The sequence below is a fragment of the Clarias gariepinus genome, chromosome 3 (assembly GCF_024256425.1).
Source record: "Clarias gariepinus isolate MV-2021 ecotype Netherlands chromosome 3, CGAR_prim_01v2, whole genome shotgun sequence".
In the NCBI taxonomy this organism is placed as follows: domain Eukaryota; kingdom Metazoa; phylum Chordata; class Actinopteri; order Siluriformes; family Clariidae; genus Clarias; species Clarias gariepinus.
The window spans coordinates 39,082,096-39,226,274 of record NC_071102.1 but is presented as its reverse complement, the minus strand read 5'-3'; the positions used below and the strand labels follow the sequence as shown (position 1 = coordinate 39,226,274).

General features: G+C 38.1%; 9 protein-coding genes across 19 annotated transcripts; 5 read left to right on the top strand and 4 right to left on the bottom strand.

The window, feature by feature from the left end:
* The first annotated feature begins 23,429 nt into the window (after positions 1–23,429).
* On the top strand, positions 23,430–30,730 carry kdm8 (lysine (K)-specific demethylase 8). The gene is made up of 7 exons (XM_053492062.1): positions 23,430–24,129; positions 24,238–24,410; positions 26,061–26,193; positions 26,278–26,325; positions 28,767–28,916; positions 29,003–29,095; positions 29,175–30,730. Exons 1-7 carry the CDS (start codon positions 23,680–23,682, stop codon positions 29,337–29,339), a joined length of 1,212 nt encoding a protein of 403 aa, XP_053348037.1. The 5' UTR covers positions 23,430–23,679; the 3' UTR covers positions 29,340–30,730.
* Positions 30,731–30,907: 177 nt separating this feature from the next.
* On the bottom strand, positions 30,908–38,353 carry nsmce1 (NSE1 homolog, SMC5-SMC6 complex component). Of its 2 annotated transcripts, none has more exons than XM_053492065.1 (8): positions 38,187–38,353; positions 33,843–33,990; positions 33,627–33,748; positions 33,462–33,539; positions 33,205–33,351; positions 32,967–33,083; positions 31,319–31,445; positions 30,908–31,218 (listed from the first exon to the last, which is right to left on the bottom strand). In XM_053492065.1, the coding sequence occupies exons 2-8, from the start codon at positions 33,958–33,960 to the stop codon at positions 31,121–31,123; spliced, it is 807 nt and encodes a 268-aa protein (XP_053348040.1). In that variant the 5' UTR covers positions 33,961–33,990; positions 38,187–38,353; the 3' UTR covers positions 30,908–31,120. The 2 variants fall into 2 exon arrangements, with proteins under 2 accessions (XP_053348040.1, XP_053348039.1); XM_053492064.1 differs by having other exon boundaries at positions 30,909–31,218; positions 38,183–38,352.
* Positions 38,354–41,683: 3,330 nt separating this feature from the next.
* Positions 41,684–51,931, top strand: LOC128518785 (uncharacterized). 2 transcript variants are annotated; one of them, XM_053492054.1, is made up of 10 exons: positions 41,684–42,225; positions 42,366–42,456; positions 43,067–43,184; positions 43,279–43,433; positions 44,411–44,574; positions 44,687–44,828; positions 44,950–45,043; positions 45,365–45,428; positions 45,851–45,936; positions 46,477–51,931. In XM_053492054.1, the coding sequence occupies exons 2-10, from the start codon at positions 42,366–42,368 to the stop codon at positions 47,264–47,266; spliced, it is 1,704 nt and encodes a 567-aa protein (XP_053348029.1). In that variant the 5' UTR covers positions 41,684–42,225; the 3' UTR covers positions 47,267–51,931. The 2 variants fall into 2 exon arrangements, with proteins under 2 accessions (XP_053348029.1, XP_053348030.1); XM_053492055.1 differs by having other exon boundaries at positions 41,685–42,225; positions 42,366–42,450.
* A 3,748-nt stretch (positions 51,932–55,679) lies between these two features.
* Positions 55,680–76,125, bottom strand: LOC128518786 (UNC93-like protein MFSD11). 5 transcript variants are annotated; one of them, XM_053492059.1, is made up of 14 exons: positions 75,921–76,125; positions 73,258–73,385; positions 68,299–68,354; positions 67,687–67,794; positions 67,416–67,495; positions 67,034–67,130; positions 66,354–66,412; positions 63,488–63,638; positions 63,331–63,380; positions 62,907–62,972; positions 62,664–62,789; positions 58,778–58,964; positions 58,563–58,698; positions 55,680–56,041 (listed from the first exon to the last, which is right to left on the bottom strand). In XM_053492059.1, exons 2-14 carry the CDS (start codon positions 73,345–73,347, stop codon positions 55,889–55,891), a joined length of 1,359 nt encoding a protein of 452 aa, XP_053348034.1. In that variant the 5' UTR covers positions 73,348–73,385; positions 75,921–76,125; the 3' UTR covers positions 55,680–55,888. The 5 variants fall into 5 exon arrangements, with proteins under 5 accessions (XP_053348034.1, XP_053348032.1, XP_053348033.1 ...); XM_053492057.1 differs by lacking the exon at positions 75,921–76,125 and adding an exon at positions 73,496–73,566; XM_053492058.1 differs by lacking the exon at positions 75,921–76,125 and adding an exon at positions 73,496–73,566 and having other exon boundaries at positions 58,778–58,952.
* An 11-nt stretch (positions 76,126–76,136) lies between these two features.
* On the top strand, positions 76,137–86,454 carry ubfd1 (ubiquitin family domain containing 1). Its single transcript, XM_053492063.1, has 7 exons — positions 76,137–76,226; positions 77,615–77,899; positions 78,933–79,141; positions 81,171–81,236; positions 81,366–81,471; positions 81,566–81,648; positions 84,946–86,454. Exons 1-7 carry the CDS (start codon positions 76,211–76,213, stop codon positions 85,054–85,056), a joined length of 876 nt encoding a protein of 291 aa, XP_053348038.1. The 5' UTR covers positions 76,137–76,210; the 3' UTR covers positions 85,057–86,454.
* Positions 86,455–91,566: 5,112 nt separating this feature from the next.
* On the top strand, positions 91,567–94,019 carry rmi2 (RecQ mediated genome instability 2). The gene is made up of 2 exons (XM_053492067.1): positions 91,567–91,978; positions 93,802–94,019. Exons 1-2 carry the CDS (start codon positions 91,678–91,680, stop codon positions 93,951–93,953), a joined length of 453 nt encoding a protein of 150 aa, XP_053348042.1. The 5' UTR covers positions 91,567–91,677; the 3' UTR covers positions 93,954–94,019.
* Positions 94,020–94,023: 4 nt separating this feature from the next.
* Positions 94,024–106,133, bottom strand: litaf (lipopolysaccharide-induced TNF factor). The gene is made up of 4 exons (XM_053492066.1): positions 105,992–106,133; positions 105,548–105,773; positions 96,198–96,351; positions 94,024–96,102 (listed from the first exon to the last, which is right to left on the bottom strand). Exons 2-4 carry the CDS (start codon positions 105,762–105,764, stop codon positions 95,994–95,996), a joined length of 480 nt encoding a protein of 159 aa, XP_053348041.1. The 5' UTR covers positions 105,765–105,773; positions 105,992–106,133; the 3' UTR covers positions 94,024–95,993.
* A 1,761-nt stretch (positions 106,134–107,894) lies between these two features.
* Positions 107,895–111,974, top strand: snn (stannin). 5 transcript variants are annotated; one of them, XM_053492070.1, is made up of 3 exons: positions 107,895–108,056; positions 110,080–110,249; positions 111,184–111,974. In XM_053492070.1, exon 3 carries the CDS (start codon positions 111,268–111,270, stop codon positions 111,529–111,531), a length of 264 nt encoding a protein of 87 aa, XP_053348045.1. In that variant the 5' UTR covers positions 107,895–108,056; positions 110,080–110,249; positions 111,184–111,267; the 3' UTR covers positions 111,532–111,974. The 5 variants fall into 5 exon arrangements, with proteins under 5 accessions (XP_053348045.1, XP_053348047.1, XP_053348043.1 ...); XM_053492072.1 differs by lacking the exon at positions 110,080–110,249 and adding an exon at positions 109,077–109,465; XM_053492071.1 differs by lacking the exons at positions 107,895–108,056; positions 110,080–110,249 and adding exons at positions 110,282–110,861; positions 110,946–110,999.
* Positions 111,975–114,576: 2,602 nt separating this feature from the next.
* On the bottom strand, positions 114,577–135,069 carry zc3h7a (zinc finger CCCH-type containing 7A). The gene is made up of 23 exons (XM_053492814.1): positions 134,895–135,069; positions 134,126–134,221; positions 129,819–129,858; positions 129,529–129,726; positions 129,203–129,361; positions 129,009–129,089; positions 126,039–126,092; positions 125,020–125,056; positions 124,629–124,918; positions 122,316–122,559; positions 120,565–120,611; positions 120,304–120,475; positions 120,058–120,216; positions 119,234–119,439; positions 117,671–117,756; positions 117,377–117,558; positions 117,217–117,287; positions 116,978–117,114; positions 116,757–116,862; positions 116,563–116,671; positions 115,363–115,496; positions 114,969–115,132; positions 114,577–114,874 (listed from the first exon to the last, which is right to left on the bottom strand). Exons 2-23 carry the CDS (start codon positions 134,191–134,193, stop codon positions 114,685–114,687), a joined length of 2,934 nt encoding a protein of 977 aa, XP_053348789.1. The 5' UTR covers positions 134,194–134,221; positions 134,895–135,069; the 3' UTR covers positions 114,577–114,684.
* Positions 135,070–144,179: the final 9,110 nt, after the last annotated feature.

The window sequence follows — 144,179 nt, the reverse complement described above, 5'->3', positions numbered from 1 at the left end:
TATAGAACGTCCATCATAATCGGAGTCATCTACCCCAGCACAGATTACTTTTTTTAAAAATCTACAAATAACCATTTTAATTAAATCTTTTTTAGAGTGACAGGTGCTAATGAGGCCAACAGCCTATCAGGAGCCCGGACTCGACCCTGTACTGTATGATGAGCCTGGGAAAGGTCAGCCGCTCGCACTGACAAGCGTTCTGGAAGACAGCCAGCAGGTGATGTCAACACTGATAGCCCAGAGAGAGACTGCATCGCCGAGCCTCTGACCTTCAGCATATCAGCACCCCACTCCCCACCCCGCCCCCAGCTCCCCTCGCTCCCAACCACTCCCCACAGCATGAGCCGCATTTAAATAAAACATTTGCTTTTCCGCAAAGCACCGAACCGGAGCTAAGCAAGCACACTGATAACATGCCAGTGCAGTCGAAGTTTCCCACAGCATGACTTGCAGATACAGCTGAGAACAAGAACTTTCATAGTAAAACCAGTTTCACAAGAATTTCAAGTGTCAATGTTGGGCAACAGTTCTTGGTCAGGCCACATGATGTAGCAAAAACCACACAAATTTACATAATAAACATTGTATTTACACAAAATGATCAATCATCGTGGTGCAAAAATGATGTAGCTGTCGAATACTGCGATGCTTACCTACAGTACACTGTATTTGCTCAATAAAAGTATGCTGTTTAAATTGTTCTATTAAAACATTTAAAGGTTTTTAAGAGGACTGGGAGATTGTTGAATGAATTCCTTCTGATATATGACAAAACCTTTAACAATGTGCATTTGATATAAATTCTGCCTTCTTACCTCGCAGAACACATGGAAAATCACCTGGATAACCTATGCCATTACATCATGAGATATGTCTACTGGAAAGATGTTTGGAGATGTTCTCTAGCCCTTTGTTCTTAAACCCCTAGGGAAGACAATGTCAAACTTGTAGAACTTGTGACATCCAGGTAGCACATGATGTGGCATGAGCTTATCATGACATTGTGCCTTAATGTGTGCAATTAGGGTTGACATGTTCTAAATGAACTGCTCCTTGGTGGGGGCACAGACAAGCCAATCATCCAAATGCAGCAGTATCCTGATGGCTTGTGGGAGTTTTACTTTCACTAAAATCTTCTGAGGGCAGAAAAAAGGTATATAAAAATCTAAGTGAAAAGCAGCAATGATCAGGCCCAAGCACCTGCGTTATTGCCACCCGGGCGCACCAGAAAGACAGTGGGCACAGTGGGCACATGCATTTAAAGAAGAAATATTAATACCATTATGACATAATATGTAACTATATAATTTTAAATAACGACATTATTAGCCACTTTTCACACCACAGCTTGAACTGTTAGAGATATCAAAAATCCTTTAACAATTGTGCATTCTTTTGAGATTATATTGGCCCGCTTTGGTGGTGATCATATACAGTAAATACCCCTAGGAGGAATATATCAAAATGCTGAAAAAACTAACTAAATAAATAAATAAATAATCCTTAGAAGAACAAGAGGGCCCTTTGTACCTTGTCATAGTGCTTAGGCTCTAATGATTAGTTCAGAGAGACAACCAACCAAATTGTTAAGGAGACAGATTAAAAGACAAATAGACGGGAATTAGTTTGGTTGGGTCATTATTTTGTTGGAACAAGGTGTTATTTTGTGCAAATACATAATTTGGAAACAAGGGATTATCTTGAAGGAACTTAATATTATTACATTAGATTCAACTTTATCTTTTGAGAACAAGTTTTATCTTGTGCCTACAAGCTATTACTCATGTGGGAACAAGACATTGTCTTGTCTGCATGTTACTTTTATTCGTGGGAACAAATTTAATATCTTGTTTACACAAGTTATTTTTCTTGTGCGAACAAATTATTTATTCTTGTTGGTGACATTCAAGGAAAAAAAAAGAAGAAAAAAAAAAATATATATATATATATATGAAGTTAAATGGAGGTGGTGGACAGTCCTGTAAATTTTAAGTTAAGTTTCTCTTTATATTTCGACATCTTCTGCTTTAGAAAAGCCTGAGGTTGAATCAGAAATAGAGTAAAAGTTAATACACTGCGTAGGGTGTGGAAACCCTTGTTCCACACATCAAGTAGTGCCCTTGTTCAATGATTAAAGAGACAGCCTTGTGTTAGAGGCAAGTTAGCTTTGGTACTTTAGCTTGCGTTAGCCATAAAAAAAGGTGAATGGGAGGTGAATCATAAGCTTACACTCATGTTAACTGGTAATGTATGTATTGAAAGATCAAAACACGACACAGACGGTTCAAAGGCAATTTGGAACTACTAAGAGCAACTACCAGGCAAAGTGTTGTTTAAGATGACATAAAATTATGAGATGGAGCAGGCTTTATGTGATCATAATGAAATAGACTGAGAGATACATGAATAGTATCTTTATGATACTTTATGAATAGTAATTTACTCAAAACTTTCAATATCTTGAAAGGAATCTAGAATATATGAGATTAGTTTAAGATCCACTGTATGTTTTAGACATGGCTTATTGCAGCTTAAGGTAATACATGGCAAAGATAATTCCTGGAGTAGCTAAGACATGTTCTTGCTTTCATCGTGATATGTTTTGGAGCTCTGTGAATCTCATACCACTCTGGTTGGTCATCATTGACACATTCTTAAATATTTACAGTGAGGAGATACAACCAGATCTGGGAACTGCGTCATTTGGAGTAGTACCTAAAACTTAAGTACTTAATAAGGAGCTCAGGAAAGAACAAGGATATGTACAGCATTTATATCATGTTACAAATTTGATCCCTTTTCATGAATTGAAACAAAACTATTACATTCCACATGCACACTTCTATAGATACCTTTAGGTACTGTATGTCATTGCTTCATGCCTCCTTCCAAAGGGAGCCATCTCCAAAACAGGGTTGGATAGAGACATCTTTTGACTGGGACCTTCTGCAATGCGGACTGACATGTTAACTATACAGGTCAATTCAAGAATTGATTTCTCCTTGTTCTTAGGGAACAGTAGGCTAAAGACTTTGGGAATGAAAACTGTGATGAAGTGTGGTAGTCTTCAGTTTTAAGAATGTACAGTGCATCACAAGGAATTAGAATATGAAATAAAAAAAAATACAAAATTTCCAATGATTAAGCGAAAAAAAAAAAGGATTTTCATTACAGTAACTTTGACAAAAAATTGACAAAAATTTAACAAATTGTGTTAATTTATGCACTTAATACTTGGTCTGGGCTTTCTTGGTATTTGCATTGTTGTTTTTGATGTTTTTCATCTTGCTGGTGGACAGCTGTGCTAAAGTTGGACTTAATAAACAAACTGGATCAACACCAGCTGATGACATGGCACTCTAAATCATCAGAGACAGTGGGAACTTCATACTGGACTCAAAATCCGGTAAGAATCTTCAAAATTTACTTCCATCTGTCTATGATTTAGGAGTGGCTTAATGCTAGAAATTTGGGGAGATGGCCCATTTTCTAAAGACATCTGTGTGGCTCAAGGTCTTGAATAGGGTTTACTTGACAATTTTCTTAAGGCTGCAGTCATTCCTGTTGCTTATGTGCCTTTTCCTACCACACTTTTACCTTCCATTTAACTTTCTATGAATATCTATGTATATACTTTTCCCTATGTCTGTAGTGAAGTAGACTGAGAGATACATGGTATTTATACTTTATAAATAGTAAATTAATCAAACTCGAAATGAAATATTTTAATATTTTGAAAGGAATCTTAAATATGTGAGATTAGTTTAAGACCCACTGTATTGTTTAGACATGGTTTATTGCAGCTCATGGTAATACATAGCAAAGATGATTCCTGGAGTAGCTAAGACATGTTCCTGCTGTTATCGTAATAAAGCCACTTTGTGTATGTTTTGGAGCTCTGTGAATTTCATACCACTCTGGTTGGTCATCGTTGACAAATTCTTAAATATTTACAGTGAGGAGATACAACCAGATCTGGGAACTGCATCATTTGGAGTAGTTCCTAAAATTTAAGTACTTAATAAGGAGCTCAGTAGAGACATTTTTAAAGTCTGGAAGCATTTTCTCTCCTTTTTTGAACAAAATATTATATCAAAAGTTTAGAATCCCAGATCTTTTATCTCTACTTTAAGTGCGTTGTCATTTTTCCTCTGTCTTTCTGTGTGTGTACAGTGCATCTTGAAAAATAAGAATATTATTTAGGAATTAAAAATCCTAAATTCCACAGCATCCTTAAATCTAATTACAATGCAGAAATTCTTCTAAATTATTTCTGTTTATGCACTCAAGAATTGGTCGGGGCTCAATTACCATAAATTACTGCATCAGTGCGGCATGGCATGGAGGTAATCAGCCTTTAGAACTACTGATGAGTTTTTGAAGACTGGGTTGCTTTGATAGCAGCCTTCTGCTCATCTGAATTGTTTAGTAAGGTGTTTCTTACCTTCATCTTGACAATAGCCCATAGATATCATGGTCACTTCGGATAGGTGCTAAGTTCTGATATAAAAGGATATTGGTATTTCCATAAAACTTGTCAGCGATGGAAGCATGAGGTTCTCCTAAATCTCATGGTAGATCAATGCTTAGACTTTAGACCTGATACAAAATAGTGGACCAATATCAGCAGATGACATCCCAAATCATCACCAACTTTGGAAACCTATACCTTGGCTTCAAACAACTTTGAATGTGAGCATCTTTATTCATCTTCCAGACTTTGGGACCTTGATTTCTAAATACATTCAAATTCAAATTTTATTTGCCACATACACAGACATACACAGTAGGATATGCAGTGAAATGCTTATACGACCGCCAGTGACCTTAAAAAAATAAACTGTACAAATAAGGGCATAATAAAAATATCACAAAATATAGAAATATAAAAGAAAAAAATATAGTATTTATATAAAAATGTAAAAGTGACAGTGGTTGTGCAAATATGCATGAAAAGTGACTTATTAAAATGTCTTGTGCAATGGTCCAGATGTATAAATATGTATTGCAAGTGTGTATAAATGTGTCCATGATTGTCCGTCATTGTCCAGTCAATGTTGGGAGTTTAAAAGATGTTATTAGTCCTGTATGGTGGTGTGATTGGGAGACCTTATCGCCTGCGGGAAGAAGCTCCTCCTCAGTCTCTCTGTGTTGTCCTTCTGGGAGCAGAATCACTTCCCAGACCGCAACATAGAAATCAGTCTATTGCTCCTGTTGATGATGGGGGTCTGGTAGTTCCTTTCCTGCTTTGTTCTAAAGTCCACTATCAGCTCCTTTGACTTGCTGACGTTCAGGAGGAGACCAGTTCTCCAGATTTCTCCTCTAGGGAGACCAGTTCTCCAGATTTCTCCTCTAGGTAGGTCATCTCATCATTGTTGGTGATCAGGCCCACTACAACAGTGTCGTCAGCAAACTTGATGACGGCGGTGGAGTTAGTAGTGGCCACGCAGTCGTGGGTGTACAAAGAGTCCAGCAGGGGGTTTAGGCACAACGTGCCTGAATGACTACCACCCCGTAGCACTCACACCCATCAATATGAAGTCCTTTGAGCGGTTGGTCCTGGCACGCCTAAAGGACTATTTTCAATTCTTACTAGATCCACACCAGTTTGCTTACCGTGCCAACAGGGGCACAGATGGTGCAGTATCCAAAGCACTGCACTCTGTACTCACACACTTGGACAATACAAACACCTATGAACGAATGTTGTTTGTTGACTTTAGCTAAGCATTTAATACTGTTTTACCCCCTAAGTTAATCACCAAACTTAGAGATCTGGATATTAACACCTCACTTTGTAATTGGATTATAACCTTTTTGACCAACAGACCCCAGCATGTTAGGTCAGGGGACATCTGCTCCACTACCGTAATGCTCAACACTGGCGTACCACAAGGCTGTGTGCTAAGTCCCTTCCTTTACTCACTTTTCACCCACGACTGCAGGCCTGTGTATGGATCTAACAACATCATCAAGTTTGCAGACGATACTACAGTGATCGGCCTCATCAGCAACAACGATGAGACTGCCTAGAGGGAGGAGATCAAGCACCTGGCCACTTGGTGCACGGACAATAATCTGCTCCTTAACACCAATAAGACCAAGGTGCTCATTGTGGACTTCAGAAAATGAAGAAGAGGTTCACATGAACCCATTCACATCAACAGGATGGCTGTTGAGCCTGTTTCATCCTTTAAGTTCCTGTGGAACCACATTTCGGAGAACCCATCCTGGTCCACCAACACCTCTAGCCTGGTCAAGAAGGCTCACCAGCGCCTCTTCTTCTTAAGAACACTTAAGAAGAACAAGCTGTCCTCAACTACTTTGGTGAAATTCTATCGCTGCACAATAGAAAGCATTCCTACTAACTGTGTCACAGTTTGATACGGAAGCTGCTCTGTTGCTGAGCGTAAGGCACTGCAGCGGGTTATGAAAACTGCCCTTCGTATTATAGGGACTCCACTTAAGGAACTATAGGGAGCACACAGTATTCTTAAGGATTACTCTCACCCCATCCACAAACTGTTTTCTCTCCTGCCTTCTGGTAGGCGCTTCAGGTGTCTCAGGTCAAGAACCAGCAGACTGAGGAACAGCTTCTTTCCCAGAGCTGTATCCTTATTGAACTCTGCCCCCCACTGACACCTGCCCACCACTCACACACCCCTATACTCTTCCAATTACCACTACACTATTTAATATGGACTGCACTGAAATGTACATACCTGTTTGAAGAAACAAATATCCATGCACAATACATTTGTAAACTTCTGATTGTGTATATATCTGTACATGTCTACTTGTTAATTCCTGTCTATAGAAAATAGCAACCTGTACATTATGTTCATATCTATTTGCAAATTCTTGACTACAATTAATAGCAACTTGTATATACTGTTCATTCATTGTAAATTTATAATTATAGGGTCTAGCAATCTGTATATTATGCTCACATAATAGCCTGTACATTATGTTCATATTTATTTGCAAATTCCTGACTACAGTTACTAACAACTTGTATATACTGTTCATCCATTGTAAATTTATAAATATAGTTACTAGCAATCTGTATATTATGCTCACATAATATCCTTCTGTAATAATTAGCCATAGCTTCTCCCTGCACATATCCCTTTTACAGTTCAAGTGTACTTAGAACTTATACCTTTATCCTGCACTTTCTACTTATTGCACTTCTGGTTAGACCTAAACTGCATTTCGTTGCCTTGTACTTGTACATGTGTAATGACAATAAAGTTGAATCTAATCTAATCTAATCTAATCTAATTTAATCTAAATGAAATTCCAGATGAAATTTAGTATTATCTGAAAAGAGGACGATGGAACATTTTAGTCCTTTTTCTTCCCTTAGTCCAGGTACAACACTTTTCAAGATTCAAAGAACTTTATTAATCTGAAGTTGTTTCTGGTTCAAGTAACTTGATAAAAAGAATGAACTGAAATAGTTTAATGAGAGAATATTTTTTACGAGCTGTATCAATTTTAAAATGAAAAAAAAATAGTTAAGTAAAGACATTTAAAAATGTAGGTGGTAATTCAACTACACTACACTGGTACCACCGGCATGGTGGGGTAGTGGTTAGCACTGTGGTTTTGAACCTCCAGGGTCAAGGGTTCGATTTCTGCCTCAGGTCTGTGTGCATAGAGTTTGCATCTTCTCCCCTTTGGTGGGTTTCCTCAGGGTAGTCTGGGTTCCTCCCACAGTCTAAAGACATGCAGATTAGGCTAACTGGTGTTCTTTGAGTGTGTGTGTGTGTGTGCCTGGAGATGGATTGGCACCCTGTCCAGGGTGTACCCCGCTTATGCCCATAGGCTCCAGGCCCCCCGTGACCCTGTACAGAGTGAATCAGTATAGAAGATAAATAAAAAAGTATCAAAAATTTGTCTGTTGCTCCCAGCTCTGCTAAAAGGGACCGTTTAAGAGTCCATAATGTAATTCAGAGGCTGGGCTTATACAATAATTTTTTTTTATTTTGGGTTCATTAATTTTGCAAGAATAAGTGGGATTCCTTTAAGCTATGGCCTAAATGTCTCCCAGAAAAAAAGGGTCATATTAAGATAATTTCAACCTGGGATCTAAAACCGCTGATCATGCTGCTGCTTTTAATGGTTTTCAATATTTGAATAGCTAACCATTTTTATTATTCATATAAGATGAATCAAATGTGGTGGATCATAGTTTTCTTGGCTCGCTGCCATCTGAAGAAGCTTTTCAGCACTGCGCACTGTTGGTGCTGAAAAGCTTAGCATTGATTCAGTTTTTTTTTAAGTAATCTAAAAATTACACTCAACAGTTTGAATTGAGCCCAATTATTATTATTTTTTTAATGATTAAATGATTCTCTAAACTGAAATTGTTGCCACTTAATTAAGCTATACTGTATGGTCTGATCATCTGGGCCAAGAGTAAACACAGCAGCCTATATTACTGTTTACCTGTGTTTACAGGTACATTTCATTCCTAAATGATTTTTGAATGCCTTTACTAGAATTGTTCTATTTATAATTATAATTTGGCATAAAGATTATTTCACAATAATGGGGCCTTAAATTACAGTTGGTAAAATAACTAAATTTTATTAAATAAAAGTATATTGGCAAAATGGCTAACCACCATTTTTTATTTATTTATTATAAAGATAATTAGAAATATTTTACATTTGTTTAACATCACTCTTTTTTTTTAAGTCTTTTCAGGCTTCCAAAGTATAGGCTTCCAAAGCCTTAACTCAGTCTCCTCTAAATTAAGTTCCACAGCAGCACTAGTGTCTATTTAGTCATCAACAAACAGGCCCTCATCTTTCATTTCACCGTGAAGCTGTATCCAGTACTCAATTCCTCAACATCCCCCACCAATTCTTAGTCAATTGATTTGCAGCACTTTCCAGCAAGGTAACATTGATCCTGGGACACATATGAAATCTATGTCACTGCCTGTGTGAGCAGCTTTTAACCAAATGATCATCTTTGCAAACCTTGATGCTGGTTTTATATGATTTTAACTTATCATAAAAATCTACATGCAAATTAAATTCAGACCCTGGAGCAAAACCTTGAACATCACGTGGCTGAGGTGCCTGATCCGGAGTTGCAAAAAAAAAAAAAAAAACATAATTTTTTTTTAGCACCAAGGTTATTTTTTAAGCATTTGTTATACAGCCATTTGTAGCCATTTATTTTCCCAGGTTCTTCAAGCTAATGAGTGATGAAATCTACAACTTCCCCATGGTCAGAATATTATCTGCAATGAAGCCCATGTGTTCTGAGTAAATGAATTAAAAAGAATCCAGAAGTTAAACCCTATGAGGTCATTAAATTGTGGCCACAACATATTATCTCATGGCCATGCATAATACTATTAAGTTGTGGGCATCGCATAATATCTGGACACAGAATATTTCTTCTATGAAAGTCACCAAAGGCTCTCCATAAATATTATCTTTTGGGAACAATATATTTGCCTTTGTGGGCACAAGTTAGCATCAAATACCTTGTGGGAGCGTGTTATTTATCTGTGGGGACAAGTTATTATTTTGTGTGCATAATTTATTTCTCTTGTGGGAACAAGTAGTTTGTTATGGGAACAAATTCTTGTCTTGTGTAATTATGTTCATGTTCAGTTATTTTCTTGTGGCTACACAGCTCAGCTTCTAACCTCAAGGCAAATGCATGGTTCAAATAAAGCCCTGCATTGTCCAAATATACTTTGGAAATCAACATTGTGTTAAGTTTAAAGCAAATTACTCCTATGAGTTACATGCAAAAGGAGATAAATGATGATATGATACTTGCATAAAATTTGACCAACTTGTTTCCAACAAGATTAAAAAATTATACCTTTTGGAGCTTGGTAGTACATGTGTTGGAATAATTTTAGGCTTGAATACACTTCTTCCAAAAGTAATAATGTTTTAAATTATTATTTGGTATTGTTTGTTTACCCTGTTACTTAGCTCAAGTCAATAAGCACATTATTATATGCTTAACAGATGGATAGCATCAGCTTAGGTCCCAAAACCGAGGAAGCAAAGCCCAGCAACTTGTCCTGCAGTGACAGAAAACTGGAATCTAAACTGTTCTGTGGTGTCTGTAGCTGCTCGCTGCCAACCAAGACACTGGTTTTGCTTAGTTTTCTTTTAGAAAAGTGGTGCTGTAAGCATTATTATTAATCCCAATGGGCTTATTTTTTTAAACATTTATATTTTTTCTTATTTTTTTTATGTTTATAAAATGTTGGCATATAAACATAAATACAAGCCACTCTAACTGACCAGACTCACACCACATGAAGAACCATAGTGTTTTCACGTTTCCATATAGTTATAATTAAGTTGAGATGTCGTCCACCCTAAAAATTACATTGGCCAAAAAAAGTGAGACCACACCAATGTCAAAAAGCATTCCTCACTACCTTCTATTAAATTAATTGTATTAATTAGTTGATTAATTACCCATATACGTCTACCAGAATCATAAAGTGAAGTTTGGTGTTCCACAGGGACCTGTTTTAGGCCCACTGCTATTTTCTCTCCATATGCTTTCTCTGGGTAACATAATTCATAAGCATCATTTTAGTTTCCACTATTATGTTAATGACACACAGATACATGTCTTAGTAAAGCCAGGTTAGCGACACCAGCTTAACAAGCAGGAACAGGAATTATTAACAGATTATTAATTAGAAACAGGTTATTAACTGGATGCTTATTAACTTCCTCCTACATAATTCAAGACAGACATACTAGGACCACATGCAGCTAGACATAAGCTTTCTAATCACACAGTAATTCTGAATAACCTTTTTGTTTTATCATGTGCAGTAGTAAAAAAATCTTGGTGTGATTATAGACTCCAGTCTTTCATTTGAAGCTCATGTAGATAATTTTAAAAGGATAGCATTCTTTCCTCTATTGCCAAGATTAGAAATATATTGTCACTAAACAATGCAAAAAAATTTGTTCCTGGCTCATGTTTAGGACTCAGACACTCTTAAACACTTAGTGTCTAAGTCTAGACTTATAACTTATTTAGTTAGCCAAGCCTTTTGTGAAAGTATTAGGTAAAGGTGCACATCTGGGGGATAGTGAACTGGTATGCTGTCTTCCCCACTCTTATTAAACGCTCAGGTTTGTTGACAGTGCTTTACTTTACTTAGTAAAATGTGAAAAAGATTAAAGGTTGAATATTTGTGCACGGTGCTCTAATATACCGAATAATAATTTAAAATGCAATTTGAGACAGTTATTGTGTTTACACTTGCTAATACAAACCTGTATTATTATGATGAAGATCATTGAGCAATAGTATTAAATAGCAATAAAAATGAGAAAAAGTGCTGATTTAAACTAGATGTTGCTTTAGGGGGGAAAAGGGGTCACTTTAGCATTTTTATTCAGTTTGGCTTTGGGACAGTAATGTAACCTGACAGCTGTGGAGGTGTAGTGTTGTCATCTCAGAGCTCCAGGGATCCTGAGCTCAGGTTTCTGTCTGTGTGGGGTTTTGCATCTTCTCCCAATGTCTGTGTGGGTTTTGCTCGTGCATCTCTAGTACACTGGACACTAAATTGCCCCAAGGTGTGAATGAGAGTGTGAACGTGTGTATGGCGTCCTGCAATGAAATGATATTGTGTCCAGGATGTGTTCCCAAGATCCACTGCTATGCTGACCAGCTTACCGAAGATGAATAATTTCATTTAATATAATAAAGAAACAGATCAGACACAACATCAGATTAAGAGCCATTTAAAAACACAAACATTTCAAAGTTGCAAATATTAAATTCAATTTATAGCTCAAACTAAATTAGGAAATGAAAATATCCTGACTATCATGGGATTGAACTAATATTTCTCATTTCTTAAAATATTACAATAAAATAATTAAGCATATTAAAATGTTATATTAAGCATACAGTACTCCTATAAGTTTTTCATTTTGCTAATTTCAAAGATTTTATTAAAAAATGTTTCACAGATGTTTCAGTGGGGGAAAAAAGCAAAAAATTTAAAAAGAAATAGAATAAAATAGAATAGAGAGAGAAAGAGAGATGGGCAGATCACATCAGAATAATAGTAAGTGTTATGGTGGCATAATGCCACGGTGGCAAAGACATGCAGATTTGGCTAATTGGCGATCCCAAATTCCCCATAGTGTGTGAATGAGCGTACTAGTGTTGACCGAAGGTCCTACCACGTCATAAAATGGGAATAAATGCAATGGTAATCACCATTCAGTTGCAATTACCATTACCCTCGATGGTCCCTAGTTGGACTACAGAGGTTCCTACAGTGGATGAATGGAAGGATGAATAGAGTCAGTGTTATATCCCCTAAACAGACAGGAAGAGCATAGAGCTACGGCTGGGACTTCAACCCCGGTCATGGATGAAGATAATGAAGATACAAGAAGGTTAGTAGACTCAGTAGACCTGACTAAAGCAGTCAGGTTAATCGAAGCAAGTCTCACAGCATTGAACCAAAATTCAATATGTCTGTGGGACTGTGAAAATGAATATACCTGTATACCATTTACATACCGACATATTTTCTGTAAATGTAAATGCTCAGTGTTCTTTTTTTATGATTGTAGGCACTCAAGAGATTTTTTTTTTTCAATTCTAGCAGGATTGGGATGCACCCACATTAGCTTGTCACTGTGTCCCAAACAAGTACAAAGTGGCATGGTTCAAAAAATAAGTTGGATTAGTGTACTGAGACTAATTGGGTGTTTTGTCACACATATTGAACAGCTAGTCAACTTAACTTGCGTGCACTTTAAAAAAATGCTAAAGATGCATTTATTTCAAACGGCTTATACACAAGGAGAAATGGACCATTTCTGGTTGGAAAACATGAGCGCTCCAAATGCCACAAAGAACTGACATTGAAGTGGCTTCATTATTCAAAAGGCAGTCAGAGACAAAACAGATCCCCTCATTAAAGCAAAAAGAGCAAATAGCAGGCCGGAAAGCTTTGTACGTTTGAATGTTTTAAAAACGATGCAGTGTTTGGTAAAAAGATGCCCTTCAGGCTGAACTGGAGCTGAAAGCTGGGGACAGTCCAGAGCAAGCATCTTGGTTAAGAAGACGTGAGACATTCTTCAGTTTAAAATGAACTGAAGTCATGACGGACATTTGAACTAAAAAACAAAATTCTGTTGTGACTTGTCATATAGACATAAATTTTAACAAACATAAGAAACTATTTGTTTTTTATAAAAATGCTTTTATGAAGACACCAACAGCATTGATCAAGGATGCATTCAAATTCGCATTCAACTTATCTATGCTTATTATATATTGAGGCTGCACTTCGGCACAATGTACCTTTGAAGATAGCATTGGCTTCCATTGCAGTAGATGAAAGGAGTGAGGGTGATACTGTACCAATGCAAGTGAAACTTTGAATTGCAACTTGGGTTCAAGGTTTGTCTAAAGGTTCTTCATGCAACATCAAGGACAGTGACGGTTTCCCATTTTCTAAGATCAGATGAGAAATTCTCATTACTGTGGCAAAGCTGTGTTAACAAATTAGAGGAGTGTTATGCATATTATTGAAGTTATTGTTCTTTTATTGGTTAGCACTGTCGCCTTGCACCTCCAGAGTCCAGGTTCAATTTCCACCACGGGTCTGTGTCTGGAGTTTGCATGATCTCCCTGTGCTTTGTGGGATTTCTATGGGTCCAAAGACTTGCAAATTAGGCTGATTGGCATTCCCAAATTCCCTGTAGTGTGTAAATGGCCCTAAGTTTCCTGGGATAGGCTTGAGGCCCACCCGCGACCCTGTATACAGGATAAAGTGCTATAGACGATAAATGAGTGAGTAAGTGATCTTTTAGTTAGTAATATTAAGAATTGGTTTAGTCAAAAGACATTCAATGTGTTTGAAGTTGTTGAAAGCTTTTTGTTAGGCGCAACAAATAGAAATGGATTGAATGCAGTAAATTGTGAATTTGTAATGAGTCATTTTGGAAGTGAATTGGACTTCTCTAAATAACCAGCTTATGGTCCTTTTTAAATTGTTGGCGGAGAAGCATGCAAGCTCAGTGAATGATGTGATCAGTGAGTTAAAGGCTCTTGGTTTAGTCATCTGATTATACAGTAAACACTGTATAATCAGCTTATTTGCTTAGGTCATCCCTGCATCTTTTGCTCCAGCTGATTAAGCTGAAAATTTCCTAGTTTATCTCAGGTCAACTGTGACTGCTAAAAGGATAAATAGCTTATAGGAAAAGATATAAAAGCCTAAACCTAAAAGAAGTGGAATTTTTTTTTTCATTTAAAAATTACATATTTAATTTCCCCTTATTATTTTTCACAAGAAATTGTAAGTAATGTATCTTGAAATATGGAAAATGTCTTTAAAATGTACCTAATCTATACATATTATAAAACTGTAAAGTTTGCATGTCTGTACATAAACGATATTTGCAAAAAATAAATATGGGGGTCATGTGTTGAGTTATAGAACTTATCAAGATGGTTTTTGGAATTTTTGTCTGTCTGTTTGTCTGTTTGTTTGTTGACGCATCATGTAAAAACTACTGAACAATACATATAGGCTTTGTTTCATCACAATCAGCCCTCAGGGAAGAGAAGATATGCTAAGTTGAAATTGGGATGGAAAACGTTCTAATATTATTTAAAAAATTATACCTACAGTAATAACCTTAAAAAAATAATGTTGAAATTTTCTTCAATCTACAATTAAAATCTACTTAATAAACGCAATCTCACACCTTCATTCGGTACACTTCACAGTAACACGGAATAATTTTGGTTAATTCCAAAATTCAACAGGTGCCATTGTATATTTTTTAAAATGCTCATGAGTGTGCAATGAAATTCCATGTGTACAAAGTCATGGCCACATCTAGTTAATCCATAAATAAAGTACGTAGTCCCATTGGTGTATACACGTCCACGAAGGACATCTCCCCACCCCAGAGGTATACAGTATTAATTCTGTGGCAGTTACTTTAGGGAGGCTTTATAAGCATAAGTAGCAGATACGTCTCCATATCAACTGTTCAGAGGAGATTATTGCATATTTTGGACGCCTTCAGCATTGTTGTACAATTTACTAGGAAATAAAAATCAGGTAAGACCATGGAGTTAGAAGGTATGTCCAAACTTTTGACTGGTAGTGTTTATCCATTTATATAAATCACAAATATTGCCACTAAAACTTTTTCCTTATAACCAGTAACTGTACACTATAATTCAGTAAATGTGGCTCAGTTTAACAAGCAATCAAGTTCATTAATGGGAAAAAATTAAATCTAGAGATTTGTCAATTCCTCACCAGTCATGACCTTCCAACGTGGCACATAGTGGTTAGGGCTAAAGTTATTAGTGTACGTTTTAAATGCAGATCATAAACCAGACTGCAGTATGGAATTTAAGCATGAACAGATTAGGTGTCCCCAAATTACCCATAGTGTGTGAATGAGTCTGTGAGTGTATGTGTGTATGCCCTGCGATGGATTTGTTTGTTATTGTTATCTTTTTTCTTTTTTCAGTTTCAGTCAAATGTTTGGATTATTTTTTTTTTATTCTAAAACAATACTGGAGATTTCCAAACTATGAAATAACACATATGGCATTAGGTAACTAAATAAACCCATCATGATGAACCATGATGAAACTTACCAAGCACACGGAGAACATGCAGGGAAAAAAATGAAATAAATAAATAAATGAAATAAAACTTGTAGCAAGGTTTATTCAACGCCTGGTTCTTTTCCCTTCCAAGATTATCTCATTGTTTTAACAACTAATTGTAACATGAATTGAATGGGATCTCTTGTCATTCGAAGCACAGGGAGGAAAAAAACAAACCATTTTTCTTACTGCTAAGAACAAATACTAAGAACAAAAAGCTACAAGATATATGGTATAAAAATAATATTATTAAAGCATATGTCACAAATAATGATCATTTAAAATAAGGAAATGGATAATACTTATTAATTAAATTCAGTAAAATGCAGTGCAACTTTGATGTGCAACATTATTTATGTCACACAGTGCAAATAGTAGTAACTGTGCAAAGAACAGCATGAAAGTGACAATGACTGAGTGTATGCGTATTGGGATAATATGTAATACTAAGAGTGGTGAGCAGACCATGAACTGATTAGAGTGTACATGGGTAGTATATGATGCACCGAGTACATATGTAGGTGTTGTGAACACACATAAAATGAGCTAACTTTTTTTTTTATCATTGCCTTATATGTGTATTCTTTTTAATAAAGCATTCAGTTTTTTAATGGATAAATCTAAAGGTCGACCCATCTTCTTCTAACCCTAATAGTTTCTAAAGTGCTTTAAAGTAGATAGAAGATATAGTATGAAAGATGGAGGCTTTGAAAAACTCTTACATGATTTTAAATTGCTTTACACAAATTGTAATTACTGCTACTGCAATTAAAAGTCATAGAGAGAACGTCTCGGGTTACATTGCTGTAACCCTGTTCCCTGAAAAAGCGGGAACATTTACATTTACATTTGGGCATTTGGCAGATGCTCTTATTCAGAGCGACTTACATTTTTATCTCATTACACATCTGAGCAGTTGAGGGTTAAGGGCCTTGCTCAAGGGCCCAACAGTGGCAACTTGGTGGTTGTGGGGTTTGAACCTGGGATCTTCCGAACCGTAGTCCAATGCCTTAACCACTGAGGAACGAGATGCTGCGTGAAAACGCTATAGGAAGATCTTTCTGTGTTGCTGGTTGTGAAGCATGTGTGTATCAAACATGCAAAATTTTGCCATATATAACCTCGGTCAGGAGTAGCATTAACATCCAGAAGATAAAATTTAACAAATGTGTGCGGAGAGGATCAACCTGCCGCATTACACACTTGTTGCAGGAGGACACCTCTTGTCAGCGCAATAGATGAGGCAATCCCCCTGGTTGAATGACCCCTGATTCCTAGAGGCGCGTCCACGCGCGTCATAGGCTACGGCAATAGCATCTCTTACCCAATGTGACAACATTTGTGTAGTGTCGGCCGCCCCCCGGTTGCGGTCCCCGTAACATAAAAAGCTGATCTGACTCAGAATGCTTCGAGAACAACTGGGTGCGTGGTTGAGAATGGAACTTTCGGAAGATAGTTCGGGTGAGGATGCAGAATAGCTTTGACCAGCCCAGGGGCAAAGTCTAGGCAGGATGGAGAGACTGACAAAGCCTGCAGATCTCCAATTCTCTTCAGAGAAGTAACGGCCATGAGAAAAACAAGGAGAAAAAAGAAAAGAAAATCTTAAGTGTCAGAAACCTAACAGGTGCTGACTCTGGTGGTTCAAAAGGGGTGTCAATCAGACCTTCAAGCACAATAGATAAGTCCCCAGAAGGGACAGTGGCTCTGGTGGGCGGCCTCAACCATTTAGCTCCACAAATAAAATGGGCAACTAAAGGGTGCTTTCCCACAGGAACCCAGTCAGTCAGAACATGACAAGCCGAAATAGCGGCTACGTATGTTCTAAGAGAAGTAGGTCATAAGCCCGAGGACAACTTTTCTTGCAAAAACTCCAGCACTGAAACGATTCAGCAATGGACTGGGTCTACATGTTTTGCCATGCACCAACTTTCAAATACACTCCATTTGAGGTCATAAGTTCTTTTAGAGGAGAGAGCCCTAGCACTTAAAATTGTTTCAATTACACTGGCTGGTTAAGACCAGTATCTCTTAATTCGTCCAGATCAGGAGCCAGACGTGAAGGTTCCAGAGCTCGGACCGGGGATGAAATATTGTCCCCTGCGTCTGAGACAGAAGATCCCTCCACACTGGAATCACAGACAGTGATTAGAACTAGGAGTAGAACTATCGGGAAAAACGCATAAAGGCGTAATCTGGGCCAAGGCGTCCAGACCCAGGGGCGCTGGAAGAGTCAGAGAGTAGTAAAGGGGACATTGGCTGTTTCTTGCGAAGCAAAGAGGTCCACCTCTGCTACATGAAATCTCTCCCAGATTGACTCATACTTCGAGGTGGGGTTTCTATTCCCTGTGTGTCAGAGCTTGAGTGGACAGCAAATCTGCTCCCACATTTATATGCCCTGGAATGTAAATCACCCTGAGGGACAGGAACTTGTCCTAATGCCCAAAGCAGAACCTTGTGCGCTAGCGAGCGCAGTCCGCCCTGGCAATTTATATATGAGACCACCGTACTGTTGTCCACATTTTGTGTATGTGCGGGGTGAGAAAGCTAGACCAAATGGAAGGACCTGATACTGGTAAGCTTCGCCCCCGAAAGTGAACCTCAGGAACCTTCTGTGATGTGGCAATATTTCTATATGAAAGTATGCGTCCTTTAGATCAATTGTCACAAATCAATCGCTTGGTTGGATTTGAAAAACAATCCCTTTGATAGTCAACATTTTGAAGCTGTATTTATTTATTTTTAGATAGCGGTTCAGCCCGCGAAAATCTAAAAATTGGCCGCAGCCCCCCATTCCCCTTGGGAACCAAGAAATACCGACTGTAGTAGCCTGACTCTCTGTCTGGTAGGGGAACATGTCCTATGGCCCCTTTTCCCAGCAACTTTTGTCAACAGATGCGCCCTTTCCGGTTTCACAGAAGTGGAGACCACGCCGTTGAAATGCGGAGGGTGATGTGTGAACTGAATCCCACAGTGCTTAGTACCCAAGGAGATATACTTGGCAGTAGTTCTCCGAAAGGGGCAAAAGTCTCAGCGGCTTGGTTAGACGGGGAGGGGTGATGTTAGATGTTCAGCATCCTGAAACATGGCAGGAAAAAAATTTAAAACTAACACTTTATTGGAGACCGGTGTTGTCCGAAACACCAGTGGTAGCGGCGCATGAACACTGACCTCCTGGTGGTGCCAGGGAGAACACTTCATTCTCGAAAGGAATTCTACATGATTCTCTCCGTTGGGGGGCCACCCCAATGGTCCTGGGCACATGTACCTCAGGACTTTTTTGCGAAGAAAACAGTACAGTATGCCGGTCCGACTTCTTTGAGGCGGATTGCGAAGCGCGGCGAGGGATCTTTACGAGGGAGTGCCCGGCTCAAAACACTCTCCTTGTGTGTTTCACGCCTCGCAAGAGTCAGACCCGGTCGAGACTGAGTGGCCGACAGTCCCGACTCTTGAGCACGGCGGGGAAGGAATTTCCCGAAGGCTTGTTCATATAACTTCGCCTCACAAAACCTAGTGGCGACCGAGTTAATGGCGTTGCCAAACAGGCCAGAAGGCGAGATGGGGGCATGAAAATTCATGAAATTCAGCCACAAGTGCCTCTCCACGGAAACCATCGCAGCCATAAAGCGGCCAAAAGCACGGGCCGTCTGCCTTGTTGCAAACGAAAGTGTTAGCTTTTCAGGAATGATGATGTCCCAGAAGAGAGATAGCCTGGAAGCATCTCTTCTATCCGGGGTGTCATCATATAACCCCACGCTTCCACATCAACTACAGTATATTTAAATAAATAAATAAGTCGATGGTACGAGAACATGGGATGAATACAGCTTACTTCATGAAAGGGTTAACTCATCATGGAGGTTGCTAAGAAAAGGAAGAGAGCGTTGTTGAGGCTCCGCCCCCCGGCCACCTGGCAGAAACCTGTCGTCTAGTGTTGAGTGCTTGGAGGCTATTTTCATCTCCGCGGAAGCGAGAGAGGATGTCTATCCTTGCCCATTCACATAAAGCGCCATGGCACGCTTGAGAGCGGATGGAGAAATTTCACTATCCGGCGAGGGCGCGAGAGAAAGGAGGGGAATCCGTCTTTCGCACATCTGCCAGATTCAAGCGTAAGCCCCAGGAATGCGCCGCGGCTCGAAGCTTCTCTTAAGGAATGCGAGCTGCGCGCGAAGCAATTCAATTGAAACAGTAAGTGTGAAGATCGCCTTCCGATATGGATTTATCACACACGGAGGGACACATCTTCCTTAAAACTCAGCAATATCGGTGAGTTAAACACTTTTTTATTTTTTCTGGTTTACACACACACACACACACACACATGCAAACACAACGAAGCAATCCTGAGGACAAAAAGATCTGAGGAATGTTTCCGGTTCACTTCTATTTATAACCTGCAGGTGCGCTTCATTAGATGACGTCACCTGACCGAGGTTATATATGCCAAAAGTGTTGCTTTTGAAAGGGAACTTGAGATTGCATATTGTTTATATGAGGCGACACAAATAAGAGTTACATTAATACAGTGGTGTTCAAAATAATAGCAGTGAAAAAAGTGAGTAAAGCTCCATATCCATATAAAAACTTTTACTTTAAATCACATAAATGCATTGGACACCCTGCACATTTTATTCTGAATCACAGCATGAATGTTGTGATTGGAAATGTGCTAAATGTATTATTAGTTTAATGTAAGTGAAGAAAAACAATTATTAGTCTGTTCAAAAAATAGCAGTGTGGAGTTCAATTAGAGAGGGAAATTATTCTGTAAAAAACGTGTCAAACAAGTTCCCCTTATTTAAGGATAAATGCAGAAAAGGTTGCTGTGCATTTCTCTCTGAAAATCAGAGTAAAATGGGTCATTCCAGACATCGTTCAGAAGAACAGCGTACTTTGATTCAAAAGTTGATTAGAGATGAAAAAACAAACAAAGAAGTGCAGAAAATGATAGGCTTCTCTGCTAAAATGATATCAAATCATTTTTAAACTTTAAAATGGAGACCAAAACCAGAAAGACGTGGAAGAAAACGAAAAACTACCATTTGAAGGGATCGAAGAATAACAAAATTGACTCACAGAACATCTAAAGTTACCTGTTAGTACTGTTACTATTAGAAGATTGAAGTCAATCTATCAGCAAGAAGCCCCCCCCCCCCGCCATGTACTATGGTGTTGGGCCTATTTATCACATTTCAGGGATCGTGGATCAATTTGAGTACATCAGAATACTTAATGAGGTCATGTTGCCTTATGCAGAAGAGGAAATGGCCTTGAAATGGGTGTTTCAACAAGACAACGACCCCAAACCCACCAGTAAGCGAGCAGCATCTTGGCTCCAGACCAACAAGAATAACGTTATGGAGCGGCCAGCCCAATCCCCAGACCCTAATCCAATAGAAAACTTGTGGCCTGAGACAAAACTAAGAAATGCAGAGGAATTGTGGCGTGTAGTACAATTGTCACAGATGTGAAGCAGTTCTTAGAAACCATGGTTATAGTTATTATTAGTTAAAGTAAATATTAGTTCAGAGATGCACAAGAAAGATTAAACTTCAAGCATTTTTGTTTAAACGGTAAATTCATCACTTTGTAAAGATGAGTGATGACTGCTATTTTTTGAACAGACTAATATTTGTTTTTCTTCACTTACACTAAACTAATAATACATTTAGCACATTTTTCTTCATGTTGTGATTCAGAAGAGAACGTGCAGGGTGTCCAACGCATTTGTGTGATTTAAGTTAAAAGTTAATTATATGGATATGGAGCTTTACTCACTTTTTTCAACACACTGCTATTATTTTGAACACCACTGTACATTTAATATAAGCAACATATTGTAGTTACCAGTAAAGTTCCAAATTGTTTCTTTTTGGGTTTTTTTTTATGGTTTATATGGGATTAATGGAATATTATCATGGCAAAAATTTAATGAAATTAATGAAAGGTTTTTACTGCTAGGACTTGTCCAAAAGCTTAAATATACTCTCTTAGCGGATAATCAACAGAGATTTTCAGACATCATGCATTCATGTGCGTTTCTCCCAGTAGTTCGGGCCCGGCCAGTAAGTGTATTAAAGTGAGGTGGACACAACAAGCAATAATTTTACTTCTTTTTTTTTATTCATCTTAAAATGTAACAATTTGTAATCCAACGTTAATACTGCTCAATAAACGATCTGACCTGTATACAAGGAGATATTAAAAAGTTTCGAGAGTAGTTTCAGTAGTTTCAGTAGGCTCGCTCTTTGTTCAAATTTGCTGTCCATGATGAAATAGCAGATACGGTAATGCATGTGGTCAGAATAGAGTCAGTTGCACACACCTTACTTATGGAGGTCCTTGTGTGTGCAACTGACTCTATTCTGACCACATGCATTACCGTATCTGCTATTTCATCATGGACAGCAAATTTGAACAAAGAGCGAACATGAAATTCTGCTGAAACTTGGCAAATCTGCCACAGAGACATTTGACATGACTCAGTTAGTTTATGGTGATTCTGCAGTGAGTCATTTGAAGTTTTTTGAGTGGCATCCACACTTCAAGAACTGTAAAAAATTTCTCTGAAAGGCGACAAGATATCAGAAAGACCTTAAATGAGCTAAATGATGATTTTGTTTACCCACTAATGGGTAGTGTTATAAAATCTATAAATTTAGGTTACAACCCATGTGCAGGATTTTTCTTAACTGAGTGCACTTGGTTTGTCAAACCAAGGAGACATATTACTAAACCAAGTGCACAGATTACTAAACCAAGCGCACAGATTATTAAACTGAGCACAGATCCGGTTTGTCAAGCCATATGCTTAGTCTAGTAATCTGTGTGCCTGATTTGGTAATCCCTGTACTCGGTTTAGTAATCTGTGCACACATATTTTGCCACAACCTAAAAAGGCAAGACAGGGCTGCAGCTCAATCAAGTGCATGCTCATCGTCTTTTACAACATTTGCAGCATTGTGCATCGAAAATTCATCCCCAGGGGTCAGACAAAAGCAAATGCACCTCGTTTAATATGCATATTTCTCCATCTCAATCTCCATCTAGGAAACTCCAGTGCAACTAGGCCTACGGTGGTTACCATGGAATTTATTTCCATTTTTACAACTGTAGTAGGACCTCCAGTCAACATTCACTCACCTTATTCACACACTACAGGCAATTTGGAAATGCCAATTAACCTAAACTGCACGTTTTTGGACAGTGGGAGGAAACCGGAGAACCCAGAAGGAACCCACCAACCGGAGAACATGCAATGTCCTTGCAAACAGACCCCGAGGTGGGAATCAAACATGGAACCTGGAGGTGTAAGGCCACAGTGCTAATCACTATGCTGCCATAATACTGTATGCATATGACAGGCAAGGATTCTTGCAAATAGTATACTTTAATTATTAGGCCTCAACGGGACTTTCTATAAATCTGATTAACGTATACATATCAGTTGGTATTTATTTCAACGCATGAGTTTTTCCCACCCTGATACCACAGGAAGCCCTTAATTTGGATTCACAGGTCAACTAGAAAGCAAACGACCATGCGAGAGGGAACTTTCTCCTCCAGTAGGCTGGTAGACTGGCAATAAATATCACTTTAACTAGGAAGTCATGGCTACATACAGCAATACATGCTTTAATATCTCTAAGCAGAAAAGAAAAATAAATAAATCTTGTTTGATTGATCATTTCTGAGGAAAATTGCGGTAGGAACGCTGTGTGGACCGGCGAGGTTTCTACACGGACCGTGTTTAATGAAGCACAGGAAGTCGAATCAGAAACATGTATCGCAAAGTATTATTTGTAACTTTTTTAGACGAATGAAATGTTTTTATTAATGTCGTTATGATTTGAAAGCGAGATAAAAATCCATTTTTTGAACGCTTTAGTGGGCGCTGTGTTTTAATTCGTTTTTTGCTCGTAAAAAGTGCGTAGTGTGTGTCGTACACGATCAAAACGCCTATTCATGGAGAGACACCCCCGTCTTTAACGTGTAGCAGGAGTCATGGGAGACGTGTGGAGAGACGTGATGGCATTGCTGCCTGCAGCTGAGGCTGAGTTCCCACTTGTGTTCAGTGAACTAGTTGAACCAAGTGTTCTGGCTTTGTTAGAGCTCACCAGGAAGGACCTGTACAGCTCATCAATCTCTACTTGTATTGAAAAAGCCCAGGTTATTATTGATTACTCCTGGGAGAAGCTCAACACAGGCACATGGCGAGATGTGGACAAGGAGTGGAGACGTGTTTACTCCTACGGGTGCTTGTTTAAAGCTGTAGGAATGTGTCATGGGGAAACATCACAACTCAGGGTCCAGGATGCCATAAGGACGTGTGACATGGGGTTGTTAATGGGTGCTTCTGTCATGGATAACATCCTGCAGAGACTGATAGTGGTTCTGAAAAACAAAGTAAGGATTGATAGCCAAGATGAGAGCGAACCTGAGCCATGTCTAAAGGTGATTTTTCTATGCTAGATTCACCTTCATTGGTGTCACGTTTACATCAGTGGGCAGACCTCAAGTTAAAAAGCTGCATGCTCACATCTGGTTTTCTCTGTCATTTAGAAACTTAGGAAAGAGGTTATCCCGAAGCCCATCGTCAACCCTAGACTGTCAGTACAGAGAGTCAGATGCCCGGCTCTGGAAAGTTTCCGATCAGAATTTCTGGTGCCTAAAATGCCAGTTATACTAGAGGGAATCATCGACCACTGGCCTGCCTTGAGGGAGCACGCATGGAGGTACTGGTGCAACTAAATTGTGTAGGTGTAAATATAAGAGTTGTTCACCTCAAACAAGGAAGTTTCTCTTTATGAGAAAACTCCCTTCATCTGTCTTTATAAATAAAAGAGAGGCTGTATCTGTACATTGGTCAGGACTCATCTCTTTCCGTTTCATACATTAAACGACCCGAAACCAGTCTGCGAAAAAATTTCTGTCTGTATGTCCATCCAGAGACTTTGTCAGAGCATCACGCAATAAAAAATGTTAAGACAGAATTCTATACAATTATTGCAGTACTTGGATCTCTGCCTGAAGTTTATCCAGCTCCATAATTTAAATCAAAATGTTGAGTAAAAGTGATGTTATGAACAGATTTAATAATCTACTTTAAAATAATCTACTAATACGCTACTGTCTCAATGTAAACAAACCCCTGCACTAGTTAGATATTAATTAGAAAAGCTAACCTGAATATTTTTATTTGGATCAGTTAATATTTCCAGCAATGAAATGGTGTAAGTCAATTTTAACACGCTAGAGTCGTTTTAAGACAAACCCTAATCTTTATCCAGTATACTTTTTTAATTTCTCACTCTGATTACCGAACAGGGAGTGTATTTGGCTGACGACGAAAGAAGTACAACTTTATATAAACAATGCGTACGCAAGGTAATCAACCTTACAGAATGAGATTTCTTTGTTTTGATAAGTTAGACACAAAGTTCTACCGTAGAGAAAGACAGACAGACATGTAAGTGGGGTTCAACCTGAAATTATATCATCACTGATGACATTAAAGCTAATCAGTTTATTTTAGCTTTAACTATTTTTATAAGCTTTTTTCCCCATTGAAGGCAGGAACTTTAGCTAGTTTCATGTCAGCATTTCATTAGTGCTTGGATACCATCAAGGTACACTGGAGCCATATGGCCATTTCCAGGGGATAGAAAAGAGTAAATTTTTACTAAATAAACTTAACTTTGAAACATATCAACTCAATTTGCTTAGCTAGTAATTTTAGAACGCATTTATGCATGGAACAATGGTTATGGAATTTGACCCCAATTACCTACATTGTGTAAAATTTATAACAGCTAACACGTAATGTAATGTACATATATACTACCGCTCAAAAGTTTGGGATCACTTTCTAACTCCATGATTGTTCCTGATTTTTATTTCTTTTTACATTGTAAATGAATGCTGAAGGCATCCAAAAATGCATCAATCTCCTTTGAACAGTTAATGGTGAGATGTGTCTGCTACTTATGCTCTGTAAAGACTTCATAAGGAACTTCTCATCTGTGGCAGAGGTAGGTTTTGGTCTCGCCCTCCTGGGATGGCCTTCATGAGAGCCAGTTTCATTATGGTGCTTGACGGATTTTGCAAATGCACTTGACAATACTGTTCTTGCAATAACTATTACAGAAAGGCTGACCTCTGTATATACACCTCAATTTTGATTTAAGACAGACTAAAAGAAAAAAAAAAAACTATGTCTTTAAAGATATGATGTGAATGTGAGTATATTTGTTCATGAGACAAATTGAATTTTAATTAAATCAGGGCAGTTCAGCTCTTCTCTCTGACTCTATATAGTACACGTTTTTTTTTTTTGTTATAGTACAACTGTCTTTTTACCTGTTTTGTTTTCGTTTGTGCACAAGTGTAGAGTACCTGCGAGCGGTAGCAGGCTGTCGGACTGTCCCTGTCGAGCTGGGATCCAGGTACACTGATGAGGACTGGTCACAGAAGCTCCTCACAGTCAACGAGTTCATTGACCGCTACATTATCAGACAAGTACGATCATAACAGTATACATGCTATGATTATAACTAGCCATAGCTAAATACAAAGCTCTTGTGTGTGTGTGTGTGTTTACAGGGGGAGGCTGCTACAGGATACTTGGCACAGCATCAGCTTTTTGATCAGGTGATTTTCTGTTGTAATGATCTGGCTCATCACAATCATGTACTTGATGTCATTGTTTATTTAAATAAGTCAATGTTTATTTAAATAAGTTAGTGTTTATTTAAATAAGTTAGTGTTTATTTAAATGTGTATAAAATCTCGGGAGTTATGTATATTATGTACAGTCAGGTTCATAAATATTTGCTCATTGACAATGATGTAATTATTTTAGCTATCTACCATAGTATATTGCAGTTTATATATGTATATTGTACAAAGAGAGGTAGATATAGAGATCTACAGGTGCATCTCAGTAAATTAGAATATCATCAGAAGTTGATTTATTTCAGTAATTCAATTAAAAAAGTAAAACTCATTATATTCATTACACACAGACTGATATATTAGTAGTGTTTATTACCCTTAATTTTGATGATTATGGCTTGCAGCTAATTAAAACCCAAAATTCAGTACAGTCAAACCTTGGATTTTAAGCGAGATCAAACGAGGATTATGCATGCGCTTCATCTGCCATGCGTCAGGTGATCACAAATTAGCCAACATCCAACATAGTCAACATCCGAGCGCATGTGTACTGTTCACTATACTATTATGACTATGTGTGTGCATGTAAAGCAAAAGCAAGTGTTATTAGAGAGGTTCCTTTTTAACGTTTCCTGACAGAGCACTGTTTCTGTTAGAAAATCAATGCTCTTTTGGGATTCTTTTCAAAGGTAAAGTGCAGATAATTTTTTTTTTTTTTTTTTTTTTTATTAATTATTTTAATGTGCATATTTTTGGGGGTTGTGGAACGAATCACCAGAGTCTCCATTATTTCTTATGGGAACATTCACTTTGATTTATGAGTGTTTTGATATACAAGCACACTGATTATATCTCAGAATATTTAAATATTGTAAACAAAATTTCAATATTGGAGACTCATGCTGTCGCACTCTAATCAGCTAATTAACTCAAAACACCTAAAAAGGTTTCCTGAGCTTTTAAATGGTCTCTAAGTCTGGTTTAGTGGCCTGTCCCAGTAGAATCTTGCCCTTCTCACAGTAGATACTTTTTTTAGTGGGTGGGATATATTAAGCAGCAAGTGAAACTTTTTTCCCGTAAAGTTACTGCGTTGGAAAGAGAAAAAAATAGGCAAATATAAGAAGTGACTTTGACATGGGACAAATTGTGATGGCTAGAGGACTGGGTCAGACCAATTCCAAAACTGCAGCTCTTGTGAGATGTTCCTGGTCTGCAGTGGTCAGAATCTACCAAAAGTGATCATAGCAAGGAAAACCGGAGAACTGGCAACACGGTCATGGGTGGCTAAGGCTCACTGATGCACATGGGGAGTGAAGACTGGCCCATGTAGTCGATCCAATAGAAGTGCTGGTGTAAATCAAACTGAGGGAAAGGTTAATACTGTTTGTAATAGAAACACAGTGCATCACTGTTATGGTGGCAAAAGCAGGGACCTACACAATATTAGGCAGGTGGTCATAGTGTTATGGCTGATGAGTGTTTATATAATATGCTTATAAATTGCACATTTTTAGCTTCAATTTAAAGATAATTATATCCAAATTGGGTAATCTGTAAAGTGTACATTTTACTGTGTGCTCCCTTTTCCCTGTTCCCTTTAAGGGACCAAAAGTAATTAGACAGTTATTTCACTTGCTGTACAAATAAGTAAGTTTAAAAGGTCCACAGTTGCTTTAAAGTCTTTCATTTGCATGGAAACTGAATGAGTGCTATTAACTCTGCCAGTGAAGCATACCATCATTTGTCTGGAAAAAAAAAAATTGAAAAACAAACCCATCAGAGAGATTGTGAAAGAGAGGTAGGTCGTGACTAAATCAAATACAGTGTTTAAAAGAAAGAACACCCTGGTGAGATCAGGGACACTTAAAAAGTCTGGAACACAGAAAATAACTGTGGTGCATAACAGGAAAAAAAAACACCACAAAAAATGATGAACGCTGCAGAAGGTGGTGCGTATCTGTGTGGAAGTCAGCAACCAAGAAAAGCCTTCACCTGAGTCAATACAGAGGGTTTACTACAAGATGTAAATAATTGGTAAGCCTCAAAAACAGGAAGTTAAGATTTGGGTTGAAGGGGATTTATAGAGCACCACTATCTGCCCACATTAAGCCAAATGTGTTTAAATTCACTGGGTGGGGTTTCCCAGTGCAGATGGGACATTGACCTAAAGCATACTTGGAAAGCAACCCAAAGCAAAAAAGAGGAATGTTTCGCTATGACCAAGTCAATGACCTAAGCTGAATCTATCTGATCTACATGTCACTTGCTGAAGAACAAGCAGGAAGGGAAGACGGCCTCAGTAACGACCTGGCAGATCATCACCAGGGAGGAACCCCGGTGTCTGATGATGTCTTGGATTCAAGATTTTAGGCAGTCTTTGCATAAAAACAACCTAAAAGTAATATTTATTCTTCCAGGTGCCAGAGCTGAAAGAAGACATCCGTATCCCTGACTACTGTTGCCTTGGAGAGGGAGATGAAGACAACATCACGATTAATGCTTGGTTTGGGCCAGGGGGAACCATCTCTCCTCTGCATCAGGATCCCGAGCTAAACTTTCTGGCTCAGGTTAGTGGACACTTTGTTCTAATTGTCTGTAAACATGCTTTGCTTTGCAAGCTCACTCCTGTATTTCTTTCCCGGGTAAATATCAGGTGGTTGGAAGAAAATACATTCGTCTGTATAGTCCTGAAGAAACGGATAATGTCTATCCATATCAGTCAGAGCTTTTGCACAACACCAGTCAGGTACTGTACACTGCCTCTAAACCTTTTAATATCTTTATGATGGTGATAATAATGATGATGCATGATTTACCCTATCCAGGTGGACGTTGAAAATCCAGATGTGGTCCAGTTCCCAGACTTCCTCAAGGCCTCCTATCAGGAGTGTGTGCTTGAGCCTGGCGAAGTCCTGTTCATTCCCAAGCAGCACTGGCATTATGTGCGCTCGTTAGAGCTAAGCTTCTCAGTTAGCTTTTGGTGGTCATGATATCAGCCCTCCATAGACATTTAGAGACATGGTGGCGTAGTGGTTAGCACTGTGGCCTCGCACCTCCAGGTTTGAGGGATTGATTCCTAACTCAGGTCTGTGTGCATAGAGTTTGCATGGTCCTCCCATGCCAAGTGGGTTTCCTCCCACAATTCAAATACATACAGGCTAATTGGCATTCCCTAATTGTGTGCATGTGTGGAACTGGAGCCCTGTCCAGGGTTTACCCGCCTCATGCATGAAGTGTCCTGGAATTTGCTCCAGGCTTCCTGCTTGTCTCCTGTACAGGACAAGCAGTGTTAAGAATTAAATAATATATATACATTTAGTCATCTCGGCAATGTTAAAATTTTCTGAAATATTTTCCAGGCATTTAAATGAGTAACTACTTGACAAGTTTTAAAGTATTATAAAATAGTGTTCAAAGCTCTTCTAAGTGTAATGTTAGAAAAATCTCAAACACTTAATTTATAAAATACGAGATCAATTATAAAACATTTAGTTCATAAATATATTACCTATAGTCTTTCATTAAAGTCTGTTTTATGCTAAATTTGTTTAGGTGTTTGTGATTTTTGCAGCATTGGGTCAGCCACAAATTTTTTTGTTTCCAAATGTTACTTTTTCCAACCAAGTTGTTACAAAAACATTCAGTAAGTCTGCTTATCAGTTTGAGTCTTTAGACTGCAGTGTGTTTTATTGAATGATGTTTCCTGTAATTAATAGATTGTGTTTTTGTGCCCAAAAATTTTGACCAGTGTACACCATCCGAACATATTTACGATTTAGCTCTACTTTGCTGTTATGAAAGGCTTCACTCCTCTGGGAGGGCTTTCCACCAGATGTAGGAGCTTGTCTGTAAGGATTTGTGCTTATTCAGCTACAAGAGCATTAGCAAGATGAGGTACTGATGTCAGGATGTCAAGGAGGCTCCAATTCCACTTCATTGCAAAGGTGTTCAGTGGGGTTAAGTGCAAAGCAGGGCTCTGAGCATGATAGTCGAGTTTTTATTCCAACCTTAACAAACCTTATCTTTGTAGAGCTTGCTTTGTGTACAAAGGCATAGTCATGCAGGAACAGGTTTGGCTCTTCTAGTTCCAGTGAAAGGAAATGATAATGATACAGCATACAAAGACATTTTAGACAATCGTCTCCTTCTAACGGTGTTGAAACCACAGACTGGTGTTTGACGTTCTGTGTACACAAATGAAAAAAGACTTCTCAGACTTTTACATCTCAGACATTACATCAGAGGAACAATTTCTCTTGCAACAAATACTGACAAATGTCAAACTCTGATGAATTTCCTGACAACCTCCATATGACTGATTTCAATCTTGAGATCACAAGAGTCCAGGATCAAATAAAAAAAACTGGTTTGTTTATTTCTTTAAGCAGGTATGTTAAAATGTACTCCCCCTACAGGCAGTATAATCCCTCCTCATTCCTTCATGTTTCCTTCAGTGAGGTTACAACAGTATCCAACAAAATGATCTGTTTTTGAAAATGTTTTAATTTGAAATGCTTTAAGCAATATACACGCTTCAAATACATATTACAAAAAAAAATTATATATATAACCCAATATTGTCCTGTTTTAAATACTTGAAATACTGTATATTTAACCTTGCAGACATTGTGCAAAAAACAGCACATTTTCTTTTTCCTCTTAAAAAGAACATAACTGTACTGTCGTATCCTTTACTTAAAAACCAAACATAATTACAATCAAATAAACTACATTACATTTCCAACTGATATCAGGAGGCAGCGAGTCGATCTCATGACCTCCTGGAGCGGCGTGTGCCCGACGTAGAGGGTGCAGGAGTAGACGCCTCTCTCGCTGATGAAGACTGGTTTTGTGAGTCCGTCTGGATTTCTGAATAGTAAAAGAAACAAGTACACGTCTCTTTATCACCGGATTTAAGCAGATGAAGTAGAAAAAAAAGAGGGGGAAAAAATCATGTCACGGATCTTACCCGGTATTTCATGAGCCCAGAAGTCGCTGCAGTTAGGACAATGTGGATCAATGCGTCCTTTAAAATACCGGGCCACGCAGTGATAATGCAGCTTGATACCACAATCAGGGTTTTCACAGATTTGGCCCTAAAAACATAAAGTATAAGCTTGTTCATAGATAAGCATCGTTTAAAAAGATAAGTTAACCAAGAACTTAAAGAAGACACTTAAAGTGTTACTTTAAAAGCTTTTCTGACTACTTTAAAGAAAACTTTCCACCCCGAATTCCGAATTAACGCTGCTTTAAATTGTGCCTCGTAATTGGTAATTTACAAGTTGTAATAATTGCATTTCCCACATGGGCCTGTTCAATGTATAAAACAAAGACGCCTCAGTGAAGTGTCTCTGTGAGAGCACGTAAAGCTAATGAAAAGCTTTTGTACATGTGTTTTAACAGTTACAAACAGAGTGGCTATTTCTGCTTTAGAGACTTTTAAACGTTCATGCAATATTTTTGCCTGAAATTACAGCACAGCAAGTAGCGTTAGCTAAAAGCTAGCCAGTTAATGTTAGTAACATGAGCGATTATCTCTTTTCAAAACAATGGTTCGTTTAGTCAGGATTAAAGATTTAACCAAGTCTTATAGTACAGTAAGTGATCAAAAGACAATAGTAAACTAAAATGTAAAAGTGAAGAAGGAGAATTGTACACATTTACATATCCAATACAGCATTCACCCTCATCCAGAGCGAAGAAATACATTTTATTTAATTATACATCTGAGCAGTTGAGGGTTAAGGGCCTTGCTCAAGGACCCAGAAGTTTAAACTTGGTGGTGATAAGGTTTGGGACTTGGGAAACTTGGGACCTTCTAATCCTAGTCCAATGCCTTAACCAATGAGCTGCTCCCCTACAAATGTGCTCGAGTGCCCACACTGTAATGTCAAGGAAGGAACTTTTAGTTAAGAAGACTACTCAAAGTTGATGAGTTGAAATTGCACAGGCTTTTTTCCCCCTTTTATGAAATTTGATGTTTTTCTTTTTCAGTTCAGACCCAAGCTGGCTTTGAAACCAACAAGAATCAGAACTAACATCATTCTGCTACCCCTTTTCCACCGAGGCGGTTCAAGAGCTAGTTCAGAGCCCAATTTTGCCAAAATTGCCAAAGCATCGGCTCACTAACAAAAAAAAATTTTTTTTTTTTTTTAATCGGTCCCAACACTTGGGCTAGAACAAAGAACCGCTTACGTCAGGGGCAGAATTCTCCTGATCAACTAAAAGTTTGTGAATGACATCTTTTAAAAATTAACTCAATATAGCCATGAATTAACTAAACGCATAGCCGTGTTGACATTCGTTGTTGTTCTAAGAAGGGGCTCTATTGAATCGGCTCTGAACCGACACTAGCACCAGATATAAACTAGCGCCTGGTTCACTTAGGTGTGTAAGGGGCATGCGTAGTGTTCTCCGGATTATCCGGTCCCCTTCTACTTACAAAAGGCATGCAGGCTGCCTGATTGAAAGTTATGTAAGTGTGCAGCAGCAGTACATCTACGAGGACTTTTAAGCGATGCAACCTGGAAGACATTTTGTTAATACCAAAAGGCCCCCCGAAATGGATTAAGTAGATAACTCAAAAGCTTTACACCATGGAAAGCGATGCTCACCTGTAAAACGATGTTATGGCACACGTGACACAGTCTGACGAGGTCCTGGTACACTGTACGTATATACTGCTCCATCTCAATGATACAGCGAGTACTTAAAGTGTATTCACCTTGTTTCTGAAATTGCAAAAAAAAAATTATTGAATTCGTTCTTACACAAGTCAAGACCTTGTACATCTCTCCTCTAGAACAATACAACACATTAATGTGGTATTAGAACATTAATCAGAAAATATACCTCATTTAACCATTTGTCCTGGACAAACTTATTCAGCACCTGCTCCGTCTCTTTCTTTTTCATCTTTTTTGTCTGGAGACGATCGGCACTATTCAGGAGATCTGTCGACGAGGCGGTACCATTCTCGGAGTCCAAAACCAGATCCATCTACGATCAGGGATATAATGACGAGGTTTAGTGTGATGAAATGCAAATGAAATTAAAAGGGATATTTTCGTTATTTTGCCACAAAGCATTCTCTATGCAAAAGGATTTACCGTTTTCCTGAACAGTTCCAACTCATTGTCGGCGTAATCTGAAGACATTCGCGTGATGTCTGTTTCGGCCATGTTGATCTGCATGAAAAAATAAAAAATTAATTCCAAATAGATGCATCTGGTTATCTCACAGCATAAGCGTACAGAGCTGAAGATATCTCTGACCAGGGCGTAGTACTGAGCTCCGTCGTCTTCCGACATGCCTTTTCGAATTTGCATGAACATGGGCTGAAGATTAGTATTGATCACGTCGATGAATTCCTCCAACCTATCTGGTGAATGATTTGCTACAAAGAGACATGATGACAAAATGATAAACAAATAAGGTTTTAAGCGTAAATAAGATGTTAGATATTTCACCAGAGACAAAATCTTACACACCTCCGTGAGTCTCACAACAATGCTGATGAAGTTTCTTGGCCTGAAGACTACTGATGATCCCGTTACTCATCATGGTCTGCAAGAAGCGTTTATGACTGTCGCCCATGGGTCGGGACATCCTGCTGGATTTTCTCCTCTGCGAAGGTGACTTAATAAAAAGAAAAAAGGAGAAGGTGCATTACATCACTGTAATAAAAAAAAAAAAGACATTTCACTGTGTTTCGCACACATCCTAAATGTTTATAAAAGAGAAAAATTTCCTGAGCTTCAGAATTTAACAACAGAAGTTAGGTATTTTAGCCGAATTTGGAGGTCTGGTTCGTTTCCAGTCAAAAAAAAAATGGGCCGGGGGCAACAGCACCACAAACTCTGTTTTAATCAATTTATGTGATTAAAACTGTCTTTATTTATTTAATTTTTTTTAACTATTATTATTAAATCTGTTTGCTGTTAGTTTTGACTATATAAAAAAAACTGTTTAATTTTATGCAGACAATAATAAAGCACTTGTTTTGTTTTGCATTATTTATTATTCAAAAAGTTTTGAAAAGTAATCATTCCAAATGTATTAATAATTTATTATTAATGTCCACATATTCGCTGAATAGAGAATCATGACCAGAGTGTATCGTTACATCCTTTCAGAAATCTTCATTTATTCAATCGCCTTCTATACCGCTTATTCTGTACAGGGTCATGGGGGCCTGGAGTCTATCCCAGGAGACTTAGGGTACGAAACAGGGTACAACTAGGACAGGGTGCCACTCCATCACAAGAGACATACACTATGAGCAATTTGGAAAACCTAATCTGCATGTCTTTGCACTGTGGGTGGAAACCGGAGTCCCCGAGGAAACCCATTAAGCACAAGAAGAACATGCACACAGATCGAACCCTCAGCCCTGGAGGTGCGAGACGATGGTGCCAATCACTCTGCCATTGTGCCCCCTTCAAAAACCTTAACTAAGTCTATTTTAATGGTTATTGGTCTTTCGGCTGCTCCCATCATTGGGTTGCCACAGCAGACCATCAGATCCACACAAAAGTTGGCACAGGTTTTATAATTTTATCCAGGCTTGGGACTAGATAAAGAAGACGAAGACGAATGAGATACCCAACACTCTCCGCTGACCATCAATGGTGCGATCGTGGAGAGGGTGAGCAGCAAAGTTCCTGGGTGTGCACATTACAAAAAATCTCTCCTGGTCCAACAACACTGCAGCACTAGCCAAGAAAGCACAACAGTGTCTCTACTTTCTCTGTAAGCTGAGAAGAACCGGAGCCCCGACACCCATCATGCGCACCTTCTACAGAGGAACCACTGAAAGCATCCTGACCAGCTGCATCACTGTGTGGTTCAGCGCCTGCACTGCGTCCTGCTGGAAGACCCTCTAGCGCATAGGGAGAGCAGCTGAAAAGATCGTTGGTGTCTCTCTCATCCCTCCAGGACATTTACAACACCCGCCTCACACGCAAAGCTCTCAACATCGCCCGTGACCCAACCCACCCGACTCAATGCTTCTTTAGTCTCCTACCATCAGGAACACTCCCCACACAACACTCTCACATACACACACTCATACATACACTCAACCACACACTTGCACCTGTCAATTTATGCACAATTGGTACTTCCCCAACCTCAACCCAGGAAAATAACTACTACTACTACAAAAAAATGTACATACCTTGTTTATACTGTTTTGTACACCGTTTTATAGTGCTCTTTAAAATGTCACTTTAATCAACTAAAATAAGTACACTTGCACTATTCTTATTGCACTGTTCCATGTTTCACCATATAAGCCTACTGTGATGTTAACTGTGCCTTTTTGCAGGACAGTAACTCAGTTATCTTATCTCTGTTGTTCTCTAAGTTTGTGTTATTTAAGGTTTTTTTTTCCAGTGTTATTTGTAACGAGGATTGAGAAAAACGTAATTTCAATTCTCTATATGTATGTACTGTACATGTAGCAGAATTGACAATAAAGTTGACTTTGACAGCACTGCATCCAATGGCTAGGGTCTGGGTATTGGGATGGAATTGGAATTAAACCTGAGTGGGAATCCTTCCACATGGCAGGTGAGAAAGGGAACACTAAAACACATTATTATTATTATTATTATTATTATTATTATTATTATTAAGTGTGCCGGCGCACACTTATTACTCTTTTCCCCTAGAAATCATTGCGCAATCCATTTATTATATCCCTAACAGGCGGCGCTCCCAAAATCCCCTAAAAATCCGCCCCAAAAAGTCCCATAGACTTAACATTGGGACCAACCTTGGCTGTGACATCACGGACAAGTATTACGCCTCGCAGCTTCGAGACGACCCACACGTGTGTTACACCGTTCCGTGTGGCTTGCTCGGGATTGGTGTGATATGACTTTTGGTGCCGGCGCACACTTATTACTCTTCTCCCCTAGAAATCATTGTGCAATCCATTTATTATATCCCTAAAACTTTGGACCGTTTCTCATCCCGCAGTTTCAAGACGACCCACACGTATGTTACACCGTTCCGTGCGGCTCACTCGGGAATGGTGTGCTAAGACTTTTGGTGGGGGGCCATCAGACGATGCTCCCAAGATTCCCAAAAAAATGCCCCAAAAAAGTCCCATAGACCTAACATTGAGGCCGGCCTCTGCTGTGACATCACGCCTGTGACTATGATGCACCGGAAGGCTCCACCACGCACTGGACGGTGTCCACGCTCATTAGAACTGACCGGGCCGTCGTGGAGGCAAACTTAAAATTTCTTAAGAAATTTTCGCTCTCTAGTTATTGTTATTATTATGAGCTATATTAATGCCTATAGTGAGGTCTATTTTAAATCAAAGTCCTAAAAAAGCTCAGGGGTTTAAATATTTATGCAATGCATACAGTACGCTTTGTCATAAAGCTGTATTTAACTTATCTTTTGTTGTGTGTTTTTTAACTTTAATCTTTCTAACTTCATGCAAAAGTGGAAGTCAAACTCTCCTAGGGTCCGTTCTTCATACGTCGCTTGACACGTCCGAGATAAACTGACACATCTAAGATGAGATCATCGTGCTGATTCCGATCCGGCTAAGTCGGTTCTTCGAGCACACCTGTTGTTGATGATTAGTATAGCTGGATTAAGTTGTTTAGGAATATTGCGAGCTTGTGTGTTGGTTTAAAAGGCGATATGAATCGACAGTATAAACACTGATCACAACTCCTTTGATTGGTTGATGAAATGGAAAAAAAGCGGCTCAATTTTTTTTGTAACACGTGTTATGCCCTGAAATGCCCCCCTGACATGGATTGCCCTCCCTACATAATCGCTATTAAATATTATATTAGAACATAAATTCATAGGTTAATGGTTTACAAATTACATGAGACAATAAAATAAAATAAGCAATATGAAAATAAATATGTTGTATATGAAAAAGAAAAAAAAAAAATATATATATATATATATATATATATATATATATATATATATATATATATTTCAAATACATGTATACTTTTATATTGTTTATTTTATAAGAAAATTAGTTTTGTCCAAGTTCATTATAATTTTTCTTTATTATATAAAAATATTTATTTGCATATTTATGACAAACCCCTAAAAAATATGTGTCACAAAATAAATATTATACAAGAGTTTGTATTAATGGTCTTGACGGCTGTCTCGTGCCTAGGGTTTATTATAATAGTAATATCATATTTGATAGCGATTATGTGGATAGATAGATAGATACTTTTCCCACGTGAGTCAGTGCGCGTGAGTCGTGCTCTTTAACCAATCAGATGTGACCTTGCCATTTCAACCAATCATAACCCGCCATGAGCGCAGCCTAAATCCTGTTTACATGAAATAAACCTGCACCCGTACAGGTTCAAGCTTACGGATATGTTGCTATGACAACAAATGCGAAAAGCGCATCGGAGAACGAAACAATCCAAGATCAGGACAAATCCACAACAATCAAATCCAGCTAACTGAAGACGACGAACGAAGAACGGCCCCCTGGTACCCCGTGTTAAACAAGCGGGAAGCGAACCGGAAGTGCATAGGTCACGTGATGAAACGTTTATATACTGTTAGCTAAAATCATAGTGTTTAGGTCTAATCTCATTGTAACTACACACCATTGAAACACTACTAAGTAATGTCTAATTACACATGCTAGTTTATTTATTTTTTTTATCCAGTGCAGTTATACCGAGTTAAATCTGACTCTCTATACTGCAGCTAATCCAAGATAGCTCGCTTTTTGCAGCCATAATCCACTGACTAGTTAAAAAAATATCATGAATGTTTAAAGACAAAAATAATAATAATAATCTTGTCAATTTACCTACAGCAGCAGATTATAACGCCGTGTGTGATGCTTTCAATCTACCGCGCTCTATACTTCCTGCTAACACACGGCCCGGATCCAAAATGGCGTCCTTAGCACGCATAAGTGTCCCTACGTAGTGTTCCCAGACCTATACCTTGTGGTTTTTGTAGCGAGCTGATACAGGAAGGGTTGAGCCGTTTGAGACGAGGCCAAACTTCAGGAAAATACCTTACTTCCTGTTTAGCTGGTCGTCCCCAAATATTGTTTAAATGTTTTTATTTATTTATTTATTTATTTATGAATGATTATTATTATGTTGATTTCCAGAAAGTTCAATTGGTAATAATAAAAAACACTGAAAAAACATTGTACTGTTCAAAATAAAATAAACAAATATTGAAATTTAACTTTTATCAGAGCATTATTTCTTTTTATTATACTGTATATACTTTTACACCTGTGAATACATATTTTGAGAAGGATAAACTTCTCTTCAATTTGTATTATTCAAAAAAAAAAAAAAAAGGAGGTTTACTTAAAGCTTTACTTAAAGCTTTACTTATGGCCAAAAGCACACTTTTGAACCCCTGATTACCACATTTACTTGTACCGGATTTATTCCACTTTGCTGTTCCATAATAACCCCCATTTATCTAGGAAGCATTTTCACTAGATTTTGTGTTTATTCAAGTTCAAGGGCAATCCATCAATCCATCCATCTAGGAACTTCTGTAGTCCAACAAGGAGTCCAACTTGTCTTTGGACTGTGGGAGGAAACCGGAGTACCTGAATGAAACCCACCTTTTAAACTCCATGCACACAGAACCCAAGGTGGAAATTTAACCTGGACCCTGAAGGTGCAAGGTGACAGTGCTAATAACTAAGCCACCTAGTTATAAACACAGTGTCATGCTGGACTGGTCCAGTGTCCAGCATGACACTGTGGTTATTACTAGGTGGCTTATTTATTAGCACTGTGCACTGTGGCGAAAATATTTTGCCCCTGAGTTCCACTGAAGGCAAACTTTATAGCCACAGGATACATGAATATGTTTGTAGTCACTTACACCTTTGTATATGGCTGAATGTTTACATTTTGAAGTCCAAAATCATAAATCTAAAACTAAAAAAAGTAGAGTGGACATTGCTTAAGACAACAGAAAATTCATTATAACTATTTGGGATAAATTGTGTCCCCCTGTTGTAGTAACTACATTCCACTTTTATATGAAAAGCAATTTTAACTCCTTTAAATGCATAGGATTGCATTGCAATTCAGATTAGAGATAATAGTCCAGGTTGGTTTAAACTAAATTTGTATTAATTTCCCTGTTGATTTGGATCAGTATAAACACTCTCAAAGAATAATATCTATTCACAAAACTAAAATAACCTTTTAATCAATCCTCTAAAATAATCAGTAATTTTTTTTCCCCCAAATAATCTCAAAACACAAACACACGCACACATACAAATTTATCTCTAATATCACCGTGTAATAAGCTCTAAGTGCATGTTTATTGTGGTTAGAATAATCTTTATTGCCATAGCCAGAAAAAATTCTAATCACTCCACTAGACTAATATCACTCTCATTAAATCATCTATAAAACACCACCAGAATATTTTTAACAAACTCCTTAATTAAACTCGAATCACTCAACTAGAATAATCTTTAATCGCATCCCCAGAGTAAATTTTTATCACTCAATTTTAATCCCTGAACACACCCACTAGTATAATCATTAATAATTATCAGAGAGTAAACTCTAATTACATCTCCAGATTAATATCGCAGAACAATCTCTAACCACAAACATAGAGCAATCTCTATAGATCTGCAGAGTAATCTCAATTATCACCATGAACTAATCTCTTATCAACCCCAGAATTATCTATAAACACACACCCTAGGAGAACCGATTATCATTCTCATAGAATAATCTTTAATAAAAAAAGTCTATAATCACTATCATAGAATTATGTCTAACCAGAGCAACAGAGCGATCTCTGATCACATCTGCAGAATAATATTTATATATAAAATATATAAAAAAAATGCCTCATAAAACCCCACAATAATTTCCAATCACACTCCCTAGAATAATCGCTAATCATTACCATAGAATAATCACTGATTTAAAAATAAATTAATAACTAAAATAGTCTATAATCTCTCTAATAAAATAATTTCTACCCAAAAACATAAAGCAATCTCTGCTTACATGTCTGGAATAATTTTTATTATCACCATAGACTAACATAGAATAGACTATAATCACTATAATTAATATTAGATTGGTTACAGAGATTAGATTAGTTAGAGATTATTGAAACTCTAACCACAACCATAGAGTTATGTCTACTCAAACCTTCAGAATAATCTATATTATCACCATAGACTAATCTCTCATAAAACCCAAGAATAATCCCTAATCATTCTCATAAAATAGTCTGTAAAAAGAAAAACTAGAACAGTCTATAATTTCCTTCACAGAATAACCTCTAACCACAACCACAGAGTGATCTCTTCTCACATCTCCAGAATAATCTGTGTTATCACCACAGACTAACCTCTCATAAAAACCCCAGAATAAATTCTAATCATCCTTATAAATCTCACCTACTCACTCATTGTCTATACCACTTTATCCTGTATTCAGGGCCACGGGGGGCCTAGAGCCTATCCCAGGAGACGGGTTAGAGCACGAGGCGGGGTACACACTGGATGGGATGCCAATCCATCGGAGGGCACACACACATACTCACACTACAGGGAATAATAATTAGCCTAATGTGTTAATGCTTAAACTCTATACTGCAGTCCGGTTTATTATTTGCATTTAAAATGCACACTTAACCACTTTGTGTAGCGTTAGAAGTTGACTGGTGAGGAACTGACAAATATCTAGATTTAAATAAACCTGAATAATCTCTCATTTAAAAAAAAAAAAACATAGAATATTCTAAAACCTCTATAATAGAATAATCTTTAACCACAACCACAGAGCAATCTTTACTTACATCTCCAGAATAATTTGTATAACCAACACAGACTAACTTCTTATAAAACCCCAGAATAATCATTCTCATAGAATAGTCTCTTAAAAAAAAAAAAAAAAAAAAACTATAACAGTCTATAATTTCCTTCAGAAAATAACCTCTAACCACAACCACAGAGTGATCTCTTCTCACATCTCGGGAATAATCTGTATTATCACCACAGACTAACCTCTTATAAAAACCCCAGAATAATTTCTAATCTTTCTAATGGAATAATCTCTAATTAAAAAAATAATAATAGAATAGTCTAGAATCTCTGCCATGGATCTTAAATTATGTCTCCAGAATAATCTCTATTATCATTAATCTAAACCCATATATATTTTTTAATTTTATTTATTTATTTATTTATTTTTAATATATGAATAATCTTTGATCACACACACACACACACACACACACACACACTTCTTATACCTATCGAATAATCTCTGACAGGGGGTTACAGGACGCTTGAGCTCTGGAAGGTTTTCTGCTTTCACTTTTGTCCGCAATACTTCAGCCAGCTTTATCCAGTAATCCCGCTATTTCTCAGGAAGCTTTTTATTTCTCCATGGCGTTTAACCCGTTTCCATATCGGATCGCTCGTTAATAAGTTCCTGTTATTTATGGATTCGGGCTATTGTTCTACGCTTCTCGTGGTAAAGGGGAGGAGTGAGTCGTCGTTACGCGTTTTTCCACAGAACTGCTGTAGCTGTTCCAGTAAAGCCAAAAACACGCACACACGTACACACGCACACACGCCCATTCTACCCAGTTCCTCAACCGGGAAGTGAGATAAAGAGGTGGTTCTGTGGCACTGCTGGAGCCGATGGTCCCGTTTCCCGCTCCTCACGCGTCTTTAGCGCCCGGACCGCGCGCGCTCGGATGTAAAGAAAGCTTTTTACCTTCGCTTGACATTTTAATCTTACAATCCAAGGATAACTCCAGCTCCCTCTTTTTTTATTTATATATTTTTTTATTTTTCATTTGACTTCTGGCTAAAAAACACAAAGGGTGAGTTTCTAAAGAACCCGTTAATTCCTCATTATTAAGCTATTCGCTTAAAAAGTATCTATTCGGCTTTACTGCTGTTTTATCTTTGTTTTTGTTTTTTCCTTTGTATCCTTTTACTTTCACTTCTTCATCCTTAAAAGATGGGCGGAATATTCCTCATCGTACAACTGGGCCTTTTAATCACGTTTGTCTTCACTGAATCTTCTGAAGAACATACAAGACCAGGCAAGCGTATGCATTGCTCTTTGAAGTGGTTTGGTATTTCCTGTGGTGGTGTAACATTGCCTTGTACTTGTACTGTAATTCCAGGGTCTGGGTTCGATTTCTGCCTCCTGGTCTGTGTGCATGTTGCTTAATCGTTTACCTCTGGGTACTTCATTTTATCCCACAGGCTAACTGGCATTCCCAAATTGCCCCATATAGTGTGTGATTGAGTGTGTGTATATGTGTGCCCTGTGATGGACGGGCACCCCGTCCAGGGTGTACCACAACTTGTGCTCCAAAGCCTCCCACAACCCTGTATACAGGATAAAACAGTATAAATAAAGAGTGAGAGAGTTAGTGGTATTTCCTGGCTTTCAGTAAGACCATTAAATTCACTGACACCACTAAATATATCTATATCTATACTGTATATCTATATCTATCTATCTATCTATCTATCTATCTATCTATCTATCTATCTATATATATATATATATAGAGAGAGAGAGAACGAAGTTAGGGGGAAAATATCATGGGTCAGGGTCCCAAGAAAAGGAGATATACTGCATATACTGTATATATAAATATATATATATACTTAATAAAAAAAAAAATATATATATATTTTTTCCCCCAGAGCTTAACCTGGATCTGGGTTGTATAATCGATTACCTAACCGAGATGAAATGCCTTCTGACCTTTGGCCAACCTGAAAATTGCTCTGAGTACAGTCTCAATGTGTCTCGAAGAAATAAGTAAGTTCATCAGTGGGATTAAAACATTTAAATAATTTTCTCACCTCACTTCAGCCTGTCTTAATGGTATTTTTTGTTACTTGCTGTTTTGCAGAATGTTTAAATGTGATTTCGATCAACATCATGCCAGTGAATGCGAATGCTCATTCGAAGAGGATGGTGGTTTTGTTTCGGAAGAGAACTACACAGTTAACGTGTTAAGATGGAATAAAATGTTATTCACTAAAATTATCAATACTTTAGAGAACAGTAAGTAATACATAAGCATAAGTGGTATAATATTATATATCTCATAATCCTAGTGTCAAGAAGGAAATAATTTTAATCAGAATCAAGAGGAGGGAGAGTGAGAGTGTTTCTGCTAATGGTCTTATCCATTATGTCAATTTAGTTATTTAGGTGTTGTGTGAGATATAGTCATCTTTATTTGTGATTTTTATGTCCCTAATATTTTTTTAGTTCCAACTTGTCATAACATGTACTGTTTATATGAGTACATGTAGAAGCAGGATATTGTCAAGGCCCTGCATTTTTTATTAAGTATAAAGCTGGCAATAAAGACAGTTTTTATACATTGAAGTCAATTCATTATTGCACTTTATTAAATGGTTTACATATATATATATATATATATATATATATATATATATATATATATATATATATATTTGAGCCTCTTAACTTACCTGATTGATGCACAATGATTTCTTAGATATTTGTGGATTTCCGATGCAATTTGCTTTATGGAAATGATTGACCAAAATGGCTTCCTGACAAAACTGATGCATCGTGGGATTCTATCTGCGCCATATAGTGCACAGAACTCTTAGAAATCTTTTAGATGTCTGTTAGAGCTCTATTTGTAGATGTGTAATAGATGTCTGGATAATGATATCTGATAGATGTCTATAGATGTGGTCATGACAAGAGGATGGTATACCAAGAAATGAGATTGCTGCTGAGGTTGTTACATAAACAACCATTGGTTAAATTGCAGCCTGTCGCAGTAACACATTTGTTCCCATTTCTTAAACTTATTATGAAGAAATGCAGGGGCTCAAGGCTTTTCACTGTAGTGTACATGGATAACCTTTTTTTTTTACTGAAAATTATGAAACTTCAACAAGTTGTTAAATGTTCATAATTTTGTAGCAGCTACTGTAAATATGTGTAACTGTTATATATGTAACTTCTTACCAGTCCATAAATGCATTTCTTCTAAACAGTTAAACCTGTAAAACCCTTCAATATATCAGTCACTGAGACTCAGAATGGAAACTTTCTCATTTTCTGGGACACCAACTATACCACTGAAGCGCCCGTGTTTAATAGTGAACTGATTCCACAGCTCACTTACTATGTCGAAGGAAACAATGACAGCGCAAAATCTGTGAGTAAGCTATGTGTAATGTAACATATAAAACATTCATATATCAGTACTGATATCTGCCATTGCCATACTGTAAGAAAATCATCATGTACATTTTATTTTTTTCATACAGGTGACTTTGACAGAAGGCCAAATGAAATATGAGCTTATAGGCAAAAACCTTAAGTCAAATTCCTACTATATTGTGAAAGTAAGAGTGAAACACCACGAGACAATGTTCGGTGATTACAGTGATCCGTACAGGTTTACCACACGTAAGTATTATTATTATTATTATTATTATTATTATTATTATTGTTATTAATAATAATAAACACATTACACTATTTTCCAAAAACCTGATTCACTCTATTATTACTGCATCTCTTTTCTCAGCCATGTCTTTAAGAGACAAACTCAGGATAATAATTCCCATACTTTGTGTAATTTTGATCATCTGCATATTCATCAGCAACTACTTTTACAACAAGTAAGCCTGGTTCCATTTTAGCTACTTTAATCCACAGTTTAGTTATATTTAGTGCAGTAAATTGGGTGTAGAGCTACTGTCAGTGTTAAAATGTGGTGCTTTACAGTAAGTTCCCAATGGTACCAGTACGAGGTATTTGGTACTTTCAAATTGTTTTTTTCAGTGATTGTTCCTTATGTACAGTATACTCACACAGCAATAGGTTAAACACTTACATTGTCAGATGCATACTGTAATGTATATTAGAATTATAATTAGAATTATATTCAAATTGTAAATTCTTAATTCCAAGTAAAGTGCGATTAAACTTCTTCATTGCAGGATCATGACCGAGTGGTGGGACAAGATTCCTACTCCGAACATAGCTACTAATTTTGTAAAACAGGTAGGCAGTGATCCTGTTTCTAAACTTGTTTTTCACCCCTCCTCCAAATGTGCTGTTTCAGTATCTATGTAAATGAGCTACTGTTGAGCCACACCCATCTATAGAACAGCAGCACTGATCAACACGTCAGGGGAGGGTGTCTCTTCACATTGGGGGAAATCTAATTGGCTTGTTTTAGATGTGGTCAATACAAAAAAATGGAAAAAGGACATAAAGCAGGGAAAGCTCATTCATGTCTAAAGTAATATAAGTGATAAGTGAAATAAAGTGAAATAAAGTAAACACTGTACACCATACATCTAAAATGCAAGACACTACTATAAATTAACATTTCAATATTTCTTTCAACACAAACAGCTTAATTGCCATATTATTTCCAAGAGGAAAAAATAATAATCCTCCATACTTTTGATCATTTTTAGGTCCCGAACTTGCTGTCATTTCAAAACGAGTACTCACCTATCCATCTTGACCCTTCGAAACAGGTCCACGCTGGAGAAAAGACATGGTGATTGTTTTGTACATTTGAAAAAGTATTAAAAGGGCCTCAGAGTGGCGCAGTGGTAAATTGCTCGCTCGATCATCCGAAGATCGCTGATTCGAACCCCGGTTGATGCTGATGAGGTCTAGAGAGAGCTGATTGGCCGAGCTCTCTCAGGGGGGAGGGATGAGAGGTGCTCCCACATTAATCACGGCTCTACAGCCAATCAGGGGCGTCTGTGAGCTCGCGCACGTGGAAGAAGCGGCTAGCGCTTTCCTTCGAGTGTGTTACTCCGCCCCTAATGGTGCGTGAGCAAGCAGTTCGAAAAGATGCGGTCGGCTGACGTCACGCGGTTCGGAGGAAACACGTGATAGTCTTCTGCCCTCCCGGCTGATTAGTAGTAGTAGCCTTAATGTGGGAGCCCCCTAGTGACGGGGAGGAATTGGCTACGACTAAATTAGGGGAGAAAATTGGAAAAATCCAAAAAAAAAAGTATCAAAAGAAATGCAATTCTTTAAGTATGGTTTAGATCGCTTTTAATCGATCTTATTATCCTCCTGACAACAGGCCAGTGTCCTCTGTGGTAGACATCAGGGGTGAAAATAGCCTCAACAGCCTTGGGAAAGATGGCAATTCAGCTGATGTGATTTATGGCCAAACAGGCAACGAGAGTTTAGAAGAAAGCAGCACTCATTCTGAACTCGTCAAAGAATCTCTGTCAACGACCCTTCATCAGATACCAATGTCCAACTCATATTATAAAAACCTGAAACCGAACGATGATGATTGTAACGTTGGAAGCGAGAGCGGAAACAGTTCTGGCTTCAGTAACAAGTTCTATATGTTTTCACTCTCTGAAAATGGTCAGAACCCAGCTGTCAAGCAGCTTATCAACGACTTTCCTGAGAGTCACACTGCAATTCCTCCTCTGAACGGAAACCTGGAGCCGATCATCCTAACAGACTTCGAGTACGGCCCGTGTACCGGTCTCTCAGGATCCGAAAACACCACCCAGACTCAGTTCTTATGCTCCAGCAATGACATCGTTGTGGTTCCTGGATATCAGAGCGTCAGTGATCTCGCCGATTGTCCATCTACCGACCAAGAGTTCATCAGCTCTCAAAATGACGTCAATCTTATCATGGAAAAGCTTAACTGCAGCAAGAACCCGCAAAACATTTTCGGCAAAAATGACATCATCCAAGTGGAAAATGGATATAAAGATGTTCAAAGCTTGCTCCAGAATGCAGAAGAAGGAAAGAACCTTATCACAGAAGCTGAAATGAAATATCCCAATGGCTCGGCTTTCCATAATTCTCCAGGTATTCAAATTGACTGCTCTTATCACAGGGTTTGAATTCGCAGCTCAGAATAGAGTTCATGCAAATGTATTAACTGAAAAGACATGGAATGTATATGTACATATATTTTTGTTATCTAATAACAATTAAGCAGTGAAGTCAGGCTTCACCGGAAAATTGCGTGTTTTTAAACATGGCGGCATTATTATCCGGTTGTCGAGAGCTGACGTTAAATCACATCAATAAGCATGAGCATTCGTGAGGTGGCTTTATGGGAGCGTGCCAGGTATGGATATGTTTGCAAACTATGGCGATATAAATGTAATGTGAAGTGTTGCATTACATGGCTCTTGAAGCTTTTTACTTTAAACTTTGGCACAAACTTTGGCAAAACACTCATTTACATGTACTGAATGGCAGTAAAAAGTCACATGTCTAACTTTAATGCAGAACAATAGCTGATTGGCTGGTTTTCTTATTTACCTAATTACTATGAATGAATTATAATGCATTTAGAAAAGAGGAAAATAAAACTTCGCCGAGGGATAGGCAGATAGGCCAAATTAGAGAAGTGTAGTATTGTGGTGTGAAATTACAGAACTTGTGAAACCAAGTGCAAACCAAGCCACCTTACCACTTCCTTAGAGTCTATCACTTAAAAACAAATAGTTATGCTTTATCATGTACAGACATCGCAGTTCACTGTGAGAATGTAATCCGAGATGAGAAAGCAAACACTTAAAACTGCAAGAGTTTTAGTAAAGATAAACACCACCCACAAAGCTGAAATTCCAGCCAAATGTGGTAAAATGAAACCATGTTTGTGATAGACTCTTCAGGAATGGGAAAAAAAACAACATTTTTTCACAATGTCATGGGAATCTTATACTGTACATGATGGAATGAAGCGTAGGTTTTCTGTCTCTAACACAATGTGACCAAACAAGTCGATAACGGTTGTTCTGAATGTTCAGCAAATTCCTGGTTATAGACCTTTACCGTACCTGGTGGAACTCTGCCTGGGGAATTCTTTTGGGATTGAAAAAAATTTTGCACTATGTAAATACTGCACATTCTTTTTTTACATATGATGCTTTTAAATATTCAGTTAACTTCTTTCAGAGTGACTATTGGATTCAGAGCTGTTTATTTTATTATTTAATTTTTTTTCATGTCGCTTGGGTTTAGTCTTCCCAAACACTAAGTCAAAAAAGGCTTGTTATGATCTGTTCAGTGTCACGACGTCTCTGGGCAAGAACAAGGGACATATTTGGACTGACAGAATAATCAAGATGGGCTCTGTAGAGGACAAAGCACACACTAAGTAAAGCACACACATAAGGAACCAGACGACAGGCAGGACAGGTTATGATCACTGAATATTCATCAGCAACACAAGAGAATGCAAGTTAAGGGGCGAAGGGACAGTATACTGTACACAAGCTGACAAGGAAGCAAACAGGACAGAGATGCTAGTTTGTTCTCACAGAAATGTACGGGAGGGAGTGCTGCTGCATTAGAGCTCCAGGGTCAGCAGTTTGCTCCCTTGATCAGGCTAATTTTTTCCAGCTGGATACAAACAGATTACGCCATAAGAATAGTTCGTAGGATCATTTATATAGGAAAATGCTGTAGGAGCAAAGAACATTATGTAGTACACATGCTCCTGCGTTAGTGAAAAGAGTAAATACTAAGTAAAACTCTTAAATCATTATTTTAGTTAAATGGATAGACTTTCTGTATAATTATTTATTATAGTGGTATAGTGGTTAGCACTGTCCCCTTGCACCTGAGGGTCTGTGTGTATGGAGTTTGCATGTTCTCTCAGTGTTTTGTGGGTTGCAGGAAAGGCACAGATGGTGTGTAAATGTGTATTGTCTTTTGTCTACTGATGTGCAACACTTTATAGAACCCAGTTCCAAGGGATTGATAAGTGAACGATCTGTAACTGTGCTGTTTATGCCAATTGGGCTGCGTGCCAAAATCACATGACACAGACCTTTCGCAGAATTGAATCAGGAAGGGGAAGGGTGGTAGACATGTGAGGGAAGTGTGGCTGCCTGTCACCAAGAACAAACATAAACTGCCCGATATGCTCGGTCACAGTATTGTGCAAATCTCTTTGAGCCACCACTCATTTCTTCATATCACATTAAATTTACCTATAGTTTAAATTACAGAAATGGGAACAAATGTTTTACTGCAACAAGCTACATAGAATTGAAAAAATGTGTGTTTTTTTTTATTTTTATTTAACAACCTCAGCAGCAGCCTCATTTCCCCTCTCTTCTGTTCAAACCACTCAGCCTTCAGTATCATCAGTATAATAATCACCGGCCTGATCATCTGTCACCATTTGCACCTGTTTCTCAATTTTTTAATGCCTTAGATGCTAGTGGATGCTTTTTATGATTAAATGATTAAGAGGTCAACAAACAAAATCATTTTGGAAAAACAGATGTCAGTTTTTTCTTAATGTCAAACCATTACACAGAACTTTATACTCAAGATTTTGCCTTCAGAATGTTTAAAATTGTTTAATTTTGGTCTGTGGGTTTTACCTTTTATGGAGTTCAATAGGCTTCATCACAAAAATGCAAGGAAATTAGTGATTCCAAACATTATTGACTATAATATTGATCTCTGAGTTTGCATATTCTCTCTGTGTTTGATGGGTTTTGTCCCACAGTCAAAAAATAGGGCATCAAGCTAGTAACCTAAAAAACCAATAACCTAGAAACTGATGTGCCAGATGGTGGGGAACAGAGCAAAATGCCAAAATTTGGCTTGTGCAAACTCAATTCAAAGATTTACAAACGTAGCCTACGGTCTGTTGGAGTTTTGCATGTCTTTTCAAAGTTTCTCTGGGTTCGTGAGTTTTCCGCACACCACCTAAAAACATGCCAGGACATGCCTGATCCTCATGATTTCAACTGTGGAATCAAGGGAGAAAAAAATGGAAATGAGTATGCAGGAAGGTTCCTAGGGTTAATATGATCCTCGCAGCACAGACACAATTCTGGTCTGGCAGGAAGCTTTGCGTCCCAAACATACAGTACACAGCTTTGCGTCCACAAAATTTTTTTTTTTTTATCGTAATGTGAATGTTTCCTTCCACTCTTTAGTGAAAAGGAAGCTCTTCAGATATATTTCAAATACAGGACCACTCTGAGATCTGATCTGAGTCAGATCAGGTTGCAGGATTGTCTGGTGAGTTTTCTCCATGTACGTGTTAATGATGTGAATCTGAATGAACGTTATGGAGATTTCTGCTTCATGAATTAGTGTTTGAGTTAGCTGGTTTGAGTTGTACTCTTATTCATTTGTAATCATTTGAGCTTTGTGACACAGTTATCGGATTGTTGAATTGGTATTGATGGAGCATTTTTAGACAGATATTATGGACATAATGTTTATAATTACATTTGTGCAAATAGTTCTCTCTCTCTCTGTCTCTCTCTATCTCTCCTCACCACAATGGTTTTCTAACATTAACTGTGGGTTAACCATGTTTTTTAAATAGTAACCATGATTCTAAAGTTTCCGCTGAATATACAACAAGCATGGTCAAAGTTCTTGCATACTAATAAATACTGGCAATTCCCCCCACCCCACCCACAACCCCAAAGGGGTCATGTGGTCCAAAAATGATTGATGGCAGAGTCTGTGCACACAGATTGACAAACACAAAGCAGATTAATTGCACTGATTACTAAACCGAACACACAGATTACTAAACTGAGTAGAGGGATTACCAAACCGAGCGCACAGATTACTGAACCGAGCGCACAGATCATCGAACTGAGCACACACCATGACAATCCGAATTTAGGTTACAATTTAGGATTGTAACTAATAATAGACGATTTTTACCACCTTGGGGGGCATTTTTCCAGCATATATGTTACAATAAGCCCTAACTAGACTGATAGCATGACTTTTACAGCTTACTGGTATTCTTTTTAATAAGACATTTATTTGAGATAGGATTTATTGTCAATTTCACCAGAGTACAACTGAATGTGTATATCATGAAATCTAGTGAAGTCATAAAATGTGATGAGAAAGGAACTTTATTGGGCTTTTGTTTACTCATCTGAAATGTACATGGGGCATTCAAGTCAAATCAGGACTTTGGATTGTGCACAATAACAGAACACAGTTATGAGAGTAAAAAACTCACTTTATTGCTCTATATAATTCCCTGCTACACTAATGCACTTCATACTTCACAAGTGCTTGGATACCCTCAAGCTGGACTGCCTGCTTCACCTCTGAAACGCTGGCCTCCAAGGAAATCCTTTAATGCCCCAAACATGTGGAAATAGCTAGGGCTATACAGTATATGGGCAACTCCCAGCCACGACTTCAGTGGGCTTCAAGCCACCTTGGCCGGGATCGTCATTCTTTAAGATGTTTGAATCATTCAAATGTTTTACTGCAGCTGAGAGTCTAATCACCGTACTGGGAATTTCAATTGGTTTTACACCTTCATTTAAAAGAAATTTCATCAGTCCCGGTTTGACTTGAACGCCCCTCGTACTTATGACATTTTATTTTTTTGAGAACTGAAAATATGATTTCACGTATCTACATACTGTATGTTTATCTTCTTGCTGTGAGATATATTGTATTGTTTAATTAAATTATGTGCAAATCTTTTATGCATGTTTTATGTATGTACTGCAAAGACAGCACAAAATAAAGAACGCACAAAATAACATCTGGTCTTCATCTCAATGCTGGATTACAAACAGGTTCCAAAGACAAACATAGTAAAATAATAGTTTTTACTAATAAAATTAATCCAAAAATAAATCAACACCTCATTTACAAAAGATTCATGATGCACAAATATTTTATTCATTAAGCCTAAACTGTAATATTGCATATAATGGTGTAATAAAATTGTTTGTTTTTTTCGACCAGTAGTAAAGGTTTATCGCACTCTATCTACTCGTTTATGGATCCATTACTTAAAAAACATAAATACAATCATTACTCTAAATTTCAGTGCAGCGCTTTCAAACTGCTTTAGTGTGAATGTTTTAACTGCACTCCAATGCAGAATGGATTAAGGAAACCCAGCCTTTATGGCCTCACTATAAAGAAATCAATATTCCATTATCTATTCGTGCCTGCTGGACATTTATCTGATCAACACCCCATAAACATTTCCGCTGTTTGCAACACTTGAATTGTTTTCTTGCCTTATATTATGTAGACATAAAGTTTGTCTGTTTGACGTATTCAACGACCAAACTGTTTCGCCTTTGTGAAGTCTAATGCTCACCCGCAAAAGTACATCTAATCTGTCATGCTTAAAATGTTTTAATTGATTCTTAGAACGTGGTGTTTCTTACACCACAGGAAAAGTCCTGCGGATATCTGGTAAATTCTTAAACAAGAATTTCTTCTCTGTTGACATTGGCCAGAAACGCTGCGTGTGAACATGAAGAAATTTCCTTTAATGATGTTATACCCTTTCCTGTAATTAAATGAAAAAACAATGAGACAGACAATGTGTTGCAATGACATGTACTGTATTTATTAAAACTAAGAACACAATTTTTTTTTAAAAAACAACCATACACAGTACATTACAGTATATTTATTATAAAAAGATTACAAAAACCTCAACCTCCATTATTGTCAGTTATATTATTAAAAAGCAAAATACACACTACATGAAAAAAAAGGCAATGAACTAGTTATTAGTGTTAGCCTAGTGGTTATTTAATCAGTATTAAAATGTGAATGTGTGCCCTGGACTGTACAAGGGGCTTTTAAGTCAAAGGCATTCAAGCTTGTAATGAAATCTCTAGTGAATGACACCATAAAACCGATTGATATCTACAGAAGACTTCAAGCACAGTACGGTGATGAGACTCTTAGAGACATCTGCACAGTGCAAAGGTCTTAAAGAAAGCGTACGTCTGGTTGATGATCCCAGCTGAGGTGGTTCGGAGCCCACTGCGCTCGTTCCAGTAAACGTTAAGCGAGTGGAATGCCTGATTCATGAAAACCTACGGACAACCTGTCTCAAACTTGGGACAAGTTTATGTGACGCATCTACAGTATGTGAAGGAACTGTACACACACAATCATTCACCAACACCACTTGCACATTACAGGAACTCGGCTGAGAGTTATTGCCACGTCTTCCGTACAGTCCTAAACTGCCTATAAGCCACATGTTTGGGCCACCAAAGGAGTTCTTGGGAGGCCAGCGTTTCAGACGTGAAGCAGGAAGTCAGATTATGGCTCCGGTGTACTGAGAAAACTTTATACCTTGATGGTATCCAAGCACTAGTGGAACACTGGGATAAGTACATCAGTGTACTGTAGCAGGGGATTATATAGAGGAATGAAACACGTTTTTACTCTCATAACTATGTTCTGTTATTCTGCATGATCAAAAGTCACGGTTTGACTTGAACACCCCTCGTATATATTAAATGACATAAACTGATTAACACATTAAGCATTTAGCTACTTTAGTTACTTCACCAACACTTAGTCACAATCCTGCAGATTATTTTGTCTATACTGGAAACTGACAATATATTAGGAAATTACATTATTACATTAAATTTACATAAACTGTAATACTGAATTGTTCATATTAATAGTCTGCTGCAATATGGAACTGGAAACATGTGACACTCATCCATTTTGTGAACCCAGGGTAATAATATACATTTTTGTAGTCTTTGGTAGCTTAGAAAACTGTATGTTATAAAGCATACATGAAAAAACAAAATAGCTGTATTTGGTAAGCATTAAAGAATAAAACACAAAAACAACAATACATTTCAAATGTATGTGCATGATTATGACAAAATATGTAAAAAAAAAAATTACAGCAAAAATAATGAGAATCTTGAGATTAAACACTAAACATGCTCATCCTTGTGCTTCTCATTAAGGTTTAGGGCACAAATCCTTCACAAAGAGAAAATTAGTGTCTAGCAATCCTAATAAGGTCCACGATTATTTTCACAACTGGTTCATAAAAGTAAACTAATTGTGATTAATAAATAAAAAGTCGACGATAAAGATAGGCATTCAACCGGTTATGATAATCAAAATCTCAATGGTTGCATGGTCTGAATCATGGCAATAGTACTAAGAATAGAAGAAAGAAAATGAATGCATGTTACACAAATTAATGCAATGATTAAAAAATATATTTTCTTTTGAGAAATTCAAACCAATTTGCACAAGAGTTCTGTGGTTCTATGGTTGATGGGTCATGCATATGTTTGTTATATGGTTTATTACTGATGGCTTAACAAGAGCTCTAACTACAAGCTTTGTCACTTAAAGTTGTGCAAATTTAATTAAATTGTAATCCCATGTTGGTCTGAATGGCTCTGAACTAAGGACCTCCCACAAGCACAGTGGTTTACCCAAAAACAAGTAAAAAAATATAGTCAAGAGAAAATATACACAGCATGACCAAAAGTATGTGGACACCACTGGTGCAGGTGCACACAGGTGCCGCAACGTTAGAAGCTTACAATTAAAACCTCCTGTGACCTTACCAATTACCATCCATGTGTGTTATGGTTGAAGCAAAAGAAATCCAGTGGAACTGGAGCCTTAGTATTTATAATAATAATAATAATAACAACAACACAAGCCAAGCTGCCTTGAAATATCTGTGACCAAAGAGTAAGCTTTGCCAAATTATCACATGGTAGAACAATAATAAAATATATAACAATCCCATAACAATCAGAAATACAAAACAATCAGCAATCCCCAATCAACACCTCTGTGGGCACTGTGGACAATGCAGTAATGCAGTATTTGTGCTAGAATTAAGTATTAATTTGCCTTCCCACCCTGACACGTCAAGTCATGTAGTAGGTGTTGGAAATCACAAATACTGTAGAGATAGCCGACAACAACAGAATGTCCACCCAGCATGTCCCCAGCCAGCACTGATGATAACCCATGTCTTTATATAGATGAAATGTCCAATTTAGATAAAAGATTTAAGGTTACAGTAAGCTATATATACTGTATATATTCAAGTGTAGATTGTAAAAAAAGTAACATTTTACCTAGAGTATTAAATAAATGAAATAAAACAGGTGATGTCACTTTTTAGCTCTAGACTTGGAATCATCTGGGTTAGTTATTGGATGGAACAAATATGTGGCTGGACTTTTAGTTTCTGATGCCAGGGTGTCAATCGCTGCATAAAAGTCACTAAAACCATCAACGTTTCAATCGAACTGTGAATCTAGGGTGTATTTTCAAGTGCAGACATCGTTTTGACTCTTTGCTCAGCCAGATTCAGCAGGTTTTGAAAAATAAAGGACATTATACTAAATATTGATTGTTGTATAGCAATTTCATTGCATGAAATAACAAATTATTTTCTATGATCTTGATTGTCAATATTAAAAGAAAAAAATGCAAATGGCGTCAAAACACGGGATTTTACTATCATCTCAATATGTTTCAGTCAACACTGTACTTTATCCACCACTGATAACGATCATCATAAACACTTCGGCAATGATTAAAAATATGATTGTATTTTTGCTTAACGTGAGCAGTGTGAGCATGGCAAATACAGTGCAAATGCTGCGCATGTTTAACAAGATTGCAAATAAAAAAGTTTTTAAAAAAAACCTGAATAGACAATGGTCTAAAAAGAAGAGCTAGTATTCCGACAGATCAGCTGAGACGCTCTGGGTCCGCTCCACCAAGAAGAAGCACAGCGTGCCCATGAAGCCCAGGATGACCATGATGAGGAGCTGCCAGCTTAGCAGCAGGTAGCCACTGTAGAAAAACGCCACTGCTGCACAGATGGACTAACAGAGAGAACAGCTTGTTAATGAATTAAACATTTTTATTAATGATAATCATATTCAATATGTTATAGTCTAGTGCTCTGTTAAAATGATGCTGCCTTCCTATTCCCATCATTTATACTATATAAACTAGGGGCGTTCAAGTCAAACCAGGACTTGTGATGAAATTCCTGGGGAAAGAAGGCATGAATAGAGTGATGAGATTCTTAGCTACAGTAAAATTTATTGAATAACGCAAAAATGTTTCAAAGAAAGCCGTTCGTCCATAACTGTATTCTGTTATTCTCGTATTTTAACCATTATTTATTATTTTGAAAGTCTGCCGCATGGTTCATAACAGCATATTAACCTTTTATAGCAGGATACACAAGTAATCATGAACGTATTTTGTGAACACATTCCCAAAAAGTATTTAAAATGTTTGTTCACTAATCACTGTTCTGTTCATATTAAAATTTTCAACAATTCAGAAAAGCTAATGTGCTCCTGAGGTTGGGGATTAACTACAAATGAATGGATCCTGCACCTTCATGGATCATCACTCTGTCATGCTGATGGGGAACTACCAAACTAGGGTGAACCTCATGGCTTTGTTACCAGGAGTATAATGCTCTCAGCTGAGCCACTTTTGATGAACAGATCTGAGAGAAGAGTTCAGACAGAGAGTGATCCTAAAAGCCATGAAAGTGTACAATAAGACTAAATTTAAGCTTGGATTAGAGATACCGCTCCCTGGATTCAAGCTGACAGGTGAGCCGGAAAGTCTGACACAAAATAAAGTAGTTCATTGGAGGCTCACCGGATTTGAACAGACAGGTGAAGGTCACTTGCAATCCAAGTCAGATGGCAAGCATAGGATGGACTAGACGAGTTTTGGGAACAAGGAATGGCACTTTTTAATCAAAGGAAATGAGCCTGAGTTAGTGTAATGGAGTCCACCGTTGGGCTTTGGTACCAAAAGTCACAATGAGGATGCTCTCTATCCAACCTGCTGAAGATTGGCTTCACATGAGTGTAGAGAAAGTTGAGTCTCGGTATCAGACTGAAGGCTCTACGACGTTTTGAGTCTCTGAGCGAGAAAAATAACCTGCTTTTTGCCTCTATTCTGCCTTCTAGCCTAAGTTCAGAATATCAAGCCTTCTTTGAGACCTTCTTAATCTGAACCCAAAAAATATGCAAGCCATGGAGTGGATTGCTCCTACATTAAGTATATTTGATAGCAAATTGGAAGGAATGGATCCAGTATCAGGTGCATCATGCTTAGTAGGATCGTAGCCAAAAATATGTGGACACCTACGCTCTATGTGTTTCCTGATGATCCCCTTATTCCCAAACAATGGGAATTAATACGGATTTGCTCCTTTCTTTTCTCCTACATCAGCCTTCAACATACAGTGAGGGCTTTCTACTAGATTTTGGGAAGTAGCCATGGGGATTTGTGTTCATTCTTCTGGTGAGGTCAGCATTGATGTTGGACAGAGAGATCTGGGGTTCATTTTAAAATGTGGTTAATTTTAACGTTCCAGTTCATCACAGTGGGGTTGAGTACAGTCAGGGCTCTGTGCTGGACATTTGAGTTCTTTCACTCCAACCATAACACAGCATGTCGCTATGGAGCTCGCACAGGAGAACTGTCACGCTAACAGCCTCTTAGCTTAATATACAAAGGCATTCTAAGCAACCACATGCTTCCAACTTTGTGGAACTGTTTGGAAAATAATTAGATATAAATGTGAGTGTACAGTGTTGACATATTTTTGGCTTTACAGTAAATTGAACAGTAGGAGGATCTGGGGATATCCAAAGAGGAAATGAAATCTCTGGCCAGAAATAGAAAAGATCCGAACCGACCCATTATTATTAAACTAATAAAGTAAGCAAAGCAAATAAATTAATTTGTTCGATTAATTTATTGATTGTTTGATTTTTCTTACAGTTTTACTAAAATACTCAAACAACACAAGGAACTTGTTATGCTTATGTGATGCCTCTCTCTCTCTCTCTCTCTCTCTCTCTCTGTTCTTTCTCTTTCTTTTTCTAAGCACTCATTAAGAATGAATCCAGATCCACATCCACTGAATTCTGCGTAACTTTTATCCCCCGTAGTATTATAAACTTTTATCATTTTGAAAACAGGATTTCAAATAAAGCATTAAATGCGTATTTTCAATTATTTCATGGATGCTGGGTTGTTTGACACTGTTTTTTACTGGAAGACCAGTTGCCAAGGTCAGCTTGTGCTTCATGCATGTGTCAATTAGTGCACAATGGTTTACATTACAGGCTTTTATGCACGAGTTAGCTCATACTGCAGGCATGTGTGTTCACAGAAATCACTTGTAAAATGGGAATGCTTGTATACTTCAACATTTTGTCTCGTAGTTATGTATTTCTGGTGAAGAATTTCGTATGGATGTCATGTTAAAGCAATTAGTGTTATATGATGTTTGCATTAGTGGTCATTTTATTTATAAAACTATTCTTTTAATTCTTATAAAGCTGCAATTAATAAGGGCCTCACCTGAACAAATTTGAAGATAGCAAATGCTGGAATGCTTTGTTCAGTGTAAACACAACCCAGGATGCTGTAAAGCTGAGTGTTGAAACAGCTGTCCCCGAGCCCAAGCAGGAAGCTGCACAGCATTGCGATGTACACGCTGAAAGAAACCAGAACTCATTCTGGACCCAGCAGTCATCAATTACAGAGTGCAAGATCACAGTCTGTCCTTACTGTACCTTGGAAACAGATAGGGGTTGTGCTGCGAGCTGGTTTCAAAGACGACCGGAGCATCATCTGGGATGTTGAGAAAGATGAGGTAGAAGGCCACAAAATGCACCACCATTCCAAGGAAGACGACTGATGTGCGTCTGAAGTGGTTGTTCTTCAGCACAAGGCCAAAAAGCCCTCCGCCTGAAAGCAACCCTACAATCAGTCTTAGCCATGTCAAGTCAAGTCACGCAGCCTAACAAACTAAGCCTAACTAAGAAAGCTGTTTAGCTGGCTAGGGTGGACATGTGCAAACAAGAGCAACATGAGAACACGACACAATGCAATACTCAGTGTTCACTTGTACATACTCAGATCAGCAATAACATTTCAATGCGAAAGATTAGAGCCCAGTAATGTGTAGGCTTCCCTTGTACAGCTGTGGTCTCTCGAGGAATGAGCTCTGGGTTGTGCTTTGGTATCTGGCACTTGGACATTATTGTTGGATCGTTTGGGTGCTGTGGGTTGCAGAGTGGGACATTCCCACCCTGAATCCCACTGATGGGAATCTGGGGAGTTTGGAGGCCGGCTTGGTGGCCTTGGATATTTTCCCTGCTTGGGGTATATAATGTAATGGTCATATTATTATTATTATTATTATTATTAATATTATTATGCACTGCAAAATGGCTCCAAATAGATTTATTTTGAACCCTCTCCATTGATTCCTACACCCTTCAAGAGAATGCATAAATCATACACACACATCTGGAATCGATTTCACGGGAATTGATAAATATTGGATTAAAAAGTTCTAAAAGAGAAACAGATCACCAAAAAAAAAAAAACTAAACCGAACTAATCATCATTTCACTTTCAGTCTTGCAAAAGTTATAGTCGAGCCATTCCAACTAAGATATTGAAATGTCTGTTTTTCACTGGTACAAACAACATAACGAGTTTCTTGTGCAACAATATTTTGCAATGTAGACTATGCTCATCATTGTTTGCATCGGATATTAATCACTCTTATGCAGGTACCTGTGGGTTACGATGTGTTTGGTCACTTGTGATCTATGATTTTTATTTCCTAGAGACATTAGCTAATTTATGTACAAGTCAAGGTGTTCTGGTCAAACAGCGACTTGATGAAATTTGTCATGAATTAAGATGTAAAACCACATGGTTCACAGAATGGTGATGAACAGATAGTGGTAAAGTGCTCGGCCCTATCATCCGGAGGTTGCGAGTTTGATTCCTGTCTCTCAGAGGGATGAGATGCACTTAGTGCTCTCACATCTCACACTAATTACGACTTTTACAGCCAATCAGCTCACACAAGCGGAAGGAGCGGATACGGTGTGTTACGCCGCCCCCAATGAGTGAGCAGTTCAAAAAGATGCGGTTGGCTGGCGTGTTGTGGTTCAGATGGAACACGTGATCGTCCTCGGCCCTCCAGACTGAGTCGTCGTAGTAGCCTTAACGTGGGACCACCCCTAGTGACAGGGAGGAACTGGATACGAGAAAATTGGGGGAAAAAAGATAGGATCAAAATGTTGAGTAAAGGCGATGTTAAGAACAGTTATGTGCCGGATTTAATAATTCAATTCAATTACATTTTATTAGTATAGCGCTTTTAACAATTGTCATTGTCACAAAGCAGCTTTACACAATCAAAAGAATTATTTAAGTTTGCATGGAATGTGAATGAATCAAAATGGTCAGTTTGTCCCTGGTGAGCAAGCCGAGGGCGACAGTGGCAAGGAAAAACTCCCTGAGATGGTAATAGGAAGAAACCTTGAGAGGAACCGGACTCAACAGGGAACTCATCCTCATCTGGGTGAAACAGAAAGCAGGAATTGATCTGCATTCATGCTGTGTGTTAGGTGGCAGCCAGTTCAGCTATAACAGTCGATGTTAATTGATGTTAATATGGAGTCCAGGTAGTTATTTATTCAAGGAAGCTTTTAATAATATTGCTGATTACATTAAAGTCTTTTGCCGACAACGACCAGTACGTAAGCGAGCAATTAGTCAAACAAGCAGAAAAAAAAAAAGATTTATTCTGTAGAAGTATGGTCTGTTTTCAATTTTCCATTGTCTTTGCCAAGCTTGTGTCATGGTGCATTATGCTTTCTCAGATCTCAGTAACTAACACATCTGGACAGTTTAAGAGGAAGGGGTCGATTGCTTCAAGAAGCTGCAGATGTTTGGGGAATTCATTACTCTTGCACCGCCCAGGCTGTGAATATTATATTAGAGTTAGTGCTGTGTTGTTAAAAACATTTCTGATCATTAAAATTAAACATTCAGTTATACATTAAAAATTTAATATTAGATGGAAAGCTTGAAAGAAATACAAGTTTAAAGTTATAGTACATAAGGTATATTAATCTTAATGCTAAATAATTTATGTTGATACACTATAACCTCACCAAATTATTCACGATTTATACAGTATACGTATAGTTTAATATTTAATGCAGAATTTCTTTAAAAATAAGCAAAATCAGGAACGCTAATTTTATTAACCTCTTTTGAGCAGGGCTGGTACTCTATCCCTCTCACTATGGGTGCAAAATTAAAACCACAAAAACTACTTTCCCATGCGTACGCAGACTATGCTGCCAAATGGAGAATACTTGTGCATGTCCTGATGCAGATGCAGCTAGAGTTATGCCTGTGCGGAGGAATGAAGGTGGCACAATTGAGTAATGCTACTCATTCCCACTAGAGGACTAATCATCTATCACTAGCTTTGCAAAAAAATTGGCAACATAAAATGCCTGTTCAGCAAGAAACTCACACACTCACCCTCTCTCGCCTGATTGGCTGCGTAGTCCCGTTGTCCATGACTACAGTTATTGTTGCTCTAACATGCATACAAAGTTCCCAAGTTCCCAAGATTAGTCTGACCCTATAGTCCAGACTCAGCATGGCCCACGAGAGTGAATCACTGTACTGTAACACGATGACTCACAGTAACTAACACACACACAAACTCACAGCATCTTTGTAAACAAAAAAAATAAACTAAATCCTGTACAGCATTGCGTCAGATATTCTATTTAAATGGAACATTTAAAGACATATCAGGGGTGTTAAAGTCAAACTGGGACTTTTTATAACAGCGCAGAATAACAGAACACAGTTATGAGACCGAAAACTCCCTTTATTCCTATGTATAATCCCCTGCTACACTAATGCACTTATCCCAGTGATTCACTAGTGCTTGGATACCATCAAGGTAGAAAGTTTTTTTTAGTACACTAGAGCAATGAACGCACACTGCCTGCCTTATGTCTGGAACACTGGCCTCTCAGGAACTCCTTTAATTACCCAAACATGTGGAAATGGCTTGGAGCGAGGTCAGGACCGTACGGGGGATGTAATGAACAAGTAATATGTGACTGGTGTTGGTGAATGATTGTGTATAGAGTTCCCACAGACTGATACGTCTCTTAGGTAAGTTGGTGCCAATTTTTGAATCGATTTTTGTCGTTCGTGGGTATGACCGTCATGGCCAGGATTGTCTTTTTACGGACGTAAATGTCAATCATCGTTTTACACCTTCATTTATGAGAATTTTAATCATGAGTTCCAATTTAATGCCCCTCCTAGTTTGTGGAACGTTTTTTACTAGGATCATCTCTGTGTTCAAATTTCAACCCTATATAAACCTCTCATGTCTAACACTATACTCAAATAAATGTTTTTATTCATAAAGAAGTTATAAAGAAATGTTCTGCATGGAGGAACCTCCAAGATCGTCTACAGATCGTCTACAGTTTGGTCAACAGTGCATAAAAAGGCTCAGTGCTGTTTTTCAGTCAATTCGTTGAACTGGTTGACAACAAAACAACAAAGCTTGTTGAGGACAAGTCTCCTTCGACTGCATGAGGAATGTCTGCTTACCAATGATCTCTCCGATTCCCACCACAATTCCTGAAATGCCTATTAAAGCTTTGGAGCTGTCTCCGAAATGAGTCGTAGCTCCAATGCAAGTTCCATACACACCACTGTAAAAGGACAGCTCCAGACCTAAGTGGAGGGAGAACTGCTATCAGGAATAATGATAAGCCATACTGATTATTATTAGTGTAAGGAAGAATGTAACACGTTTCGGTAACATTATATTGTTCTGTATATTAAACTTACCGCTGTAAGCCATGGAGAAGCTTAACAGTAACATAGTTTTCGTGCCAAAAAGATGCAGCATTGTCTCTTAAAAAAATGGAAAAGAAATAGTAAATGAATATAAAACATAGCATAAATATAAAGCTCCTTGAATTATTCGCAGTTGTTTTATAATGAAAAGCCGAACACAAGTTCACACATTCCGCAGACGATAAGAACACCATTTCCTTAGCTGCACATTTGAACCATGTGTCTGTTTGCTTTCTGACTCACTGTGTAATACAGTCCAGATTTAGTAATTTCCCGGACATTTCCAGAGAATGCAAGTCACACGTTTTGTTTTTCACATGTTGCTTATCAGAGAATATAAAATATTGACACAATACAATATGATAGTCTACTGATAATATAACTTGCATGACGCCAGGATGGTTTCTGCACTTACTGAAATCTGTTTTGGCCTCTTTCACGGCAGAACCGACTCTGTGTTTTAATCTGCAACATGAGGAGGTGTCAAAACCGTGTTTAGACTGTGACATTAAACCTTCTGAATCATTATTATAAGCAAACCTAAAGAGTGTTTATAAAAGTATTTCCTGTACATTCGTTGAGACGATAGCAAGGCCTGGTCTTCCACTTCTGACAGAACATCCTCCTCCTCCTCCTGATTTGACTTTCGAAGAAAGAGGAAGCTTAGAGTTCCAAGCAGAGAGATGACCAGAAGAGCAACAAACATCATCTTTCTATCACTGTCTGTGAGACACAGGAAAGAAAGCAATTACATTCTAATAAAACACATGACAACATTAGGCCTGAATTAAATGAGTCTAAAAACATGAGCATTAGTTATTCTGGGACTTTACTCATTTTTATGCTCCTCATAATGAATGTGATAATGATATCTGAGCCATTTCAGTTCTGTTTTGTTTTTTTCTAAAATCGGTCATTCACAAACTTAAGAAGGCTTTACAATTCCTTGTCCTACCTTCATTTAATCCATTAAAATACATATGATGTGTAAAGCAACAAATGTAAACACACACACACACACATTCTCACACTACGGAAAATTTGAAAACATCAATTAACCTGATCTGCATGTCCTTTGGGAGTACCCCCAATCAAGCACGGGAAGAACATGCAAACAGACCTCAAGGTGGGAATCGAACCCAGACCCTAGAGGTGCAAGGCGACAGTGCTAACCCCTAAGCAAACTGTCCTGTTTGGCCCAGGACAATTAAAAATGTTCATAATGAGTCTTCATGCACAGCTTTCCTTTTGCCATTTTCATAATGATTATGATATTAAGATTCTTCGCCAATAAGGACATATAGGAAACGCTCTGGTTTAAAAACTAGTTCAAATAGTTTTTTTCAAATAAAAATATGAAAAATAACACTTAATTTAAATCCTATGGCTTTGTTTCATAAGCTTTGATTACTTTCCATATCTATTACAAATATAAAGGCAAATTTTTAATCTTAATTAAATTAAATTAAGCAAATCTTAATTTCAAACTTGGAGTGACAAATAAAATTTTAATTTGATTTGAATTTTAACTTATTCAATGTAGGTGTTTGATCTCTTGCAACACACATGCACTATCACCAGTGTCCACCAGAGGGCACACACTTTGGGAAACACTGCTCTAGTTGGTGCTTCATAGTTGATGCTTCCAGAGCAAATATTTCAACAAAGGACAATTAAAATGACCTTAACATGACTTGACCTGACATGACACATTTTCTATTCAGAATGGGATTTAAGCTACAGTGTTTATAGTTAAAGTGCACACCCTAAATGCCAGCCTTGCATGAGATCTTCTTCTAATGTGTCACTTACTCATCGTCTATACAGTCCCAGGAGACTTAAGCTACAAGGCAGGGTACAGCCTGGATTGGGTGCCAATCTATCACATTCCTAATGTGTCACTAAATATGATTTTGATAAAAGATCAGTCTTTTACCCATAATAAAAAGGGAAGGGAAGACGAGCATTCCGAAATAAATAATACATTACCTACTAATTACTGTATGCACCACTCTTTAGCTCACGGGAACAATAAGCAAAGGATCTAGAATAAAAGTAGCTATAACCATTTCTTTTATTTGTCTCTGCCAGCCCTATAACAAATGTAAGATATGAGTAGGTTTGCTTTAATGAATCTTTATTAAAATGCCATGCTTAGATCTAGAAGCTTTGAACATGATCTAATGCCCAATAAAACCATTTATGGCAAATAACTGCTGTTTTTAACTATGCTTTAAAAAAAAGTAATTATTTTAACACACATACACAACCAGACACCAATCAGTTGTGGCACTGAAAACACCAGCCTAATATTGTCTACAGTACGTCCCACTTGTGCTATCAAAACAGCTCTGGCATTATCAAGGCATAGACTTCATGAAGAACTGCTGCTAACATCTTGGTGCTAGATATAAGCGCATGTATCTGGTATCAAGATGTGAACAGCTAAGTTCTTAAGTTAAAAAAAATAAAGTAAAATAAAAATAAAGTAAAATAAAATCTCCATGTTTAGACTTGTTTGTCTAAGACATCCCACAGATTTTTGATCGGACTGAGACTTTGAATTCTTCGGCGTGCATCTTGTCCATTTTTGAACAAGAGACCACTGCCATCAGGGAACAGCATTGCCTTGAAGGGGTGTACTTGGCCAGCGATAATGTTTAAGTAGGTGGTACGTGTTAAAGTAACATCCACATAAATGACATGACCCAAGGGTTCCCACCAGAATGTTGTCCAAAGCATAACACTGACTCCAGTAGCTCGCCTTTTCCCCATAATGCATTCTGGTGCCATCTCCTTCCCAGGCAAGTGACACACACTAGCACCTATTTTCTGAACCCATAAACTTTGTATTTATCCCGCCTGCTAAGAGGTGCCATTGTGATGAGATAATCAACATTATTCACTTCACCTGAGAGTGGTTTAATGTTATGGCATATAGCAATCAGCCATAACATTAAAACCACCTAGGTTTTGGGTTTTCCCTGTGCCGCTGGATTGACACTGACCTGTCAGATCCAGAACCGGTGGTGTCTGGTGGTGTCTGGCACCAGGACGTTGGCAGCCAATTCATGGATCGGACTTGTTTGTCCAGGGCATCCCATGGGTGCTCAATTATATTGGGATCTGGAGTTTGGAGGCTGGGTTGGCCTCTTTGGGCCGTTTGCTTGCCGGCCCCTGCGCTCAGCGGGCCTTAGGTTCACTGAATGTTCTGGTGCCTTTCTATTGTTGTCATCTTTTCAGCTGTTTGAAAAGCGTATTGACTTTTCTATGGTATCACACCGAACAGGCTAGCATTTGGTTCCCAGGGCATGGGTGAGTCTGGGGTGCCCATGATTCCGTTACCAGTTTCCTGGTATCTAGTTGACAATCCACATTCTTCAATTCACCTGATGGTAGTGTTAATGTTATTGCTGATCGGTGTATATAAAAAGTTACCTGATATTTCTGTCTTTTCTTTCCAGTCTATATAGACGTAAAGATTTCCAAACAACAGACTAAAAGAAAAAGAATGAACGTTACTATATCACAAATAAATTTCAACAAATAATATATTAAGACTTTAAAAAAATGCTAGTGAATAATTTAGAAGATACAGTAGCTAACTTTGCAACTTAAATTTAGTTGCATGGATTGTTTTGCACCATGTGCTGTGAAAAAGTATTTGTCCCTTCTTGGGCATGCATATATGCTCACAGGCATGAAATATATATTATAATTAATGCTGTTTTTTTTACATATTTGAAACACTTGAATTATTCAAAATGATGTTTTTAAATGATGATTTAATTTATTAAAAAGAAATAACCTGTCCATATGTGAAAAAGTAATCATGTATGAACCATGATTAATCACATTTTGAATTTTTCTTGCCACACCCAGCCCTGATTACTGCCAGACCTGTTGAATCAAGAAATCACTTTAATAGAATCTGTCTTTATTTCTCCCTGAAATAAAAAAGGGAAAATACTATCTCACAGCACTGTACATCCTACAGTATAAATCTGCTTTATAAATCAGTCATCTCAACTGAATTACCCTGGCACGCTACTACTCTTATTAACGATACAGTATGTCGTGAGGCTAAAGATTACAGTCTAAGCTCTGGACTGAATTACCTGCATTGCAACAAAGCCCAAAACATTGCCGTGTTCCTGTTAATGGTGGAGGCATCTGAGTTTCCCACCAGAAAGCGACCTTGAGCTGTCCAAAGCACTGCGGAAACAAACCAAGGGTTTAATTTAATCCATGTGTATCTAAAAACACTGAGGACCTGGATATGATTGATTTCATTCCAGTCTGGGCTGAACAATTGATCTGAATCAGTTGTACCAGATTATCCTTTAATGACTTATTAATTACAACAAATCTTGACCTGGCAGAGTGGCAGCACTGCTGTATTTATCCACAAAGAAGATTTAAAACAAAGGTCAAATATTATCTTTGGCATATTACTCACAGCAAATTAAATTCTACAAAAGAAAAACACTGAATACTCACAAGCCGCTCCCATCCCGATCAGCACTGAGGTCAGATAAAAGGACCAGGTTGATGGGGTAATAAATACGGCTATGTAGCCACTGAGAGGCAAGGGCAAAATTAGGGTTAGAGAACATGCAAACTGCATGGACACAGATCCCAGGGCGGGAATCGAACCCGGACCCTGGAGGTGCGAGGCGACAGTGGCCACACCATGCTGCCTATATGTTGACTAAATATATATTTTTAAAAAGGTCTGTGTAATATGTATTGTGCAATTAGTGATACTTGCCTGTAAAGAATTCCACTGAAGAACATAGTAAACTTTGGTCCGATTATTGCTACCACAGTGGGAGCAAATAAATTAGCAAAGGAAAAAACTCCATATATTATGCCGAGGCTGAAAAAGTCAAAGGAAAACGTGTTAATGTGGACATTTAAATAGACTATATATAGACACTTTAATAAGTCACTTTTTATGCATATTTGCACACGCAGAGTCATTTCTAAATTTTTACACATTTCTATTTTTTCTTCTATATTTCTATATTTTGTTATATTGTTATTATGTCCTTATTTGTACAGTATATTTTACTAGTTACATTTATTTCCTATCGTATTTCTTTTTATTCATATTTATTTCTTATGTATAAGCTTTTACTTTTTTAAGGTCACTGGCGGTCGTATAAGCATTTCACTGCATATCGTACTGTGTATGTGACAAAATTTTAATTTAAAATTGTAATTTATTTGTGGGATGTGTATACTTTTCAGCCTGCTGACCTACTTTTCTCTACAGAAACACTTGCAGTGTATTACTGATGCACACAGTATAAGTTAAAGAAATACTGTTCTCTCTATACGTCCCTACATCATTGAGAAAAGAGTTCTCCAAGGTCCTTACCTGTGATAACCCGTTCCACTGAAAGTAGCATTATCCAAGCTTTTCACCACAGTTTGCTGAAGAACATCAAAGTAAATGAATTAATGAATCAATCAAATCAGTGTGATGGTACAGTACATGTGTATACAGTTAAAGTGCTGTAAAAAAGTATTTGCTATCTGTTATTTTCTTTTCTTTCTTTTCTTTGGCATTTTTGTCATACAGTACTTAATTGTGAAAATTGAGATTATCGAAGAAATTTTTATATTTCACAAAGATAACCAGAGTAAATATTAAATAATGATTTAATTTATTAAAGGGAAAAAGGCTGTCCAAACCTGCCTGGCCGTATGTGAAAAGTAGTGGTTCCCCTAGATCCACTCCAACCACTCTCCACCCCCCCCCTCCCCCCCTTTGGAGAATCCAAATTCAACTTTGATGAATCCAAAGTTTTTTGGAAAGCTGGGTGCAATTTCACTTTCCACACCCAGGCCTTTCATCTGACCTCAGTGCTGATCGGGATGGGAGCGGCTTGTGAGTATTCAGTGTTTTTCAACCCATTTTCTTTTTTGTAGAATTTCATTTGCTGTGAGTAATATGCCAAAGATATTATTTGACCTTTGTTTTAAATCTTCTTTGTGGATAAATACAGCAGTGCTGCCATTCTGCCAGGTCAGGATTTGTTGTCATTAATAAGGCATTAAAGGATAATCTGGTACAACTGATTCAGATCAATTGTTCAGCCCAGACTGGAATGAAATCAATCATATTCAGGTTTTTAGATACACATGAATTAAATTAAACCCTTGGTTCGTTTCTCCGGTGCTTTGGACAGCTCAAGATTGCTTTCTGGTGGGAAACTCAGATGCCTCCACCATTAACAGGAACACAGCAATGTTTTTGGCTTTGTTGCCAGAACCTGTTGAGTCAAGAAATAGGCCCCAGTTTGTTAGGTTGGGAATTAGAGAATTCCCTGTCTGATGTGCTGGTCAGTAACACAGGAACACCTCACGGGACTGTTCTTTCTTCATTTCTGTTCACCTGATATGAGTCTTGCCACCTACAGAAGTTCTCTGGACAAATTTGTGAAGTGGTGCATCAGAAACCATCTGCTCCTAAACATTATAAAAACCAAGAAGATGGTAGTGAACTTTAGGAAGGGTAAAACTATGATTAAACCTGTTACCATCATGGGTGAGGAGGTTGGGGTTGTGGACAACTACAGTACAAGTACTTGGGTGTACACTTGAACAGCTGATTGGACTGGAGGACCAACGCCGACGCTGTGTATAAGAAGGACTTGAGCAGACCTTATTTCCTGAAGCTCAGATCCTTCAATGTATGCAGCAGGATGCTGGAAATGATCAGTCTGTTGTGGCGAGTGCCCTTTAAAGTGCTGTGGTCTTCCAGGGGAGCAGCATCAGTGCCAGGGATGCAGGCAAGATAAATAAAATTATCTGCAAGGCTGAACACATGGTTGGATACAAACGTGTATGGTTGGAGACAGTGAGGGACAACAGATCACTGGACAAACTCCTGTCAATCATGGAAAATCAGAGGCAGCGGAGTTCAATCTCTAACAGACTGATCGAGCTTCGCTGTCACAAAGAACGGTTCAGGAAATCATTCCTACCATTCGCTATTGCACTGTACAGTGACTCAGCTCTATGTAACAGATGACAATAATAACAATATTCACTGTCACTTTACGCACTCATACATACTTTACATTGACAACTGAAAAAATAGAATTCATTTTTTATTCCTTTTTCAGTCACTTTTACGCACACATAAATAAACTGATAATTTGCACATTTTATTTCTTTTTCTTATTTTGAAATGCCAGTTTGCACTTTTTTTGTCCCCCCTCCCCCTTATATTGTATGTGTAACCTGCTGCTGCTGTAACACAATAATTTCCCTCACGGGACCAATAAAGTATTAATAATCTATCCATCTATCTAAATCACCTAAATACAATCTGTCTAACAAGGTGAAGCATGCAAACAGATCTAAAAAAAAAAATCAACACATCATGCCGCTAACTAAAGAAAAATTTCAAATCAAGTTCATAACAAAGCAATTGTATCAGTCTGGAAACAGTTACAAAGCCATTTTTAAGGCTTTGGGACTCTAGCATAGCTTTGGCCGGGCAGCCAACCTTACTACAAGAACAACAATTCTTCCAGGACTCATAAAAGAACCCAGAATAACATTAATAACAATAAACCAGAATAACAGAATAACAATAAGAAAGAAAGATGAGTTCCAAGGCAAAACCACTGACGATGAGGAACACAAAGGCTCGTCTCATATTTGCCAAAAAACATCTTGATTATCGCCAAGACTTTTGGGGAAATATTCAGTGGACAAACATTTAACTTTTAAGAAGGTGTGTGCCCTGTAACATCTGGCGTAAAAACAAATAAAGCATTTCATAAAATAAGTTCATCATACCAACAGTCAGACATGGTGGTGGTAGTGTGATGGTCTGGGGCTGCTTCAGCTTCAGGACCTGGACGACTTGACATAATTGATGGACTCATGAGTTCAAAACAAAACCTAGTCAAAGGTTGGACCAAAATTTTTCAAAATTAACAAAAAAAGACTAATTGGCAGTTATTGCAAAGGCTTGATTGCAGCTGTTCCCACCAAGTAACCAAATCTAAGTTATTAGATTTAGGGGCAATTACTTTTCCACAAAGGCTCAAGCAGGTTTGAACAGCTTTTTTCCCCTTAATAAATAAAATGATTATTTAAAATCTGCATTTTATGTTTACTCCAAAAATTATTATACACAAATTATAGCATTGTACGTAGACATAACCCGATTACATCAAAAAAGATATAAGGGAGAAAGGGTGTATCAAAATCCTTGAGACAACCATTTTATAACACACCAAATAATAGCATACACCATATAACCAAAAGTATGTGGACACCTGACTAGCACATTCTAACCGGAATGATTTCAACAGAAGCTTAAAGCACAAAACTTCCAGGAATGTCTTTTTTTTATGCTGAAGCATTACAATTTCCCTTCCCTTCCATTTGAGTGTCCTGAACAGAACCCTGACCTGGCATCATGAACTGGAACACAAGTTGCACCCCAGACCTTTTCTCCCAATATCAGTGCCTAACCTTAACAAGGCTCTTGTAGATGAAGGTACACTAACCCCCACAGCGTCCACATACTTTTGGCTATATAGTGCTATCACCATTTTCCACAAACATTATGGTCTGTTATGGCATGATGGCTACGCAGTCTCAATGTAACACACAACACTTTGCCTCGTCCACTGAAAAAAGTAATCAGAGAAGATACACTGCCTAATAACAGTCTGACCTCAGAGACTGCACTGACTCTCTCCAGTTTTAAAGACTGGCCATATCTTGAGATAATTATGCAATGATAATTAATGCTTTATAAGCTATTTGGAACTATTTAAAGAAAGTCATGCTTGGAAATCCAAGCATGGAATTCTACCTAATTACTTATGGATGTTACTCAGAAATGTGCAACTTTGTGATCCTGAACAGGGGGTCAAGATCAATCCCAGCCATCTTGAAGGATAAGGACAATTCCATGTTTATGCTTTTGAGACATAATAACTGAAGAATCACAATAACACTAACACATTATAAGGAGCGTTCGAATCAAACCAGTTTTTTCTTTTGAATAAAGGTGTAAAAACTATTTATATTTACAGAAGACTCATACTTGCAGTAAAACGATGCAGATGTTTTAAAGTAGGCCGTACGTCCGTGAATGATGATCCAGGCTGAGTGGCTTAGAGGAAGAGATCATTAAGCAGGGGAATACCTGATACTTGAAAATAACCAACTTGCGAAAAAGATGCATCTGTCTGTGGGAACTCCACATACAATTATCCACCCACAAAATTTGCACACTACAGGAACTCGGCTGGGAGTTATTTCCACTTTCCCATACAGTCCTGACCTCGCTCCAAGCCATTCTCACATGTTTGGGCCTTTAAAGAAGTTCCTAGGAGGCCAGCGTTTTAGACATGAATGAAGCAGGGAGTCTGATTATGGCTTGAGCATACTGAGTGAACTTTCTATCTTGATTGTATACAAGCACTGTTGAAACATTCTAATACATGCATTAGTTTTGCAGGGAGTTATATAGAGAAATAAAAAGTATTTGTTCTATTATTCTGCACAATCAAAAGTCCCAGTTATGTACTGCTATAGTGATGTACTGTATACCTCTACTACATCATCTCAACAAACTACTTCTGTTATCTTGTGATCACACACATGTTCAAATTTTTAAACATGAGAAAACAATTTTTGTTATGTTGGGATTAAGAGAAAAAATATGTTGTGACATTGATCAAACAATACTGGAAAAAAAAACAACTCAAAGGCTTTCTGTAGACTTCTGTAGATCTTAGGAACAAGAAAACTTGTGCACCACACATGGTCTCATGACTCGTCTTGGGTCAGACTAACAGAGACAAACATTCACTGCCTGAAATACTTCGAATTAGAAAAAGGTTGGGTTTTTTTCCTATTGACCTGGTGTTTTAAACATTTTTACTTAATATTGGATATTTACATTTACATCCACACACTTCTTAAAATTTTTATATTTTCCTTTTTGGGAAACTCAGACCTACATCAGACAATCCGTTAAACCTTTTTATAGTTATAGACTGGCTTTAATAACTCTTTAACCACTATAAAAGTGGTGTCAACCCCAGATAGTGCTGTGTATAAGAAGAAATCTGATCTGATATACAACCAGCTCTGCCATTATAATATAATCTTCCAGATTGCAGACATGAGATGCGCCTGACTCAGATTTGCTAAACAATGAACAATTATATGCTCAGCACTCTAACACGACCTCTTTGCTTATGCATTAGCATTTACTTTTAGGTATTTTTTATTCTTAATACACTTTTACTCATTCCATCAAGCACTTCTCTATACAGATTCAATTAAACATACTCACTTCTATATTTCCACAGGTGGTGAAAGCTGTAAAAAGGAGTAAAAATGCTGTTCCCAGAATTACCACATTGTACGTCCTGATGTCAGCCATCGCTCTCCAAAGTTGTGCAAATGCACAGTCTGAACAATCTGAAGCAAAAACAATCAATTTTAAGAAGTGTTACATTTTGTGTGGTTTGAGGTAAAAAATATCTTAATAAAGAACTCTCTCTATCACACACATACACACACACACATACACTTTTCTTTCTGGAGTGTGACCACTGCAGGAATGTTGGATCTAACCAGCATGTGATCACTTAGGTCTGTCTCCAGGGGCTCTTTTGGAAATAATCCCAGAATGCAATGAAATAAGGAGGGTTAAGATATATGTAGTTAAGATGTAAACAGCAAAAATAATAATAATAATAATAATAATATAATAATATAACTGCAGTGGATATAAAAAGTCTATACACCACTGTTAAAATGGCAGGTTTTCAAGAAATGTGACCAAGATAATTAATTTCTCAACTTTTTCCACCTTTATTGTGACGTTTATTTTCCACCTTTATTGTGTAAAAATAAACTTGAGCGTTATTAGTGGAAAAGAAATTACAATAAATAAAAAATTATTGTGGTTGCATAAATATAACAGCCTTAAACTAATACTTTTTTAAAGCACCTTTTGCTATTATTACAGCACTCATTATTTTTGAGTAGGGGTCTATCAGCATGCACTGTAAACCCTAATGCTCAAAGTAATTAAACATATTGAGTACTGTTAACTTAAATAATTACAATAAGTTCAAATTAATAGGCCTTGTTGAATATTTAGAACTTTTTGGTATTTGTGAGTTTGTAGAAATGACACTTTTTAGGTTAGCTGAACAAATTTGATATTTTAAATATTTGTAAGTACTTCCAGTAACTGTCACCTTAAAGTTCCACCAACTTAAAAACTTTCAGACTAGCGATTTTGTGTCTGACGTCATCAGGGCAATAGGGCACTGGTGGCTCAGTGGTAGATGTTTCGCCTGCCATGTGAAAGGCCCGGGTTCGATTCCCAACAACTGGATGAAGTGCCTTTCCCAAGCCCAGATAAAATGAGAGGATTGTGTCAGGAAGGGCATCTGACGTAAAACCTGTGCCAAGCTTGATTGTAGCGACCCATTGCCGGCAGAAGACGAAAAACCAACAACAATTTATTTGATTTGCAACAACTAAAAAAATCATAATTGCCATTAAATAGTATAAATTAGACTACTCAATAAAGTAAAGTAAAGACTACACAGTAAAGAACGATTAATATGAATGAGCTCAACAAACTCAAAAACTCATAGTTCAATTTCCTTAAAACTGGAAATATCATTACTTTAAAAATTTGGAACTGTTTATAATTCGCTCCACCTTGACTAAGGCCCCAGTTCCAGTTGAAAAAAAAAAACAGCCCCAAATAATGATGCTGCCACCACCATGCTTCACTGGGTAGTTCTTTTGGTGATATGCAGTGTTGTTGGAATTATGGCCAAAAGGTTTAACCTTAGTTTCATCAGACCATAACACATGCTTTTGGCAGACCTCAAATGTGTTTTTGCAAAATTCTGCCAGGCTTGGATGTTTTTCTTCACCTTACCCCAGAGCCCAGACATATTAAGAATACAGGAGATTCTTGTCATATGTAATACACAACCAGTACTTGCCAGAAATTCCTGCAGCTAATTTAATGTTACTGTTGGCCTTCTGGCTTCCTGATCACATTTTTTTTTTCTATTATCTTTCGGAGGGCGTCTAGTTCTCTGTAATGTCATTGTTGCACCAATTTGATTATGATTGTCTTTACCGTTTTTCATGGTACTGTATATCTAATACCTTGAAAATAGTTGTGTAGCCTTCTCCTGACTGATACCTTTTAACAATAAGATCCTTTTGATGCTTTGGAAGCTCTCTGCAGACCACAGCTTTTTTTTTTAAATATGACTAAGAAAATGTCTGGAAAAGCCTACTAGAACAGCTGAACTTGGGGTGAAATTGAGGTTAAACATGTGATTGTGATTAAATTTAATTGATTAATTCTGAGAGGGTGTGCACACCTTATATGCAACCACATTATTTACGTTTTTTTTAGGATCTGATACTATTTATCTAGTTCTATCTAGTTATTAGGCAGCACGGTGGTGTAGTGGTTAGCACTGTCGCCTTGCACCTTCAGGGTCTGGGCTCGATTCCCGTCTCTGTTCTCCCCGTGCTTGGTGGGTTTCCTCTGGTTTCCTCAGACAGTCCAAAGATATGCAGGTTAGGCTAATTGGTGTTCGCAAAATTGCCCGTAGTGTGTATGTGTGTGTGCCCTGTGATGGAACGGCACCCTGTCCAGGGTGTACCCTACCTTGTGCCCTACAGTAAGCCCATCTTTTTTTCACTTCACAAAACCTGACTACACAGAGATGTGCAGTTCTACAGTATATCCACTGTAGAACAATAATAATAATAACAATAATAATAATAATAATAATAATAACAGGAAAAGGCTATGACTCTACTTGAAGATCAAATTTGGCATATTTCATCAGACATGCAATGAAAAAACACTCTTGTTAAACTTCTTGTAAACAACTTCTTAATTAGACTGCTAATTGCCTGTTTAATTATTATACATGCTTATGTTGTAAAAAGTTAAAACTTCACCTTTAGTTCTGAACTTTCACCAAGGTAAGCTTCAAGAAAAGGTAATGCATTATGTCCTGATGTCTTGCTTGATTTAAAAAAAAACGAAGTTTTAAGTAGCGTTTAAAAAAGTTAGTCGCGACAGCTAAAAGGACAAACAATTTAGAAACAAACAAACAAAAAACAAATCCCTTTCCCTGATTTTCCGAATCGCGTAAAAACAAAGTCCGCTACGGAAGCCGGTGCGGTCCAAGCCCTGACAGCGCGTTCTTTCCCAGCAGGCATTCCTCCTCATATTGTACACAATCATCATGGCGGCTCAGGATGGTAGGTTCATGCAGACAAAACTGCTTTCATTCTCTTCACCACAGACCTTTTTGTTTTTCAGATTATTAAAATAAATTCCTTAACCTCCCTGTGTAATATAATATAACCATGTCAGGCTTGTTTTCTTTTTGTTTTCTTAGATATTTGAACGTTTTTATGCTCAGCTAGCTAACTCGCCTCGGTAGAAAACTTGAGCCCTAGCGAGCTGGCTGTTGTTGGCGAACTTGAACAGCTCTGCTAGCTCTACGTTTTTCTAGTTTATACCTGGAAATAAGTTGCTGGATAGTTTGAGTAAAAGAAGTAATCGCTGGCACCCCGTGAGTGAGCAGCGTTGTGTTAACAGCTATTTAACGGTAGCCATGTTACCATGGAGACTTTTCTAGATGGTTCAGCATTAGCTTGGCAACGTCAGCTAGCAAGCTAACAAGCTAATCATTTAGCATCATCATCATAATTAACGATATCATCATCAACAAAAACATGTTCATCTTTGTCACTTTCAAAAAGCATGCATTTGTAGAATTATTTATTTTTCATACATTTTACATGAGCATGTCATTTTAGGAAACACATAATGACAATAAGTTATGTTATATCAGGTGGTATCAAAAAGTAGTTTTTTTTTCCCTATACATCCTCCCTCAGACAACTTAACACCTGGAAGTAGAATTCGCTATTGACGAACTGGCCCCTTTGGATGAATTCTCGATGCACAATATCGTAAAAGATGATGATGAGCGCGCTTGGTCGCCTTTTTTTGGTCATGGATATGATGAGCTCTTCCACTGTTACGACTGTTGCTTCACCTGTACATCCAAGTTTGGTTACCGGTAATGATACCATGAAGGACGGGTTACCCACGGCGCAATGCTCCGTGTTCAGCTCTGTTCTGAATGACACACCATCAATGGTGGTAGTGTTGTGGATTGTTCTCCGAAGATCATCAAGTTGATGAATGTTTTTCACAATTTCTTGGGTTAAGCTTGTTGAAGTCTTCCTGATCTCTCGTCATCTTCCAGTTCGCGTGCCCTCAACACCTTGAACAACTCATTGAGGCATTGCTGTAAACTTGCTGAATCATATCTTGCTGTCCGTAATGAAATAGCAGACGTAGCAACGCACATGATCATAATAGCACCATTTAAACAGAACAATGTCTTTTGGCACACTGACTTATGAAGGTCAGAGGCATCTGTTGGCGTGTTAAAAAACTAGTCTTGAAACTTTTTGATACCACCTCATACTAGTGTGCTCTTATTATGCTCAATAGCAAGCATTTTTAAATTATGGCTTTTGATATGTTTAGACATTTCTTCTCCAGTCAGTCTATTTTTTTTAAGTCATCTGTTTCTCTTTCCTAATGCGTCTGTCTCTCCCTGCCCGTCTAGGAAGCGAAGGAGCAGAAATGGAAACCGAAGTCAGCCTAAAGGCATCAGAAGTGTCATCTGACGAGGGCAGTAAAGCAGACACAGCAGGGGTCGAACAAGCCGTCCTCAGCGATGGAGAGAACGCCTCGCTGTCTCAGGTGTCCGCTGTGAGCAACGGAGACGAGAGCGAGGAGGGGAAGGAGATGGTGGAACTAAAAATCATTTGGAACAAGAACAAATATGATCTTAAGATTCCTTTAGATGGGACTGGAGCGAAACTGAAAGAAAGAATTCACACACTTACTGGTAATTAACGTCTTTAGGCGAAGGAAGTAAATACATGATCGAAATAATTTATTTTAGCATTAATTGTACACACACCACGCACACTTATGCCACCTCTGTCTTTATTAGTCTCATGAAGATTAAACATTAAAATAAAATGCTCAGTGCTGATTACCTGGCAAACTTTTGACATGACGTATTTGCACAGTATAAACACTGCTGATCAAGTACGGCAAAAAAAATAAATACATTCAAAATACATTACTCAATACTGGGATCATGATTATTTAACAAGTATACTCATTGACTTTGGAAGCATTACACAGCGAGGTCTGTGACAATAACTCCCAGCCGAAGTCCTGTAATGTGCAAGTATGTGTTGGTGAATCCTTGTGTGTACAGTTCCTAAATAGAGGTGCATTTCCTTTTTGCGCAAGTTGGTTATAAGTTATCCATCGATTTTTAAGGATCAGGCAATTCACAAGCAGATTTTTTTTATTTTACGCAACCGACTGCAGGGGGATCACCATTCACTGACGTATGGCCTGCTTTAAAACGTTAGCACCATTTAAATTTTACTGCAGCTGAGAGTCTCATCACCGTACTGTGCTTGAAGTCTTTTGTAAATGTCAATCGCTTTTATGACTTAATTCATGAGAAATTCCATCACAAGTGCTGGTTTGGCTTGAACGCCCCTCATATAATTCAGCTGTAAAAAGAGATAAGGTAGGAAAAGAGGGACATAAATGCTACATCCTGACTTAGAGTGAGTTTGTTTTCATAATTGGTGGAAGCCATAAATATAATTAAAACTTGATTTAGTGACAAATTGTACAGATTGTCAGAGGCAGGCCATTGCTGCAAATTAAACCATATTTACTCTATATGGCCAAAGGTACTGTACATGGACATCTGACCATCACATCCGTTTGTGGTTCATTACCAAACTGTTGGCACACAATTATGAAGAATTTCTGTGTATGCTGGAGCCAACTTTTGTGCCCTCACTCTCTAGTATTGTTTTTCATGTAACTCAGTGATGTCTCTTGTGCAGGTCTTCCACCCGCTATGCAGAAGGTGATGTATAAAGGTCTGCTACCAGAAGACAAAACGCTTCGTGAAATTAAAGTTACGAATGGTGCGAAAATTATGGTGGTCGGCTCTACAATAAATGACGTCCTGGCTGTAAATACGCCGAAGGAAGTAATTCAGCAAGAAGTCAAAGCGGAGGAAAACAAAAAAGAGCCGCTGTGCAGGCAAAAGGTGGGAGTCCTTATTTACAAAATACACTTAGATTAATTTGATACTTTTTCACATCACACACTGCAGTGCTTTTGCTGAATGGAGGTACAGTTGCAGTCAGACGTTTTCTTAACACTCAGCAAGAGCATGAACGTCATGGCATTATTGTGCTTCAACATACATCTTTGTTAGAAGAAAACCCCAAGAATGTTTTGCACAATTTTGAGTTTTTTGGGGGAGTTTTCTGAAATCAACCAAAACGTATGAATCAAGTAAACCTAATATATGCTTGAATGTCCCTTAACTAGAAGCATCTTTAGCAAACACGTTTAGTCACCATCGAAAAGCTTCTGGCAGAATTCTGCTCGGATACTTGATCAGTGTTCTTGGCAGTCAGTATTGGCCGTGTTGGTTTCCTGGCCCATACCCGACTTTAAAGCATGCTCTGCAAATTCTTAATAGGGTTGAGGCACCAATAGAATAAGTTAGCCTGCTTTATCCCTTCCACGGTCAGAGTTGATGTGTGTTTAGGCTTTTTTTTTTTTTTAGAAAAAAAAACACTCTATCTTTCACTTTGTGCAGTGCACCAACTTCCCCTGGCAGCAAAACAGCCCCAAAGCATAAAGCCACCATCACCTCCACCATGATTAAGAGTTTCTGCAGTGTTCCTGGGTGAATGCCTCACCATTATTCTTTTCCAAACACACCTCTGGTCAAAACTTTCCTCTAGAAGCCTTTCTTTTATTTTTACCATGAGGTCAGATGCAGGATTTAATCAAGCTTTTTAATAAGGCTTTTGTGTTGGATGGAAGCCTTTTAGACCACGGCAATGTAAACCCTGCTTGACTGTTACGGTGTCACTAGTGTTCCAGTTCATGGCAGGCCTGTTGCCTTGGTGGTTCCTGTGGTGTTCCTGACCATCCGAGCTAATTTCCTCACATCTCAGCAAAATAGATATAGCTTATACTTGTGTAGAATGATTGATTTTGAAATCTGAAGTTTATTTGTGTAAATCTCCAATCCTCTTCCTCAGATCTGCACCGAGCTATTTGGACTTCGCCACATGTACTGTGTAATAATCAATCCAATAAGTGCTGTCAAACATACCCTTTTATGTTGCACAGAGAAGCTACCAGCTGTAATCAAATGATTATCACTAACAGGAAGTTTAGCAGCTTTAGGTTTAGCATATTATTATGACATTTCAGGTCTTTTAAAATCACTAAATTGATAAAATATATAAACAGCCTGCTGTATAAACTACATTCTGTTCCAAATACTTGGAGTTTTCTTCAGTTAAAGATTGTAAAGTCATTCTGCCCCAAAGAAATACCAGTTTCAACAATCATTAAATATCAAATGCAGGTGGTCCCCGATTTACGAACAGATAAAAGTTCTTTAGTCTGACAGATTGAGTCTTATACGTTTTATGACACAAATATACAGTGTAAAGCATACCAGTCCGCTTGACTAAATCTGTCCCTTTTCCTCACACTGCCATCATGTGGCCAAAAAAAACGTAACCGCGCCTAAGGAAATGAATCTCACATGTGTCAAATGTAACAGTGTTGTCTCTGTGCCTTTAAATCGCGAGTGGAATCCCGGATGCCATTTTGTGTCCGAGCTGTTTTCCACTGCATTGGATAATCATCGTGCTCCTGGAACGATTCATTAAAATCTGTGAGGCCCGCTTATTTCTCCAGCATGCACACGCACACACACATATCCCGGATTTGGAAATTTTATACATTTACTTACACACTGAAAATATTATATATAATTGTAAATATTGGCCTCTGGTGCACTGCAGTGTAAATATTTTGACACTGAGCTACTTCCGTGATTTCTTCACATCCACAAATGTTCGTAGAACCGGCGTCCGTTCATATCTGCGGAACTCTGTAACTTGAACTTTTGTAAGTCAAGGACTACCTGTATTCCCATTACATTCGTGTTCATAATGAGTGTAAAAAAAACTCTGGATACAACTGTATAATTTAGCTTAGCTTGCTTTTTTTCTGTTGTCTTTTTATATAATCTTCTGTTGTAGCAACATAGAAAAGTATTGGACAAAGGAAAACCAGAGGATATTATGCCATCAGTAAAAGGGGCTAAGGTATGAAATATTACTGTTGAAGATTAATGTTACTGTTGAGTATAAATGTTCAAAACATTTGATCTTTAGAAAATATATATTACTTCAATATTCTCCTCTTTTGTTCCATTTCCATGTTTGTACATACAGGAGCGTTTACCAACAGTGCCTTTATCTGGAATGTTTAACAAATCTGGCGGAAAAGTTCGACTCACTTTTAAACTGGAACAGGATCAGCTGTGGATTGGAACAAAGGGTGACATCATCTTTCTTCTTTTTATTATTATTAATATTAATATAGATTTTTAATATATGTTTATTTGATAACCTCTTTGATTTTTGGTTTACAGAAAGGACAGAAAAAATCCCGATGGGGTCCATCAAAAATGTTGTGACTGAGCCAATAGAAGGTCATGAGGACTACCATATGATGGTACGTTTGCTTTTCTTTATACAGTGTTTTTCTTTATTCCATGTTTGCTCAAATTGTATTTTCCAATTAGCCAATCATGTTGCAGTACTGCAGTTAGTAGTGCATTAGTTATAGTTTAAATCAAAGATCAAAATGTGGGCCTCCGAGTGACACAGTGGTGCTGCCCTATCATCCGGGTAGCTGATTTGATCCCCGGGTGATGCTGTAACCTCTCGCAGCCGGAGCTCTACAGAGAGCTGATTGGCCGAGCTCTCCCAGGAGGGAGGGATAAGAGGTACAATCACGGGCCAATCAGGGGCGCCAGATCTGTCCTCTGAGTGTGTTACGCCTCCCCCAACGGTGCGTGAGCGAGCAGTTCGAAAAAATGCGGTCGGCTGGCGTCTCGTGGTTCGGAAGAAACACGTGATAGTCTTCGGCCCTTTCGACTGAGTGGTAGTAGCCTTAATTTGGGAGCCCCCTAGTGACGGGGAGGAATTAGACACTACTAAATTAAGGGGAAAATCAGGAAAAAATCCAAAAAAATTATAATTTTTAAAAAAAGATCAGAATCAGGAAGAAATATGATCTCTGTGACTTAAACCGTGATTGTTACGTTTGTGGGTGTCAGATGGGCAGGTTTGAGTATTTCAGAATCTGCTGATCTCTTGGGATTTTCACTCAGAACACTCTGAAACATCCAGTGAGCTACTGTTTTGTGGCGAGAGAGGTCTGGTAATATAAATGCGGTCAGTTTAATATGAATAGACTATAAGAGCACAAGAACATATCTTGGACCCTTGGACTTAACCTTCATTGTGTGGTGGTGGTGTAATGGGGTGGGGATTGGTTTCTTGGCACACTCTGGGCCTTATAATTAAGCTATTATGGGTTCTGGTGCTGAACAACTTCTATAAGACAATGTAAGGTGTATACTGTTACAGGCTGAATAAAAACAAGATAATTAACATTGACTGGCGACCAATTAGAGAACAGTTCATAAGTTTTAAAGAAACAATCACCCCTGAATTTATTTTCCCCATATAGCATCATATCAGACTCTTCCCCCTTGTCTCATTTTGTTTAACCTGGCATATGGCATACATTCTGTCATACTTATTTTACTGTGAGAAATGGCTTCATCTAGACAGCCTGCCTTACAGTTCAGACATGTAGGAGGTTATACAAGAGTTTGTTGTCGCATGCAGGCAGTTTTAAGCAGTTGCCAGATGTTCCTAATGCACTTTTAACCTTGCTGTATTTTTCCTGCCTACAAGACGCAGTTTATCTTAGTTACATTGATTTTATGTTTTTTTTTAAAAAAGCTGCCATTTTAGGAGGGTAGTGTAGACTTTTTATCTACTCTAGTAATAAAAAGTGGCGCTACATCATGGCCATTCCGAAGTGCTTCATTGTTTAGAAGCAAACAGCACCTGCAGTGTTCAAGACACTGGCAAACATCTGAATGGGTATTCTTTGTCATATGAATAAATTAATTTCCTTTGTGGTTTCCGCTCCTTTCTTTTTCGTGCTTTCTTTGATACTTCTTTACACTACAGCCTTATCATTGAAATTGGTGCTCTAACCTTTGGTTAAATGTCAGCCTTCTTTCCTAAATTAACAACTCTGCCATAATCCTAAGCCTCATACATCGTCAAGATAGTGCTCTATTACTGCTTTCTTATGAAATCGAAGGGGTGTGATAAATAGATAGTTAGATAGAAAGATTGATTGATTGATTGATTGATTGATTGAATAAATTATTATTGCCATGATCATTTTCCGGAACATGATCTAAATAGACTGACTGCTGCCACCACCACCAGTTGTCCAAGGCATAATTAAATACTGAAGGAATAGTACTAAACCATCAACTTCAGAGAATAAATGTGGTCAGAAAAAAATATCATGATTACTTAAACGTTTGGTAAAGTTTAATCATAAAAATGCACATTACAAATCAGAGCTAGGTTTAATAAGTTAAGTTAAGACTTTATTTGTCACGTATACATTACAGCACAGTGTAACCCAACGTAACTGGGGTCAGAGCGCAGGGTGAGTTACTGATCGAAAGATCGGCGGTTCGATTCCCAGCTCCACCAGGTTGCCACTGTTGCACCCCTGGAGCAGTTAGGGTTAAGGGGCCCAACAGTGGCAACCTGGTGGAGCTGGGGATCGAACCGCCGATCTTTCGATCAGTAACTCAGTGCCTTAGCCCTCTGAGCCACCACTGCCCCTAGTGACAGTAAGAGCATTTCTACACACAGTGATAAGCATTTACAGGATTGGAGACTAAAAAGCTGTGTGTCCATAAGAAGATTACTTGTTAGTTGGACTCATCAGAAATGAGAGCATAAAGATTAGACTTTGGAGCAATTGGGGGGGAAACGGTCATCTGGTTTGAAGAGCGATTCCAGAGTAATGGGAGCATCAGGGTAAGAAGGGAAGCGCATGCGTAGAGGCCGCTGTACAAGCCTCTGCAGGCAGTGTTGTGACCTGGTGCTGCATAAGTTGCTCAGGTCTAAACAACATTATGTGGCAATAAAGTGAAGTCATCTGACGACCAGGTTTATGACTTCTGTGGAGCTTTTCTTACCTATTGGCACAGACATATTCCAAGAGTGAAATTGTGAGAGTGGTTCAGGGAGCATGAGGAATAATTTTTACTCATGTATTGAATTGAATTGAATTGAACACCATATTGTGCACCATAATCAAAGGCAGTTGAACGAGGTTGACAAGACAATGTATAAATATTTAGACATTTAGGAGATGGGTTTTTAAATGTATAAATAGAACACTAACATAGCAAAAGCTACCATACCACTTTAGTCTAATAAATACCAAAACATTTTTCTTTAATGTAAGCCCATAATGTGTCAGTAATGAGTATATATTGAAAATAATAATAATAATTCATAAAATCTGTAAGGGTTAGAGCATTTGGTTAATATAAATATTTTAAAATATATTTAACTTTGTTTTACTATTTAACTATAGCACTTTTTTGTTGTTGTTGTTTTAATGACATAAAATAAAAATGTTGGTAGAATTGCCTATTCACAGGTTTTTTCGTTGTTGTTTTTTTTACGTTATTGTTTTGGTAGATAACTGTACCCTTGATTTTTTTTTTCCCAAGCCTTAAGCTTTTAGGATTTTGCTAAAGTGTTCTTAAAAGAAAAGTAGCTTTAAGTTAAATTCAGGATATTGTTAATATTTATAAGAAATGCATTCCATGAAAGTTTTAATGGTTGCGGTCTTAATCACTTATTTTTTTAATGTTGCCACTGTTCTGTTTAATGTTTTTGTGTACTCTCCTAGGCATTTCAGCTGGGTCCTACGGAAGCCTCTCAATACTGGGTTTACTGGGTGCCTGCGCAGTATGTTGATGCAATTAAAGACACAGTCCTTGGAAAGTGGCAGTATTTTTAACGTGCCTCCTGCATTGACACTGAAGAATTGGGATCTAGAGCAAAACAACAAACTTAACTGGACTCTGCATAATTATTTGAGGAATTTATTTGATTTTTTTTTCAAGCGTATAAAAACTGAAGGAATTACAGCAGACGTTTTTTTTTCCTGGGTTTTAAGTGCACTAAATGGCATAATCAATTTTTTTTCAACCCATCTCACCTATTTTTTAAAGCAACCCCAAGGATAAACAAAGAATTGTACAGAACTTACAAATACATGTGAAAGAAATAAAATATTATTTAAGGAAAATGATTGATGGGCCAGGAAGATTTTTATCTTGTACAGTTTGTTGATGTACCATCATCATAAAGTTCAATCAAACCAAAGTCCAGAACAACTCGTTGTACTGAGGGGAATGCTTTTTTTCGTTGGTCGTTGTTTAAGAATGGTTCGCCATGCAATGGTATCACATAAATAATTAAAATTAACTTAAATAAATTGGCATAAGCCACTTTAAATGTAGTGAATACTTCGAGAGCTCTGCTGTTGAAGAATTAAGAATTAATAATATACAGTACAGTGTATGTCCTGGAGGTAAATGAAAAAATGGAAACATCAGAGAAGGAATTAAAATTTCTTATCAATTTACTACATAATTAACTTTGCTATAAAAGGCACTTTTATTAAAATAAAAATAAGACTGATTTGTATTGAAAGAACACAAGTCTGTGTTCAGATTTTAAAGATGTAAGCAAAAAAAATAAAAATAAACCTTTCTCCTTTTACGTAAGTCAAATTTAACATTGCAATCTGCGTTGAGAAAGAAATGTGTATGTATATATATATATATATATATATAGTTTGTTAAAAGCCAAATTTAACTAGTTATTAATATAACCTCAAGATGTTTCCATTGTTTTATGAGCGAACCAGTACATTACCAGCTGTACTATGTACCGCTCTCTAAGCCACAGTGTTACACGTGTATCCTTGAAACCTCTGAGCTTTCATGACATTAACCTATGCATCCTCTGGATTTTGCTGCCTGGCTAGCAACCTCACATACAGTAGAATGGGATGTACTGTATGAAAGTAAAGATTGTTTATTGCCATATTTTCTCAGCTGAAACAGTCATGCTTTTAATTCTTTTAATTGCTTTATACATTCAGGTCACACTTGTGCAATGAAAAAAAAAAACATTGGTGCTAACCAGTAATAAGCATTTTAATTTACAATAAAGTAAGCAGCTTTACACAAATATCCTCATTTCATCACAGTATTTAATTGAAACAGACAGTGCTGACTCGGTGACGATTTCTGTTCTAACACCATGTGCCACTTTAGGCAAGTTGACAAATCAGATGGATAAATGCAGCTTGACTATGACTGATTATGTAAATAAAGACTTAATCCAATCCTGTTTTCTGCCATCCAAAATGTATGGATTTTGAACAGCAACTTGATACAAGTTTTTTTTTTTTTTTTTTTACTTAAAATATGTAAGAATTATGCCTGCTTTCATGACTGCTGTACCTAATCAGTACAGACACATAATCTATAAGACAGGCAATAAAAAGTTTGCTGACATGGGCTTTTGAATTCTATTCTCACATAACAATAAAACAAAACTTCCATGAATGACCAAATGGATATTAAACCCAAGAAGATGTTTTTTTTTCTTTTCAACCCTACTTGTCATGAAATTCAGTAACAAAAATTGTTACAAAATGGAAAATGAAAGAACAACCAGTGTGTGCATCTTTGTGTGCATGTACATGCATGCAGATATCTTCCAGCAAACTACCAATGTATGACTTAGTTTTTGCAATAAATACCATCATTATACACCAATCACTCCCTTTCCTCCTTCTCCCCTCATCTCATACTATATAGCCATGATTTAGAGCTGAATATGGTCTCCTGTCATTATTTTCTACCTTTTGTTTCTTTTATGCTACCTAACCAACATTATGTGAACACCTGAGCATCACACACATATGTAGGCTTTCTCCAATCTGTTGGTCCTTAAGCAAACCGTTGAAAACGGTTTAAAATATATTTACTTAAAGATTGATGATTTCTCTTTACTGGAATTAAAAGGCCTGAACCTGACAATGCACCTTTGGTGGCATGGTCGCTTAGTGGTTATCACTGTCGCGTTGCACCTCCAGGTCCTGGGTTCAGTTTTCACATCGGGTCTGTGTGCATGGAGTTTGCTTGTTCTCGCCATGCTTGATGGATTTCCTCAACGTTCTCCATTTTACTCCCACAGTCCGAAAACATGCAGATTAGGCACAGGTGCTTCCAAATTGCCCATAGTGTGTGAGTGTTGACTAGGTCCTACGACGGCAATAAATACAATGATCATGATGATTGGTCTCCATGGTCACTAGTTGGACTACAGAGTTTGCTGAATGGATAAATGGAATGCATCTTTTACGTCAAAAGGCGACCTCCAGGAAGACATGAAGTGGAACACAAACCAACATCATAATAGGCAGAAATTCCCAAAGTGACACTTCAAAATATGGTTCAACTTTAGAATGCGATGTTCAATAAACACAAATGGGCCTGATGATCAGGTGTCCATATATCATTGGCCAAACAGTGCATATTACACATATGTCTTATAGAACGTTATGGGTCTTGGATACTTTGGGATTGTTATGCCCTGCCCAGCAGGTAGCTAGTCAGTAGCTGCCGTCTGGATGCAGATATTCAGGCCAAACCCATATTTTTGTTTTTCAAAGAAAACACCATGGCACTACATGAATTCTTAAATGAACCCATTGTAAATATCTTCGAGACCCTGGCCTTCAACATGGCATGCATAGTCAGCAGCGCTGGGAGGGGCCGGGTTTGTCGGTAACAAGCTTGCATGCTTCATCAGATTAGTGAGCCCTGGTGAGAACATTGCAGATATGCAAGCTCCAGCCCTGTTGTTTGATTCTAGACTCTTCCAGGCTTAAGGTCACATGTATGTTTTTCATCCAGTCCAGATCTGAGGTTTAAGCTGGCTGGTGAGTATCAGAATTTATCCAGCAGAATTTGCTTATCAACCTGGAGTTTAAAAGTGACAAATGAAAACATGTCCATAGCAGAGTCCAACAGGAAGCGGTGTCCTATCAAAAACAGAATAATCAGCACAGACAGGTTGGGGGATGTTGGGGTGTCACATGGGTACTGGTGGTGTGTGGTACACACTGTAAGGCAAGAACATATAAATGATGGCAGTCCCTTCAGTCTTTGAAATTCTCAGACATGGAACAGTTGTTATGGTACTTCATCAACCATCAGGGGGCATGAGATCAAGCGGCTTCCTTTGCCTTTCACTTTTTTTACGGAATATCTTAAGGGGGGCTCAGCCTTGACCGGTCCCACTGTCAATGCTGCACAATTGGTTGGTAATTCTTATTTTAAAAAGGTGTAAAAGGATACAGGTGGACCTCTTTACCGGGGCCAAATCAACACATCACTCTTTGTTCTTCATGGCAGAGCCAGACGGCATGCTGGGATTCACAGTATAAGTTAACTTACACTTCGCATTCATCGTGATTATTAGAAAAGTCGATCTGCAAAGATTCATAGAAAAATAAATTCCATTCACCAAGCCTCGTGAAGATGAAGCAGGAACATGAAGCGTTAGTACAGATCCATTTTTTAGGAGCAGCTTCGTAGCAAAACCTGCTTTATATTGACCCTCGTTTATAAAGCAGTCTGGTGAAAAATGATTAGCACAAACATGACGCATTTAGGTAGATCGGCAGTGACGTTAGCTTTAAAAACAAAATTTAGCCACTGCGTCCTCAGCGGCTCAGATGTCAGTAGTGAATGATGACTGCTGTGTTCGCTATTACACCCAACAACTGTACACCACACTCGCTTAGGCGCCATTTTGCTTTAGCGGCCAATGTGGCATACAAAAATAAAACCATGCCCATATTTGAATGGTCTGTACAGCAAAAATAAGTGGTTAGAACTTTGGATTGCTCTTGGTAAGACTATGATCTTGGACTATGGGTGAAAACCTTAGGAAACCCATCGTGCATGGGAAGAACATGCAAACTCTATGCACACAGACCCAGGGCAGACATCAAACCCTGACCATAGAGATGCAAAGTGGCAGTGCTAACCAGTAAGCCACCAGGGCAGGCAATACAGATTATTCATTATTTTTTTCAAATTAGCTGCTTATGAACCTGTAGGGGGGCTCAGTGGCCCACATTAAGTACTGTTGCCTACCTCAGGGTTTGGGGTTCAAATCTTGCCCCTAGCCTGTGTGTCTTTGCATTTCTTCTCCCTATACTTCGTGGTAAGCTAGTTTGTGGGTTGATTGGTGTTTTCCAAACTGCCCATATTTTGTGTATGTGCCTGTGTGTGTTTGTGTGTGTGTGTATGCATGTCCCTGTATCCTATACAAGGGCGACACCCCATCTTGGGTGTCCCCTACCTGTCTTGTTCCTGGAGTTTACTGGCGCTGGGCCCCACACATCCCTACAGAGGATATGTGACATACCCTATTTGGACAAATGTATTTGGCTTGCTGTCCACAAGATTTGGGGAATTTAGCATTTATGAGGTCAGGCACTGACCAAAGGTGCTCGATGGGATATCACATATCAAATCATGTCTTTATAATCTTTGCTTTGTGCACTGGGATACAGTCATGTTGGAATAAGCGTAGCCTTGTCCGAGATGTCTTGGTATGCTGAAGCATTAAGATTGCACTTCACTGGGATAAGGGGCCTGATTGAAACACCTGAATTCAATCATTAACAAACCTGTTGCCAAATACTTTTGTCCATATAGTGTATAAAAAATTATTAAATGTATAAACCTGCAGTTGGATTGTAATTATGTATCGTGTTTTTTTCCCCTGTAAATTTCTTCCACCCTACTGAAAGGCAAGGGTAAGATCTGTATGGATCGTGCATTGACTTCCATGACTCACAAGATGGCGCCCTGGTATGGAGGACCAAACATAACATAATTATAAATAAATAAATGTGTGAATAAATAAGTGAATATAGAAATAAATAAAAACATTAATATAATAAGCCCTGGAAAGTTGCTAAATATATTCCTACTTTTGTTTATTAACATATTTCAAGATTTATTTATTTCTGAATTTCCACATTTCTTCATTTATTTATTTTTGTGTCACATTTTTTTTATTTATCTATTTGAGATTTTCCACATTTTTACATATATTTATTTCTGCATTTCAACATTTCTTTCTTTGTCGCTGTATGCTGATAAGGTAGGCGGTCCCAGCCTTAGTCGAAACCGTGATTGGGCCTCAGGGCACCTCAGACAGAAGCAACCGATCTAATCAGTGTGATGCTTTTTAGTTATCTGAAACTAATTATGCAAATGGCTGCCAGCGAGAGACCGTTAGCCCACGTTCTGCGGGATCCTTAACCAAACTGTGTTTGACGGTCTTCAAGAAGTTCATATCCTCACGCAGAAAGAGGAAGGGAACGTTGGCCGTCCACGGTGCGTTTTACCCAGAAGTAGATGAGCCTTAATTATATTCGGAGGTTATATTAAGTTCTTGAAGACCGTCAAACACAGTTTGGTTAAGATCAAGATCCATCTCAGCATCAAGCTGAACTAAATCATCCATTAATCTTTCGTCTCGATATAAAACGTAGTCATTTGCTGCGAGGTTCTCAATTTCTCCGACTAATGATCTTAACTCATTAGTGGCAGCTTGTAAAAAAACAAAAAAATAAATACGCCATAGTTGCCAGACAGCAGTCATTACAAGCCAAGACATTACTAGTTGAGTCGAAACAATCTGAGTTCATTTAACCAATCACGGTTTCGACTAAGGCTGGGACCGCCTACCTCATCAGCATACAGCGACAAAGAAATAAAGGTGAAAATGCAGAAATAAATGTAAAAATGTGGAAAATCTAAAATAGATAAATAAATAAATGTGACACAAAAATAAATAAATAAATAAATGTGACACAAAAATAAATAAATGAAGAAATGCGGAAATTCTGAAATAAATAAATCTTGAAATGTTAATAAACAAAAGTAGGAATATATTTAGCAATTTTATTGTATTTTATTAATTTCTATATTTACTTATTTATTCACACATTTATTTATGTATTTATTTATTTCTATATTTACTTATTTATTCACACATTTATTTATTTCTTTCTATATTTACTTATTTATTCACACATTTATTTATTTATTTATTTCTATATTTACTTATTTATTCACACATTTATTTATTTATTTATTTATTTATTTCTATATTTACTTATTTATTCACACATTTATTTATTTATTTATTTCTATATTTACTTATTTATTCACACATTTATTTATTTATGTATTTATTTATTTCTATATTTACTTATTTATTCACACATTTATTTATTTATAATTATGTCATGTTTAGTCCTCCTGGAACATATATTTGTTTCTACTCTAAACTTTTATTTTGAAGTGAAAAGTGAAGTTAGTAACAGGAAGCGCGCTGTGATTGGCTGGTCGTTTTGTTTTTGCACGCTGGTTTGATAAACATTCATTTTCGCAAATAAATGAACTCCCGCGTTTTGATTTGGATTTATTAAGCTTTTTCCTCCGGTTGTAGTAATAAGAGCTCCGGCGGTAAGATGATGTCTGAGAGCCTATCGTGCGCTTCTGGAGAAAAGCCGAAAAGGCCTCCGGTTAAGGTTCTCTCCAGCCAGCTGAGAGAGGCGAGCGCGAGCAGTGCGGGGAGCGGGAAGCCCGAGCTGAGTATCCGGAGACTGGGCGGAGGAGGCGGGGCTCTGCCGGTGTCGGTGGTGTGGATGCAGGGCACCGTGCTGGAAGCACACACTGAGCAGAACTCTGTCCTGCTTCTGGACGAGACCGGAAACTTTCACATCACCGGAGTTAATAACATCCCGAGAGGGAAACCCTGCCTCAGCCCTGGTTAGTGAGACACGCTGCGTTCAGTCGGAACTCGTAATTTCCTGCATTAAACACGCGGAAATCTCGGAATTCCTTCTCGGGAACTCGCGAGTGACGTCAAACCAACATGGCTGCCAAAAGCATGATGAGTAAAGACCAGTCATGTCTCGATACGATATTATCGCGATACCTCGGTGCCGATTCCATTAATATTGCGATTCTACATCCATTACAATTTAATATTTTTTAAAGATTGTATTACAATTTTATATGAAACACCTAAAGGGACAAAAACGAAATAAAAATAATCATAAAAATATCCCAACAGTGTGTGACTGATGTGTAGGATCCATCCACAAACGGAAAGCATTGTTGGTGTGGATAATAGCATCTGCCAAATGCCCAAATGTGGGACAAAAACATTGAAGAAAAAGGGAGGGGGGGAATTGGCCTTTTTGTTTGAGATCTCGTCAACATTTTTTTAAGAGATCACGAGTCGGCCACATGACTCAAACTTCCGGGTCAATTTTCCAGCGCTAAAATATAGAAAGGGCAAGATCTGATTAACTTCTTTATTTTAGGCCAAGCTTAAAGCAAACCTCAGTAATTCTCTACATGCCTGTTTAACAATGCACATGTATGCATGATCCCATTAGTCTCATGCTAATTTGCATTATTTTTTAGCGGTTGGCAGCCAGTTTTTAGGTACATTTTCAGTGACCCATAATGTCTCTCCTGGGACAGGCTCTAGACCCCCTGTAAACAGGATAAAGTGGTATAGAGAATGACTGAGTTTTGAAATAAATGGATTTGGGTTAGGAGCTGTCCAACACTTTATTATAATCTGTAAGGACTGTAATGAAACAGTACTGTACAGTAGTAATTAGAGCTTAGTTTAAAAGTGGAAAAAAAAGAGAATATTTCCACTTGCATAGTGTGACGGGAAGTCACAGGATTTGGACTAAAGATCTGTGTGTCCATAGGAAAACCACTTGTTAGTAAGACTCATAAGGAGAAAAACACTTACATTTGATATCGAGCATAAAGATTGGACTTTGGAGCAATGGAAAAAGGTCATGTGGTCTGATGAGTCCAGATTGAGCCTTTTCAAGAGTGATGGGCGTTTCAGGTTAAGAAGGGAAGAGTATGAAGCGATGCACCCATCATGCATAGTGTCCACTGTACAAGCCTCTGGAGACAGTGTTATGGTCTGGAGTTGCTTCAGTTGCTCAGGTCTAGACGCAGCAACGTTATGTGGAAATAAAATGAAGTCAGCTGATGACCTGAATGTACTGAATCACTAGGTTATCACTTCTATAGAGTCTTTCATTCCTGAAAGCACAGCCGTATTTCAGGACTCAGATTGTGAGTGTTCTGGAGGCCATGAGGAATTATTTTCACACATAAATTAATGTCACCCTGAACACGCCACCACACAGTGCACGTAACCAAAGCTAAAGGTGGTCAATTAAATCTGTGTGTGTGCCTTTTTACCCCTGGAAGTATATATAAGAAACAGCTACATTATGTAAATCAATGCATTTGATTAAAGTATATATAATTGAGTTTCCAATTCTGATCTTTCTGAGCAGATCAGGAATGACTAAACCAGATGTGAAACAAAACAGAAACCTTTTTTAAGACCACTGGGAATCATAAGTTCTTATCACATTTCATATTACGAAAGAATATAGCAGTATTATAAAGATTGTATATCGGTGTTTTTCCAGTTTCTAAATTCCCATGCTTTGTACTACAGTTTTGAAATAAAAAGCCACATCAGTGTAGTACCAGAACACAGCGTAATCATAAACTCATTATATTCTATATTTTTTTGCCCACAGGGAAATACGTGATGGTCATGGGCATCATCCAGTCACATAGTCCAGAGCCTGTGCTTCGTGCGGTGAAGGTGGCGGATCTTTCAGATAACGCAGCCATTCACAGAAAAATGTGGAAATATGAAGTTGAAGATCTGCAGCAAACTTTGCCATAATGAACTGTAATGATTTCGAGAACATAAAACACTATGCAACAATGCATTTCTGTACATATACTTTTGAAAAAAGTTTTTTACTGTATAATACTTTATTAATGTTGTGTGGCATTTATATTAGATATTGATAAAAGTACATATATAAAATTTTGAGTAAACATTGTGTGTAACAACATACCAAAACATGGGAGTGAATGAGAGAAGAAAGATTTGCGAGGCAGATTCATCATTAATTTTACAATTAATGGAAAGTTGTTAAGGCACCGCTAAAGCTTTTTCATGTTTTTTCCAGGGTCAACAGTCTAGGAGTGTATAGTAAATCACAGGTAACAGGAGAATATTAAAGTAAATTAAAATGAAATATACATACTATACCTCAGGTGTGTTAAATATTATTGTCATTTGGTTAAACATATAATAGCTATAAGTATTTTTGCATAAACTATATTTCCAATAAAGGGTGTCCCAAAAGTCCTCCGACATGGAGAAGTTCATACTTGGAATGTGTACGTGTGTATACATATCTATACAGTAAAAAAAAAAATGCCTTAAAAAATAGTGATGAAATAGAAACCTTTATTCAAATTTAAACACTTCTCAATAAAACAAACTTCTATAAAGAGCAGTTAACTGTAAAACAATTACCGTAATCAGTACAGCAGAACCTCTGCATATGAATGCCCTCTCTTACACGTTTTCGCCTTAAATTTTGCAAGAAATTTTAATCACCATATGAAGCATTTCCAGAAAACCAACTGAATGCTGGCTAAGATGTGCGTACCTCCAGGAGCCGTTCAAAATTCGTTTGCGTCAGCAGAAAACCAAACTAATTTTTTTTTTTCAGTCAACGAAAGCTGTTTTGTAAGAGTTAACCCACGATAGGAAGCTTGCCTTTGGTAGAGTTCAAAAGATTATCTATGTGATTTTAATGGCTGTTTATTTCATATTTTATTCATTTAACTGGCTTGTAAAAGTTTTAATTGGTTTGTTTTTATATGCAAAAATACCGATAATGACTATCTGGAACTTGTCAAATTGGTAAGGGTACTGTTTCCATATGCCAAGAGGAATCATCAAATTAAATGAGGTTTAATGTCTATTTATTTACTTCATTTACATGTCTTTTTGAAATGTTTTGATTGTTTTTACATGCAAAAATATGATTATAGTGTTGGAAATTGATAATATTGGTGATATTTTTGGGTGCCTGGAATGGATTATCTCTATTTACATTATTTCTTAAGGGAAAATGCTTTTCGCAATATGCAGAGGTATTTGGTTTGATAAACCTTCACTTAGACAAAATAAATGAGCTTTACTGAGGTTTCCCTGAGCATCCTGGAAAACATGCCAGAGTTCTTTTGGTACCTTCTTAACACTTTTTTACATTTTCATGCGAGACACTGAAAATTTCATTTATCATATTAATAACATCATATTATTATTATTATTATATGTAGTTGTTTAGATTTCATCTGAAAACTGGTTCATTGTACTTCAATGCAAATATTGAAATTTTACCCTCACAATCTGAAAGTGTAAATCCACAGGATTGAGATCTTTTAGATATTTTAGACCCATGATTGTTATTAGACCCAGACATAACAGCTCTAGACTTTTTTTTTTTTACTTCAGATCTAAGGTCAGTAACCTATCAGATTCGGCCCAAAACAATCTCTGCATGGAACGAAATAAGTTTGGTCCAAGTTATATTCAAAGGCTGTTGATGTGAGCATTTTCTCTAATTAATAGTTTTGAATACATTTTTCTAGACTTTTGCCCTATAACTCTATCATAATAAACTCCTGCGTGTATAAAGACTTGGGACACCCTGTAGTGTAACATTTTGCATTACTATAAAAGTGGACATTTTAAAAGACGTTACATAGAGGTCACCTTCTAACAAAATGAAGTAAAACAATATCAGTAAATTATATGTTATTTTAAGTAACAAGTACAATAAGGAATGGTGAAAAGTACAAAAAAGTAGAACAAGCACTCAAAGACGTGTGCTCAGTTTCTGTTACATCATCAGGGGCATCAGAGCCGTTTGAAAGAACCAATAGCATGGTTGCAGTTGGGGCAAAAGTGCGTCACATCCTTCAGGCCGTCCACACAGAAGGGGATCAAGCAACACCCGTACATACAGCTGTGAAGACAAAGAGCACAGGAATGTAAAAAAATCCAACATACTGAGCAAAGCACATGGCTGAAAGCACTTGTTTAATTAGAGATATTTCGTACCCAATAATGCACAGGCCTGCACAGACCAGCCAGGCCATGGTGCCTGAACTGTGCTCCATTCGGGTTACCACAGTCTGAGAACACACAGGACAACATGTCTGTGCTGGGACGTCTCCAAACGAGGTCGGCTGCACGTACACTGTTTGCACTGAAACTAATCAACAAAACCAGGGTCAGAACCGGGAAAAGATTTCATAAACATAATCATCAATAAAAAAAATTTTTCTACATTGTGGTGTTGCATATATACCAGTTTACAAAAGGCACTTGTAATGTTTTTGTGTATACATGAAATAAGACACACCAAATGCTTTTTTTGGGCCATAAAGGTAAAAAAAAAAAAAAAAAAATCAAACTGTACTTGACTATGCAAAAAAACAAACAAAAACGGAAGTTTATTAAATTTATTTATGCAAAGGATCGCCATCTTACAAACTGCTCACTTTAAATCTTTTCTTTCAAAAATCTGTTCCTGTCTGCTTTGCTCTTTCTTTTCAGAACGGTCACAGCGGTGTTTCTAACTCAAATATCATAAAGAACCATGGTCATGTGACTAAGTACGTCTTTTTCGAAACAACTTCATCTAAAAAAAAAAAATAAAAATTTTCTTTTTTTATACTAATTTTGTTTATAATTACATATTAAATAAAATTTTCGGGGAGAGGACTCACCAGGGACCTGCCGATACAATATTATCATGATACTTAAGCATTGATTTGATTTGTATTGCGATTTCGTAAGTATAATTTTTTTTTAAAATAAATATCCTGCTTCCGAAATTTTTGTTACAATTCTAAACTAATAATTTCCTTAGGACTCCGTGCTGTGTGTATAGTTAACAGTGCACCATCTGTAGGATTATAATGGAACTGCGACAATTTTAAGATTCTTATTTAGGAAATTGCTTCATCTTAGTTACAGCTGCTTTCAGTTGTTTCAAAAGAGTAATGAATTAAACAAGTATAATTAGAATAACTTAAGAAAGAGGGAGGGTAAAAAAAAAAGGAAACAGTAAATTCCGTATTGCACCAACAGGAAGTCACAAAATGCGAGTCATGACTGAATTGCACCTAGAAGTGAAAAGAGGGAAAGGAAAGAGCATTGCACAAATAATACAGTTAACATTACTGCACTTGAAGAGTGGTAAACGACCAGGAGAACAAATAATGTTTTAATGTAATATTGTATTATTACAAACACTTTCTACCCACCATAGTTTAAACGTTACCACCTCAAATACCACCCTAATAGGTCAACTGAGGACAACATTTCCTTTCGCTCCATTCTGGCCTGACTCATCTGGACAATGCCGACACCTATGTCAGGATGTTGTTTCTAGATTTAAGTTCAGCTTTTATCACAGTTAGCTCTTCCAAGCTAGCCCTGAAGCTACACTTCCTTAGCAACAGACCATAGTCTGTTCGTCTGAATAACCTCACCTCCTCCAGTCTCACCCTCAGCACTGTTGAGTTCCTCAGGGATGAGTATTGGCCCCTCTCCTATAATCTCTTTTCACCTATGACTGCATCCTGCCTTTGCCTCTAACAGTATTATTAAGTTTGCAGATAACACCACGACGGTGAGCCTGACCAGAAGTAACAACGAGACGGCTTATAGGGAGGAGATCAAGCAGCAATCTGGAACTAAACATCAAAAAGACCTGTAACCAGCTTTAAGTCCCTTGGAATCCATATCTTCGAGGACCTCACCTTGTCTCTGAACTCTTCTTTCCTTATCAGGAAGGCACAGGAGCATCTGTACTTAAAAAAAGTCCCAACTGTGTGCCAGGATACTGGGGAACTTTTACCGATGTGTTATTAAGAGGTTCCTTACAAACTGCATCTCAGTGTGGTACAGCAGCTGCACTGCTCAGGACCTTAAAGCTCTTCAGATGGTGGTGAAAACTGCATAACAAATCATTGGCACCCAGCTAATCATCCTGGAAGACATTTACAAGAAACGCTGCTTTCTGCAGAGGGCTAGAGGCATTATGTAAGATAATCCTCTCACCCACATCATGGACTGTTCATTCTGCTACCATAAGACAGATGCTACAGATGTATCAGAGCACGTACCAGCAGACGGAAAAACAGCTTTTTTTTCTTTCTGTGGCTGTTACTGCGATAAACAGCTGATAATAGGCTGTTAGCTAACACATCACTGCACTGTCACTTTCTGTTTATATTGCACTGCTTCATTTTATACCACTATGCATCTTTGCACCATCAATAATTATGCTCATCAGTGCACTATTGTATATTCCACTCGTATTTATCCTGTTATTTTTAGGCATGTAATCTTTCAAACAGGCTAATCTACTGCACAATGTTTGCACAGTTACACTGTATTATACTGTACACCATTTATAAACAGACATACTATATATATTCCACATTACCTAATGCACCTTCTTTTTACTATATCACTCCATAGGGATGTAACGGTATTGTAAATACCGTCGTACCGCAATATACGTTGTCGCTACAGATAAAGTAATGCGCACATCCGATTTAAAACTCGCGTACTCCGGAATGATTAATTACTCTTTCCATCTCTTTTCCTTTGCCGCTAATAGCAGCTAGGGCTGTGCAAAAATATCGATACATCTAACTATCGCGATAATTTCTTTTGCGATAGTGTATCGATAGTCAAACCTCAAGTATCGATCCAAGTTGTGCCAAAAAAAACTCCTCCAATAGATGTCGCTAACTCGCTATCAACAAAACACTAAGCAGTACGGTATCAGAACAAGTAAGTAAGCAAGACATGATTGAGCATGGCGGAAAATATAAAAACGCCTCCAGCTTTTAGGGCTGACGTGTGGCTGCACTTCGGTTTCAATACGATACCAGGGAGTACCGAATTAGACAAAACAAATATCATTTGTAAGCTTTGCAAATCTATCTTAAAATATTCAGGAAACACTACGAACTTGCGTTATCACTTAACAAGACACCACGCAGATGAATTAGCGGCACTGCGACCTCAGCCGAAACCTCTTGATTTAAGGCAAACTACACTAACAAGCTTCCTTTTACCTCAACTCGCGCAAAGAAGATAACGGAATCAGTTGTGCATTTCATTTGTAAGGATTTGCGGCCGTATAGTGCGGTTGAAAATGCCGGCTTCAGGCATATGGTGAATACTATGGAGCCGCGCTACGTGATCCCCACTCGCAGACACATAACAGACGTAGCAGTGCCCACAATTTACGAAGAGGTAAAGCTACATGTCAAAACACTGTTAATATGCAATCATTTATTAGTTATCAAAATATTTTAGACACTTAAGTTTCTAATAGTTTGGAGGCAAGAGAGTTTTTGGTCTAACAGTTTGGTGACAATGAATATCTCATATTAGAGCATTATGTTCCAGTTTTATGTTTACTTGATGAACTTAAATTTTTTTGCTTAAATTTATTTTAGTTTTATAAATTGTTTATTTAATTTATATGTAACTTTAGTGGCATATACATTTTAGTTGAATGTTTAAGTGTTAAGTGTTTTATAACAATATGGACTTCAATCACACTGTGCCGTTCTAATGAATTGGAATGGATGGAAAATAAATTGGAGTTGGAATTTTAATTCGTCTGCCTACTTTATCAAGTTGTCAATATAATGTGACACACATACTAATACAAACTATTGCAATATATCACAATATGTATTGTATCGCAATATATCGTGATTTATCGTATCGTGACCCATGTATCGTGATACGTATCGTATCGTGAGGCCCTTGCCAATACACAGCCCTAATAGCAGCACCTGCTATTCCCGCATTACTGGATCTGTAGCGGCAACAGACGCCTGGGCTGATGGGAAGCAATGAGAAAGGAAAAAAAATACTCATTCAGCACATGGACCAGCTGCAATAAGTAGGCTACTATTTTAATTTTTTCTGAGTTTTCAAGAATACTAATATGAAACTTAATTTTTTTTTTACATGGTTTAAAAAATTTTTGCTTAATAAAATTGAAAAATTGAAGTTTCTGTTTCAAAGTTTACAGATAGATGGCTAATTTGTACGCCATTGATATGTTCAGTGTTTATGTATACTGTTTAATAAACACTTCTGGCACTTTTTTCGAGTCTCTGCATTGGTTTTGTTTTTCCTGTAAATGATTCAATAAATACCGTACCGTGCCATTTATACCGAGGTATTACCGTACCGTAAAGTTTTGATACCGTTACATCCCTATCACTCCACCATAACTCTATTACCAAACGCATCTTCTGTATGTATAACACATTGTTATTTATTTATTGTAAATAGGCCACTTGTGCACTTCTGGTTAGATGCTAACTGCATTTCATTGGCTCTGTATATGTACTCTGCACAATGACATAAAAGTTAAATCTAGTCTAAATCTAATCAAATGCAAACGTATTAATTAAAAAATAATTTTAAGAAATAGATTTTGGAATATTATGTATTGCCACATAAAGGAATCACAATACACAACTTTATCTCAACCATAATCGTAACTCTTTAACACAGGAAGCTCTAGACCTGAGAGTACGCAGTGAGACAGTCACACAAACTGTGGCATCTGGTCTGGTTTTCTGTCCTGCCGTGAGCCAAACCACAACACGACTCTTCATGTCAGGGAAAAAAAAAAAAAAGAAAGAAAAGAACTTGCTAACTATATGCTCTGCTTCTTTCTTACACACAACACTTTCATACTTTGCGCTTTTACTAAAAATCACAGTCACGGATGATTATTTCCGAACAGATAATATATACGTACAATGCTTTGTGTGTAAATTAGTCTTTAGTCTGATTTGTTTTAAATTCACTCCTATACAACGGATCAGTCATGACATTAAAAGCACTGAGAGAAGAGAATAACACTGACAGAAAGTGAACAGGCAGTTCCCCGAGTTTATGAACACCCATAAGGACTTTAACAAGGTTGCTCCTTGTTTAAAGCTGGCTCAGCGCATCTACACCACCGCAGGTCTTCTAGAGGTTTTCCTAACATGCAGTGGGTAGTACTAAACAAATAGTCATGGGTGTACAAGGTTCAATAATCTGTGTGGGACAGAAAAGCTACGATGTTTACTGAAAATAGTTATTTCTGGCTATGAGGGGAGGGTGACAAAACCCATAGTGTGGCATAGCTGGCTGTGTATGGTGCTGTGTAACCACAGACCTGTCAGAGCGCTCATGCTGACCCCTGTCCACTGCTCAAAGCTCCTACAATCGACACATGAACATCAGGCCAAGAAGCACCAGAATGGCACCAGGATGCCAGGTCCTGGCATTTATATTGATGTTACTTTGTTACCAAACGTAACACCAACCAAAAATTGTTGGAGACCAAGTATACCCTAATACCAGTGACCCCCTTCAGCAGGATAATGCTCCCTTGCCACAATGCAAAATTGTTCAGAAATAGTTTGAGTCTGGAAAAGTTCAAGGTGGTAACTTCAAACTCATCAGATCTTAATCTGGTTGATATGCTGGACAACCATGTCAGATCCATGGAGGCCCCACCTCACACCTTACAGAAATGAAAGGATCTGCTGCTAACATCTTGGTGTCAGGTACCACACCACACCTCGGGAGGTCTTGTGAAGTCCGTGCCTGGTTGTTTTGGTGACACAAAAGCGACATACGTAATATTAAGCAAGTGATTTTATCGTTATGGTCTGTGTAAGTCTGTATAATCTGACTTACAAACGATGACAAGGATAGATGCTCTGAAAGGATTTGTAAGGATTCAGGAACTGAAAGAAAGCCCTATTCAGATTCAGAAGTTAACGGAGTGTTATGTGGTACTTTCCTATTGCATAGGAACTCCTCTATGGTTTATTTTTTAACCAAATTAGTCCTTCTTTAAGAAAATTAATGGCTGAATCACTGACTGTTTTGTTGCCACTTTGCGCTGGTCTGATTCTTTTTTTCGTGACATTAATTTTAGACCTTTTACCAGAATATTAAACTCTTCCAGAATCACAGAAAAAAAGAAAAAATTGTAAACTGAACTGAAATTAAAGTTGTGTCTTTTATCACATGAGCAATCATGTGATGCAAACATCTGGGTTCTGTTTTTAAAAAAAAAAATTATATGATATATTGCGGATATGTAATTGGCGTCTGGGTGAGGGTTCTATCATTGAGACGTCCTTCTGATGAGCTAATCCAATCCAAACAGGGCGTAATACAAGTTTAGACTGTATTTCTATAATACAGTCTACTGTAAGTATAGTGTGTGTAGTTGTTTCTACATTCAGGGTACACAGCCAGATATCTGGACACAAGATGTACAAAAATGTACGCAGGGCTGTTATCACTTCCTGACACAGATACAAAGAAATTGGAAGGATTTCCTGTAAAAAAAAAAAGAAAAAAAAAAAAAAAAGAGACACCTCTTTATATTATTAGAAAGCCTTAAAATACTTTGGAGCTTGTCCATGACCGCAGGGCCTTAGGCACGCGAGCGCTTACTCATGAACATCTCAAGGAATAAGGCTTATTATCGTGTCATTAGTGGAAGTGGATAGCAGGCCTGGGTATGTTTCAGAAGGGTTTTCAAATCACATTCTGTGTAACAGGAAGCTCACAGCAAACATGGATGAGTGACAATGCATCCATGCCACGAGGCACACCAGCACTTTTTGTTACAGTTTTACAAACACTGTAAAAATCACTGCATCCTATCTGAAGATCAGAGAGACATTCATATTTGTAGCGTATAGTAAAGGAGGTTCAGGTAAGTGCCACGTTTAAAAAAAAAAAAAAAATCCCAGTTCAAAAGGGTCAAATTATTGGGCTGCATCAAGCAAAGAAAACGACTAAGGATATTTGAAATTAGTGGACTTGGGTTCAGAACCCTTCAACACCTTATCAAAACCTGAAGGGATAGTGCTAAACTTCATGAATGGGAATCACTTAAACGATCAGTGAAGTTGCATGGGTGGAAACCAGAGCTGCGTAATACTGAAAGTAAGATCATTTCCATACACACAATGTGAGGAGAGCTCACATGACTGGGACTAAACAGCTGTGTGGTCATAGGAAAACCACTTGTTAGTGAGGCTCATCAGAAAAAAATGGCTTCAGTTTGCCAAAGGGCATAAAGGCTGGACTTTGGAGCAAAGGAAAAAGGTAATGAGACCTGATGAGTCCAGATTGAGCCTATTCCAAAATGATGTGGGTGTCAGGGTAAGAAATGGGAAGCGCATGAAGCGATGCACCCAACATGCAGTGTACAAGCCTCTGGAGACAGTGTTATGATCTGGGGTTGCTTCAGTTGAGTCAGCATTCAGAATGACCATGTTATCACATCTATGGAGTTTTTCTTTCCTGATGGCATGGCCATATTCCAGGACTCAGATTGCAAAAGAGTGGTTCTGGAAACTTTACCCCATAAAACTGCGCTACCCAGACATAAGGTAGGATTTTTTAATCATACACTTCACCCCGTAAAACTGGGCTACCTGGACATGAGGTAGGATTAAAGTAAAATTATATGTACAACTAATTATTTTTTTATATCCTTTAAATATCCCTTATTTAAAAGAACAAGTGTTTGCACTGTTCGACAACTTACTCACATACTTTGGATGTAGATATACGTAGATATGTTTTTGTTTTTTCTTGAAATGTTCAGAGAATTATGGTCAGCTTGCTGCGGTTTACAAGTTTCATTCAATACTAATACAAAGAACCTTAAGAGAAAAAAAAAAAAAACTTTCATTTCAATGTAAATTTCTTTCTTAAAAAAAGTTCTCATTATTCAGGTAAAAATGAAAGACTGAACACGTGCGCACTGAGTTTTGCATCAGAGAAACATAAAATAAAAGCATTTCCATGACGCATGGGAACCAGTTTCTCCACTCCAACTTTCAATTGTCTCATTTGTATATCAATAGTTCCAATAATAGACGATCACACATTAAAAAGAAAGGGGAAAAAAACGGCTTGAGGCAACAAAGTGATTTTTCTTTTAACATAAGTGTAGTTAAATACAGAAGTGAGATGTAGGCCAGAAACCACAAAAGAGCACTTGCACAGGTACTTTGCCACTTCCTGATTGCACAGCAGCTGTATATCAGTAGATTTGTTCTTGCTTTAGTTTTTATTTCCAGCCATCAGTTATCATTTAATAAAACGGTTTCCTGCTTTTAAGTCAAATATATTTTACATCGATAACAATATTTTAAAATCTTTTTTGTTGTAATGATTGGCCATAATTGGCCGGTGTCACTAAAACAAATTACACAGTTACATTATTCCATATTTATCAGTTCTTATAAGGCAACGTCAAACAGACTTACAATTAAAATTTCCACCCCTCTCTGGGTGTTAGGGTAAACGTATCAGCATTTTAAGATTGGAAATTACGTTCCAGATCTACATTGTAAAGTGTATTATTATTTTTACAAAAGAGAGAAAATGAGTTAATATGGTTATTGTTGTGTGTGTGTGAGAGAGAGAGAGAGAGAGAGAGAGAGAGAGAGTAAAAGAGGTTGTAATTAAATGAATGAGTGAATGAGGTAATAGGTGAATGGATTTATGAGTGTGAATATGGTAGTGATTCAGAGTGAGTCAGAGAGTGACTGAAAGAATGAGGAAGTGATTGAGAGAGTGCCTGATTGAAAGAACGGAGTAGTGCGTGAGTAAGTGAGAGACAGAGTGAATGAGGGAATTGGGTAGAGAGTGAAAGAGTAAGTGAGAGTGTGAGTGATTAAGGGAATGAGGTATTGAGTGAGTTAGGGAATGAGAGGAACCAAAAGTGTGAGAAAGTGACTGAGGAAAGGAGGAAGTGAGCGAGTGGGTGGGTGGGCGAGTTGTCTGAGATGATGCGATTTCAAGAGTGGCTAAGGGGGATGAGGTAGTGGGTGTGTATGTGAGAGAGTGACTGAAGGAATGAGGTAGTGACTGAGTGAGTGAGTAAGAGAGAGTGAACGAATGAGGGAGTAAGTGAGATAGTAAGTAAGATAGTGATTAAGAAAATGAGGTAGTTAGTGAGAGCGAGCGATTAGTAGTAAGTGAGCGTGTGGAAGAGTGACTAAGGAGATGAGGTAATGAGTGGGGGTGTGATTGAGGGAACGAGGTTGTAAGCGAGTGAGTGAGTAAGTAAGTGGCCATGGGAATGAGGTAGTGAGCAAGCGAATGAGAGAATGATTAAAGGAATGGGGTGGTGAGTGTACGAGTGTGTGAGAGAATGAGGTAGCAAGGAGGTAAATGTGAGGGAATGAGATTGAAAGAATTACAGAATAAGATAATGAGGTAGTGAATGAGGTCAGTGGGTGAGTGAATGATGAGGTAGTGAGCAAGTGTGTGTGTGTGTGTGTGTGTGAGGGAGAGAGAGAGAGAGAGAGAGAGAGACTCCTCACCCACGGGTGGGCCTGCCATAGGGGCTACAGGCTGAGGGGGCGGGTACATTTGAGCATAAGGCTGTGTTGGATAAGGGGCTGGTGCCTTCTGGACCATCGGAGGAGCCGCAGTGCCTTGTGGGTAAAGGCCTCCCGCGCCCATTGCTTCATCATAAGACGGCGGTGGAGCCGCAGCACCAACCGGGACGGGGAACTCCATCGGAGGGGCACTCGCCATCGGGGCAGTCTGCCAAACACACACACACACACACACACACACAAAAATAATGTAATAAATATGGACAGAAATAACTATAATTCCCGTATTTTGTTTTTATACTTCGCGCTACAACACGCCGTTGTTTCTTTCACTAACACGAACAGCCAAAACGAAACTTAACCCAGAACCGATAATCATTTTAGAAACGACTAATGATGACATTCCTTAATTTCCCTTCTACTCACTTTGGTTTATGAACTCGCAGGACGGATTAGAGATGAGCACGAACAAAACAATAGGCTAATGTGGCATTATTTCCCGTGTCTTTTGCTGTTTACTGAACTTCCGCGTTCAGTCACGTGGTTTCCAGGAAAGCCCCCTCGGAAACTCCTCCCACCAAACCCACCTCTAAGAGTCACACACCATGCCTCTGATCGTCTGTACTGTAACACAGTTATTATACTAAACCCCAGGGCTTTGTTAAACCCACAAACTACTGTATGTTCATAAAACACTGTACGGAGGAGGACAATTGTAAATGTGCAGTTTAATTTTTTATTTTTTTTATTTTTATACATTCACAGCTTTTGTTGAGAATTATGGGGATTATTTTTCATTATTAAATTGCAAAAATACAACTGTACATGACATGTAATAAATATAATTCCTTCACTTTTAAAAAAGGAATAAGTTGTTATTTCATTTCATCCATCCATTCATCCACTGTAGGAGCCTCTGTAGTCTAGGGACTGTGGAGGCCAATGGTGTCCCTTGTGTTTACTGTATTCCCATTTTTACGACCGTGGTAGGACCTCTGGCCACATTTACTCAAGCTTTCGCACACTATGGGCAATTTGGTAACGCCAATTAGCCTAATCTGCATGTCTTTGGACTTTGGAAACTGGAGCACCAGAAGAAAACCCATCAAGCATGGGGAGAACATGCAAACTCCATGCACACAGACCCTGAGGTGGGAATTGAACCCAGACGCTGGAAGTGCAAGGTGACAGTGCTAACCACTAAGCCACTGTGCCATCCCCAGTAATGATATCCCCTGCCAAAAAGATCCACCATAATGAACACGTAAGGATGTTCAGTTGGGTTGTGTTCAGTCAGGGCTTTGTGCAGGACACCTAACTTCTTCTTAGGCTGTTGAAAAAGTGTGATTTGAGTGAGAAGCTTCTGGCCACATTTTACCACTCCACTACACAGTGAGACAAAAAGGCACACCACAGAGTGGTAAATAGCACAAAAAAGTTATCTGCTATTTTCTTCCCTCTCTGGAAGAGATTGCAAGCACCAGGCTTCTTTCTAGAGCCCTTAAAATCTCCACCGACTGCTCTCACCTGAACATTCACACTTTTAATTAATTCCACCCAGGGGGATGCTACAGGTATTAAAAGACTGAAAAATAGCTTCTTTTCAGGGCCGTAATGGTTTTAAATCAGTCGGCACACTTCATTTATTCAATTTATTTCCTTGATTTCATAGATCACTTTCATAAGTGCACAGCTTCATGCTATGTGTTTGATGTTTCTAATTGTGTGAATGTGTCGAATGTCTGCTGGGGTGTCAGGGGTAGCTCAGTGGCTAAGGCATTGGGCTACAATCCCTGCGAAGGTCTCAGGTTTAAACCCCATGAGCACCAAGTTGTCGTTGTTGGGCCCTTGAGCAAGGCCCTTAACCCTAAATGCTCAGATGTATAATGTAAAACTTTAAAATGTCTCTCTGGATATGGGTGTCTGCTAAATGCTGTAAATGGAACAAATTTCATTGTATTTGGCATCAATAAAGGCACTCTACTCTACTTTACTCTAATCTGGACACACCATGCGTTCATTAGCTCTTAGTGGGGAAGGTAGAGAATGGTATGCTATTAGAACGTTATGCTATTAGATATAGATGTGAAGTTCTGGTGCAGTGTCATCATGCAATTTTCATACCAGCTCAATAAGAACCACAAGCGAACACTTGACACCCAATCAGGTTCTTTCTTTCTTTCTTTCCTCTCTCACGGACATATGTTTCATTGTGCAGGACACACACACTGCACACATGCGATCACTTTAAAGGCGCACGCTCGGATTTAATTGGCTCGGTGGAGCCGAGTTGCAGCTGTGATCTCATTTCCTCTGAAGTGACGCCGCACGCACGCGCTTCCTTCTCATCTTCGTGGGGAAATGTTTGTGTTCTTGTCGGGTTCTTCAGCCATGCGCTTCTCTGCACGGTAACACGATTTACGGCACGGCGAATAGCGTATCAGCTCATGGGATCATGTCTCCTCACTGCTTCAGGAGTCATTATAACATGGTGAGTGTGTGATGTGATGTGATGTGATGTGATGTGATGTGATGCATGCATCGATGTAAGGGCTCGTCTATGCCTCAGTCGCAGGGGAAACCGAGTTATGTTATTTATTTATTTATTCATTTATTTGTTGCACAAAAATATGGCTTTTTCGCGTGTGAACCGTTATGCTATCTCTATGCTGCATGTATATGTATATGTATATGTTCATACTGATTCCCTACAGCGTAGCTTCCAAAACGCCTACAGAGACAACCGATGATGATTCTGTATTAGGGATTGCTTTTTAACTCTTTCATAACGATGCATGCACGATGTCATTAGACTAGAGGTCGTAAGTGTTATGTAACGTATGTCTTCTGATTAGGGGGAAAAAAAAGAAAAGAAATGAGAACGCCCCCTTAGAAAGCCCCGCCCCGTTCGGCTCGCTTTCACTTCCTCATTTGTTACGTCAAACCAATATGGCGGCTCATAGCATTAGCAGTACACACTCCCTCCATCTATCTATCTATCCATCCATCGATACAGGAGCCACTTTAGTCCAACTAGGGACTGTGTATTGTATTAATTCCCATTTTTACGACCAGTCAAGTAAACATTCACACACACACACCATCACACACTGCAGGCCAATCAGTAGGGATGGGAATCATCAGTCATATCATCACAATACCTCTGTGGCGATTCAATTAAAAGTCCTATTCAGATTTTATTAATATTATCATTCAATATTACATTTCATTTTCACATGATTTTGTTACGGTTTTAAACTTGAATTGTTTAATGATTAGTTAAATGTCGCCTGTTCCTTATAACATTTTTTTTTTTTTTTACTTAATAGCCAAGTGCAGTATTTAAACACTACAATCTAATTTCAAGTTCAAGAGTTTAACACATCTCTGTTAACATTATTATTCCTAAACAAACAATTCACTTCTACCACACAGGATAAAAGTGTGTAAATAGTTTGTCTCTCATGCACTCATCTTCTATACCGCTTTATCCTGTATCCTCCATCCCAAGGGACTTCGGGCACGAGTCGGGGTACACCCTGGACAGGATGACAATCCATCGGAGGGCACACACACATACACTCACGACCGGCAATTTGGGAACGCCATTTACCCTAATCTGCATGTCTTTGGACTGTGGGAGGAAACCGGGGTACCTGGAGGAAACCTACCAAGCAGGGGGAGAACATACAAACTCCATGCACACAGAGACGGGAATCGACAGTGCTAACCACAACACCACCATATCGCCTTAATAGTTTCCTGTAGGATTATAAAGAAACGATCCTCAGATGCCTCCAAAGTCTAAAAACTCAACCGTGACGAACTGTATGCAGGTCCTCTACTGACGGGATTTTTGACTTCATCTATGACTTCCTTTTGTTCATTGCTATCATAAAGGTAAAAAAATAATAATAATCAGTCAGTTTCCAAATTATGTGAATTGCAAAGAATTGCAATTCATAACTGGATAACATTTTTTCCCCCTCCTTTTCTACCACTTAACCAAATCTGCATGGCTTTGTAGTTGTTGGAGGAAACTGTCTGTTTGAAACTGGAGTACTGCTTGACTCTCAGAGAGAAAGTCCCTCAAGGATCTGTGATCGTGGCTTCTAGGTCTTGAAATTAGAACTGAATTTCCGTACAGCTGGGTCACTTAGTGATGACTGAAGACCTGATCTGTTTAGGAGATATTTGGGTTAAAAAAAAACCTTTCCAACAGATGGTACTTGGTTAGTAACCTAGCAACCAGTGTAAGGATCTATCCAAAGTCAGTCTACAAAGCACTTGTGTAAATCGCTTTGGATAAAAGCGTCTGCCTAAATGTAACCACTACGCCACTGTGCCGCCCAAACAAAAGAACACTATGACCACAAGGTAGTGGACACCTTGTATCTGGTTCCTCACCAAGCTGTTTTCACAAATTGACAATCGCACAAGTGTATACAATGTTTTGAATGTGGCAGGATTAGTTTCTTTTCTCTGGAACTAACCTGTTCCGTGCCCCTTTGTAGGTTTGTGGCATGGTCAGAGTGGAAGAACTTGCATGTCCTGCATCCCAACCCAGATGAACACCAAGTGCACCCCAGATCTCCTGCATCAGTACCCAATTCCACTAATGCTCTCACAGTTTAATGAACACAAGCCAAGCTCCGAAATCTAGTGCCTTCAAAACTTGTTAAAGGTTTATATCAGCAAACAACGCTGATCACCAACTACACCGATCAGCGAAAACACCTTTCCTTCACAACCAGGATTAACCTTATGCTCAGTTTAATCAACACTAGCGCTTCTATTGGATCAGCCCACCCAGGCAAACCTTTACTCCCCATGTGCATCAGTGAGCCTTGGCCACCCATGCTCCTGTCTGTTACCAGTTTTCCTTCCTTGGATCACTTTTGGTATGTCCTGACCACTGCAGGCCAGGAACCTCCCACAAGAGCTGTAGTGTTGGAGTTGCTCTGACCCAGCCTTCTAGCTATTACTATTCGTACACCCATGGCTGTGGGGAATAATTTAATTCAGTTTAATTTGTATAATGATTTACCCCAACAAAAACCATCTGGTCTGATTTCACAGAGTAGTGGAAAATTGTTGAAAAAGGGATACTTGCCATAAAAAGGTACCAGGACCCCCATTGCACCAGAGCCTGCAGCGCATTGGGTCCAACAGCCCAGGGCTGCCAATCTGGCCTGTGAACTGCCTATTTACAGTATCAGTCCAGTCAAGCACACATGGGATGCGGCCAGATATTCTGCCAGGATGCCACAGAGCCACAAGGGAGCCCAAAACCTAGGTGGTTTTAATGTTATGGCTGATATTCTGTATGATTTGCTCTGCTGTATATTAGCCTGGTAAATCTTAAACAATACCTTTACAGATTACAGTTTGAGGAGGAAAATATGCATCACTCACAAGACAAACCGCGTTGCAGGTCAAAGTAAAAAATGACGCATTTCTGACTTCCTATAGCTGGGCCAAAAACCTGGAATAAAATATTTATAAATGTTATATAAATGTAAAAACTGACATGCTTATTGTACGTCTATGCATCTTACGCCTTTATCTGCGTCACTCTCTAACCATGTGTCATTTACTTTTCCTCTTTTCAAAACCAGATTCTTTAAGATCTGCAGACCAGGAAAACCGCACTCCACCAGGAACCTTGAAGATCAGGAACGTTTGAATCCAGTACACAGAAAATGTCGATAATGGACCACAGCCCCACCACTGGCGTCGTGACGATCATAGTGACCCTGATCGCCATCGCCGCCCTGGGAGCGCTGATCTTCGGCTGCTGGTGCTACTTGCGCCTACAACGGTTCACTCAGTGCGAGGATGAGGAGAGCATCGTTGGCGAAGGCGAAACCAAAGAGCCTTTCCTCCTGGTGCAGTATTCTGCCCGTGTTCCTCGGGCAGACCTTAAAAGCAAACTCGCTCCTGTTGGCACCGAGAGCCACAGCTAATTAAATGTTCTCTTTGGATGGAACATATTCTGGGTCCATGGGGGAATCGGATTTCTTTTATATATTACAAACATATAACCGAGAAATGGTTTCAGGTTAAATGCAGAAGAAACAAAGCTAACGCATGTATATGTCCAGCTGCTTTTAAAGTCCTCTTACCCGTAGGTTGAATGTTTTATGCACTTTATGGTTGTCCGTCGGAATCCTGTTATAATGTGAAACTGATACGTTTGTGTTTTTAACAACTAGCCAACATTTTATTTATCTGCTTAATTATGTCCTTGGGTACAGATATATCTTTCGTTGTGCTGTTGTAGAAGAACTCACCAGAGCTGGCTCTGGTTGAAAGAAAATGCGTGCACATGCCTAATGGAAAAAGATTGATCGATTGTGTACGGATTCAAAAATCCATTTATAATGTCAATTAAATCTGTCGTTTGTGACTCTCGAGTCTTTGATTTCACACTCGACCTCGCCATCAGAAAGCTTTGTGTGCAGATGAAACTTTTCCTAGTTGACTCTGCTGTCTACTTTTTTTTTTTAGCATTTGTATTTAATTTTTAACTACATGAAATTCGGCATAAGATGCACCTGTTGTCGTTCAGATCTGCTAAGAAGCCATCGTGGATGAAAGCCAGTGACTGGGTTCAAAGTGTGTGAAAGGTCCCAGAGGTGATCATTATGGTGGCTGAGCACATTTCTGTATTGAACTACAGTGCATAGGGGCACTTAAAGGATATGTAAATTTTTTAAATAGGTCTTGCAACTTTGTCATGCTGATAATCAGTGTAAATTTGTGGGAAAAAATGTGAATTGTCTGATTTTCTTGTATAAAGGAATAAAGTGTGACTTGTTCTTAATCATGGGTTCGTGATTCGCGAATATATTTTCAGAGTTTAGTTAATGTTCATATTTCATGTGAAAGTTTAATAAAATCCTGATGTATACACAGAAGATACACTGTGTTTGGATGATGATCAAAGATAAAAGCATGTATATGTGGACGTTGCTTTTGTAACGTGTACACCACATCAGACAACACTGAAGGGCCTTCACATAACCTGACCTTTTTCCATCGCTCTAAAATCCAATTTTTATGCTCCCTATTAAACTGAAGCCCCAATCCTGTAAGTTTTCATGTGAAAATGCTCTTACTTTCACTATTAAGCATAGCTCTGATTTCTACTGCATTTATTCTTTTTTTTTTTTTTTGAGTAACACTGGATGGGAATATGCTCGGTAAGAGAGACCAAGCCACTGTGGGGTACCATACACACACAATCACACCTAGCAGCAACTTAATACAGCTACTACTCCTATGGAGGGGGGCAGGTATGTGGAAGAAAGACAAGAAAAACATGTGGACAGTTCTGAAACCATTAGATCAAGATAGGGCTGGGATAAACCTGAGTGGCTCATATAATCGGAGTTTTTATTTTCTTCTTAAAAGATGGTTCTGTGACTAGATTAAGGTGTGATGTTAGGAAAAAAGACAAAGTACAATTAAGAACATGGTCTGTTTTATTCACATATGAGTCTGGATCACTCAATGGAGGGGGGGGGGGGTGATGTACAAATTTTAAAAAAATATTAAACTCCAACAACAACAAACTCCAAATTGCTGTAGCTGACTGGATAAGGTTTTGATTTTCAAACACTGTGTTGTCTCTCATTAAGGACCTCAACTCAATATGCTGGACAGATAAAACTGTTAATATGATAAACATAGTATGGAAAAGTGAATTAAATAAACTGTTGAATGACAGTCTTATCACAAGCAGTTGTCGTGTGTGAGGTGGGAAACCCGTAAAACGCAACCAAAGAAATGCTCAACAGGAGGCGCAAGAGAGTGTGACAACGCTTTAAAAATGGACTGAAGTTTGGGATTCTGATACGAACGACAAGGTCCGAGTTCAATCCAGGACATTACTTGTCATTTCAAACATAATAAGATATTATTTGTGGTTATCAGACTGAAATCTGATCAAACCAGGAGAATGAGGTGCGTAGAATAATACACTGGCCCCTTTGGCAGGGCTAGGGGATTAGAGATGCTGGATTTTAACAGTAATACTTTCTTGAGGTATGGGTATGGTTTATAATCGTCATACCTAATATAATAAGCTTAAGAGTATCTTTTTTGGAGACTGTATCAAAACATACTTTACGCATGCAAATAAGGACTACAGTGTTTCTTTGCGGTTTGCAGAGTAAAACCTACACAGTCTGTCTGATTTCAGAACAATAATAAAAGACTTCAAAAAGTGGAAAACCTGGGGATCTTTTGGGGTTGGATCTTAATAAATTGTGTGTCTTTTACAGATTAGTTTACCATCGCTAGCAGCATTGGTGCTTGCACAAAGACTGTTGCTTGCGATTAATTCAGAACATAAAATATATATAGAATGGGAACGCAATAAAGCTAGAAAACGTTTACATTTTTTAAACGAGTCTGGAAAAGGGAGGGAAAAAAGTGCAGAAAGGAAATGACTGAACTCCAACTATTTAAAACTACATTCAAAGCCATCTCGCTTAAGATACCCTCGTCCCTCATATACTGCTTAAGGTTGACTTCTCATGCTCATGTCACACGACAGACGCATTACACACTTCCGGGAACGGCACATATTATCGTTACCAACAGGCTAATTTATGCTAACGCCAGGAAATTTAAATGATGGCGATGCCAGGAAGTAAAAGAAAGCTATATACGACAGAAAACGTATGTAAACATCAAGGCAAATTTAAATATTTAAGGAAAGCTGACCCAGCATTTTCACATAAGCCTGTTGTGATCATGTGACCGAATAGTGTCACTATCATGGATAGTGTATTTTTTTTTTTCTTCTTTGGTGTCTTTGGCTTGAATACAAGTTAAGGAGAGTCTGAACTGAGGCCCATAGTGAAACACTTACTAAGCTGGAACACAAAATGTCATTATAATTAATAATTCTTCTCTCTTCTCTGCGAAGCCATAATTTAGCAGCTTCGTGTTTTCCATTAACACCACTCGGAGAGAGAAAAAAGGAAGGGCCACAAGCTCTCTTGAACTTCAGGGAGCTTCACATGAGCTCACTTTAACACTGTTTTCCCATCACATAATATTCAAACATGTCTGGCACATTTCTGGAATATAATAATAATAAAAAAAAATTAATTAATGTCTTTAAGCAGAAAACTATATTTGCCAAAGTCGTTATCGTTTGGCGCTATCAAGTGATCGTTTCGGGCTTTGGTAAGTTTCATCAAAAGGAGTTCTCTGCGGTCCATCCACTCCTTCAGCTCCTCCTCGCCGTGGGCCATGGTACACTTCTCTCCATCGGAGCACGTGCCCTTGAGAAACCTGCAGCCAGAAACATGCGTCCATTAAAACACGCGGGTCAAAAAAAGCAAAACAGCAGCTGCACTTGGATGAAGGTGCTTGAAACTGAACTCACCGGTCACAGACTCTGAAAACTCCTGTAGGGAACCGATACTGCCAGCCGATCTGGTCGTCCTCGGAGTTGAACATGCGGTCCTTGTGCTTTTCCGAGCTGATGTGCTGCTGCCACTGTTTCTCGCTGTTGCAGTTCTTCCCACACAGCCAACAATGGTTGCTAGCCTAGTGAAGCAAAGACAGAAGACCAGCGCTCATCATGTTAACAAGCAATTTTACAAAGGGCCATAAAAAAAAATAATAAAAAAAAAATCTCCTTCCATTTTTGTTCTGTGCTGGGAATTACATTTCCTTTCAATTCTGGTGGACCTTATTCAGTAATAATAGAAAAAGAAATAAATGGGTCAGACAGTCTGGTTTTTGGAGTGGTGTGGTGGAGGGGAATGTTTCTTTACCACTTCCTCTGCATAGTCCGTGGGCATGTGAATCTGCTTTCCATTCTCCTTAGCAACACTGCTTGAGCTCTCGTCACTGCTGCTGAGCTTCTGAGACTGAAGCCAACTCTCATAAAGCTGTTCCATATCTGCAACTGCACACACACAAAATGATGTATACATAAATCATTTATTTACGGAACGCCAGTAAAGTCGTAAATATGACACATTAGATAACTATTTTTTTATACCTGGATTATATGGTTGTGATTAATATTGCTTATTTTGATTGAAAGCTCACATATTTGACTATTTTTCAACACAGGTCTCAGGACTCGGCCAAAGTGTGTGGGGTCAATGCTCCAGCTAAAATACTCCTCAGACGATGCATTACCACAAACTTCCTGTTTTATTTCACTCCTCCCTCTAACATGTTGTCTTAGTGTCTTGTTTAAGCAAAATGGAAAAACATATTCTGCTTGTAGATGCACTTTTAAATTTTTTTTTTTTTTCGTAAGACCCACCGGACTCGGACTAAAATGTTAATTTCGCATAATAGCTGCACTTAATGTTTGCAGACTTTAGCAGACGCCCTTATTTTGAGCGAATTGTAGAAAAGCTTTGAAGCCTTGATCAAAAAACTATTTGAGAACATTTTATGAAATCTATTTTTTTTATCATCAATGCTTAAACAAATAACCATAAATTACACTAAAACTATTCAATTATAACCAAAGAACTGGCGGGGGTTCTGTCTGCACAAAGAGATAAGCCGTAATTAACGCCTCAGCTGATGCAAGATTCAGTGTTTGCTTATTATTATCATCATCATTGTAACAGAACGGATGTTCAAGTCAAAAACAGGATTTTTGACTTTCCAGAATAACAGCACAAACTCCTTTTATTCCTCTATATAATCACCTGTTACACTAATGCACTTATCTAGTGTTTCACTAGTGCTTAAATACCATCAAGGTAAAAACTCCTTTAAATGGTCCAAACATGTGAAAATGGCTTGGAGCGAGGTCAGGACTGTGCGGGCGATGTGGCGAGAACACGAATCCAGCGGATTTCCTTTATTGTGCTAGTAGTGTTGGTGGAATGAGTATGTGTACCGTCAATTTTTAAGCATCAGTCGTTCCACTCGCTGAATGTTGACGGGAATGACTGCGGTGCGGTGCAGCTATTAATTAAAACATGATGTAACATTTGTGGACTTACTATTGTTATCTTTCATATACGTCCATAGCTCTTTCTCCTCCAGGCTGTGGGCAAAAGTGCAGTTTCCGATATACTGACATTTCTTGCCTGCAGCAACATGCAAGCAAATCTGATGACAAAAAAAATATATATATAAGTATGATGAACAGAAACAAAACATGTTGTATTTTGCTTATGGCCGTGACGAAGCTCACCTCAAACTGAGTAGGTGCAGGCTTTCTCATAGGAAGAGGGCGAACTTCTGTCCACTTCTTCCGCTCTACTGAGCTAACCAGAACCACTCGTCTATCTTTGGACCAGCTGGAAATTATAAATGATAACAATAACAATAACTTTTCATCTTAATGAAAACTTTAACCGTTACATAAAGCTGATTGGTATTTAGTGAGGCATCATAATAAAGGAAAACCCTCACGGGTGTCTGGCTTTCGCGCTGCAGTACTTCTTGTTCTTGTCCGCCTCGTTGAGCTGCCCGTGCCTCCAGCACTGCCCACACACAAACTGCAATTTAAGATTAGGAGGCCCAAACTTCTTCAAGGCGGCCTGCAGATCCTAAGAAAACACAAGACGGATAAAAATCCAATGTTGACTACAAAGTTTCGGTAAATACGTATAAATCAGCATGATAACGGTGTTAGAAGTAACTCTGGGCACCTGTTCTCGTAAGCTGTTCTCGATATTCCAAAACTTCTTTGTCTCTTGAACAATAGCTTCATGTGTAATACCTGAAAAGGAGTCAATATGAATGAGCTCGAAACACACCGGTCAGATCTCCTGATCTCTCCTATTGTTACAGTTAAAGCTGTGGGCCCACCTTGCTCACGCTGCATTATCCAGACTTGGAGCTCGACGAAGCTGTGAGCAAAGAAGCAGGTATCCTCTCGCTGACACCCGTAGCGCACCGCATGCCTACACAGATCCAGCTGGCAGGGAGACTGGTACGGGCGGATTTTGGAGTACTTCAGCGTAGGGTTCTTTACCAAATGGACGAGGCACCTGATGGGGAGAGAGATGGTGTTCAGGGGAGGTTACAGCTTCCTTGCAATAAGTCATGACAGATTTCAATCACTTATCAAAACACAACATAACCATAAGAAGAGATGCTTACTTATAATAATCCAACCCATGCGGTTTCACTTGATGAGAGCAGATACCAGGTTTGCTGATTTTTCTGGGTTTGTGATCAAAGCACACCTACAAATCATGGCACACTTATTAGATGTCTTCATAAACTTTTTTTTTTTTTTTTGAGTTTTATTGGAACAGTTCTATCAGCAAGATTTAAACATTAGTTTAAATCTTATATCAAACAAATGAATAAAGCCAAAACAGCTTAGTGTATAACATAAGTGTAAAAAAAAGCTGCTTTAAAATGCGCTTTAGTCCTCATTCTAAGTCAAAACTGCTAAAAAATGACAGAAAGCATAAGCTGCAAGTGCGCCCTCTTGTGGCATACAAGTTAATAGATACATGAGCTACAAAAGAGAAACATTCTGCAAAACAAACATTTTTCAATTAATTTTTTAATCGGTTAAATTAACAAATTTGATTAATGCAACAGCTTTAAAAGGGTTAAAGGTGCACAAGGTTTCAAACAAGCTGATCCCCGTTTTAATAAAACAATAATTCCAACGCTCAAATCAAACATAGACTTGACAAAATGCACATTCTTTTATGTCTCAGAGGGGTTGAGACACAGTTAACAACCAGGTGACTTGGTGATAATACTAAATAACACGCAAGGCAACCTAATTGTGGCAGGTTAGATGCCTGGATGTTTTAATATGATCTTAATAGCCATCATCTGATTTGATAAGATTTTGGTGTTTATAGCACAAAGTGCTGTCGTGTTCTTAAACAAGAACATGTTAACTTGTAACTTTAACCGTGGCTGTAACTCAAAATAAAGGCATTATTAACTAGACATGTTATTTCTTTAACAAATTCTGCATCATTGGCTTTAAGTTCACAGTGATGATGGGTGCTATATCTTCACGAAATGCTTGTGCAAAAAAAAAAAAAAAAAAAAAAAAATTGGCTTTGCAGTGACGCAAACAAGTTTTGAACTGCTCCCGGATGAACACGCAACTTAGCCGGACTCAGTTCGTACGCCGAGGTACGATTGTACATGTGTCCTGCTGCTTCCTGTGATTTACAGGTGACTTTTTTTTTTTAAGCTCAACATAACATTTGGGCATCACTGAGTACTGGAATAGAAATAGAAATGCAGCACATGCTAACCATCTCGTGTATTTTTAGAGTGGAAATGAATAAATAATAATAATAAAAAAAAACAGTGATCTTAATTGATCCTAAAACTGAAAGATTAGTTCCATGCATCTCTCAGCAAATCAGAACATTAAATGAAACCTTGTGTGAATTATTTAGCTACTGATCTGACCTCACAAAAAGAACAAAGTAGAATTTTTTTTTATTGCTTCAGGCTGTGTCCACACAGTTTAAAATTAAAATGATTTGTTTTTGGCAAAGGATTGAGAATCATAAAAGTGCGCCTGCCATTGGTATCGACTTCACAGTTCTACCAGATCAAATCAATTAAGTTGGTACCTTAAAGAGAAACCACATTAAATACAGGAGATCCTTAAAGAGTCCTTAATTGCACGTGTGAAAGCCATTCTGGGTGCCAACAGAGCCACACGAATAATCTCACCTCACAAAGGAACAAAAATATGCCTTGGTGCTCCTGCAGGATTTTGGAAACGGTCAAATTAATCTTTCCTCGGCTCGCACTTGGATCGCACAGCATCTCTCTGGAGATGAAACCTTTGCGCTCCAGGGTCCAGACATCAATTTCTTCTTGGCAGTACGCGAACGTGCAGTGGCCAGGGTACTTACATTCTTCTCCATTAGAAACATCTTTAAATAATTAAGCAAAAAAAAAAAACACACACACAAAACACCACATCAGTACTGCAGACGTAAAATAAGAACATGAAGGAATATAGAAAGTATTAAACAATATAAACACACATTTATATTGTAAAAAGTATTCGCTTGTCTGCCTTCACATGCAAATGAACTTGAGTAACATTTTATTCTTATAGTATATTTTATTCAATATCATATATTTATCCATCATCTTCAGCCAAATTACTAATTGGATTCTATTCACGCTATATGGTCAAAGGTATATGGACACCTGACCATTACAGCCATAAAACCATAGTTTATACTGGACTTCGGAAGTGAAGAATTTCCTTATAGCCACACTCCAAAGACTAGTGCAAAGCCTTCTCAAAAGATTGAAGCGTAGTATAACAGCAGATCTGGAATGCTATGTTCACCAAGGTCAGGCGGCCACAGTCTTGGGCTCTTAAACTGAACACATCATGGGCCAACAGTATTAACCAACGATTAACCAGAATCAATCATTTTAATTGATCGTTCTTTGCTTGATGCAAGCCAATAATTTAAGCCTATTTTAAAACGATTTCTTTTGGCCAGACAATGTAGTAATCAAAATGCGTAACTCACCTTTGCAAATATAATAAAGCCCCATGTACTGATTTTTGGTAGGCCTCGGCCGAATCAATTTCCATGTCTGATTCTCCGCATGTTTGATTCTTCCGATCAATAAGTCCTTTTTACATTTATGCTCCTCCGGATGATAGCTGAACTCGAGCACCCCAACTCCTGCACGTACGAAACCATCATTAGAGACGAAACCCACTACACAATAAAACAAGCATGCAGCTCTACTGTACTGTGGCTGTGTCTTACCGGTTTTCTCAAAGCAAACAGCACAGGCGAGTCTAAACTCATGGGTTTCAGCAAGCGGATTCTTGGAAAGGTCCACCTGCTGTGGCAGCTCCTGGGTATAACCACTGCTTTCTGGCATGCTGAACATTCTCATGGGTGGCAAAGTGGGCAAGGATCTTTCACTGGAGCCCATCTAAATATAACAATGTTTAAAGTACATGCCAATGTCACTGAACAAACGTTATGTTTAATTCCATGACACACACATACACACAAACTCACCATAAAAGAATGCTGGCCAAAGCCTGTTTCCAGAGGAAAAGTTTTTTCTGTTAAAAAATAAGACAATAAAAAAGAAGCCATTTAAGAATTTTACTAATACTATAATATTGTGTAGTTATCTTTTACAATCACAATTTCTCAAATGCAAAAGTCCCGAGCTACACCTTATCTGTTTTCCAAAATGTCAGACCTCCTGGAGGACTTTTTTGTCTCTCATTTTTAGTCCAGTGCCCTAAGCAGTTTTAAAGAAAGGTTTTTTTGTTTCACTGTAACCTATGAATTATTCAAGCACTAAAAAGCATCAAACTTTGGGCACGAACTAGTGACAAACAGGTGCAGATGACGGTGATTAGTATACTGCTGATGCTGAGTGGTTGGAACAGACAAGAGAAAAAATAAGGTCGCTGCTGCGGTTGTTACATAAACAACCAATTTTTACACTGCATCTTTAGGCACTGTTCCAGTACGGCAATTGTTTCTATTTCTTTCATTCAATCTAATCTGAAAAAAAAATTTGGGGTGGCTCAAGACTTTCGCACAGTACTGTAGACGGTGCACAAAAACAAACAAACAAAAAATAAAACAAAGGGAATATCTTATTGAAGAATTTGCCCTTGGCTCCTGGAGGAAAATCTGAGAAAGGAAAGAAAATAAAAGGAAAAAAAAAAACATGTAGATCGTAAGGCCGAACATCTACAGCATATGTTGCAAATAATTCACACAAAATGAAATACAAAATTATGTACATGATTTTTTTACCAATTGGTTTCAGATTTTAGGGACCCTGCATATATTACACACACATACACACCGAAACACCAAACACAGACACACCAAAATAAATAAATAAAATTATTCCACACTGCCATATGGCTGTTTAATTCTGCCGTATCGAGGTCATCAGTGAGATAATACAGAACCACACGTGAGGCAGACTCTGCTCGTGGAATTTTAACACAACAGATGGGACAACAAATGAAATGGGAGCAGATACAAAAGTTTAATTTTTTTTTATGCAATGCAAATAAGGTAGGCTTGTGCAATTTAATGGTATTTATTACTAGTTACCCAAAAGTAAACTGTTAATGTTTAAAAAAAATAAAATATATTTTTAAAAATTGTTTTGTGTAGCCTGTACTTTTAGTATGCTAATTAGGCCCAACTCCACCCTTCCATGGCACTGAGATCATGTGACCTGAGAGCTTATTATGATTTACTTCTGAACAAACAATCATGGTGGACACGGAGCCAACTCGAAATCTGCCAAGAAGAATCATGACTTGTTTGGGTTTTCGATGTCTTGTTTTATTTTGACACCCTGTCACACGACTGTTGCATTTGCATACTAATTAATATTCATTAGCATCTGCCAAAGATGGGTGTGCACACAGGATCAGCCTTGTCTGTGTTCAATTATTTCAATGTTTATACAACACATTGTATTTGCTAAAGTGACTTCATTTGAATATACTTACACATGCAACATAAATTTAAAGAGCCATGTACGTTCTGTGTCAATCTTAAAACTGGAAATTTAAACTGGGTGATTAAATCACAAACTGCAATGTGTTAAAACGCACCAAAAAAAGTGACAAAAGCAATATTACCACAAGTCTAAATTCAATCAATTTATTTAAAATTTCAAGGTCACATTATAAACAGCAGGTGAAATTATAACTAGCTACTGTATAAGAACATAAGATCACCCTTTAAAAGCTTAACACTAAATCTTACGAGACAAAGCAACACACCTGGCTGAGGTTCTGAAAGAGACAAGCTGTCCAACGAATCCAGCTGTGAGGGGAACGAGTCCAGGCCGAAGGAGTAGACAGATGCGTTGGGTTTGTGATAAGGCGCGGGCAGAGTCACGGTGCACGGTGGTGGCATGAGAATTGGGTGGCCCATGAAGGTGTGGGGCGGAAGAGGTGCAGCTATGGGACACGGCGTACCAATAACGCTGGCTAGGGGGAGAGGACCCGTCACTGTAGGAATGCCCTGAAGGGGAGACAGAGTAGATAAAAAAATTTCAGTTTTTCCTTCCTCATCTTCACCATCTCTAACATTCTCCTCCAGACACATTCCTCCTGCACATATAAATCACCTTAATATATGAGCTGTTGCTATAGCAACCGTAATGTAATTAATGAAACTGTTATTCATTTTGCAGTCAGACCAATTGGATTTGAGAATTCCCTCAAGAGAGTTAACAAATGCGATCAAAGCGATTACAGAAACATTGAAGTTTTGTAAGTAGCGAACAGTTTGAGAAGAAATACTGTAGAGCACGTACTGGTACACGCTTATTCGACTGATATTTCTGACTAGCAGGGAACATTTACTTAACCATTGTCTATGGTCATACTGGTATCTTAATTCACTATGGTGTCTGGAGCAAAATTTGAAGTGAATGTGTAAAGCGCAAGGCTGAACGTGTACAGCAAATGAATACAAAATTATGTATATGGTATATAACTAATTTATATACACACACAAGAAAACATACATTTGATATAAAATACATCAAATATATACATAAATCAGATATATACGTATAAAATAAATACATAAATCTAAAGTTGGCATGTCTGTACACTGAAGATATTTGCGAAAAATATTGGTTTTTGGAATTTTTGTTTATTTGTGCACACATCACGTAAAAACTTCTAAAAGAATTTTAATGGGGTTTTCACAGGTCTATTTGGCCAAACTTGAGATAACATATAGGCGTTGTTTCATCGCAAATCGGAAGATATAATACTTTTAAATTTAAGCGAAAAATACCCTTATATTATTAAAAATGAAAAGATAAACAATATTAACCTTGAAAAAAATCATTGCGTTCATTAGGTAGATTTCCATTGCACACTCATAAGTACCTTCTGTTGAATTTTAAGATGAACTAATCTCACAGCTTCATACAACAAACTTTACTGCACGTAACACGTAAAACATTTTAGTTTAAAATTTTATTCTTAAAAACGCACTTATCAGTGTGCAATTAAATTCCATGTGAACAAAGTCACAGGAACATCTAGTATATGCAGACACACACACACGTAAGAAAAGAACTAACGTTACCTATTGTTGCATAAATCAGTAAAGTCTTCTCCAGCACGTCCAAAAGACGTTCAATGTTGTTAAGTTTAGAAACCAGTGGTGGCCCATTCATGTGTGAAATTCATTCCTCATGCTCTCAAGACCACTTTTTTCATTGTTTATTTATTTAAGTCCAGTAATATACCAGTGTCATCAGTTAGTTCTATCCCATAGATTTGACAACCTGGTCAATCAGTAAATTCAGGTCATCAGCTGACTTAATTTTTTTTTGTACTACAGCAGACCAAATGGAATGTCCTTAGGTGTTTTCTTTGCTTGATGCAGCCCAATAAATTTCCACAACCTCTAGAAACTCCTTTTAATGTTGTGGTTTAAAAAATGAAAAACGTCTCACTACATCACTTAGTCACAGTAGAGTAGTGTATATCCAAGAGTTGTTGCAAAGATTTTAACAAAACGCTGCTATTGCTTAGTTCCTCAAGCCGTGGTTAGTACCTTTTTCTCCTTCCACGTCCCAAAAATATTCTGGTATGTAACTTAGAGACTATAAATTCCAATGGCTTGAATAAGTGTGTGAAAGTTTATGTGCATGGCATCTTACATCCTGCTTTGTGCCTTTTATAAGGATAAATTGCCTACTGCAGATACATGAATTAATATAAATCATTACATTTTTAAATAGTATTACCTACATATCTCTTACTATCGCTGATCCCAGATAGTGTAAAAATGTTTCATCATCCACAGTCTAATGCATTCAAGTATTTCTAGTCTACAATTTTGATTTTAGGTCCAAAATCTTTGGTACAACTGGAAGATTTAGAAATAAGTTACATTTTGGTCTATTGATCATAAGTCCAAAATCTTTCAAGAGATCCGAAGAAACTGTACTAGACCCAAACAAAACAATACTTAACCTAGTTAAGTATATTACAGGTTAATAGGTAACTGTTAGGTTGATTAGGTTTCATTCAGAGTTAACACTTTTTTTTTTTGCAAACATTTACCATGGAAAGGTTAGCTGGAGCCGCTTTATCCAGCAATTCATCTAGATCATCTCCCAAGATTTCTCCATCCAAGTCCAGTTGTGTGTAAGAATCACTGGGCTTCGATCCATTCACTGAGGGCATTACCAGAGGAACGGGTTCAGGATTTGGCAGTTCAGCGGAGGTTACTTTGGGTGTTGCCTGGACAGGTCTTTGCTGAGGCTCCACTTCAGTTTTCTGACTTCCGGGAGGACAAACTGGTATGTTCACTGGCAACAAAGTGCCAACAATCTGAGTGAACTGGCACTCATCTGAGAAACAGAGGGACAAAGGAGAAATTATTCCTTGGCTTCAGGGAAGTGAAAATAAAAGTTTTCAGGCTCAAAAGTAAGTCCAATGTAACAGGTCTTACCATGTTCAATTTCTTCCACCGAAGCAGAGCTGTCAAACTGTCAAAACAAAACAAAACAATAAATAGTATCTTGGGTCCGTTCTTCGTTCATTGCTAACTCAGTTAGCTGGATTTGATTGTTGTGGATTTGTCCTGATCTTGGATTGTTTCGTTCTTCGATGCGCTTCTCGCATTTGCTGTCATAGCAACATATCCGTAAGCTTGAACCTGCTCGGGAGCAGGCTTATCTCATGTAAACAGGATTTAGGCTGCGCTCCTGCCGGGTTATGATTGGTTAAAAAACACGACTGACGCGGACTGACTCACGTGGGAAAAGAAAAGTATCTTGCATATATATATAAAACAATCGCTATCAAATATTACATTCGAACATAAATTCATAGGTTTATTATTATGAAATATGATATTACTATTATAATAAACTCTAGGCACGAGACAGCCGTCAAGAACATTAATACAAATTTTTGTATAATGTTCATTTTGTAACATTTATTTTTCCGGGGTTTGTCATGAATTTGCAAATAAATATTTATATATAATAAAAAAAAAATTTTTTATAATGATAAATTGGACGAAACAAATTTTATTATAAAATAAACAATATAAAAGTATACATGTTGTATTTGAAAAAAATATTATTTATATTTTTTCATATACAACATATTTATTATTTTTTTCAGTGCATAACACGTGTTACAAAAAAAATTGAGCCGCTCTTTTTCCATTTCGTCAACCAATCAAAGGGGTTGTGATCAGTGTTTCTACTGTCGATGCATATCGCCTTTTAAACCAACGCACGAACGCGCAATAATCCTAGACAACTCAATCCAGCTATACTAATCATCAACAACAGGTTTGCTCGAAGAACCAACTTAGCCGGATCGGAATTAGCACGATGATCTCATCTTAGATGTGTCAGTTCATCTCGGATGTGTCAAGCGACGTACAAAGAACGGACCCCAGGTATACGATTCTGTGTTTACACAACTTGAACAAGAGGATATTGCAGTAAATCAAACCTTTTCATTTGTTGCTCCTGATCCACTAGATCCGGTTAGAACATTTAAGGCAGGCTGTGGAACAAAAAATAAATAAATAAACAAAAATAATAATGATCACTCCATGTTTTAGACTGAGACTCATTCACTAACAGTAAAATGTCAAAGCTCCTCGCATAAAAAATAATCCTAAGTGATCATGGTTTCTTGTAGTGATGGAGGTCCTCAACATGTTCAGCTAATTCATATTAAATCATGAGATAAACGATTCACATGAGTTTGGTGCGCTTTGTAGCAGAGTGGTAGATGATACCTGTAAGTAACAGTAGGTACATAGTGTTATTTAATATCTAATGTGTGTGTTATCAAAGTGATGTCAAATGACCAAGAACGATCAATCATTTAAATTTTGGATTAATTCAGCGAGCCCTTACAAACAGTTTGGGAATGTAGGAAAGGGGCATTTAACAGGTTTTTTTGTTACAACGTACTAAACACTGTATAACGCGCAGTGCCTTTTTGTGGATGTGAATGTTATGCACTGTATGAAAATGTTCAAATTATACAAACAGGTTATTTCGCTTAAGTAATCCAATTGGTAGGGAGGCGGTCCACTAGTGGTGATAGACACTAATAGCAACATATAGTGGCAAAAAATAAGTATTTGCCCCTTCCTTTCTTTTTATTATTTTATTTTTGCATATTTTTCACACTTAAATAATTAAGACCATTAAACTAATTTATATAATCACAAAAAAGATAACCTGAATAAGTACAAAACACAGTTGTTAAATGATTCTTTCATTTAATATGGGGGAAAAAAGGTGGGTCCAAACCTACGTGGCTCTATGTAAAAAAAAAAAAAAACGACCCAAAAACACACCAGTGTGTCCAACTCTTAATGGCTTAAATAAAACTAAATCAAGGATGTGAGTTGTGGAGTGGCCTAGTTAAAGTCCGGACTTTCATCCCATTGAGATGACCTTAAAGGGGTCATCCAGTCCCATTTTTCATTAAATGTTAATATGATTCTTTAGGGTCCTAAAGAAAAGTTTGTAATATACTTTAATTAAAAATTCTTAATGGTTGTGTAAAAAAAAAAAACACTACTTTTACGTGGTAAAAACTAGCTCTGTTCTCAGAAACCTATTTCAGTACATGCTCCTTTAAATGCTTATGATCTCTGCTGAGCCCGCCCCCCAGTTCTGTGGGGCGTGTCTTCACAACACACGTGGGGTATAGCCACGGGAGTGTAGTCCAGTGCGGGCAATGCTTTGTGGGTAATGCAGTCCAAACTGGAAAACGCTGGAATATAGAGTCTGAGCCTGTTTTCTTAAGTAGTTTTCGGTTCGATTTAAGTACGAAACCCACCCGGAAGTTTGTAATATCGCCTGACAACGCAGAAATTAAAAGAATGGACATGCATCGACTCGTTTGTCTCTCTCATCACTGCATGGGCATAAATTAACAGGCTGTTACGCTGCCGCGAGCAACGACAAAAAAAAGCGGAGAATCCAACACAGGGTAAGTAGCGTACTGAGAGAGATACAGACGCAATGTGTTTACTGATGTGTTAACATGACTTAATCATTGACAGACATCGTTATAAACCATCTAGCGTTACAAAGGTAAGCATAATATAATTTTCCGACTACGTACACAGTTTGCAACTAGACAATCACCTTAATGCATTGTTTATTATAAACGTGCGATTAGGAATTATATAGAGACGGATGTACATAGAGAAGAAGCCATAACCATGTTCTATGAGAATGCAAGTTAACTTACACTCCGCATTCATCGTGATTATTAGAAAAGGCGATCTGCAAAGATTCATAGAAAAAGAAATTACATTCATCGAGCCTGGTGAAGATGAAGCAGGAACACGAAGTGTTAGTACAGATCCATTTTTCAGTAAACACTTCGTAGCAAAACCTGCTTTATATTGACCCGCATTTATAAAGCAGTCTGGTGAAAAATGATTAGCGCAAACATGAACGCATTTAGGACGTTAGCTTCAAAAACAAAATTCAGCCACTTCGTCCTCAGCGGCTCAGATGTCGGTAGTAAATGACGACTGCTGTGTTCGCTATTACACCCAACAACTGTACACCACACTCGCTTAGGCGACATTTTGCTTCAGCGTTGAAAAACAATGGCTGACAGCTTCTTCTCACTTTTGCTAAAACACCAGCGTCAATCAATTATAGTAGGAGCGGCTTCTGTCGGTGTGACGTCACATCGACAGGCATTTGAGATTGGCCTGATTTCAGAAGGAGCATCTTATTTTAATGAATGAAAAGAAAAATCACTGGGCGGCTCTTTATCATTGTAAAGTGGTTGTGTACGCAGTCTCCTAACACACATTTCAGTCCAAACAGCTTGAAAAAGTGCATGTAGGACCGTATGACCCCTTTAAACAGGCCGTTCATTTTCGAAAAACCTCTAATGTGGCTGAGTTGAAACAATTCTGCAAAGAAGAGCGGGCCAAAATTCCTTAGAATTCATTGCCAGTTATCGAGAACGTTTGAAGTTGTTTCCGCCAAGGATGACACAACCAGTTAAAGAGAAATTACTTTTTTACACAGGGCCAGGGAGGTTTGGACAGCTTTTTCCCTTAATAAATTAAATTATCATTTGTCTGTGCGTAATAATAAAATGAGTTCGATGATCTCGATTATGCAAGTGTGACAATCACGGTGTGACATCCGCCTGCCAAAACTCACTCTCAACCAGTCACTGAAGCACTTTCAGCAAAACAACACACCTGATAATGGTATGTCATCTTAAAAAAAACGAGCTGTCTACTAAGTACTGCTTCTATAATACGTCTTCATTTTAAATAATTTTAAAAATATGAAATGATTCTGAATTGAAGACCGATTCATCAATTCACTCAACAGAATCAACCAAGAAAAGTTTAATTAAATTGCTAAACCGCAGGGTACGTCACATTACTGCTAATAATAGATGACTCGATATGGACCATACCTTGCCTCTCACGTAGGCTTTACGAATTTTCAATCCCAATATTTTGGCAAGTTGTTGCGTCAGTTCAATCACTTTGGGATCCTGTAAATTACAATACAGCATACATTATATATTTTGATATATAAGTTTGCCTGATGATAAAAAAAAAAAAAAACATACATTTTTAGATGCAAAGTAATGTCAAACAGGCTGACCTGAGGCACTGCCATGGAGCACTTAGCAATGACATCATAGGCCTCCTGGTGTCTCCCGAGCTCTTTCAGACATCGGGCTTTCCTGTACTGCGCTCTGTAGTTGTTCTCGTTCAGCTGGAGAGCTTGCTCACAGTCCTCTAACGCTTGGTCATGAAGACCCTGCAACACAAGCAACAAAAGCTGCGCTGAATCAAGGTGATTTCTAACTCACGTTGAATTTATTTATATGTTGCATTAATTTGTCTGTTAAACATTTATGATCTTGATCAGCTGCTCTGAACACACACACACACCGACAGAAACGGTACACAGATGTATGCACTTACGATGTGTAAGTAGGCTGCTGCGCGATTAGCATACAGCCGCTCTCTCGTTTTACAGGGTATGTTGATGTCTTCTGATTCTGCATATTCGGAGACGCCTAAAGCCTCGGTGTAGTGTTCCACAGATCGGGCCCAATCGCCTTCACAGAAGACATCATTGCCCTCGCCAAACAGGTTCCTCACCAGGTCCTGAAGAAACAACTGTAAAGACACAGATTTGTTGTTACTCCGATATGCCTACTTTAGTGAATAAATGCAGTATGCGTGAAGTAATGGGACAGGAGGCTACAAACCTCGTACTCTTCTTGAGAGCCATTAAACGGCAGTGTAGACCTAAAAGAGGACAGATATGGATGGATTACTAAAGTACTTCGATTAGAAAGAAAAAAATAAGATGAAAAATTTATATTAAACGATAACATTATGAGGTTTTGATACTTCTTCTGTACAAGCTCTATACTAAACGAAATACCAAATGCAAGACGTTATTAACATGTTGCAGGAATCCTTCTTTTTATAATTCTTTTTTATTTATTATCTAAAAAAACAAAACCAAGTTTTAAAAAAAATTATTTACTAATGTTTGGCCACCGATCTGATTGAAACCGTTACCATGTAATGTCCCACCAATCAAAATTTTTGATAGTTAAAAATTAAGAGGTTTATCTTTGTTGCACACACATCTGTTGGCTTCAAACTGAAATAATAATAATAATGACATCATTAATAATAATAACAATAATAACAATAATATCACTGATTACATTAAGCTGATCAGATTATTTGTATTTTTAACCTTTTAAATCCTTCAACGACGGGTACTTTAGCTTGTTCAGTATATATCGTGACAGATATCTTTAGAACAGATGTCCTAGATCCTTCTGACTGCAAGTGGGTCATTTTAAAATTCGCTCACAGCACAAATTTCTGATGCTCCTTCTCTTTTCCTATATGTAGACTCGCAGTGCGTCATGTGAAGAGTATGTAAAGCCCAAACGTACGTTTGAGATCATTGGTCACAGCGGATAAAGGGGAAAGAGCAGCGCTCGGTCTTACATTATACTCACTTTTGCATTTTTTTTAATTAGTCTTTAAAGTTCAAGCGCAAATATATACTCAGCAAAAAAAAGAAACGTCCCTTTTTCAGGACTGTGTATTTCAACAATAATGTTGTAAAAATCCAAATAACTTTACAGATCTTTATTGTAAAGGGTTTTCCATGCATGTTCAATTAACCATAATCAATTAATTAACATGCTCCTGTGGAATGGTCGTTAAGACCTTAACAGCTTACAGAAAGTAGGCATTTAAGGTCACAGTTGTAAAAACCCAGGACACTATTCTCTACAAGGACACTAATTGCACAGACCAAACCTCTTCTTGTACCGTCATAAAAATTCTAAATATAAACAAACAAAATACAGCTTTTTTTTCTCAGAGGTAAACGGAAAAGTAGAGTTGTTCAGCTGTTTATCAGCAGTGTCACTATGCAGATGTTACACCCCGTGTAACCGAAAATCAGCCTACTTCACGACGAAACGCTGGGCTTAAATACAACACAAACCAACTGGGAAAACCAAACGCAGCTGTGACACATTAGGGAGGAAAAAGTTATATCTCGTGGCGGGTTTAAATATATATATAGCCCAGCGTTTCGTCGTAAAGTAGGCTGTTACAGTCAGTTTCTTTGTGGCTTGCGCTAATTAATTTCGCCCTCTGTGAATGTTCTTGGCTACGAGTTCGCCTTATGCCTAATTGTGTTGTTTGCACATCAACTGGACTCTTAACTGTTTCGGCTTGATTGCCTGTGTTTTTGGTTTAAATACAAATCTGTGAGTGTTACAGTTTTCACTCTCAGTACCAAACATCACTTTATACAACACAAGTGTAAGTACTCGGATGTGAAAAAGGGGATGAAATGTACTTTGGCCCGTACACACACTCACTAACGTGTTAACCATCTCTTCATTTCTCAGAATCGCAGCAACCAAGTTTCTCGCGGACTCGTTCATTCCTCCTTAAGATGGCGCTGTGTTTCGATGACGTCATGTTTCATTCAATATATATATATATATATATATATATATACACACACACACACACACACACACACACACACACACATTTGATATATATAAAATATATGTCCGCTGTGACAACCCCTTAACAACAACAAAAAAAAAAAACAACAACAACAGTATAAGGACCTACTACTCGTTTTCTTTCTTCTCTTCAGATTGGAGCGGATTCATCTTGACTAGAAGCTCCAATTTTTACGAAATTTTGGATTTCTAAAAAAAGCCAGATTGTTTGACTGAACAAATTTGAAACAAATAATCTAGGAATATACTGTTGCTTTCAGTAGAAAAAAAAAAGAGATAAGATGATATAAAATAAATAAATAAAAGGGAAGGGTGTAGTGACCAGGTCAATCAGGGTCTTATGCAAGATGACTTCATACTGTTGCAAGATCCGTTCAGAACAAACCCCATCATTCTATGCCCAGACGAGTTGTTAACTGCCTACTTGAGTTGACTAAAGGAATTATTAATAATGTTTTAATAGCTAAACCTTACTTTTAAAATATATATATATACTTTTGTTTCATACATTTTAATCCTAAAACTATATTTCTGTTTATATCCGACACACTATGTTTATACATCAACGCAGCATGTCGTCAGTCGACTGCACAAGATGTTTAGGAGAGCAATATAAGTGATTGGCTTTAAGCTGGACAAAATTCTGTCCATCATGTCTAACACAAGTCACCTTCGGTATGGAGCTTTTGTCAAGCAGAAGAGCATGTTAAGTGACAGACTTATACAACAGAGCTGCTCTACTGACTGACTCCTTTGTTCTCAGGGCCATACGCTACTTTAACACCCCTTTACGGTTCATGGGGATCTGATTGGGATTCTGGGTCGTCATTGTCCCCCAATCACTACTCATCCTCAGTTGTGGCAGCAATTTAAGGAAGGCCCTTTTTTATTTCAACATGACTAAGCCCCAGTGCACAAAGCAAGGACTATTAAGACATTGTTTGATGAGTTTGGTGGGGAAGAACCTGACCGGCCTGAACACAGAGTCCTGACCTCAACCCCATTAATCACCTTTGGGATGAAATGGAACGGAATCGGGTTCAATAAAGTACTAAATAAGGTACTGAAACCGGTGCCAGGATGATATCAGTACCATAACCAGCATGTACTAAAACTGAATCAGTACACAGATTACGGTGCCCCCTAAATACCTGAGTGAGTGAAATAAATTTGAAAAATTGTATTGGTGTTAAATTACTGTAGTTGGGTTAGGTAGAATTTAAATTTTTGTTTTATATTCACTTACATTTATAAAAGTAATATATTCTTTAAGAGTCTTTGTTAAAGAATATAGAATCTTCGTTCGCATGTAATTTAATTGCACACTAATAAGCACTTTAAAAAAAAAAAACGCCATCTGTTGATTTTGAAAAGAACTAAGTGTACGGGCATGTTATTCACAAGTTCTGACGCGCATCTTTCTTGTTACACATGGTTAATCACGACTCAAAGTCTGTTGAATTTTTTGTCTCTTGTTTTATTTTTTAACATCAAAGTTCAACAGTTCTTGTAGTTTTCTTGCATAAATCCACTGTGGTTGACAACTCGTTTGCTGTATGATGTAGATTACGGTCTTAAATCATCGCTACAACAACCTATTTGCTGTATCCTTTTGATTAAAGTATTACGGTGGATTACGGTTACAACAACCTATTTGCTGTATCTTTTAGCTTACGGTCAAAAGCTTGTGTTTTCCACAACTTCTGCATATTAATAACAATGCAGCTACACAACTATGGAATGATGTCACAGAACAACTCATAAAATGATGTCACAGTGCAACTTACGATTATCATACTAAAGGCTTAACTAATAAACTTAACGTATAATGCTTAACTAATAAAATAGAAATAAACACAACAACAAATTTATAAAAATGAATCATGGGCCTTTTCAGAGATCAGTTTTTTTTTTTATGATGGAGCGTTTCCCATTTTAATTTCAAAGTAAAATTTGGCGGTAAACAAACATATTGGATGCCAACTGCCGGAAAAACGGGGGAATAAACTGTGTTGCATTACCACCACCTTCTGGGCTTCATCACCCTTCTTTTGGTTTTACGGCGGTTGGCATCCAGTAAGTTGCGTTACAAGAGCGTTTTCCATTTTAATTTCAGAGAAGCACATCATCTCTTCCCGTAGGCCGTCTGCGATGAAACAAAGCCTACGTGTTACCTCAAGCTCAGTCAAATACACCAGTGAGAACCCCATTAAAATTATTTGAGTAGTTTTCATATGATGCATGCACAAACAAAAATCCCAGAAAACCATCTTGATGTGTTCTATGACTCATCTCACGCCCCCTCAAATTATCCTTTTGCAGATATCTTAAAATGTACAGACACGCCCACTTTCCAGTTTTATTACATCTATAGAGCTTTTTTCTTTTTATATGTTCTCTATGTTTATACACCGACTTCCCCCCTGTGTGAGTGTGTTGATGTGATGGACCAGGTTGGTTGGATGGATGGATGGATGTATATAGAGGGACTGACTCACTGGATGAACTGCAGCCCCTTCTCTATACTCTGCCAGCGGCTGCTTCGGTCCTGACACACTCCTGACATGTTCTCACGCGCTCTAAGACTTCAAAGCCTGTAAGACAATAAAATGTAACAATTACACGACGTCATACACGTCTTTATTGTCTGCAGTAAAACCTTTTTTCGGAACACTTCCTGGTGCATCCTCTTCAGTCAGGCGGGTAATCACATTAGCAGCGTCATTAGCATTAGCACTTTCACACTTTCCTGTAACGTCTCTGCGTCAAAGGTGCGATTATTGTTCATTGGCGGGAAAATAATATACGTTTTAAACAGCCGTTAGACAACTCAACGAATTTATTTCTAACGTCCCAACTGTTTGTGCCAGCCACGAACACCGGGTCTGACCATGCTAATGCTAATCACAATGCTAACGCTAACGTGATGCCACCTGGAGTTTCTCACTAGAGCCGAAATCACTAGACTTAATCACGAGTGATGATCTTAGTCATCTTACACACACATACATACATATCGCGTTATTTGTCCTGACTGTTTATTTCTTTTAATGACCCAGAAATGACACAAGCATAATCATGATCATCGTATCCATGCTGTTTTAACATGTGCTTTTATTTAGCTGAGTATTTAACCTAACCCTTGCTTTAAATACAACTAGAAGAAAGCATGTGCTAGGATTGATGTAATAATCCAACCTTAAAGCTCCTGCAGTTGTGCATCAGTAAGGCTTTTAAACGCTTTGTTATTGTGGTCAGCTGACTCACCTTTAGTGAAGCGGCTCAACATAGGAAAAAACAAATCAATACGCAAACAACACCAAAAACGCGTTATAAACTGATGTAAATAACTTTGTAACGTTTCACCAGTCTTTCCTCCGGAATCAAACAACGTGTTGCAACGTGTTAGTCCTCAGCTTTAATCTGACTTACTTTACAGTTTGAACTGCGACATCTGCTGGTCGCAGCCAATAGCAAAATAGCAAAGGAGGAAACTTGAGGAAGAGTCGACTCTTTGAATCGATTCTTTTAAGTGAACGATTCTTGAAAAGGTGATGATTCACGTTTAAAGGGGCAGTACGCGATTTAAATGTAATAAACCGTATTTATTTGTTTTTATAAACATTCAGTAAAAAATTTCTCACGTTTTGTGTGTGGACAGCAAAAGTGTAGTGTTTGTAAACACTCCCTGGCTCTGTAAACAGTAAATAAACAAAACCATGTGACATAATGTCTTCTTCTTCTTTTTCTTTTTTTTTTTTTTTTTACAGCAGTTGGCATCCACAGTGTTACATTACCGCCACCTACTGGTCTTAATTTCTCCTGCATCATCAACACTCACTTGGTGAGAGCAGTAATATGGTGGTAAAGAAACTTATTGGATGCCAACTGCTGTAAAAAAAAAAAAAAAGGGAACTGTGTTTTATTACCACCACCCTCTGGGCTTCATCACCCTTCTTTTAGTTTTATGCCGGTTGGCATCCAATAAGGTGCATTATCACCACCTTCTGATCTTGATCTCTCTTCTTCTTGTTTTACAGCGACACTTACTTAGTGAATGTAGGTGTTAAATGCGCAGAGCAGAATCTGGCGGTAATGCAACTTACAGTTTTTCTCCATTGGTTTGGCTCATTTCTTAAAAAAGAAATTACATTTTCAAAACAACATGGACAAACCTCCAAACCACTTGGCAATTGTTCACAACAGAATTGAATTTCTCATTCATTTCATCAAATTGCAAATGTCTAAGTACATCTTTGCAAATGATTAAGTACAGATAGGCTACATTTAGCACAATTTCCAAGTGAATAGATCTTGTTGATCTAAACTGATTGTTAATTCTCAGTCTAATGGTTGTTCTCTTCAAAATGTGTCAGCATCATTTCATTGTATAAGTCATTACATGCACAATAGTCTGTTCAATTGTCAAAATTAGTCAAGACAAATTCAAATTCAAATTTTATTTGTCACATACACAAACATACACAGTACGAAATGTAGTGAAATGCTTATACGACTGCCATTGACCCTAAAAGAGAATTAAAGTTTACAAATAAGAAATAAATATGAATAAAAGAAATACCATAGAAATGAAATAGAAAAATTAAATTAAACTAGGAAAAAATAGAGCTAAAAATGAAAATAGAAATGTGCTAGGAAAAATAGAACTAAAAATAAAAATAGAAATATGATGTGCATAAAAATAGAAATATACTGTACAAATTAAAATATACTGTACTGGGTAGAACCAAAGTGTCTTTGTGCAGAGGTTATTAAAGTGTCAAAGTGTCTTTTTGCACTGGTCCAGGATGTAGACGTAAACATGTAGTGTAGTTGTGAAGGTAAGTGTGCAAAGTTATTAAAGTGTCTTTGTGCAATGGTCCAGGATGTAAATGTACAACATGTAGTGTAGATATGAAGGAAGGTGAGCGTGTAATTGTCCATAGTGTTCATGGATGTAAAAAGATTGATAGATTTGATCAATTATGAAAAGATTGTGTTAGTTCTGCATAGTGGTGTGGTTGTGGTTGAGAGACCTTATCGCCTGCGGGAAGAAGCTCCTCCTCAGTCTCTCTGTGTTGGCTTTCAGGGAGCGGAGTCACTTCCCAGACCGCAACAGAGCTATTAGGGTGGCTGAGGTCCTTCACGATCTTCCTGGCTTTGATCCAGCACCGCTTGCTGTAGATCGAGTGCAGGTCAGGGAGCTCGATGCGGATGATGCGCTCAGCTGATCGCACCACCCTCTATAGAGCTCGTCTGTCCTGCATGGTGCTGTTACCGAACCAGGTCGTGATATTTCCCGTCAGGATGCTCTCTATGGTGCAGGAGTAGAAATTCCTGAGCACCTTGGAGGGCAGTCTAAAGTCTCTCAAGCGTCTGAGGTGGTAGAGACGCTGCCGGGCCTTTTTTACCACGGTGTTGATGTGACAGAACCATGCCAGGTCCTGCGTGATGTGAACACCGAGGTATCTGAAGCTGTCCACTCTCTCCACTGGGCTCCTGTTGATGACGGGGCTCTGGTAGTTCCTCACCTGCTTTGTACTGAAGTCCACTATCAGCTCCTTTGTCTTACTGACGTTCAGGAGGAGATTGTTTCTCTGGCACCAGTTCTCCAGATTTTCAACCTCCTCCAGGTAGGCCGTCTCATCGTTGTTCGTGATCAGGCCCACCACAACAGTGTCGTCAGCAAACTTCATGATGGTGGTGGAGCTGGTAGTGGCCACGCAGTCGTGGGTGTACAGAGAGTACAGCAGGGGGCTCAGAACACAACCCTGGGGTGCTCCAGTGCTGAGAGTGAGGGAGGCTGAGAGATGTCCGCCCATCCTTACTGCCTGTGGTCTGCCAGTCAGAAAATTGGAGATCCACTGACACATTGATGAGCTGAGTCCCAGGTGCTCCAGCTTGGTGGTAAGTGTGGAGGGAATTATGGTATTAAATGCAGACCATAATACCATGAATACCATACAATAGGTGAATCCTTGAAACATTTGATTACAATTTATTATAGCAAATGACAGTCAGGTGAAACTAGAACTTGACTAATCAAGGAGTTTCACACATCTCAGATGACCAATCAAACAGTATGTTTAGTTACCTGACAGGTGCTGCCCATGACTGTGAATGCTACCAAACATGTATGTAAAGAGCTTGACCATGCAGGACCAGTACTATTTCTGAACATGGAGGCACCTGGCCAAGTAAATGAACAAGGGCAGCTGCCTGCTCGAGGAAGAGGAGGAGTTAAGGTGCGTGGTGGTGGAATAGGTGGAAGAGGCTGTGGTGCACGAAGACACTGTGCTGTCCTGGGTGAAATTCGGGCCACAGTTATCGACCATGTCATCAACCATGGTACAGAACTATTCTATTGAACTATTCAGTGTTGGTGTGGGTGTAGGCCTAGAGTACTGTAATATCTTCATGTGATGTTATATGATACTACAAAAATGACAAAGAAAAAAAAATGGAGAAAATACTGTGAATAGTATTCCATTCACTGTGCAGTGCATCACACTTTTAGTACCATAAAACAGCAGTACAATTACATTGGTAACTCATTTTGTAACAAATTTACAGTGTTGACCTTTGACTTGTGTGTCTAGGATTGGACGACAGCCTCAAGTGGGTGGCAGACGAAAACTTCAAAATGAACAACAAGAACGAGAAATATGCAACATGGTCATTGCAAATAATGCCATCACACTGAGACAGATTCGTAATGCAATCCTTCTAGACAATGTAATGTTCCAAAATATAAACTCTATCAGCATCTCCACAATAGACCGGGTATTGAAGAAACATCAGATGACCATGAAACAGATTTACAGGGTACCATTTGAGAGAAACTCTGACAGAGTGAAAGAGCTGCGGTACCAGTATGTGCATGTATGTCAACTACTGGTTGTCTATCATTGTAACACTATTACAGTAAGTCATGGTTACCACTTTTTTTGTTTTGTTTTGCTTTATCCTTTTTACCAGCTCAGCAAGCAGAATCCAGCTTTGTGTGACTAGAGCATTTTGCCTAGAAATTGTCTTCAGTTTTTCACTCCCTCTTTTTACAGTACTTTAGATCCTCCCTGCAGTATCTGTCTCTACTTGACTGATTAGATTTATTTTTATTCCATTGTAGAGAATAATGGCATTAAAAGGCAACAAAACCCCTCACATCCTAGTGTTCGTTGATGAAGCTGGCTTCAACCTGGCCAAAGGTCGAAGGCGTGGCCGTAACATCATTGGCCACCGAGCCACTGTGGATGTCCCAGGCCAGCGAGGAGCAAATATAACAATGTGTGCCGCTATATCAGAAAGAGGTGTGGCCACACACATTCCCAGTTTAGGGCCCTACAATACACAAAAGCTCCTCAATTTTTTGGACCACCTTTATACTGATCTGATCCTGGAAAATGAGAGAGGTGAAGAAGGACCTCAGCTACCACATTATGTCATTGTGTGGGATAATGTGAACTTCCACCGTGGCTTACGCATTAGAACCTGGTTCACCACCCATCCCAGGATGCTAATGGAGTTTCTTCCACCTTACTCTCCTTCCCTAAATCCAATTGAGGAGTTTTTTTCAGCTTGGAGGTGGAGGGTGTATGAGCATCAGGCTCAAGACCAGAGGGCCCTGCTGCATGCAATGGATGCTGCATGTGAGGACATCACAGGGGATCAATGTAGGGGATGGTTGAGACATTCACGCCGTTTCTTCCCTCGCTGCATCGCAAGAGAAAATATCCGTTGCGATGTGGATGAGAATTTATGGCCTAACAGAGAGCAGCGCGTCGATGGCCAGGAGGATGAGGATGGTGGCCAGGAAAGAGGGGGGTGACAATGGCGACCACTGAAAATATTACTGTACTATAGTTCTGAAACTTTATTTACAGTATGGTAGGCTAGAGTTTTTTTTGTTTTTTTGTTTTTTGTTTGTGTTTATAACTGTTCACATTTACAGAATCCTGTATACGTTTTCTTTTCACAGTATGTTCTCTAATGTTAACATTTCTTTGTACGAATAAAAATGTTTACAGTTTCCTTGAGTATGAGTGGTTTATTGGAGGCTGCTTTTACTGTAAAATCTTTTAGTTTTATTCATAGTTGTATTCTGTTGCTAGACCTGTGCCTCAGTGACAAAACGTCTAAGCATTTTGACTTGCAGTACTTAAACAATGCCAAAGGTGTAATGCATTTGGGGGTATTTATATGAGAAGGATATTTAGTTTTGACACATGGATAAACTGTTTTGGGAGAGATATGAGCTTTTGCAGGGGATCCATGGTGTTGTGCTAAACCATCCAGGTTATTTTGACAAAAGCACTAAATGAATGCACATGTGCCAAGGCAATTGAGAAGGATCTGTGCTATTTTGACTGTACTGACCTTTTTATATGGGAAAGGAATCTGCTTTTAAGGCATGGATGAAGATTTTGGGGAAAGATATTTGATTTTGCTAGTGAGCTATAATGTTGAGCAGAACTGTAAGACTGTTTGGCCAAATGACCTTATGGTTTTGAGAATGTCATCTCGGTTTCAAGAAATGAGCCAAACCAATCGAGAAAAACTGTGATAACAGAGGGGACTATGATCAGAGGAAACCTAAGTTTAAAATAAAAATGTTTAAATGTAATATTTTTCTCCTGGTCCTTATTTGAAATGGGTCATAAAAATATTAATAGCTATCAATATCGACCGATATGAAACACTGATATCGTGATACAGTTTTAGCCATATCGCCCAGCCCTGATTGACACATGAGTGAATTGTTTCGGGGAAAGGTATGAGCTGTTGCAGGTGCACCATGGTGTTGTGCCGAACCATCCACATTATTTTGGCAAAAGCACCAAGAGTGTTAAGAATGTCTGGTCTGTTTCAAGAAATAAGCCAAAGCAATTGAAAAGAAAGAAAGAAATCTAGTTTTGATGCATGAGTGAACTGTTTTTGGAAAGATATGAGCTTTTGCAAGTGAGATATAGTGTTGTGCTAAACTGTAACACTGTTTTGCAAAATGATCTTAGAATTTTGAGAATGTAATTTCTGTTTCAAGAAATGAGCCAAACCAATGGAGAAAAACTGTAACGCCACACTTTCGAAACAGACGAGACAAACAGATTTTTAACTTCATGCAGCAAGAATAAACATACATTGATCTGTTCGTTTATCTTTGAGGGTTTAGTTTTCACAGTCTGCTCCTTTTCCTGTCTATACATGATAAACTATCGTGTTGATTGGTTTGTTGAGTATATGCCCACCCTGGGGCAAAAAGCACTACAGTAGATTACTTGTGTATTCACTACTGGTATTTGTAAGATATTTGTAAAAGTTGTATATAGTATTTTTGTTTCATTATAAACAATATTGTTAATATTATTTGCTACTTAGTTGATTTATATTAAGTGTTTTAGTAAAAATAATAACAATTATAAAAAAAATAAGAATCTATCACTTATTGCAGACTGATTTGCTTGATTGCACGGCTTCATGTTTTGCCTTAACTTTGCTCACGTGAAACTATGGAAAGAAATTTTGATATATCAAATGTTTTGTAATCTAGTGACATAGCAAGGCAGGTTAATATAAGCATCATAGACACCTAATTTTATGAAGATATAACACATTATTATATCTTCATGTTACAATTTTTTATCTTTCCTCATTTTTATTTTCTTTTTTTAAACTGTGACCCTAAGGGCTTTTTTTGACTACAACTCCCGACACCAACACTCCAGCTCACCTGAGTACTAACACACCTGAGACTAATTACAAGACACAGATATAAGAGACTTGCGTACTTCCAGTCTTATGCGACGTAAACGCTCTCTGTGATTTGTTCCAGTGTCATTACCAAGCCTTTTGATCTTTACATGCCCTTTTGGATTTTGACCCTGTTTGTTTCTACGTTTTAGAGTTTAGCCTGTTCCGGTTTATTCCCGTTGTACTTCGCCCAACCCTTGCCTGTTTATTGGACTTTCGATTTGGATTATTCTTTCTGCCTTTGACTGTCGTGTTTCTTAAACGGTGTATTAATGAACATCTCAACTGCAGAGTTTTGGTTCTAACAGCTTTGATCTTTCCTTCTTGTTTTTGTTTGTTTGTTTATTCATTTGTTTATTTATTTATTCCACAAAACAAATCAGAACATTATCACATCCCAGTTAAGAGTCAAGACTTAACAATGTCCCCTTAGGGGTGTGTACACTGGTTATAAATTATCCTTTACGATTTAACACTAAATTATGCCTGCGAATCTGTATGGGATGGTATACTGTATATTCACGGTATCGATGTACGGTCTGTGGTTTATTTGGTAGCACTTCGCAGTTAGGCTTCATGAGTTGATGTCCATGTTGTACGTCTGAGTGAAAGACCTTCCCGGTCAGTCCCCTGTCTCTCTCATAAATTATAAACCGGTTAATAACGAGGTAAGTTAACCCACACAGACACAGAAAAAATGCAACTTGCAGTTTAGTGATAGAAAATGTTTTTTTCCCCCCAATCGTGTTCAGTGGCGATTACTGATACTGACCTGTGTGTGAGTCCAGTCCAATGAGAAGCACAGTTTCTGTTCTCTCTGCTGGAAGAAACCATGACAGACAGGAAGAAGGAGAAGATGGCGTTCCTTTTATCCACTGACTGACTGTGTCTCAAATAATTCACCCTGTCTCATTAGTCTGATCTGTAAGATTTCTCCCCATAGATTTCACTTTGTAAAATATGGAACAAATAGCCTTCCGTATTTTAAAAACGGAACTTTTAGTTTCCAATTACGGGACGATTTCATATTTTACAGGACGGTTGGCAACCCTAGACGGTTTCTTGACTGCTACAGTTTTCTTATAAACAGGGTTTATGTCTCAAGGTAACCCAAGCCATGGCGCCAAAAGCGAAATACTATTGTCACATAGCCAGTTTTTCCACTAGTGTTTTAGTTACTTATTACAATGCTTATTGCTTACCTCACCTTTCAAACAAAGGCTGGGAGAAAGTGTTTGACACGGGGAGTAAAGATGGTCTGGATGTTTTAGTCTTACACGATGTGAAAGGAGACGCTTGTTTCTCACAGCCGAAGTAAAACAAATATTATAATATATACCCATCAAATGACCAACATGCAGGCACACGAACAAAACATTCAAAACATAGAAAAGTGTCAGATAGCCTTCGGCCTTCCTGGTCGGCCTTACTACAGCCACAGCACCGGGTATCTGATGTGCTTATGTTACCATGGTAACGCACAGAGGAAGTGACGTCCACACTGGTGACTTCACAGGGTGTTCAGAATGATGAAATTTTGTCGACTAAAGTTCCCTTCACTGAGAGCAGGGAGTAGGGAGCACCCTGTAAAGTACGCTTAGGAATGGAACACAGCTGTCCAAACTATATGGCCAAAAGGATGTGCAAAATGAACAGTGAAACACAGACTGCACTACAGCCTAATGCTTATGCAACGCAAGTTCTTATATGCTAAGCTGCTAACCTCATGCAATTTTTCAACTGGCTGCAGGGAAAATAAACATGAGTGAGTGACAGTTCTGTGGGTGGAATTAAAAATGCATGTGTAGATGTGTGTTAAAAAGTGATGCTTCAGCAGCCCCGACAGGGAGCGCTGTTTACTTTCTTGTCCTTTTATTTAGAAGGTGTGTGTGTGTGTGTGTGTGTGTGTGGCTGTGAGTGAATGTGGATCTACTTGTTACTGTGTGTTGGAATATGTGCATCTGCATATTTGTGTGTGCATGTGCATGTCCCTGAATTTTAAGCTGCATACCTGTGTACATATCTGAATGTGCAGTATGTGTACATGCATATGTGTGTGTGTGTGTTTGTGTGTCTGTGTGCATGTGTGCACCTGAATTTGAAGTGTGTGTGTGTGTGTGTTGTCATGTTACTACTGTGGTCGAGAAGTGCTATAATTCTAAGTTAACTCTACCGTCTTGCTCTCTTCCTCATAGATCTGATATTAACCTGATAAATCTTCCATGCTGCTACCTTCCGGTCCTCTCTTGCATCTGTTCTTAAAGGTGCTTATGCTCCCATGCTCACCTTCTCATTCTCTCTCTCTCTCTCTCTCTCTTTCCCCCTCTCCTCCTAACTCGAGCCAACACCTCCTGATTCATCTCTGGACTGACACTCGTTTGTTCTTCAGGATCTCACCAGGACATTTTACAATGGTTTATGTTGCTAACTCTATAAAAACTCTTTTGCTGTTAATAAACAGAGACTGTTTTGACGGACAACGTGTTTTTGTGAGTGACTGAGTCTCTCCTGGCACCTGAAAAGCTTAAAGCACAGCAACAGACCCAGCAACTCGCTTCCACTACGCAACTTTAAAACTTTAAAAATGCAAAACAAAATAACAAATCCGAAAACAAAATAAAAAACTGAAAATGAATTATTAAAACTGAAAACAAAAAAAAATATTCAAAAACAAAATAATGAATCAAAAAACACAACGACCAATCCAGAAACAATTCAGAAACAAAATAAGAAATCCAAAAACAAACTGAAAACAAAATAAAACTGGAAAAAAAATCTAAAAACAAAATACCAAATTAAGGCAAG

What these genes read in the sequence shown, in the direction of transcription:
- LOC128518785 (XM_053492054.1), top strand. Translation starts at nt 42,366, where the DNA reads ATGGGCGGAATATTCCTCATCGTACAACTGGGCCTTTTAATCACGTTT. An exon ending in AATGTGTCTCGAAGAAATAA is followed by an intron (nt 43,185 to 43,278) that starts GTAAGTTCATCA and finishes GCTGTTTTGCAG; the next exon opens with AATGTTTAAATGTGATTTCG. An exon ending in AGCAACTACTTTTACAACAA is followed by an intron (nt 45,044 to 45,364) that starts GTAAGCCTGGTT and finishes TCTTCATTGCAG; the next exon opens with GATCATGACCGAGTGGTGGG.
- litaf (XM_053492066.1), bottom strand. Translation starts at nt 105,764, where the DNA reads ATGGCGAGTGCCCCTCCGATGGAGTTCCCCGTCCCGGTTGGTGCTGCG. An exon ending in TATGGCAGGCCCACCCGTGG is followed by an intron (nt 96,352 to 105,547) that starts GTGAGGAGTCTC and finishes TTTGTTGATTAG; the next exon opens with TTTCAGTGCAAACAGTGTAC. An exon ending in GCAGGCCTGTGCATTATTGG is followed by an intron (nt 96,103 to 96,197) that starts GTACGAAATATC and finishes TTGTCTTCACAG; the next exon opens with CTGTATGTACGGGTGTTGCT.
- ubfd1 (XM_053492063.1), top strand. An exon ending in AAGAATTCACACACTTACTG is followed by an intron (nt 77,900 to 78,932) that starts GTAATTAACGTC and finishes TCTCTTGTGCAG; the next exon opens with GTCTTCCACCCGCTATGCAG. An exon ending in GCTGTGGATTGGAACAAAGG is followed by an intron (nt 81,472 to 81,565) that starts GTGACATCATCT and finishes TTTGGTTTACAG; the next exon opens with AAAGGACAGAAAAAATCCCG.
- LOC128518786 (XM_053492057.1), bottom strand. Translation starts at nt 73,547, where the DNA reads ATGCTGGTTAGATCCAACATTCCTGCAGTGGTCACACTCCAGAAAGAA. An exon ending in AGAAAAGACAGAAATATCAG is followed by an intron (nt 63,639 to 66,353) that starts GTAACTTTTTAT and finishes TGTGTCTCACAG; the next exon opens with ACAGTGATAGAAAGATGATG. An exon ending in CTTCTCCATGGCTTACAGCG is followed by an intron (nt 62,790 to 62,906) that starts GTAAGTTTAATA and finishes CCCTCCACTTAG; the next exon opens with GTCTGGAGCTGTCCTTTTAC.
- snn (XM_053492068.1), top strand. Translation starts at nt 111,268, where the DNA reads ATGTCGATAATGGACCACAGCCCCACCACTGGCGTCGTGACGATCATA.
- rmi2 (XM_053492067.1), top strand. Translation starts at nt 91,678, where the DNA reads ATGATGTCTGAGAGCCTATCGTGCGCTTCTGGAGAAAAGCCGAAAAGG. An exon ending in GAAACCCTGCCTCAGCCCTG is followed by an intron (nt 91,979 to 93,801) that starts GTTAGTGAGACA and finishes TTTTGCCCACAG; the next exon opens with GGAAATACGTGATGGTCATG.
- kdm8 (XM_053492062.1), top strand. Translation starts at nt 23,680, where the DNA reads ATGGGAGACGTGTGGAGAGACGTGATGGCATTGCTGCCTGCAGCTGAG. An exon ending in ACCGCTACATTATCAGACAA is followed by an intron (nt 26,194 to 26,277) that starts GTACGATCATAA and finishes GTGTGTTTACAG; the next exon opens with GGGGAGGCTGCTACAGGATA. An exon ending in AGCTAAACTTTCTGGCTCAG is followed by an intron (nt 28,917 to 29,002) that starts GTTAGTGGACAC and finishes GGTAAATATCAG; the next exon opens with GTGGTTGGAAGAAAATACAT.
- nsmce1 (XM_053492065.1), bottom strand. Translation starts at nt 33,960, where the DNA reads ATGTCCCGACCCATGGGCGACAGTCATAAACGCTTCTTGCAGACCATG. An exon ending in TTGTTGTGAGACTCACGGAG is followed by an intron (nt 33,749 to 33,842) that starts GTGTGTAAGATT and finishes GTCTCTTTGTAG; the next exon opens with CAAATCATTCACCAGATAGG. An exon ending in GAGCTCAGTACTACGCCCTG is followed by an intron (nt 33,540 to 33,626) that starts GTCAGAGATATC and finishes TTTTTCATGCAG; the next exon opens with ATCAACATGGCCGAAACAGA.
- zc3h7a (XM_053492814.1), bottom strand. Translation starts at nt 134,193, where the DNA reads ATGTCAGGAGTGTGTCAGGACCGAAGCAGCCGCTGGCAGAGTATAGAG. An exon ending in CATGGGTTGGATTATTATAA is followed by an intron (nt 117,559 to 117,670) that starts GTAAGCATCTCT and finishes TCTCCCCATCAG; the next exon opens with GTGCCTCGTCCATTTGGTAA. An exon ending in CTGCACCTACTCAGTTTGAG is followed by an intron (nt 116,672 to 116,756) that starts GTGAGCTTCGTC and finishes TTTTGTCATCAG; the next exon opens with ATTTGCTTGCATGTTGCTGC.